This window comes from Perissodus microlepis, chromosome 22 (assembly GCF_051167445.1).
Source record: "Perissodus microlepis isolate ML-2025 ecotype Zambia chromosome 22, ASM5116744v1, whole genome shotgun sequence".
Lineage (NCBI taxonomy): Eukaryota > Metazoa > Chordata > Actinopteri > Cichliformes > Cichlidae > Perissodus > Perissodus microlepis.
Window position 1 is genome coordinate 1,046,151 of NC_140481.1, and position 144,179 is coordinate 1,190,329.

The 144,179-nt window shown below is 44.6% G+C and overlaps 6 protein-coding genes across 7 annotated transcripts in view; 2 read left to right on the forward strand and 4 right to left on the reverse strand.

Annotated features, from left to right (window-relative positions):
- Positions 1-8,745: 8,745 nt before the first annotated feature.
- pdik1l (PDLIM1 interacting kinase 1 like) lies at positions 8,746-21,720 on the reverse strand. Of its 2 annotated transcripts, XR_014799248.1 has the most exons (4): positions 21,553-21,720; positions 17,097-17,392; positions 11,048-15,165; positions 8,746-10,861 (listed from the first exon to the last, which is right to left on the reverse strand). XR_014799248.1 is itself a non-coding variant. In XM_084919519.1 (3 exons), the coding sequence occupies exons 2-3, from the start codon at positions 17,379-17,381 to the stop codon at positions 14,425-14,427; spliced, it is 1,026 nt and encodes a 341-aa protein (XP_084775645.1). In that variant the 5' UTR covers positions 17,382-17,392; positions 21,553-21,720; the 3' UTR covers positions 8,746-14,424. The 2 variants fall into 2 exon arrangements, 1 of the variants encoding a protein (XP_084775645.1); XM_084919519.1 differs by having other exon boundaries at positions 8,746-15,165.
- Positions 21,721-28,238: 6,518 nt separating this feature from the next.
- Positions 28,239-47,556, forward strand: maneal (mannosidase endo-alpha like). The gene is made up of 4 exons (XM_084918814.1): positions 28,239-29,404; positions 33,606-33,715; positions 45,418-45,494; positions 46,572-47,556. The coding sequence occupies exons 1-4, from the start codon at positions 28,900-28,902 to the stop codon at positions 47,206-47,208; spliced, it is 1,329 nt and encodes a 442-aa protein (XP_084774940.1). The 5' UTR covers positions 28,239-28,899; the 3' UTR covers positions 47,209-47,556.
- Positions 40,116-42,685, reverse strand: LOC146362362 (uncharacterized). Its single transcript, XM_084918813.1, has 4 exons — positions 42,576-42,685; positions 42,208-42,320; positions 41,926-42,102; positions 40,116-41,680 (listed from the first exon to the last, which is right to left on the reverse strand). Exons 1-4 carry the CDS (start codon positions 42,582-42,584, stop codon positions 40,552-40,554), a joined length of 1,428 nt encoding a protein of 475 aa, XP_084774939.1. The 5' UTR covers positions 42,585-42,685; the 3' UTR covers positions 40,116-40,551.
- Positions 47,557-52,642: 5,086 nt separating the features above from the next.
- sf3a3 (splicing factor 3a, subunit 3) lies at positions 52,643-61,603 on the reverse strand. Its single transcript, XM_084918812.1, has 17 exons — positions 61,365-61,603; positions 61,208-61,255; positions 60,742-60,794; positions 57,351-57,456; positions 57,196-57,268; positions 55,512-55,603; positions 55,332-55,414; positions 55,069-55,207; positions 54,917-54,985; positions 54,750-54,817; positions 54,089-54,196; positions 53,918-53,987; positions 53,657-53,821; positions 53,296-53,406; positions 53,121-53,211; positions 52,987-53,042; positions 52,643-52,912 (listed from the first exon to the last, which is right to left on the reverse strand). Exons 1-17 carry the CDS (start codon positions 61,458-61,460, stop codon positions 52,835-52,837), a joined length of 1,506 nt encoding a protein of 501 aa, XP_084774938.1. The 5' UTR covers positions 61,461-61,603; the 3' UTR covers positions 52,643-52,834.
- Positions 61,604-63,073: 1,470 nt separating this feature from the next.
- LOC146362364 (ubiquitin-conjugating enzyme E2 E2-like) lies at positions 63,074-118,803 on the forward strand. Its single transcript, XM_084919643.1, has 6 exons — positions 63,074-63,209; positions 67,516-67,713; positions 75,940-75,990; positions 106,883-107,015; positions 114,260-114,407; positions 118,077-118,803. The coding sequence occupies exons 2-6, from the start codon at positions 67,523-67,525 to the stop codon at positions 118,172-118,174; spliced, it is 621 nt and encodes a 206-aa protein (XP_084775769.1). The 5' UTR covers positions 63,074-63,209; positions 67,516-67,522; the 3' UTR covers positions 118,175-118,803.
- Positions 118,804-141,190: 22,387 nt separating this feature from the next.
- Positions 141,191-144,179, reverse strand: part of nkiras1 (NFKB inhibitor interacting Ras-like 1) — a 4,286-nt gene continuing 1,297 nt past the window's right edge. The window contains exon 4 of the mRNA XM_084919645.1: positions 141,191-143,007. Coding sequence (XP_084775771.1) covers positions 142,765-143,007 — 243 coding nt within the window. The 3' untranslated portion in view covers positions 141,191-142,764. The remainder of the gene's footprint in view (positions 143,008-144,179) is intronic.

Sequence of the window (144,179 nt, forward strand, 5' to 3'; positions counted from 1 at the left end):
TACAGCCTCTCGCTCTAAAGTGTTTCATAAATCTCTGACAACAGCACGTGCTCAGAAAGCCACGTCCTGGTGTAAAAATAGAAAACGGGAATAAAACATTGATTTTACTGTCATGAATACCTGTTTCTTTATCGAGCTGCTTTGAAGCCAGTCTTCACCTGCAGTTCACAGCCTTGTCACAGTCTATTACAGCTGCTGCTTGTTTCCTGGCTCGTGACATTTTCTTCCTGTTTTTATGAGTAAATCAGCTACTGACCAAATATATTTCACACCCAAAGTGAAGGATCCACACACACAGGCGGATGAGGAATGATGGACACAGAAGGCAGAAAGGGACGTGATAACTTACATCATTTAAATGCTTTCAAAGTCGTTATTAGAGCTACAACATTTCTCTAACAAATCAATATGATTTTGTGTTTCTACACCACAATATTAAATACTAATGTAATAGACTATTATTGGTTATTGTTAGATGCTGCGTTTTTGGACATGCTACCTCATACAGGCTCATTTACCACAATCAGCCTGCTGATAAGATGTTTTGGTGCAGCCAGAGCAAAAACGCCAAGTTAAAACATCAAAAAGCACAAAAAGATACTGACGTGTCACTAAAAGTTTCCTCATCATCAAGATTATCTGTTGTTGTGGTGAAGATAGAAAAAGTGAATGTGTCAGTTTAGCAGTCAGTCTATGTTTCTGTCCTCGCCTGTGTTCACAAACTCTTAGTGACCAAGTGGGCCAAGAGACAACATGAGCTATCGACTCCACATCGAAAAGGAGCGAGGTGAGATGGTTAGACGTCTGTGCACTGAATCATATCTGTTATTAACCTCTGTCTCTCTTCCACAGCATGTCTTTATCCTGTCTTCCTTCTCTCACCCCAACCGGTCGCAGCAGATGGCCCCGCCCCTCCCTGAGCCTGGTTCTGCCGGAGGTTTCTTCCTGTTAAAAGGGAGTTTTTCCTTCCCACTGTCGCCAAAGTGCTTGTTCATAGGGGGTCATATGATTGTTGGGCTTTTCTCTGTTGTATTATTTTAGGGTCTGTATAAATTAAATTGAATTGAATGGGTTAAGATGGTTCAGCCATCTGACCAGAACGCCTCCTGAGCACCTCCCAGTCAAGGGTTTTTGGGAACTTCCTATCGGGGGGAGGTGTATGAGCTGGACGAGGTGGCTGTGGTGAGGGAAGTCTGGGCTTCTCTGCTCAAACTGCCCCCACGACCCACACAAAGATAATAACCACCCTGTAGCGTCACCTCTTCTTTTACAAAACATCTTTGAACTGAGCAGACCAGTTCCTGGACTTTTGGGGAGAGGTCAGTGTTGTCCCATTCTGATCTGATAAGAGATTTTAGCTGCAGAGTCAAATGTTTTCATTTTAAACGAGCTTTAGCCCAGACAGGGTGGTGACATTTCTGGATCATGTGTCACAGAGGGACTCTCCTTTGCACTAACCTGCATTTGTTGACTGACAGTGATTTTCTGAGCCCATGCTGTGACTTCCATGATAGATCATAGACATCCAACACTGACCTCGAGACTCCAAAAAAGTCTCTGCTTTGACGTTTGCTTGGAGTCGTGGTCTTGTTGGTGTTTGAACCCACTGCTGATCAGATTTAGTCTAGAAGGAATTCCATGATCCGCCAGACTGGTTTGTTCAAGGTTCAATTCAATTCAATTTTATTTATATAGCGCCAAATCACAACAAAAGTCGCCTCAAGGCGCTTCATAGATACAGAGAAAAACCCAACAATCATATGAGCCCCTATGAGCAAGCACTTTGGCGACAGTGGGAAGGAAAAACTCCCTTTTAACAGGAAGAAACCTCCGGCAGAACCAGGCTCAGGGAGGGGCGGCCATCTGCTGCGACTGGTTGGGGTGAGTTAGTTTCACTCATTTGAACTTCACCGTTTCCAGAATCAGAATCCCATACAGTAATGTAATCGCCACATAACTGTGAATGCAGTGCAGCATCAACACTTTCTCCAGGTTTTCCTGCAGACATAAAGCCAACGATGCGCACTGAAGAGTTCAGACTCGGACTCGTCCATCTTCCAGTCCATCGTCTGTCCTCTCTGGCACAGCTGAGCTGTTTCTGGACGTTTGCAGGCCTCAGTAACGACTCTTATTCCTGCATGATCAACAAGCACCAGTCTTTTGGTACAGCTGTGGCTTAAACCTGACGCTGGCTGATGGTCTAATAAATCTGTTAAGCACTGGCTTAATGAACTAGTTCAATACTCACATTAGTGATGATGATATTTCTATTGACACTATTATTATTATTATTGTATGACTCGTTTCCTTTACACAGTGAAGCCAGAGAGGCATAAAGTTGACATTTAAATAACATCTGGATGTGAAAATGAAGTTTGTGTTCTGACTTTCAGGACTTTACATTTGGCCTTTTAATCCAAGGAAAACTAGAAATGATGAATGCATCCGCAGCTGTCAGTCTTATATTTTGTCAGCTCCCGGCAAATGAAGTTGTTCCTTTACAAAAGCATGTGGAGTTTGGGGCTGCTCACACTCAGCACACAGATTCCCCTTTGAATCCGCACTTTTTCAACATCCTGCTGAGAACCAACAACAGCAAACAAAGACCGGTTTGACGTACCTCTAATTCAGTCTCCTCTGTGGGCAATCCCAGCAGGCCTTCAGCTCCCCTGGAGTGGTGCTAGCTTGGATCTGGGCTTTTTCCCTAAGAGTGGAGTCTAATGGACCCTGCTGTGTGGTTCCAGGCATATTCATCCAAGGAAAGTCATGTGTGCTGTGTTATCAGCACCAACATCTAAGACCAGCTTTCATTCATGTATTTCTCCTACATCGAACTAGTTCAAATAAGCTTTGGAAACACAAGTTTTTGAAGCTGACTGACATTAAAATCCACTAAAGCTGAAGTCATTTAACCAGTCATGTGACTGGGACACTGGATCTGACTCACTGCTGTTGAGGTCTACAATGAAAACGCTCTCCTCTGATGTTTGTGGACACGAGGACAGAGTGGATGTTCTGGTGTGTACGTGTGGTCACACACATGTCCTTCTAAGCAGTCTAAGAAGTTCCTGCAGAATAACCAGACACCTGTCACTGGGTCTGAGGACACAGTTTATATCTTCTGCTTTTTGAATATTCTTTGATTTATTGTTATTCATGTTGTAGTCTTTGCATTTCTTGTTTCTAAGTTATTTTCTGTAGTTTCTAGGATGTGGGTTTTGTTTCTATGCCTCCCCTGTCTAGTCAACCTCGTCTCTATGTTCATGCATCTCCTGTGTCCAGACTATGTCTCCATGTCTCAGTGTCAAGTCTGTGTCTCTGTGAATGTCTCCTGTATCTTTGACAGTCTTGGGTGCTCTGTCAGTGTTTTTGCTTTTGCTGCCTCCTGGTCTCGTTATGTGTGATTACTCCCAGCTGAGCTCTCCTCCTGTGTCCGATGCCCTCGTTATCCCTCTGTGTGTTCAAGCCCTTTGTCTGTTTCCTCGTCCGTGACATGTTCCATGTCTCAGGTTTCTAGTTTCCGCTCTGTTTAGGTTCAGTCATTGTCTTCCTTCGCTTTTGTTTGTGTTTTTGGGTCCACACTCTCTCGGCTCCACGCCGTCTGCCATAGCAGACGCAACAACACCTTACATTTGATTCTCAGCAGCATAAAACTTTCAAAAACTTGTGTGGATGCTGTACACAGAACACAGTGTAAAGGTCTCAAACCACCATCTTTACTAGGAAAATGACAAATAGTTATGGTGATTTACTGCAACATGTAAACATACACAAAAACACAGTTTGTATTCAGGGAGCCTAAAGGGGCCGACCAGCTCTCTCCCCGTGATTCCAGCCTAAAACAAGACTCCACACCTCCTTACTGATGTCGCAGCCTTGTTGGGACATGGCGGCCGTCCACCAACCATCCACCACGTGTGAGCATGTGAGCATTGATCAGGGGTGGTCGAACTGCAAGTCTCTGGAGGATCCTGTACCTTGACGTTCGCGGGACTCCAGAGGAACCAGCAGCTTCAAATATCTGTTTGCTGCTTAAAGGCCTTTCAGCTGCTGCTCTCTTAATCCCATGTATTTGTCTGGCAGAAACCTTCCTCATTGCTGTGACTCAGCCACAAATCTCTTAACAGTACAGTGATCACGCTGAAAGTTTTCGTGAAGGTTTTCATTCCTTGTCCAAGTCATTCGACTATTTCACGATTTTCAGCAGCAGAGATGCTTTTTCTCTCTCGTACTCTTTGGTGGTCTGCTTAATGTTGTATTTGTTACCTGTCACCCACTCGGCTCTTACGCAGAGTTTCTGTCTGAATCCTGTTCATGTGTTTACACCACTTTGCATTTAATCATTAGTTATTATTAAACCCTGGCCCTCTCCCACAGTGTGTCTTTTGTCCCGCCTCTGTTAAAGGTGAGTTTTCCTTCCCACTGTCACCAAGTGCTTGCTGGTAGGGAGTCAATATTTTGATCGATCTTCCCAATTTCTCCAAATGAGTTTGCTTTGCAGATTTTCAGTCAGTCGAATCGGGTGAAGCGGGAGACAGATTTTACTGAAGAATGCCTGCAGAGTCTGTAACTGACTCAGAGTACAAGCCAACCAGAAAGCCCGAGTTCGCCTCATCTCAGGGTCAACAAACTCAAATCAATTTAATTCAGTTTTATTGCTGTGGTGCTAAATCACAACAAGAGTAGCCTCCAGGCACAAACTCGTAGTTATTAGCTAAGCCCGTTTCCTGCAGTAGGGTCCAGGTGATCGACCTGGCAACTAGAGAAAAACCAGACAAAGTACAACACTTAGAACTGCATCCTACCAGACAGCCTAATGAAGGCCTACTTCACTCACCTTAACATGTCTTTGGACCTCATATTACGAGTGCAGTAAACAGCTAGCAAACACAAACCCAACACTTGGAATCAGCTTGATATTTTATTTGCTTTGTTTTATCCATGTACTGACTGAGGACTGCATTGTTTTACTCTTTTTTGTGCCATTTATTTGTCAGGTCCAGTCTGTTAAATGTTCACCTGTCACAAAAAACCACCAACCCTCCGAATTAGTGACTGTCCTGTTCTACCAGACACACCTGCAGACACCTGCAGACACGTACAGACACCTGCAGACACCTGCAGACACCTGCAGACACGTACAGACACGTACAGACACCTGCAGACACCTGCAGACACGTACAGACACGTACAGACACCTGCAGACACCTGCAGACACCTGCAGACACGTACAGACACCTGCAGACACGTACAGACACCTGCAGACACGTACAGACACCTGCAGACACCTGCAGACACGTACAGACACCTGCAGACACGTACAGACACCTGCAGACGCCTGCAGACACCTACAGACACCTGCAGACACGTACAGACACCTGCAGACACCTGCAGACACGTACAGACACCTGCAGACACATACAGACACCTGCAGACACGTACAGACACCTGCAGACACGTACAGACACCTGCAGACACGTACAGACACCTGCAGACGCCTGCAGACACCTACAGACACCTGCAGACGCCTGCAGACACGTACAGACGCCTGCAGACACGTACAGACACCTGCAGACACGTACAGACACCTGCAGACACGTACAGACACCTACAGACACCTGCAGACGCCTGCAGACACGTACAGACACCTGCAGACACCTGCAGACACGTACAGACACCTGCAGACACGTACAGACACCTGCAGACGCCTGCAGACACCTACAGACACCTGCAGACACCTGCAGACACCTACAGACACGTACAGACACCTGCAGACACCTGCAGACACGTGCAGACACCTGCAGACACCTGCAGACACGTACAGACACCTGCAGACACCTGCAGACACCTACAGACACGTACAGACACCTGCAGACACCTGCAGACACGTACAGACACCTGCAGACACCTGCAGACACCTACAGACACGTACAGACACCTGCAGACACGTACAGACACCTGCAGACACCTGCAGACACCTGCAGACACGTGCAGACACCTGCAGACACCTGCAGACACGTACAGACACCTGCAGACACCTGCAGACACGTACAGACACCTGCAGACACCTACAGACACCTGCAGACACCTACAGACACCTGCAGACACCTGCAGACACCTGCAGACACGTACAGACACATACAGACACCTGCAGACACGTACAGACACCTGCAGACACCTGCAGACACCTACAGACACCTGCAGTGAGAAGCAGTAACATAAAGACACGTGCAGAGAACTTCTCTATAAGAGCAACTGATTAATGAGCCACTGCTCAGCACCCAGCCAGGCTTCAGAGGGCCAAAGTCTTAACATGTAGACACACTGGGGTCTTAGGTAGGCACATTCAGCTTTCATTGATGCAATTATTATTGAACTAATCACGGCATTAAAAAAAATCTTTATTGAAGCAGTGAAAAAATCAATTGACATTAGAAAATTTCTTTCCCAAGGATGTCCTGGCCAAGATGAGAACAGCACAGTGTGCAACGTGCTAAACAAGCCAGTGTATTTAGCCATGTAGACATGAACAAGAAAACCTGCTGAATTTCAAACTGAGCCTCAAACTGTGGCAGTCGGCATTGATCTGTTTTGATGTTGACTCTCTGAGTCTAGGGCGGCAGAGCAGGCAGTTCTGACTTTCCCACACAGGCTGCGCTCCATCAGCCTCAGCATAAAAGGACCAGCTCCTGCACACAGTCTCTGTCATATGTGAACATATGTGAAGTGTGGTAAACAGGCTCCTGTATGGCTCCTTGTTTCCAGCGCCTCCCTGCTGACTGAAAGAGGACATCACTAACGCCTCATCTGTAAAAACTCACCTCCTTTCCCCAAATTTGCTGCTCACAGCCTCAGTAAACGAACGCAGTGGAGTCCCCTTGGAACAGCTTCTTCTTGTCAGTGTGGAACTTCTCTGGATCATCTGGACTATCCTCAGCTGCACTAAAAACCATCTCCTCTCCCTCACTGAACTTTCCCGTGGTGAGTGGCTCACCTGCGTCCTCCTCCAGGTGCTTAACAGTCCCTACAGTTAAATCTTAAACTTGTCCCTGTTGGCTCCTCATTTGAGTCCACCTGTAACTGTTGGCACAAAATGGGGAAGAAACCTGATCTGAGTGACTTTGACTGAGGTATGGTAACTGCTGCTGGGCAGTCTGGTCTCAGTATTTCAGAGACTGCTGACCTACTGGGATTTTCCCCATACAACCACTGTATGGGAAACTGTTTACAGAGAATAGCCCAAAAATTAAAAACATATCTAATGAGTAGAAGCTCTCTGCCTGGTTGATGCCAGAGAGCTTTGATCTGACAGAAAGGCAATAATAATAATTCATATGACCAACACACAAGGTTAAAGGTTAACATTAAACCTGAGACAGATGGTTAATATACATATATATATGGACAGATAACCAATCTCACCTAAAAGTCATTTTTTAACTGTTCATATTTATAATCCTACCATATGATTTTTACCAGCAGGTGTCAGTGGTCACCAGTTTACTTTTTTCCATGTGGACTTTTAAAGTAAAGCCAGCTGGTTTTAAAGACTTCAAAGTCCTTACTTTCTGTTTGCTGTTGTGCCAAAGACACATTTCCTTCCTGCTTTCACAACATGACTGTCTGCCATCAGGTTGGGTTAAGATATATCCGTTGACAGGAAGACAAAGACACGATGCATGCCGGGGCACCTTTTCTTGCAGTTCGAATGTGCTTCCCTCAGTCTACACCGACCTGTAAATGTGATGGATTGCCTTGAAGTTGATGTGTACATTCAGGGTGGAGAGATGGATCCAAATTACTGCGGCAACCTGCTGACTTCATAAACAAACAGCTGGACTCGACTACCATGAACTTTCAGAAAGATTTTAAAAAAGACACGAAAAGAGATTTCAGTGCCTGACATTTCTTTACTTGACATTGCAAATATAATTAAATGATGCAAGTTTTCGCCTAACTTCTAGCTTTATACTTATACTTGGTTCAACTATGATGTTTGCATGAAGCTGCATGTTATACAAAGCAATGCATGACACTGTATTTAGTTTACGTCTATATTTTCAAGCTGAATCATCCCAAGATTAAAAAGACTGAACTAAATCACATCACCAAACTCAAACAGCCTAAATGCAAGAAAACCTTAATAAAGCTTCATTAGATAAACTCTGACAAAACTTTGGAGGATTAAGGATTATATAATGGAAATTATAACCACAGACTGTATGAAAGGTGAGCATCATAACACCATCAGTGGTTTTTGGTCTATTGTCTGTCCTCAGCTGAGAATTTTGGCCTGAGGACACTACAATCATAAAGCAGCTGATTTTAGACTGACTGAGCTTCCAGATGAAAATAGTTATCAGATCCATAACTCTTAACCCTTTACCTGGACCACATGAGGAAGAAGGTGAAGTGAAAGTATCTGTGCTCTTATGCTGAGTCCCAATCACAGGCAAATTCTCGGGGGTCAGACCAGAGTAAAGGCGCACATCTTCCTCACACAGCGTTTACTGTAGAGTCAGACGTGATGCTTCTAATCCTGCCAACAGTCTGTATCATAACAGTCTCATGTCGTTTGTTCAAAGACCTTTATTATGACAAACCACCTTTCTTCTGTCACTTACCTTGAATCCACGTTGATAAAATTAACTGTTGCAACCACCTGGACGATCACTGACGCACCAGCAGGAGCCAGAAAACAGTGTTTCAGAATAAAAAGCACCACTGAAGCAAAACCACATTCAGTTTGGTTTAAACTTTAAACGAGTTCATTTTTATTAAAAATCCATTGGTTCAACAGTGATTGACAGCTGTTGTTTCACATGTGAAACTCAACTCAGTTTCTTCAAAGTATCTTACAATGACATGAAAGCAAGAACTGTGCGTACAGATGAGTGAGAGCAGGAAAACTGAAACTCTGCAAATGAAATGAGCGCAGCCCTGATCCAGGACTCGCAGTGCTGACTTCAGTCACCGAGCGGCACGCACAATTTGTTTTGAGAAAGGTTAAACTGGCAGGTTTCCATTCCAGCCAAAATGCCCACTTCTTTCCACGAGGACAAAAGATACCAGCATAGATCAGCTGTGTGCTGAGGCCAGCATTTTAATGTTAGACCAGCCTCGGGTTGTCCACTCTGTGATACCAGCACACTCTGAAAATGACTACATGTTGAAATCACAGGTCAGAACCTGAAAGCTTCCAATTAAAGTTTACAAAGACCAAGAAAAGATGTGAAAGATTTTAGATCTAAATCTTTGGGGTATCTAACCTGGAGCTCTGCCACTTCCTGTGCTGCGGGAACTCCATAAACCTCGTGTCTGCTCTGTATTCATGTTCATTGTTTTATTAAACTACATTTTGTCATTTTTCCAGGATTCAATTCAATTCAATTTTATTTATATAGCGCCAAATCACAACAAAAGTCGCCTCAAGGCGCTTCATAGATACAGAGAAAAACCCAACAATCATATGACCCCCTATGAGCAAGCACTTTGGCGACAGTGGGAAGGAAAAACTCCCTTTTAACAGGAAGAAACCTCCGGCAGAACCAGGCTCAGGGAGGGGCGGGGCCATCTGCTGCGACCGGTTGGGGTGAGAGAAGGAAGACAGGATAAAGACATGCTGTGGAAGAGAGACAGAGGTTAATAACAGATATGATTCAATGCAGAGAGGTCTATTAATACATAGTGAGTGAGAAAGGTGACTGGAAAGGAAAAACTCAATGCATCATGGGAATCCCCCGGCAGCCTACGTCTATTGCAGCATAACTAAGGGAGGATTCAGGGTCACCTGGTCCAGCCCTAACTATATGCTTTAGCAAAAAGGAAAGTTTGAAGCCTAATCTTGAAAGTAGAGATAGTTTCTGTCTCCTGAATCCAAACTGGAAGCTGGTTCCACAGAAGAGGGGCCTGAAAACTGAAGGCTCTGCCTCCCATTCTACTTTTAAATACTCTAGGAACAACAAGTAGGCCTGCAGAGCGAGAGCGAAGTGCTCTAATAGGGTGATATGGTACTACAAGGTCATTAAGATAAGATGGGGCCTGATTATTTAAGACCTTGTATGTGAGGAGCAGGATTTTGAATTCAATTCTGGATTTAACAGGAAGCCAATGAAGGGAAGCCAAAACAGGAGAAATCTGCTCTCTCCTTCTAGTCCCTGTCAGGACTCTTGCTGCAGCATTTTGGATTAGCTGAAGGCTTTTCAGGGAGTTTTTTGGACTTCCTGATAATAATGAATTACAGTCGTCCAGCCTGGAAGTAATAAATGCATGAACTAGTTTTTCAGCGTCACTCTGAGACAGGATATTTCTAATTTTAGAGATGTTGCGCAAATGGAAGAAAGCAGTCTTACATATTTGGATGAACGCATCCTCAAAAACTTATGTTAATTAAAGGCAGTTGGCATGATTGGTGTAAGGGGCATTTTTATATCCACACATGGAAAGTATAACAGCTGAAATCCCACTGAGCAGGTTCCCCCGTTATCCAACCCACAACAGGACAGCACAGACGATAGCAAAGGTCAGGACCTATTGTTGCTGTGGTTCTGTTGAACTGTGACGTGTTTTATCAAAACTGATTCAGGACGCACCGAGACTGGATTACGATCTAGAGTTAGCATTAGCAGCGAATTAGCCGCTCGGGTTTTTAAGCACAGTGTGGAGCTACGTGAGCTCTGCGCTGACAGCGACTCACACAATCATTACACCTGGGCTCGCACTGTAACGAGCTCTAAACACTCCACCACTGTTGGATTTATAGCCAGTGATCTGCTCTGTTAGACAAGATGAAAGTCAGCTCTGTGATTACGCCATTATTGGAACTTGTCCCTTTAGGGTTGGGGGGTGGGGACCTCCAGGGCTGGAGGGCCGGTGTCCTGCAGGGTTTAGATCTCACCCTGGGTCAACACACCTGAATCACATGATGAGTTCATTACCAGGCCTCTGGAGAACTTCAGGACATGTTGAGGAGGTCATTTAGCCGTTTAAACCAGCTGTGATGGATCAAGGACACATCGTAAACCTGCAGGACACCGGCCCTCCAGGCCTGGAGTTGCCCACATCTGCTTTAGGGGGGATGCTAGAAAGTTGTAAACGGGGAAACCGCCAGTCCCTCTACCATCGATCCAACGCTCTGTATGTGTTAGCAGCACTGAGCACAAGTCTCTCTCACTGTCTGGTGAACTTTTTTAAGCCCACTCAGTAACGGACATGTCTGAGACTTCGAAGCAGTGCTTGGTATGAGCATCATTGTCCAAAGGTTCGAAACAAAAACAAGCTGTTACGGTTTCTCTCCTTTATTATTTACTCCCCTTGTGCCAGGGGAACGTTTGGATTCTCCAGCGCTTCACTGTTTTTGAATGAGAAAAATAAAATCAATCACAATGGATGAAACTGAATCTCATATACAAGGCTCTCCGCCATCACGTGAACCTCAGTTTTATCGGCCGTTTGGCCAGCGGCCGTCGGCGAGGCGTTTAGCATTTACACGAGTGCACCCCTGCTGAACGTGACTGGTAGCAGACAAAAGGAGGACTGAGCTGACCCGTGTTGTATTTCAGCTTTTGCTTACACAAAACCACAAACAACAGGCCAATGAGTACATACATTATCACTAGCACACCAACTGTATTAACCTGTAAGTATATCACATCTTTTCAATGATTGAAGGAAAGCAGTGCTGAATCAAGAGCTGAAGGAAAACTGAAGTCATCACAGCAAATTTACATGTCAAACCAATCCAGCTCTTGAAAACAGAGCCCACTCAGTCACATGTACATAAACCTTGTTCGCCTGTACAGTATTTACACATGTGCAAAGGAAATGAACATCAAAAATCAAAGGTGAATAACCCAGACCAAGCATTAGTTTGGCAAACGCCTCTCTCGACCAGAAACGACTCCCTCAACATCCACATATGAGAGATTTGAGTCCCAACGCAAGCAAAGGAAACGTCGTCCGAGTATTGTAATACTGATTTTGTGGTATTGCTGGTTGTACCAAAAGCACAGCACTGCAGGCTCACGAGACGCTGTGCAGCTCAACCACATACTCTGCCAATGAGGTGTTTGAGTGCAATATCAGTGAGGTCACTCTAGTGTCAAAATGACGGCAAGGCCGATGTCATCCGCACGATGCCAGTGAATAAAGCTATCAGAGCTAAAAACATGGGGGAAATTAATGAGGGGGGGGGGGGGGGGGTCTGCCACAGTTAGAGCTGTGAGCTAACAAAGACATTGTAGTTTTTACTGTTTTCATTTAAAATATGTCAAAGTACACACATTATGTATAACCTGAAAGGCAAAAGGGGTCCCAGGCATGATCCTGTGCCAAGCGCTGCAGCTTAATAGGCTTAGAATTAGCCTGTCAGGAGCATGAAGAGCAGGATTACTGTAAGAGCCGGAGGAAAGGAGGCAGTGACACAGTGAGAGCAGATCAGGTTAAACACATACAAAACACAAGAGCTTTACACGTCAACGAAAACAGAGAAGATCCTCTGGCTCACGGATGATGGCGTGTGCTGATGCTCTTCCTCTCGCCTTTCCTGAAGATGAGCTGCAGCATGCATAACTAACAACAGCCTGGAAAACAAATACCTGCGTGGTTATCAGCCTGCAGCACACACTGCAGGAGGTCGTCACGAACCATGTTAACTATAAGTGCTTTGCTCCATTCGTCCCTTTTACACATCAGGTGTGAACACGTGTGAATACTTGTGTCACCACTCGACCCAACACTGAGTCTGACTGCACCACACAGTTCAGATTCCTGTCTTTCTGAAGGATCATTCGGATTTATTATTCCTACTGGGCATGATGGCACTATGCACACTGAACAATGATCATATTAAAGTGAGAACAACAGTAATCGCTCTCATTAGTGATGTCCCAATAATCCAACACCTTAATCACAAAGTCGCCTTCATGAGGGTAAAACTCGAGACCAGAGCCTCTATGATTACAGGCTGGAACAATGTCGTACAGATCAGGGCTTCGCCAGTGAAAACTATTTAATAAAGAAGCACTAAGGGGATTTCCCAACTCTCTGATATTGAAAACATTTGTATCCTGGTGTTATTTCATGGTAGTTTTAAGGTGAGACATTAATATTAAACTTCAGCTACAAGACTTATACAAGCGTGTTTTGGTGACACATCTACATGACTTGGGTCGGCTTTAGCAGCCTGCAGCGCTGCACTTGCTGACATAATTAGGAGTCGACACCAGAGGCCACAAACTGGTCAGCAGTCGGGCCTAACTGGACTGTTTTCAGCTGGCCACCTATGACCAGTAACCAGCTGGTAAACCTCAGATATACGTGATTCTCTGCTGACCATCTTGTGCCTCATGTTGCAAGGATATTAAACGTCTTACTCCGTCTTGTCCCTTTTCTGCAGCAGTCTTTCTTATCTGACTGAAGTCATGTAAAGATGCCCTGAAATGACAGAAATTCAGTCTAAAGGGGCTTCGGTGAGAACAGTGTTCAGACTGCCGGTGCAAACCACAGACTGGAACAAACATGCAATAAACCTGAATGATCCTTTGTCTGCCTCACTGACTGGATGACGTGCTTGGGGCTAAAAGTATTTCTGTGTTTAAGGCTCTATGTTAATAACAGGGACCGCTCTCCATCATTATACATTCTGATCATGCGGCCAGGGGTGTGTCTGCGACTGGCCAGCCTATCTTACAGTTTGCAAAGGGGAGAAACCCCCAACCACAAGCCCCTGCTGGCTGGACACTTGCTGATAAAGAAAAAAAAGTGCTCCACCCATGTTACTAATATGTAAGCACCAAAGTTTTTGTTTCCCCCCTCACACGACCAAGGAGCAGAACGTCCCTCGACAGCGAGCTTTTGTCTTCAAACACCATCGAGCTGTACGCCATTAATACCTGAGCATTCAGGGCATGTTTGTATTTGAGTCCAATCTTCGTGTAAATTGTAAAACCCACAAACAACTTGACAGCAACACGCAGCACGATGAGGTGGCTGGATGCAGTGTCGGCCCTTTGGGTGAATGTGAGCACAAGAAATCACAGGATCATGTCTCATATTGCATTTAGTAACACTTAGCACCGAGGTTTGGGTGGCATTTGAAGACAAAGGCTCTGACTGTCTTTTCTACCTGAAAGCAGGAGTTTCTGGGGTCACGTTGCTCTTCCGTCATGTTTCACTGACAGATGAAATGAGGAAGTGGAAGCTGTGATTAGCCTGAGACTAGGCTGCAGTTTGGAGCAGCAGATGTGACACCTCCCCCCTTCAACATAAAGTCGTAGACCGTGGGTGCTTTGAACAGTGGCTAAAGGATAATCAATATTACAACCAATGACTGTTGCCCATTGTGTGACCATCGTTGTTAACAGCAGCTGATGAGATGTTTGCGTGTGCTTTGCGGCCGAGTTTGTGGTGACGTTTGCTCGTCAATCACGTGTCCCAGTCGAGCTCTCTGCACGCGATACGGACCAGTCTGAGCTCCAGTTCAAAGGCGTCGGGCCGCTCCTGAGGGTTGGCCGACAGCATCTCCCTGATCAGCTGCTTCATGTGGCTGTTCATGCTCTTTTTCCGCGCAGGGATCAGCAGCTCCATCTTTGGGTTTTCTAACAGGGCCTCTCCTAGCGGCACAATCTCCGAGCCCTGCTGCACGTAGCTCCCCAGCAGCTCCTTCTGAGTCTCCACATCCACAAAGGTGATGCGCTCCACCATAGCCCAGATAATCACCCCCAGGGCGAAGATATCTGCCTTGGCTGTGTAGTGGCCCTCCCAGACCTCCGGGGCCATGTAGAAGTCCGTCCCACAAGCCGTGGACAGGAAGCACTTGTTGACGCTGGCCGGCTCCTCGGGGTTGAGCCCGGATGTAGAGCAGACCTTGCTCAGGCCAAAGTCAGCCACTTTGAGGGTGGGCTCGGACGAGCCGGCTGGCGTGCAGGCCTGGGAGATGAGGATGTTGTCTGGTTTGAGGTCACGGTGTATGATCTGGTTACGGTGCAGGAAAGCCAGGGCGCTGCCCAGCTGCAGCATGAAGCTGGTGTTGGTCTTGCGGCTAGGTTTGCGAGACAGCAAGTAGGCATTCATGTCGCCGCCGTCGCAGAAGTCCATAACAAACCACAAATAGTAGGCACAGCAAGGGTCAAAGGTGATCTCGCCCTTCAAAGACGTCTCCACGAGCTGCAGAAGAAACACAGAAGATGAAAAGTGCGTGTACATAAGCAGCGCTGGCATTTTCCATGTAACGATTGTGACATACGGCCTAGATCAACAGATTTATGGCGTGTCTCAACATAGATGCTCTTTCTGGTGGCAGATGGCTGCACATTTAGGAAACACCAGTTTATAATTGATGCCCAATGCTGGTAGTGTAGAGCCATTAGATTATTACAGCACACATCCCTACTATACACCAGTCCTCATTTAATCATTAGTAATTATTCAAGTCTGACTCCCTCTCACGATATTGTAGCATGTTTATCTTAAAACATAAATCGTCACAGGGGACTGTTGTCAGCCCGACTGCTTTGAACTGAGCTAAACTGTGACTAGCTCTATGAAAGCAGGCATTCGGCCAGTTTCCTCATCTGGAGCATTTGGATGGTTTTTTGTTTTTTTGTTGTTGTTTTGATCATTTTATTTTAAATTTTCAAAATATAACACAAAAACAAACCCAAAACAAAAGGAGACGCAAACAGGCTCCGATGCGTTACAAAAAAACCAATTAATTCAAACAAATTTGCACTTCACAATACAGGAAAAAAAATGATATTCTAACTACTTTGAATGGAACTTGCTGCAGGAATTCTGGCGAGCTGTTGTTGGAAACTCACTCTTTGACCAGTCGATGGTTTATCCTGATAATGTAATCAGGCTGAGGAGCAGAGGAACTGATTGTTCAGCATCCTCAAGAATGTCGCAAAATGTCATAGAACTCTGAACCATCAGGTCCCGCTGGTTTGCCATTAGGGAATGATTGTATAGCCTGGATAACCTCCTGAAGAGTAAACTCGGAATCAAGATAATCCCGGTCGGAGTTCCTCAGTTTAAGCAATGGGAGAGAATCGAAGAAGCCATTAAGATCAGATTGTAACATATTATGCTTAAGAGAACAGAACTCACTGAAGCGACGGTTTATATCAGGGTTTATCCCCAAACTCAAAATGCTTTTGTCGCAATTTCCAAAGTAGATTACTGACTAGGCCACTCATTATGTCATTATATTCGTATTTTAATTTCACTATCTCTTTATAATCCACAGGAGATGTAGAGACTTGATACGATGCAGGTCAGGAAGGACACTGTTGATTTCCGATGGACGTTTCTCTCTTTCTTTTTTAAGAGCTGAAGTGTAAGAGATTATTTCGCCCCTCAAAACAGTCGAATCGGATACCTCACCATTATCGTTTACTTCTATGTAATTCTTCATTTTGCAGGTTATATTCTTAACAAAAATGTCATCCTTAAGAAGGCATGGAAATAGTCAAACGGCACACAGGTAAACTTTGCTCCGGCTCACTGGGCCCTGTGAAGTGATTTCTCTGCCTCCTCAGCTGTGGTTCAAACTGACCCACTGACATCCTGTAATATGTATGAAAGCGACCGTGACACAGCTTCAGCTCCAGGATCAAACCACGATATTCTCCCTGCTGCTGCGTCCTCGTGAGAACAGTAGGAGCCGTAATCACAGGTTCTTCCTCTTCTTATTTAGGAACATCAGGACCAGCTCACCGTTGCTTTTATTTTTGTTCTACAGTCCATTTATATGTAAAGAAATAACACAACAGGTGGAGAACAAGGAGCAGCTCTGACAAACTCACTGCAATGAACAGAATTACCAGAGCACGGTTTCTCTGCTGGGTTAGCTGTATAGAGAAATACCCACAGAACATCTGTTACAAACCAAGCTGTGTTTGACTCGTTTTAACTTTGGAACTTGTGAATTCTCACATTTTGATCTGATATTATTACAACTGTTTGTTAAAATGACTGTTTTAGGACTAAAACAGTCATTTTCTTTACCTTATACAGTGAAGCAGTTATAAAAAGTGAACACAAACACAGACGAACTACACCCATCGTGACTGATCCCATGGTTCATGTGTTCTCACCTCAAGGTAGAGCGGCGAACTGGAGCCGTGGTTCATCCTCTGGGCTAGCTGGTCCCGCTGCAGGATACACTCCTCCAGGTGGATGACATTCGGGTGCTGGCTTTGGATGCTGCTGAGGGCCCAGAATTCCCGGAGGGCCAGTTCGACATTTTCTGGAGAGTGGCAGCGAATCTTCTTCACCGCCACCCTTGCCCCTGTACGCTTCACTACTGCCTCATAGACCACACCGTAACTGCCACGCCCCACCTCCTGGATGAGTTCGTACTTCGGCTGGCTGCTTACCATCCTAGTCCTCACTGTGGAGACATATTGTGAGAGTTAAGCTCGCCCTCTGCACTTGGTTGACTTTCAAAGATTCAGCACGTCTAAAAGCATGCTAGTATTATCCCATGGAGTGTATAACGCATGAACGCAGCCACCCAATGCAAACTCATTAGCTAACAACTTGTCAACTGCAAATCATTAGCCAAAGACAACCGGACAGGTAATCCTCCTTTCTGATACTCGAATACCCTCAAATACAAAGCAGGCTTATTGATTCCAGTGACTGAGCCCATAATTCATAGACTTTGATAGGACCACAAGTAGGGCTGCTCAATTAATCGAATTTTAATCTCGATTACGATCTGGGCTTTCAACGATCATTAAAAATGACTGAGCCGATTATTAGCCCCTCCCTCGCGCTTTACTCTCGCGCTGCTCCGTGTGGCAAATTGAGCGCACCTCTCTGCATTTCGAACACGTGTCACAACAATTAAGAGGACCCGAGGGAAGCTCGGAAAGCTAAGCAGAAGTTATTTGGAGAGGAGAGCGACTGCTGTTGGTTGAAAAGAGAGGTAAAACAAACTTCAGTGGTGTGGAAACATTATGGGTTGGTGGAGTCAGACGTGGATCAAGTAGACATAGTGTGTAAACTTTGCTACAGTGTCGTAGCTGCACCACAGAGCAACACTGCAAAGTTCACTAAACAGATGTTTACATTTTTCATTTATTTTTTATATTGCAAACATTTGCACTGTTATCAGTATTTGCACTATTTTATATTATTTTTTGACAGTCTTTAAAGCCGTTATTCAACACATTGTTATTGTTAAATAAATATCGTCAAATAATCGAGATCTCAATTTCAGTGAAAATAATCGTGATTATCATTTTTGCCATAATCGAGCAGCCCTAACCACAAGTCTTTTTGCAACCACAGGTATTATTGTGTCCTGGTGGAAAATCATTTCGCCTATCCAGGGTTGCTTCACTGTGACTCCAAAGCTACGTCCGTCTGCATCTACCCAGTGAAAACTCATAAAGAATCACATATAAAAAGTAAAACCTGCTCCCTTACTTAGCCAGAAATCTGACTCTGTAATTGGAGAGACTGGACACACTGGAGAAGACAGGATCTATGTCAGACGTACGAATTTCCCTTTGAGATCAATAAAGTTACTCTTGTTCTTGTAAGGGGCTGCCACAGCAGATGGTAAATATGTTTACTGTGGGTGCTCTTCCTGCCACAAAGCTCCCAGAGAGCTGTGCCTCCTGCTCTCATTCACCTAACACGCAAACGTTGGGTGAATGAGTTAACACAACAAACTTTGTGACAAATAAAGACCTAAACAAGGTGCCTCTCCTCTGAGTCTCTTTGCCCACAGTTCAACTTCACACTCTTTACCAGCAGAGTCGTGTTTCTGCTCTGCAGCCTCTCTGAGGTCACCAAACCAGTTCTCTGTCTGTCCGTCTGCTGTGACTTTGCAACACCAGAGTAATGATTTAAGACTTTATCCCAAAACATGAAAAACAACTTGGCTCACTAAAGTAAAAACAATGGAGGAATCCAAACGCTGTTTTGAATCAGCAGCAATGACAAACACCGTGGGTGAGCAACATGTCCACAGTCCACAGTGAAATATTCAGGACACAGAAACATTCTTGAAAGCAACAGTTTGGAGATTACATGCCCGGTACCGGGCCGCGAGAGTTGAAGCTTTTGTTATCGTTTTTATCGTGAACTCGGTTTTCCTGGGTCTTTTCACGTGTGTTATGAATAAATCTTTTTTTCGGTACCGGTACTGGTTTTATTTTGTTGTATTTTTCCGCGACACCTTAAAGGCCGGTCCGTGAAAATATTGTCGGGCATAAACCGGTCCGTGGCGCAAAAAAGGTTGGGGACCGCTGGTTTAGACCACAGCTCGTGATAGTTGGTCCACATTTCTCCTCACTGCTCATATTAACATCTGTGTGCTCCTGAACAGTGCTGAAGCCAGCTGAGGTCACACTGTGGTCCTGGGAAGTGTGAAGCCTGGATCCTTCTCGGCTGAGACAAAGACACTGACAGCCGGAGACGTCACAGCCAGGCTGCATGCGGGACATGCATATTTGGTGCACTGCAATTTACATTTCTGTGGATGAATCCACAAGGTCACAAAAAACATCAGGCGCACGACCAGCACAGGCCTGTGTGATGATGTCGCTCTGACCCGAGCACAGCAGGCTGTAGAACTGACAGCACAATTACCTTCATATAGACCGTCAACCAAACCATCATTTTCTGCAGTTTTCTTAGTTTAGCTGCAACAACCATTCACAGTTCAGCTTCTTAACAAAAGGCCTGGCAGACAGTTCAGGTAGAAATCAAGTATCTGCGAATCGCCAACTAAGCGAACGTTCATGTGACCGAGCTGTGACGGGACAGCAGAGGAAACGCTCCCAACGAGAAGCTCCCACACAGAACGTTCCTGTCACTTACACCTGTACAACATTATAACACTGCTCATATTTTTCAAGAAGACGTGACCTGAGATTGCACTGATGACTTATCAATACTTCTTTTTCCCTTCATTTTTATTAATCATACTATACTTCTGATTATTGTTACTCTATAACTCAGTGGCATAGAACAGACAGCTGAATGATGGACAGGACTAGAAACAGGGACAGATTACAATCAATGTAACTACACAGTTATTAGAACAGCAAAAATAAAGATTACAGATATAATGTAATTGGATGACAACTGTAAGCTGTCAACAAAGTAAATAAATACTACTTAATAACTGTTTACCCAGTGAGCTGTAAAACAGTGACGGAGGCGCCTGCAGACATTACTTTTTCTTGTTGAATAAGTGATGCAACAAAGAGTCCTACTGTGTCTCAGCAACAAGGCAGCAAATAAAATGTTAATAAATAACAACATGTTATTGTTATTATTATTAATACCACCATAGTAATATGGCTTAAGCGCAGCCTGTTACACACCAATGCATGTAAGATGAGTGGAGAAGTGAAAGATAAGTGCCCCGCCCCTTCATTACTCCTGTTATTAACTTTCAATTAATAACAAACACACGAGGAAACCTGTACAGTATTCAGTTTGTAGCATACCCCTCTGCTGCTCCATAATGTAAACAGGATTCAACACCATGTACAACTATTGCAGAAAGCGTTGTGTTAACGTGACACCACTACAGGGTTATGTCACCTTGCAGAGGAGCTGGGTCGTAATCAGATTAGGAAGTACTTTTTTTTAAAGTATATATTTAAGATAAGAAAACTAAGCACAGGCAACATGGACTGCAAACCATCCTTGTCAGTTGGTTTTTCTATACACCAACTGACAAGGATTTTAAAAAATAAATCCATAGTATTTGATGATTTGGGCTATTGGAATACTGTTTCAGCAATACTCGATAAGTAAAACTCACCAGTGTACAAAGTCACTTTGTCACATGTCAATAATAGCTCAGTTATAACTATTTCTTCTTATTATGAAGCCAACTTATGTTAGCGTTGTTTCACTTGATGGGCTGTTGCTCTTTCGACTCGGAGCACAACACAACTTAGCACTGTAACAACTCTGCCTGTTATCCTGGGAATGACCGGTATTAAACACCTGTCTATATCCCAATATTCACTGGACTAATCAGAAAACTTCATTCTAAAGGAAGGTGACAGTGACAGGTTCGGAGCTGATGGATGTCTCCCAAAAGTCGGCAGCGAAAGGCTGACTCCGGACGGAAGGAGCGGTAGCCAGCGTGCTAAGGGGCTGATTACAAATCCACTTGGCTGATTGGCTAAGAGGCTAACAGCTATCTGGCCTGCCTACTGTCAGCTAACGATGTTGTTGCTCAGCTAACGTTAGCTAATCACGTTAACCTGAGCTAACAATGAGTCCATATATCTTCAGCACAACTGACACGTACGGTGGTACCGAGCATCTAGCTAGGACAAGTCCATGCCTCTTCAACGGTACCAGCACCGGGGCACAGCGTGATAAGCACAGGGTATTGACAGTTTATTGTCCTGTGTGTGTGTGTGTGTGTGTGTGTGTGTGTGTGTGTGTGGCATCATAAAAAATCCAGCCTCAAAACACACACACGCGACCCAAGTAGCTACAGCAGACGAGACAATAGTTGATATGTAGAAGAAACAACAGTTGTCGGGCCGCGACTGTTATCAAGCTCACCTTCGAGTCGATTCTCGGGGGTTCATTTGTTGTCTTCTTTACTCTCCCTGGCAGCCATTACCGCCGCGCACGTTCTGCTCGCACAGTCAAACCAAGAAGGTTTTGTCAAACACTGGACGTGAGAGCGCGCAGCTGCTATGCAGCACAGCGCGTCAGTGGCGATAGAGGGACGACTTCCGGTCATACCCTTCAAAATAAAATCCCCGTAGATACTTTTTTATAATGGAGACTCAATAGCCAGGAGGTGGAGGAACGTTGACGGGCGAGGGTATGTTTTTCTAAACATGTTTTTATGAAAAAAAAAATTTTTTAAGTACATGCAGAGAAATAGCTGATTAGTTCTTCATTAAGTCTTGTTGCATCAAAAAATTCTGCTTTGCTTTATATTCTAAGAGTTGCTTACTTGCTCTGTGTTTGGTGACTTTTTTAGTCATTTTTGTGTGGATTTTTTATTTGTTTGTTTTGTATTAAACTAAACACTTGTACTTTAGGAATTGAAATTAAATCCTGACTCAAAGATGGCAAAAGGCACGGTGTATTTTTGAAATGCAAACTTCCTATTATAGCTAGCACATTTGATTAGCATTATTCAGTCAGTGAAATGAGAACACTTAGTGAACAAAAATCCGTGCACACCTGCAGAAGAGGATTGGGATTTTTTTTTACTCAGAATTCTTAAAAAAACAAAATAGACTCCCCCACTTTTTTCTATTTCCAGTGGCACTAATCCTCTTCCATAAGCACCTGTACAAGTTTATGTAATCTAATGTAGTGGACCCGCTATCCAAATATCACCTGTAATTCTTTCTCAAATACAGATACTGATGCTTGGATGATAGACAAACCTATTTGCCTGATTTCAGGAACACATTCACAGAAAACACATGATGAAAATCCTAAAACGAAACATATGAACAAACCTATACCAGCTGCCCAGTATTCAGTATTCTAGGGTGGACATTGTGCAATTGATATAATCGCTTCATGCGAAGAAAAAGCACTACAGGTGTGACGTTTGCTTTGAGTTTGCTGACGCAGGGCGGTGCTGCAAATATAGAGGTCTCTTTGTAGATCTAAAGAAAACATATAATAGGGTAAGAGAGACACTTTGGTACTGCAGGAGGAAGTCGGGAGTGCCAGGGAAGTATGAGGACAGCAAGACAGTAGTAAGGTGTGCAGTGGGAGTGAGAGATGTGTTCAAGGTGGACATGAGATTACAAGGGTCAGCTTTGAGCCTGCCCTTGTTTGCAGTGGTGATGAGCAGGTTGACTGATGAGGTCGGGTATGAAGGGACTATGATGTTCGCAGATGATGCTGTGATCTGAGAGGAGCTGGAAGAGAACCTGGAGAGGTGGAGGTATGCTCTGGAGACAAGAATGACGAAAGTCAGTAGAAGCCAAATAAAATACATGTGTGAATAAGAGCGGGACAGGTGTGCATGACTGAGGCTTGGCCACCCATAACCCCTTTGATAGATCCTGAACACTGCAGACTGACAACATCTCACAAGAGCTGCAGTTTTGGAGATGCTTTTGAAGTTGTGTAGCATCACAACTTGGCCTGTCACAAGGATAGAGACACATAACCATTCATGTGCACATTTACATTTACAGTCCATTTAGATTCACTAATTCACCTAACCCCATACTTGTCTTTGGACTACGGTAGGAAGCCAGAGTATCCGGGGGGAACAATACAAAGTCCATACAAAAAGGCCCCAGTGTGGATCTGAAGCCAGTACTTTCTGAGAGGCGACGGTGGTAAACTCTGCACCACCATGCGCATGCTGCCCATAATAAATAATAAAAATGTAAAATTAATAAATACTTTAATGTATTAGACATAGACAGAGCAACTCTGGAGGCTGGCCAGGTAGCCAGCGACATAGGTGAAGGAACCCTGGAGGCCAGCACTAGAAGACATGTGAGGCTTGGCAGGAGATCTGAGGAGACGACTTACTGGAAGAGACCTGCATCGATGGAGAAAGCGAGTCTGCCAGGAGACCAGACAAAACGCCAGCGGCAGTGGAGATGGAATGCATCAGGAAGCCTGGCCGGAGGCTGAGGAGGAAACAGGGACCTCAGGGGGCTTGGGAGTTGCTTGGATGGCTGGGAGAAGTTGTTCTCAGAGGGTGTTTTAGTACCATTCTTTATTTGTGGCTGTATTCTTCATGGCAAAATTGTGAGTCAACTCCCTTGGATGGGAAGCAACCCCTCACATGAATGGCAGCAGGGTGTTTTACTGTTGGCATGATGCAGGACTGATTGTAGCACTCCACCTTCTCCTCTCTGCACAGTCATGTTTCTGGATGCCCCAAACAGAGAAAAGGCCAGTCTGTCCTCCATGTTTTTGTTGCGACTTCTTTGCCCTGCTTGAAAAAAGACCATCCTCCAAAAGCCTTTGCTTCACTGTGCATGCAGATGTACTCACCCCTGCCTGCTGCATTCCTGACCACGTTCTGCACGGGTGGTGCCGCGATGCTGAAGCTGAATTACCTTTAGCAGACAGTGCTTGCTGGACACGAAAGCCTTCTTCACAACAACTGAACTTCTACTAGCAGCAGTATCCTTTTATGCAAAGCAAGGATGACTGCTCATGTTTCCTTGCAGGTAACTATGGTTAACAAAGGACGGATGATGATTTCAAACACTACGCTCCATTTAAAGCATCCAGTCTGCTATTCTAAGGGCTTGATTACACTCCATTGTGGACACAAACACTGACAGCTGGAGACCCAACAGCCAAGCAGTCTGCTTAAAGTTAAAGTCCGCCACCTGAGGAGGACGCCCAAATGGTCTCCACAGACAAACCAGTGCGGTCAGAAAAACAGGCAGGCATGCAGACACCTGCAGGGACCCTCGCACTAATTGTCTGATGATTAAACTACTGGGATCAAGTAGACCCTGACCAGTTCACAAAGGAAGAACATCAAAAGTCTGCTTAGCTCAGTCAGCATGACAGAGTGATTTCCAGCCATGTTCTTATCAACACTCACCTGTGTTAATGAGAGGATCACTAATGATGTCAGAGTCCATCTGTGGCAGTGGAAATGGGTTTTTTAGGAGTATGTTCATTTTATGGCAAAGATGAAACACATGCATGCATTCGATCACTCGTGATAATATTCTGCTGTACATGCAGATTGCCAGCAAACTTTGTGATAACTTGTGTCGTTCTCAAAACCTTTGACTATGATTGTACTACATTATCAAACGCACCCTGAATGTCAAGGTAGGTTTATTAGGTTTAGTGCAGTTTCATATGGTAGTCTGTGATAACCTGCTCAACAGCTGAAAATCCCATCTATGGTATTATTAAATTCCCCCACAAGAGGGCAGAATACTTCCAGCTTTGGCTTTTAGATGAAGTCTCAGTCTGTTTAAGGATTTCTTTGATGGTCACATCTTATCTTGTTGTTCATGAAATCATTACAAATTATTACTGTACCTTTACTCCAACGATTTAAAAGCACAGATGCCATTTATTCAAATATTTCTCTGTCATGTGACTTTTTGAAACCAGTAACAGATTTTTGATCAAGAAAGTATGAAAACTTCTTTCTGTTAATAAATAAACAGCATTTTTGCAGCTTTAATTTCAGATTTTTATCTCAAAATGCTGATTTACTATGTCAAATTTCTCCAAACATAGTTCATAACTGAGAAAATCACAATTTTGGAATAATAATTCTGGCTCATAAACGACAAAAATATTTTTGTCAGTGGTGAAAACAAACTTCCATAACAAAGTGATCCACCATAGGGAAATAAATAAATCCTGTACGATAGTACATCATACCATACGTTATCCATATTCACAGTTACGTGTTATGGAAAAAACATCAGTTTTAATGTTTTTCTCTCTTTTTTAATGTTCATTTGTGCATTTTTCTCCATTTAGGAGAAAAAGAAATGTCATCTTATGACATGATGGCTGATGTGTGGTCCTGAGCCTGTGGACTGGTTTTGGTTCTGATTATTATTGTGTTATGTTTCATTCTTGTTAGGATTTCCTCTTCTTAGAGTTTGGTTTCTGTTCTGTGTCTCTGCGTCTGTCCCACGGCTCTGTTCTCTCCCTGTTGCCATGTCTGTTGCTTTAGTGTTGAGCTGGTGTCTGTGCATACCTGTTGTATTTCCTGTTTTACTTTGATAGTCCCTGTCCTGTGTGGTTTTGCTTCCCCCTTGTCTCACCAGCTCTGATTTCTCCCAGCTGTGTTTTCCTGATTGCTCCTGTGTGTATTTAAGCCCTGTGTGTTCTCCTGCTTGTTGTTGGTCTGTCTGTGTCACTACTGTGTAGCTTTCTGCGTGTTGCCCTGCATGTCGTCGCTGCCTGTCGTGTTCTGTGTTTCAGGTTTGTTTAGTTAGTCTTCCAGTTTAGGGTTTTCAGTGTAGCCTATGTTTAGCTCTTGTTTGTGTTTAGTTTTGCCACTCTGTAAATAAAGTTAAGTCCTTCTCTGCACTTCACACGTCGCAGCCGTGACGTCATTATGAAAACATCACCTCGTTCCTATTATGGCTTTGTGTCGCTGATATGACACATTTACTTTTCTATAGAGCAGGGCTGAAAGCCATTAATGAGCAGTTAAAAGTGACCGTCTCTGTCCTTAAAGACTTTAGCTTAAAAGGTAAAGTGTTGGATAACTGGTTGCCTAGCAGCACTAGTTCTTCTTAACTGTAACAGCTGGAGAGGAAATTAAGGCAAAAACGTATCAGAACAACTGTGGGCCGTGAAATCAAATCGACAGCCTAAAATACAAAAGGTATTGTTTTGGGTCAACGAGGGGAAGTGACTGATGTGTCCAACACATTCAACACAACAGAAATAACACAGCAAGCAGTTATTTTGTCCACAGTCACAACAGAATTTAGAATTTGATAAATAAAAACTGAGATGAACACATGACGTCAGTTACATCGCGTCCAAGTCACCACCACGGTCAGTATGAGCTGTGCTGAGACCCTGTGCTTGGATTCATTCAAACATGCGGTGCTCCGGTGTGAAACAAGATTAATGTGTTACTGTGATGCAAGTCAAGCTTAAACTCACAAAACTGGTTATTCGACTAAATCACCATGGTAACTTTAAGCCCAGCATAACAGAGAAAGTCAGTAACAACCACAGTGATGTAGTGACTCCTGTGCAGTTTAATCCTCAGGCTGGAACAATGGCAAAACTTCTGCTTGTATGTTAGTGGTCATGCTTAATAAAGTGTATTTGATTTGCAGCGCCGAGGTCCTACTTACCCTGAAATCTTCCTGTTTTGCTCCTTTCTGTCTGATACGTCCCCTATCAGAATCAGAATACTTTATTGATCCCTAGGGGAAATTATTTTTTGTTACAGTTATCCTTGCTTTTCTAACGTTGTCTCCTAGGGCCTTCATGGCCAGCCCCCTGAAGATCGGCTCGTAATCTGGGGAGAGCCACAGCTTCAGTTCAACAGTTCTCTCCAGCAATGAAAGAGCCACTGGCTGCAGCTGATGAAGCTCAAAGCTCAAACTCCGTCTCCTGGTGCCATCAAAAAAACAAAACCCAAAACTGAAATATTAACCAGGGAAATCAGCAGCTGGGGAACACAAGACACATGAACACAATCAAAATAACAACACACGGGTGACGTAAAACTACATGCAATAAAGAAAAAAGACAAAGAATTACCAAAATAAAACGGGGGAAATAATGTGAGAGGTGAAACCTCGGTGTAATTACTGGGTTGTAAGCACAGCTGCAGGTAACTGAAGCCTCTTTTTGTTTGAACACAGAGATGTGTGTGTTTCAGCTAAAGGAAGATTGATTTGGTATTATATCCTGCTGATGAAGAGCCCAGAGAGGATGTTTGGCTTGGGTCAGTGAGGAGCTTGATACTAAGGAACACCAACTACTAACTTTGTTTCACTCCCATCAGAAACTCGTAGTGGACCTACCTGTCAGGCTGAACCCTAACCTGGAGACAGGTCATCTAAAATAAGGATTTTGTTCAACTAGGAGCAATATTCCCTCCAAGATACCACATTTATTTAAAATACTTAGTGACATACTTTCATTCACAGATCACCAGGCTGCTGCTTTGCTGACAGGGAGAGCAGGATGAGGTCATCATACACTTGTGGCTGCTGTAATTTGTTTTTAATGGGTTTTAACTTGACAGCTTAGAGCTGAGTCACGTGTTTGTGTGTTTAGTCCTTATATGTTACTGCCTGTTAGGGATAGTGGAGATTAGGGAACAACTAACCATTTGTGTTTAGAAGAAAACTCAGAAAACTAAAAGAAACCCTGGGAATGAGATCCAGGGACCATGGCAGTGTTAATAAGCAGTCAGGTGTTTGTGGCCTGAAACGATTTGAAATTCTGAGCACTGTTCACACCGGCACCGAGCTCCAGTGTTAGCCACACTTAGCCAGGTCCAGATGTCAATCCTGGAGCTGACCTCTGGAGAAAACTCAGACTGTGAGCCCCAGACACACGGAACTACACAAGCAACACTACAAACTGAGTACAGTATAACGTTTGTGTTAAGCAAAAATTATGTTTTGGGAGTATTTTTAATCAGTCCTCACAAAGTTGTTTTCTATCCAAACGTAGCTCATATCTATAAAAGTGCCAACACATCTACAGGCCACACTTCCTCTGGAGAAATGTCTTCTTATTGTAAAGAATCATTTAGCTCCACCTCCTGCTTCTGTCGCCCACTGGTCGCCCCTCATACACGTCTTTCCGGTCGGGCTTTATCTCGTCTCCGTGCTGCTAGTACTGAAGAAACAAACGCTCCATTCTGTCGTCTTTTATTTGTGTAGTCAAATCAAAGGTTCATTTTTCTCTTTTATTGTTTTACGGTTTGGGGACAGAACCGGAGCACTTTCAACAAACGGCCCCGTCTCTGACCGGAGGAGCAGCAGCAGGAGCTCGGTGGAGGAGAGAGAGGCAGGCGGAGAGCGCCGAGCATCGGCTGGATGCAATACAAAGGTAACGAGGCTCCTCTGTGAGCGGACTGCTTGTGTTTTCAGTGGAGACGGAGCAAAGGTGTTTTTCCTTTTTGCTACGGAGAGCAGAGGATGTGAATCGCCAGTGAGAGCGTGATGGCCGAGCAGGAGGCGCTCTGTTGCAGCAGCATCGAGCAAAATGTCCCCGGGTCCTGGTTTGAGGAGTGAAAGCAGAGTGGCTATCCTTCGTTCCGCAGACTCCATTACGCACCAGCTGCTGCTGCTCCTAAATGCGTTCATTCCTGTTTCCGCTCTGTTCCCGTTCACGCTGTGAGAGGATGGCTGGCTGGCGTTGAGGAGAACCAGTGTCGGCCCCTCGCTGGCTTCTGGATCGCGTGTTCTTCCTGCGGCAGAACCACGGACAGCGACGATGACTCGGCTGCGCAGGAAAGCGCTGGTTGCGCTTTTCCTCTTCACGCTCTTCATTTTTGGCACCATGATGGGCCTGAGGACGCTGAAACCCAGCGACGGCTTTTCGGACCTGGCTCCTGGTATGGATTTCATCGGGGAGAGGTCAGAGAGGAGGCGGCTGGATGTGAAAGACGTGGTGGTTTCCCCAGGTCAGTTCCACATGAGCAGCAGCGACACGAAGGTGGTTTTCACCAGATCGGACCGGGAGTACAGCATATTCTACGACGTCCACATCTTCTACTACCTGTGGTACGGCTCTCCCAGCGTGGACAACAAGTACATCCACTGGGATCACGTGCTGGTGCCACACTGGGACCCAAAGATCGCAGCCAGCCATGCTCAAGGAAAGCACACGCCTCCGGATGACATTGCCTCGAGTTTCTACCCCGAGCTGGGACCCTACAGCTCGAGGGACCCGAAGGTGCTAGAGTCACACATGGCCCAGATAGAAGCGGCCGCAGCGGGTAAGCACTGTTGCAACATTGGCTCTGTGTGTATGTGACAGCCGAGAGGTTTGACAAAGACAGTCTCTCGGCTCTTTGAATGCTAAGTGCAATGAAGCATGTTCATGTTGAACTATCATAACTAAAAGTATCCAGATTAAATGTAAAATATAAAGTTTCCAGTGCTGTGAAGAGTAAAAACAGCGTTGTCCTCTATTCACGGTAAACTAGAAGAATGCAGTTTCATTTACCTCCGTCTGCTATGAATATGCACCATAACGCTGCTAATCAGGGTTATTCATCTCGGTTCCGTTTAGTCTGCAGCACTAGTCCTGTGGGGCTGTGGGAGTATGTTAGAGGGGCACCGTGTTCGCAGTCTGCACTTTCTAAATAAAATGCCTCTTCCACATGGATGGATGAACACACTGACTCTATGCAAACATGCAAAACTTCAAGATAACAAGTTTGCTTAGAGATGGTGATAAAACACCAGTGTCTGATCAGGGGATTTACATGGTAAATATTGTTTCATCAATATTACAGAAAGTTCCCTCTAATTAAAAAAAAAAAAAAAAGCAAACCAACATGTGTAAATTTCAGCATCTTCGGGCGAGCCTCCTGTATTTGCATCAGTGCCACAGTCTCTCTTCCATCTGGTAAACCTTGTTTCACTCTCGCTGCTCTCCTTCTGTCACAAATTTCCACCGTCTTCATTTCTCTTGCGCACTGTGCGTTGCTTTGGGTGGTTGAACCCAGGTTTGTAAACTTGTGATCATATCATAACTTAATATTAGTAAGGAACTGTAACAAACCCACAGCAGACCCGGGTGCACGTTCATGCTTTGCAGCATACTTTATTGGTAAATAAAGCAAGCTTTACTTGGTCCATAGGACCCCAAAGCGCTTTACACTATACACAATCATCCACACACACATTCACACACTGGTGGTGGCAGCTACAGTGTAGCCACAGCCGCCCTGGGGTGCACTGACAGAGGCGAGGCTGCCGGACACTGGCGCCACCGGGCCCTCTGACCACCACCAGTAGGCAACGGGTGAAGTGTCTCGCCCAAGGACACAACGACCAAACCTGTTGGAGCCGGGGCTCGAACCGGCAACCTTCCGATTACAAGACGAACGCCCAACTCTTGAGCCACGATCGCCCTTTATTACAACTCAGGTTGCAGTTCACAGCACACCCGCTGCAAGCTCAACACAACCAACAACCCAAACACAGGACCCAGTACAATATTTAAGGCTACGTCCACACTAATGCGCTTTTAAACGAAAACGCATCGTTTTCTCTCCGTTTTGGCCTCCCGTCCACACTGAGACGCCGCTTTCCTCAAGGAAAAACGCAGCGTTTTGAAAACGCTCTCGAAAACGCACACATTTCAAAACGGAGCTGTCCCGTCGCAGTGTGGACACTCGAAAACGCAGACTTTCTAAAACGATGACGCATGTTGGTCATGTGACCAATTAAACAAAGATAGCGGAGGGCATTATACAGCAGTTGTTTTGATTGCTCTTAATTTTGACAGCCCTAAAAAAAGATGAATATCAGTTTGTACGTGCTCCAGATAGCTTTTCTTCAAATTCTTTAATCCTCACTCCTTTTGCGCAGGACTGGAACATAAGCGTTTTCGGCCGTTTCAATGTGGACGACTGTGTGGATGCAGAACGTTTTTACACAAAAACGCCGTTGTCAAATCTATCCGGGCTAGTGTGGACGTAGTCTAAGTCCGCGGGGCATGATTGCGGATGCACGGCACCGCAATCCACACCCGCCACATGCCCCCATCGCCTGACTGAGGCCAGGGAGCCATCCGGCCAAACCTAATCCCCTCCCCCCGCGAGCAGGAGAGAGACCGTCGGTGTCCCCAGCTCCAGGTCCGGCGACAGGGGGGTGTGAGTTCAGGTGGTCGCCCGCGGCTCCAGCGGCGCTGGCGAAGCTGGTCCGGAGGTTGGTCGCGTGGCTGGGCCGACGTAGGATCAATTGGCGTGCCGGCCTCTGGTGGAGATGAGGCCGGTCTGGCCAGCATGCCGCCCTCAGACTTGGCGGGGCTGTCGCACAGCTCACCCTCCGGCCGAGCAGGCTCCTCCTCTTCCGCTGCTCCCGGCTGGAGCAGCCCCTCACGCGGCTCCTCCTCTGCCGTCGCTCCCGGCTGGAGCAGCTAGTGGTGGGCGGATCGATCCAAATATCGATTATATCGATGCCAAGTTGGCATCGGTATCGGATCGATACTAGCCTGGTGAGATCGATTCTTTACTTTAAGTTCCGCTCTTGTTTGCAGTGCTGTCCTTTTGGCAAAGACGAAACAGCAAGGTTGCCGGACTCGCTGCACCTGTGTCAGCGCAGAGCAGGCACACTTTGCTCCCCTCCTACCTCTTGTGTTTAGATGGTGCGCTGTCACGTGACGTGCCTTAGACACGTTGGGGGTTGTTAAGTTGTTTACATATTATTTATATTTTTACCAACTGTTATTGTTGTTGAGAATTTTAAGTGTAAATTTTGTATTATAGTTTCTCAACAGTGCTTGTTTTGATTTTTTAACTGGTTTGCGCAATTTATTGTAACATTTTTATTTAAAAGAAAAAAGAAAAAGATAACTAAACCGCCACGGCAGACCCGATGGCATTTTCATGCTTCGCAGCATCATTTATTCTTACAATGATCACACGGCTGTGTGGCACGGCTACAGTACATTCTGATGCAGCTCTCCCGCTGCCAGCCGTACACATCACCATCAACAACAACACAGAACACAGCACAGTGTTTAAGCCGGCGAGGCGTGGTTGTACATGCCGTGCAGGTGAGTCCATCTCACCTGCAGCGGCATCGCAGAACACACCCCGCCACATACCCCCTTCGCCCCTGAGGCCAAACCTACTCTCCCCTCCGCGAGCAGGCGAGGGAATTGGCCCAGACCATCAGCGCCCCAGGCCCCAGCTGGCCCGTATGTACTTGATATGGGATCGATACCAAAATATGGAGTATCGCACACCACTAAGAGCAGCTCCTCCACCTCTGTCAGGTGCGGACCCTCACGCACCTCCTCCGCAAGCAGGCGCAAACCCTCGCGCAGCTCCTCCTCTTTCTCCTCCTCCTCAACCAGCAGGCACGGATCCTCACGCTCCGCCTCCTCCTCCTGCGACGGCTTGGCAGGTTCCTCCCTCGCTCTCCGTGCACTGACCTCCAACTCGGGCTGAGCAGTTGGGTAAGCTGTTGGTGGACCCAGTGGTTTCTCCGTGATCCTCCTCCGGGGAGCAGGAACAGGCGCAGGCCCCAGCCGGGTACAAGCCTCTCCCACCCCAGGAGTGGGGATGGGTGCGGTGGCAGGCTGCGTCCTGGCTGGTCGCAACCAGTGGGGGTGGCGGCGATGTTGGCCCGGACTGGATCTGAGCTGCCAGACTCGCGATCCTCTGCGTGCGGCGCTCAACCAGGTCCTCCAGTTCTTCCTGCCAGCACCACAACACTGCCGCCTGCTTCTGCTATGTTGCCACTATCTCGGCCACCATCTGGGTCAGCTCCTTCCCCGGCTGGCCCGCGGGTCTGCTGTGTCCCCATCCTGGGTTTCGGCACCACTGTAACAAACCCACAGCAGACCTGGGTGCATGTTCACGCTTGGCAGCATACTTTATTACAACTCAAGGTTGCCGTTCACGACACACACCGCCACCGCGGGGCGACTGCTTGCACACGGCCAACCACCGGACCAGCGGCGCTGGCACCTGAACTCACACCTCCCTGTTGCTGGACCAGGGGTGGGGACGCCGTCGCTCCGGGCCGATTTTCCCTCTCCCGCTCACGGAGGGAGGGGAGTAGGTTCGGCCGGATGGCTCCCTGGCCTCAGTCGGGCGATGGGGGTATGTGGCGGGGCATTGCCTGCCGTGCTGTGCAGGGAAGGCGGACGCACCTGCACGGCATCCGCAATCATGCCCTGCCGACTTAAGTATTGCACCGGGTGCTGTGATAGTGGTTGTTGTTATGTTGAGCTGCAGCTCTGTGTGTGGATGTACAGCAACCGTCAAAGTATTAATAAAATATGCTGCAAAACATGAACGTGCACCCGGGTCTGCTGTGGTTTTGTTACAGGAGCACTGACTGAAAGTTCTGATATCGCCTGTTTTTCCAAAGAAAATGTCTGAATCTCATTCACTACAGTGAGAGCTAACTGTACAGTCTTCATCCTCCTTTCCTTTTGCTTTGCTGTCTTTGAAGGAGTGCTGGTTTTGTCCTGGTATCCTCCTGGGGTGGGGGACGACCACGGGGAGCCCACAGAGGACCTCGTTCCTACCGTTATGGACGCTGCCCACAGGCACAGCATCAAGGTAACTGGTGAGACAACCGGTATGTTTTCCCCTTTCTGACGATTTACTGAATTTCTAGATGGCTTGCCAGTGTTTCCTGACTGTTAATGTTAAGAACAGTATTGATTTGAATCTCTTAAAAATCAGCTTTGTGGTCACACTTTGACTTTGTGATTATTTAGACATAATCAACCTGAAAAGCAGAAAGATAACACTTAATAAAAATAATTGATGAACTTGTAGAGGGGTTAGAGTCTTCCAGATAAGTATCAAGGCTGAGGATACACTGTACAAGTCCTGTATCTATAATGTGATTTATATCATGCTTTATAAATATGGAGGCACAGAATAATGACAAACATGCTAAAAGTAAGAGTACTTACATACTCTAAGTATTTACGTAGTTGCATATACGTACACAGATATACGTATATACAGCTGAGAAGGTTTAGAAGCACATCAGCTTAATTTAATTGCTCAGGTTTTTTGAACTTGTTGCCTGCATTGTCGGTCTTTGCCTCTAAACAGGATAATGTGTCACCAACCGGCCCACACGGCCATAACAAAAACCAGAGATGCACAGAGATGCACAGCAATGTCATCCAAACTATTTTATTTTAAGTGAATAAAACAGAAACAAGAAACTTTGTACAAACTATGGTGTGTGTAGTCAGGAGCATCAGTGGGTTAGAGGAGGGCACGGGTGGAAAAATGGTGTATGTAATGTTGTTAAATGCAAAAACCAAACCAAAAGCAACCAGAATGAGCCACACACAGCTGAGCTCTACAGGCTTCTTATGGAGCTCTGGCACACTGAGCCCAGGTGTTGCCAGTGTCACTAATTGTCAACAGGAACGCTGCCTCTCCAAAGCCTGCAAACAAGACACAAGCAGTCCAAAAGGAAGGCAGGGTGCAGTGCATGGTCTCAGAGGCGTTTGAGCAGGATCCAGCAAGGATCCTAGAATCAGTGTTTAGAAAACTATCATAACTCCAGTAGACTTAGGCTATGATCAGCTGAGCTGCTGCTCTCTGTGGATGTGCACAACTGAACTGAACCAGATGTGAGCAGATGCTTCATGAGCTGTCCTGGCTGATATCATCCTCTACACTGACAGTACTTGTTTATACTGTCTGTTTTCTAAATGGTACAAAGTTTGTATGAAGGTCGAATTCAGTCAATGGATCTCAGCATCATCAGCTAAAGGAGTCTCTGCGACACTGGATGTAAGCTAGCTGTGACCATGAGCACCACAGCCACTGTGCAGTGTCACACACTATTCTTTACTTTAAATCATCACAGTGCAGCAAACTCACCTGTTTAAAAACATGAGGACTTGCGTGTACGCTTTAAAATGTCCAGTTTATCAAACAGAACTGAGCATCCTTCTCTTTAAAGCTAAGCTCTCGTCTTCCTCTCCGGTCTTTCTTCGAGTGAAGTCTTTCTTTTCTCTCCCTGTGAAATCCAGCAGCTGGACTTTTAGCTGCAACACACTGTGAGACAAACAGCACACAAACAGTTTGTGTTTGTTGAGCTGATAGAGACGCTGAATGACCTGCCTCGTCTAGGCCTCGTTAGACGCTCAAATACTGCGACCGCAATTTATGGACACCTGCAGTCGTTCCAGCGTTGTGCCAAAAGAATAAATAAATAAAATAAAGCCTACTTTATCTTTGACTGTGGCGCACAGTAGGGCTGCCACGATTAGTCAACTAGTCACGATTACGTCGACTATCAAAATCGTCGACGACTGATTTAATAGTCGACGCGTCGTTTGAAGCTTTGTAAGATCACAAAAGACGCAGGAATAAGTAGTAGGATTTAAGAGTGTAATAACGGACTGAAACAGAAGATGGCAGCACTGCATGTACAAGGATGCCAGCTGCCGTTAAACCCCAAAGAAGAAGAAGAAGCTGTGTCCCAGAATTCATAGCGCGGCCCAGCTCAGTTTCCAACAATGGCGGCAGCTAGTTAGTTTTAATATTACTCTTATTATTCTTTCTGGGTCACAAAATAAACGTTTAACATATTTTCAGGCGAGAATGTAGCTGTGTAAACCTCAAATATCTGCTCAGTTTATCAAGACACCACATATTTTCAAAAGCGCTCCGACGTTTTCGGAGACGTCTGTTACCCACTAGCTCGATAGCTAGCCGGGGGCAAGGCTAACTAGAGCCCGTGAGAACACCGGACTCCCAGCAAATCGTTTTCAAACCCACCACCGTCTTTCGCTACTCAGGTTAAATATATATAAGTCACTTAGATAACTTAAAATGTTATTGTTTGGCTTTTTTTAGTATTTTATTTGTTCCTGAGTAAATCAGTTTGGCTGAGATCAAAGTTATAGTTTTTACACAGCTGAATAAACATCAAGCAGACAGCTGATTATCAGAAGTGTGAGACACTCGAGAATTTACTCCGGTGTCCTGTTATATTTTAGATAGCAAGGAGTTTATTAAACTTAACCGAAACAATCTGCAAATGTCATTAAAATTTAATAAACTATCATCTTGTCTTTATTTTTAGTTAGCACATACCTTAAACACTTACAGCTGTAAGCTAATGATAGTTACATAAGAGCAGATTCCGCTGTACGTTTTACGTCCAGTGGCTGATGATCTGATTAGTCGACTAATCGCAAAAATAATCGGTGACTAGTCGACTATCAAAATAATCGTTTGTGGCAGCCCTAGCGCACAGGTACCTGAAAATTCTACTCAGATACAGTAACAAAGTGTTTCTACTTAGTTACTTCCCACCTCTGCTGTTTAAGAAAGGGCATCATACAAGAATCTGCCACTGTTTATCAGAGTTCACACCATGAGCTCAAGACATGGAAGGAAGATCTGGAGATTAAAATCTTAGCTTGTGTTGTGGCCGTGAATCAGGCAGATTAACACACTTTATGTAACTCCTACCACTCGAATCATTAAATATAGCAGACCTATGCACTAAATACAGGCTAAAGGAAACACATTTCAGTGTCTGTAGGTGCAGAAATATTGGACGTGGTCAGAGTGACAGATTATTTTAAAAGGTTTTCTTTTTGTACCCAAACATTAATGGACCGCATTCTTTCACTCGCCTAAGAGCCAAAAGCAACTCCGGTTACCTTGAACGTAGAACAGGTGTTACACATCGAATCTACTGAAATACTCGAATACCTCAAACTAGTATCTGCAGAAATGCAGTGTGAGTGAAGAATTCAGCTGTGACATTGATTTTGTTGATTAGGTATTTCCAGTGTTGGGAAGGTTACTTTTAAAATGTATTCCACTACAGATTACAGATTACATGCCCCAAAATGTATTTTGTAACGTATTCTGAATACTTTGGATTACTTAATATATTATCATGCTTTTTACAGCTACATGAATGTGATTTATTACTATTACTGAAGGTTACTCTCCACACCAACACCAACTAGATGTTTAAATCTTAATATAAATGAGTAACAGTAGGTGGACATTAGGTAAGGCTGCACTTTTTGCAGAGATCTCGTATAGAAAACTATTCGGCGCGTATATAAAACAGGTCCGCGGCTCCGAACCGCAGTAAAGGGACCTCTGGCTAATACGTCGGGTTCGTGTCGGGCTCATAGCTGAAAACTAGCTTTACTTTGTTGTCTGGGTCAACTTTGCTAGCAGAGACAGAGAGAGGCGTTGAAAGGCTGCTCCAACGGAGCTTATTGTTTCAGAGGAAAACACGAACACAGTGTACAGTCGAGTCCTAATAGCTTACTCACAGCTGGGCTTCACTGCCCATGAGTCTACACTCTTTAGGGCGATGCCTGTAACACTCTGCCTGTTGCCTTCATATTAAATCATTTTTGGATAATTATTTTAAAAAATATTTCTTCATGTCATTATGCGGCTGCAAGTAGAGGTGACATGGGCCTCAGACTGAGACACAGACATTAGAGCTTCTTAATGCGTGTTTGTTTGGGTTTCCACCGGCGTGGAAACCAAAAACAGAGAGGACATAGCCGAACATATGAAACAGGAAAAGACCGCCGTGTAATCCCTTTATTTCAAAAAGTAACTGTATTCTAAATACCACCATTTTAAACGGTAACTGTAACTGAATACAGTTACTCATATTTTGTATTTTAAATACGTAACGGTGGTACATGTACTCTGTTACTCCCCAACACTCTGTATTTCATTGTGAACGTGTCACCGCATATACTGCTCTTAGACACTCACACACTGGGGGATGAGCCTGCTGTGCTAACAGAGAATTACAAAGTAAAATTCACTTATGTATTCATTGATCATATATATTATAACATGCTGTTGAAGATCTTTGAGGTATTTCTACACAAAGCATATATGTGAACCACTATGAGCTGCTTTGTGTTTGCTAGGTTTGCCTCAGTGTGCTCGTCAGTTTTCCCTCCGTCTGTTCTTGAAAGTCCAGTTTTTCAGCGTTCACTCCACAAACAGTAGCTTGCAGGTAAACCGTGTGTGAAAAGCATGTGTTCTGCAGTCAGAGGGCCTGGTTAGGTTCTCCCTCCCAACACAGGCTGAGTGTCATCAGGTTATATTGTGGCCATGGCTTTTACGTGACCCACAATTGAGATTTAACAAAATATAGTCTTTATTCATTTCAGAGTTTGGAGCCTATGTTCACCCATAATAACCTGTACTTTTAAAAAATCTATCCGAGACTACAAATTTACAGCTTTTATTGAAAATTAATGTATTGCACTGTACGAAGAGTTAGTCCTTTATTCGTTTGTTTGTTTGGGTTTTTTTTGTGCAAACAACATATAAAAAATATGTATAGAATTTTGTCCTTTCGAGGCTTTCTAATATTGACTGCTGCCTCATCCCTGTCAATAATTTAAAGGCTACTGAACATTGTATTGGTGATTATAGCTTGCAGTCAGTAGCATTTATTTATTAGCAAAATGAAGAGTCCGTCCTCCTTTTCTCAGGAGTTACTGTCAGTGATGTAGACCTCCTCATCTAAAGTGTGCCACAGTGTTCCAGCAGCAAGCAGCCAGTGCTGGCAGTGAGAAGCATTACACTGCAACAGTATTAGACAACATCAGACACAGTGATGCAGCATCAGTCAAATGAAAGCACAAAATGAGCCTTTTTACTTGAACTTTGCTTTTACACTTTAACAGAAATAAGAAGTACAGCCTAACCTTGTAACTGCATGACCTCGGGTGCATCGGCTGCTTAAAGCTTCACCATCATTACCATTTACAGTCCAGCTGTCATACGAGTTTAATGAGCGAGTGCTCGTTTTCATTTGTTGACTTTTCGGCAAACATGACCAGATGCTTGTATCTCCTCCTTGCGTGTCATCATAGCAAGGTTGTACTCAGCTGTGTCTTTTTGCCTCAGGTCTGTTGTTTCCACCTTTAGCAGCTTTCTTGCAAAGCATTGTGCTGGAGGTCACTGAAGGAGCTTCCTCTTTACTGCGCTGCCATCAGAGGCTGGCACGCACCTCTCAGACATGTCTCGGCTTTTCTCTTTCTCAGCTCCAACTGAAACAAGGTCAGAGCTCCTTTAGCACTAGCGGCTGTCAGATACCATAAAGCCATTAAATGTTGAAGGTGCTCGAGACAGCAGTGGCAAAATGAGCAGAGCCCCGTGTGGAGGACAGGAAAGCTTTCTCTTGGTCTACTTTTCATGCTTCCTTATATGGAAGTCTTAGTTTGAAAACTGGGTCTCTTTGTGAGTGTTAGTCAGACTTACACAACAGTGTGTATCTCACAGCTGACCTGAGCACTAATGCTTTCATGATTCAGTGCTCCAGAGCTGCTCCTAACAAAATACAAGTTAATCTGTGTTTGCTTTCTCTGCAAATGTCATATGCATATGTTTGGGAGCTGCTTGTCCTGTGATGCAATGAAAAAGACACAGCAGGAAACTGTCTGCCCCTCTGCCACTATGTGAACGTGTCACCGAAATGACATTTTACAGACACATAATCCCCTCCAGTGTTACACAATCTAACTAACCTCCTAACTATTGAGCTGGGTGCTATGTTACTAAATAAAGTGCTGGCATTGACAGTCTGGAAACTGGAACGGCAAAATAAAAGCTGTACTGACAAACAGTCTACAGCTGCTTTTCATGAAGCTTTAAGGCTCAATAAGCAAAATGGCCTTGTGCAGAATATAGGATGCTTTAGGTGATCAGCACCCAATTAGACTCCATCCTCTGAGCTGGGCCTTTATGTGTAGAATGTTCTCCCTGTGTCTGTGTGGGTTCTCTTCAGGTACTCCGGAGAGAACCCACGTGCAGTTAGTGGGGTTTGGTTCATTGGTGATTGTGGTGTGAATGTGGTAGATGGGAAAGTTTCCATCCCCTCACAGCACCAAATTGGATAAGCGGAGGATGGATGGGTGGATGCATGGACGGAGGGAGGGATGATGGATGAATAGAGGATGGATGGATGGAGGGAGGGATGGAGGGATGATGGATGGACGGACGGATGGACAGATGGATGATGAATATGGCTCTCTGTCTACAATGTGCCGTCTCTCAAGACAGTCAGAACCCTTAAACGTGAACTTGATCAGTCAGGCTAGAATCAAAAGTACTGATATCATCAGGACATTTTCACACTGAGCCAACACCTCTCTGTTACAGAGCTGAGGATGCCTTTGTGCCAAATATCTAGAATAAAGATCTACATTTAACCTACAATGACAAAACCAACTCAAAGTGCTCTGACTAAATCGAGTTTGTGCGATTGTCTCTACATTGTGATCGATGAGACTACAAACCATTATACACATTTAACAATTAAATGTTCTGACAAACACATTTGTTTCATTTTCAGCTCATTTTATTTCCAAATTAAGAAGCAAATTATGTGAGTAATTTAGAGTGTCCGATCAAAGTGCATGTCTGCACCGTGAGAGGCCCACAGAGCCGCTGCTGCTCCCTCTGTTTCTGAACAGCCTCCTCAAAGACCTACAAAAAGAAGCGAGGGCCCTAACGATACCGTTCCTCGGCCTGTCTTTCTGGGAACCTGTGGATCCATTTTGTACGTTGTCCTCACTGGCAGATTGTTGCGTTTTGTTCTCACTGGCTGGAGAAACGCTTTCGTTACTTTCTAAACGTCTCAGCGCGTTACTGGAGCCGCTCGATGCTTTTAGCTCTGCTTTTAATAGCTCCACAACGGCTGCTACAAAAGTCGCGTGACCCTTTTCCATCACAAACTGAAGCACGTATTTGGATCCAAATTTGCGACACAGGTCTTTGTACATTATGATGTACAAGTTCTTTACAGTTTTTAGAGGAGTCAAGTCTCCCCCAATCTTCTCTCGTATATCAGTCACTATCTGCTGAAAATTCAGCTTTACAGCAGTCGTTTGTGTTTTCTCAGAAACGTGAGCGACTAAATTTGCAAGACACAAAGTGAGAAAGGTATCGGTGTCTGCGGGCGTAGGAAGCGTCCCAGACGAACACTGCAGGGCGTCGCTACATTTTTCTTCACTCTCTGAACTCTCACGGTCAAGATTTTGGACATCAGTGATTTGAAATGTATCACTGTTGCCCTCGCTACCCACATCTCCCTCACCTACAGAAGCTGGAGTCTGTGTGCTTTTAAAAGTCTCTACAGACTCTGGTTTAAAGTCGTCATCTTCCTCAGAGTTTGGCGAGTCAACAATGCTGTAGCTGCGACTCTCACCATCTACAAAAGGGGGAGCTAAGGTCTTTGCACAGTCCTTTAAAATGTTCACTACACTGTAAACCATCCCAACAAAGTTTGTCGGGGATGTGGATCTATCTGAGTGCAAGGACGTGGACCCTGTGATACGACTCAGGGCTGAGTTTACGTTCTTTGCGATCGACGCTGAAAATAAAGTCAGTAGTTTGTCTGAGTCACAAGACCGCCGTTGCCCAAAACCCAAGACCCAACCGAAGCAGTAATGAAAGATGTTTCTGAGGCTGGCCTGAATATCATCCTCTGTCACCCTGCAGTAACTGCACCCATCAAGCAGAGGTTCAACGTTCATCCTGAAAAGGGAGAGAAGAGAAACGTAGTCAGTCATTTTCCCACACGATCACTGTTTTGTCCAAATCTACAGGCGTCATTCAAATAAACCACATGGACGACTTCACAGTGATGTAAACGAAGCAATGCTGTGTCCTCTGAAAAAGCCCTCCGTCACCAGGATTACCCGATGAACCATCTCATGTAAAACGTCTAAGAAGAAGAAAGACTGAATGAAACTGTTTAATAAAGCAAGCTTTAGATTTACCGGTCAGCGGAGCTTTCTTCGTCTCCACGATCATGATTATGTGGGCAGCATGAAACCTGTCGGCGTATGACTTTATACACTACGGTGCCAATGTGCCCTATGAGTGCTCGGCACATCTCGGTCAGCAGATCGACGACATCCGAGGAGAGGTCATCGGTGGCTAATGCCGTCCACTGTCTGAAAGAAAAACATTGAGAATGGTTGAGCGACACAAACCTGTAACCAGTGAATATGTCTGTGTGTGCTGATAACTGTCTCGCTGACTTTGAGCTTGTGACTTACCTGAGCGATAAATCGTCTAAATAGTTTCTGAGGCATCGTTCAATGTCTCTAAATCTGAACAGAGGCACGCTGAGATGACTGCACCTCGGTTCAGCACGTTCATCTAATGGGATCTAGAAAGAACAGACAGATGTCAGTGAGCAGGCTTTACACATCCAAAATAATAAGAATTAGACCAGCAGCCAATGTCAGCTTTTTGTCACAGCTGCACTAAATAAACAGTATTGGTGCCTCATTTTGGATGTTTCTGTAACAGTTAGTCCACCAGCACCACTAAGCTTCTCACATATAATCATTGCATTTATTGCATTTTCAAAATGTCTAAAATATTGATGAGAGGTGGTCTGATCAATTTTTCAGAGTCCTACCACGTTCATGTTTCCACAATCTCGTCCGTGAATTCACGTTTTCGCAACAGCTTTGCACAAATGATCACTTTTTCCAATCTTTCACTCTCCGTCCTCACACTACATCTGGATAGTTGTTTTTTAAATTGATTTTTAAATTGCTCTCCTGGTTTGACATTTATCCTTCAAGTATGTACGGCTTTGAGCTAAAAGGGAAAAGGCTCTTTTCTTTTTAGTGCTTGTTTATTTCAAGTTATTACCATGTTTCTGAAAATAAATTTTCATTTGGAAAAATGTTAACATGTGGTCATTTTTCATACATGTATTATGAAACACACAACTACATATTAGTTTGTTTGTTTTTTTTAGTCTTAGACTACCAGTGAAATACAATAACATTCATATTTGAGTGTTAGGGGCGATCGTGGCTCAAGAGTTGGCAGCTCGTCTTGTAATCGGAAGGTTGCCGGTTCGAGCCCCGGCACTGACAGTCTCGGTCGTCTGCTGGTTACCTACTGGTGGTGGTCAGAGGGCCCGATGGCGCCAGTGTCCCACAGCCTCGCCTCTGTCAGTGCGCCCCAGGGCAGCTGTGGCTACAATGTAACTGCCATCACCAGTGTGTGAATGGGTGGATGTAGTGTGAAGCGCTTTGGGGTCCATAGGGACAAAGTAAAGCGCTATACAAATACAGGCCATTTACCATATTTAATATTAAGTACAATTTTGATTACGTTCAATTTACAATATTAAGTAAATGGAACAAAATTTTGGATTAACTGACCGTCTATATTTCAGTTACATTAACCAAGCATGTCAGTGTTAATTACTCAATTTTTTCATGTTTGTGTAACAACTACAATTATTCATTTCAACTTAATATGTTTAAGCTTCAGTTATTCAATTGATCAAGTATATTGAACAGATCTGACTGGTTTCCAATCTACTCAATATGTTTAAGTGTAAAAGTGTTGCCTCAAAAATGTAAAGTAAATGTCAGTTTTAGTTTTTAGAGTGTTGGGTGTGTTTCAGCTCAGCTTGTTCATCTCATCCCTCCTCCCACCTCCAAAGTGGGCAGCGCGTCCTCAGCTTCCCCGACTCAACATGCAGACACAAGCATGTGGCATCAATTGGACATTTTTTTTCAAGCAGTTTGAAAATATTGAATTTTTACACTCTGTGTATTATACGATCAACAGTTTAAGACCACTTGAAAAATGGCAAAAAAATCATATTTTGCATGTTTGGATCTAAACAAGGTTCCAAGAAGAGCGTCAACATGCAACACGAAGAAATGGGAGCGAGACAAAACATTATATGAGCAATTTATTGGATGACTGAGGGCCCTCGTCTGTGTGGTAACCACTGGGTTTTTCAACAGGACGATGCTACAGTACACAATGCCCACAGGACGAGGGACTACTTGCAGGAGAATAACATCACTGTTTGGGACCATCCTGCATGTTCCTCTAATCTAAATCCAACTGAGAAACTTTGGGGATGGACGGCAAAGGAAGTTTACAAAAATGACAACAGCTCCAGACAGCAGACGCCCTTCATGCTTCATCTTTTGTCTCATTCCCATTTCAGCTTGTGCAGAGACACCGATGTGTCTCTGCACAAGCTGATGTGAGCAAACAAAGCCCTGTCCACAGTGAATACAGTCTTACCTCGCTGGCATCATTTCTAACCAGTCAAGACTGTTGACAAGCTGAGCTTGAGCGCCAAACGCTACCACGTTGCTATGGAAACTGTTTACGAAGACCTTGAAGCCTCTTTTTAAAAGATGGAGTGGGCGGCGAGCGTTGGCTGTTCACGGCTCGACAGCTCTCTCCCTGCTTTGCTGTTTGAGACCTTTTTCTGCAGCAAAACAAGCGTAGCACAGTTATTTCAGGCTGACAGAGAGCATCCATCAGTCAGCTCACACTCCTGCCACAGAACAAAACACCCTGCTCTCTGTGAAGGCATGAAGTTATACCACTGTGGTGGAGAGGTACATACTCTGTTTAGGTTATAGCTGTTACTCAGTCACCTGATTGCGTTGGCAGACGTGGTGACGGTCCAGGCCATGTCTGTGGGGAAGGTGCTCCTCCTTCCTCTCTGTCCCAGCATGCTCAGCATGCAGCCAGAGAAACTTGGGCTCTGCCTGCTGTTCTCTATCCTTCTGTCTCTACAACAGAGGAAACACTTCCCTGCTTTTCTTTCTGTGTGTTTATCAGCAGGTAATGTTCTGCATGAATGAAAGCATGCTCAGTCTTTGTTCTGCCAGCTTTCTTCACTGTGTCCACCTCACGTTTCCTGAGCTCAACACATGTGGTGACACATTAGTGTAAAACAGCTGGTTCAGAATAATCACTGTAGTCGTGTCTTTGTGAAACCAAAGCAGTTTTGCAAGAAGGATAAATGTATCAGGCATGTTTCCAACCAGACGTCCAACATTTTACTAATAACTTACCCACTGACTTAAACTCAAAATACACTTCCTCTGTTTATCAGCAGCTCTTTGCAGCTACTTGTTACTGTTCAAAGCACATCTTTCATATTTCATCAAACACAGCACAGCTACAGTTACAATATTTCAAGCAAGGACAGCAGACAGCGTTGCCATGACGTTAAGTAGTTTGGTAATTAGGCAAACACACGTTTAAGATGTGGTATCTGCAGAGAGGGTACGCAGTGACAGCAGAGATGCTGTAGCTCGCTGACATGATTACAGGTACTACTGACTCAGTCTTTCCTCTTTTCTGGCAGTTCATAAGAAACAGAAAATAAACACTTTCACCTTTTTAACTATTCTTTCCCAGGTTTTTGTGGATTCAGGTGCTGCTTTTCAGTAACGTCTGTATTGTCATGTGTTCGTGCACAGGTGGCTTTTCACATACAGCCATACAAGGGCCGGACGGACCAGAGCATGTATGACAACATCAAATACATTATTGACAAGTAAGCTGGTTTTCTGTGTGTCCCATTACCTCTGAATGATCAAGCTGTCCGTATCAGTTGGTGCTAACATTAAAAGCCCACACATGTGATGGAACATGAACCCTGATAGATGAGGAACAAGTCATTAAATATAAATGCCCAGCCTGTGATCGCACAGATCAGCAGGTTTCTGCTCCTTCAACTGATTAAAAATGACTGAAACGAACCTTTGTTCTGCAGTCTCATAGTACTCCAGTGTTTGCAGAAGTCAAGCATCATAGAAAGCAGTTTTTAAAGTGCAATATTATAAGATCATTGGTACAAATCCTTTACTTTTGATTTCCCAAAAATATTGGCACCGATATTTGTGTGAAAACCGCTGCGATGACCATGTGCATATTAGAAAACAAGTGTAGCCATCACACGCAGACCCGTCCGCACATTCATGCTTTGCAGCATCTACCTCTTTATTCACAGTTGTTGTTACGAACACGGCTGCAGCTTTTCAGCTCGCACACAAACATACACGCGAACAACGACATTATTAAACAGTCAGCACAGACTTTTGAGGCGTGATTGCAGATGCCGTGCAAGTCGCGGTGCCGCCATCACCCCTGCAGCGGCACCGCAGACCACACGCCGCCACAACAAGGTTTGGACAAAATAGGCGTCTAGGCTGGTGTACTGACCCTGGATCAGCTGACCAGAGGACCCATGAAGTGTCTGATTTCCTGTCCTGTTTATGGTAGACAGCTCACATATATTTGCAAAGTGAACCAGAAAGACGCTTCAGAAACATGCTGTGATTCGTTCATTTGGTGGCAGCGCCCTCCTTATAAATCACATCAACCGCCCCTCCCTGAGCCTGGTGCTGCCGGAGGTTTCTTCCTGTTAAAAGGGAGTTTTTCCTTCCCACTGTCGCCAAAGTGCTGCTCATAGGGGATCATATGATTGTTGGGTTTTTCTCTGTATGTATTATTCTAGGATCTACCTTACAATATAAAGAACCTTGAGACGACTGTAGTTGTGATTTGGCGCTGCATCAATCAAATTGAATTGAACTGAATACAGCAGCTTAACACGTCTCATTTTTCTCAGGTATGGAAAACATGGCGCCTTCTACAAATTCAAGTCGAGCACCGGGCGAGTACTGCCTCTGTTTTACATCTACGACTCCTACCTGACACCGCCCGAGTCCTGGGCAGAACTTCTGACAGCTAAAGGCTCCCGCAGCGTTAGAGGCACGCCTTACGATGGGATTTTTGTTGCACTCATTGTCGAGGAGCGTCACAAATACGACATCCTGGCTAGCGGCTTTGACGGCATGTACACGTACTTTGCCTCGAACGGCTTTTCGTTTGGCTCGTCTCACCAGAACTGGAAGGCCATCAAGGCGTTCTGTGACGCAAACAATTTGCTGTTCATCCCAAGCGTTGGTCCCGGGTACGTGGATACTGCCGTTCGACCGTGGAACAACCATAACACCAGGAACCGTGTTAACGGACGTTACTATGAGACGTCCCTGCAGGCAGCTTTGTCTGTCCGTCCAGAAATCGTCACCATTACGTCCTTCAACCAGTGGCACGAAGGCACACAAATAGAGAAGGCTACGCCCAAGAAAACTGTGACCCGTTTGTATCTAGATTATCAGCCTAACCAACCAGACCACTACTTGGAGCTAACACGCCAGTGGGCAGAGAACTTCAACAAAGAGAAGGACAAGTGGCTGATGTGAGCGTCAGCTGAGTGGACGGTCTGAGCATCGCTACAACATGATGTTGAGCTCGCTGCCACACCTCTGTGTTCCTCCACACAAAGTTTCCGCTCAGCGCTCTCTTCCTGTTTCGACTGCCTGTCATTTTTTGTACATGTTAATAATGACATTCACATGTTGATGCTTCAGGGTCGCAGTGATAAACAGCTAACACTGGTTTTGTGAGTAGTGTGGTTCTGACTACTAAAACCATGTGGATGTGTACAGTAACTCTACTACTCTGTGAGGTTTATGTTGTATTATCCAATGCTCCAGACTGTTCTTTCCTGTCTTTCCATGGTGACAAATTAAACTGTGTGTCTGTTTACAGTTGGACAATCAGTTGCTGATGTGAAAAAGGTCCTAGGCTGCGTTCACAATGCAGGCGAAAGCGCATCAAATCCGACTTCTTTGACCCTCTGCGACCCATCTATCCGATTAATGTGTGACAGTGTGAACGGCACAAATCCGATCTGGGTCACTTTCGTATGTGGTGCTGAATCTGATACATATCCGATGTTTTAGGAAGCGACTGCTGTTTGATGGTCACGTCGCATTAAATCCGTCTTTTACGTCACCGACACAAGACAGACGCTGATTATCAGCGCCCGAGAAGACATCGCGAACGCTTCCTGTCCATCCAGTGAAACTGCTGGGAAGACAACGTTGGAGAAACGTGAACATTTTCTTTGTACTGTATAATCTGCAGATTCTGACAGAAATCTGCAGCTAGAAGCAGCGCTCCTCTAAAACAGCAGTAAGGATCATTATTAGGACAAATGTAAATAACAAAACTTTATAACTTAAAGCAAAACTGGGAAACGTGAAGTCCGAAGTCTTTACATTAAGGCCATCAGTCAAACATGCTGTTGGTCTGGGTCTAAACAGAGCGCGTCGTGTGTGACGTCTTCTTTTGCGCATGCGGCCGCTCTGAGCGTTCACACTAGAGCGCGTTTGCTGTCGCATTTTATTTGTAGCGTGAACGAGCAGGGAAAAGAATCGGATTTGATCCAAAAATCGGAATTGAGCATCAAGACCTGCAGAGTGAACGTAGCCTAAGAAGATGTGAATAAGCTGCTCAGTCCAGATGTTTTTTTAAATCACCTAATTTCTTACTAAATTGACTAAAGACGTATGAAACCAGAAACTCTTTGTGACAGGGAAAAATCAGTGAATGCTTTGAGCTTTTGGTTGTCAGAGACCAAAAGTTATCCAGAGCGTGCAACACCCCAAACTCTTGGTGAGCACATGCCAGCTGATTGCACTCACTGGTTGTCTTGTGGTAGTCAGTGTGTCTCCAAATAATTGCCGTCTAAAATATAAATGCAGATAGACTGCAAGCACATTGCAATCAACCCGAGTTCACTGCAAATGCAACACAGCTTTACATTAGGGATTTGCACAGACCTGGTGTCAGTGTTCAAAGCGACAGCATCATGGGTTTGCTGCACAGAGTGCCATCATTTGGTCTCCAGCCGCCGTTTCCCCAGTGCAGCAGTTCTCTGTTCCTGCTGCTCCAGAGTGGCCAGAGATGAGTCATCACAGCTTCATTCTAACATCTCAGAACTATCGATGTACACGTTTGGAGTGAATTTGACAGCTGGGACATGCTTTAGCTGCCTGAGTTTAGATGAGCAGCCAGTCACGAGTCAACAGTCACTACAAGAAAGTTTCCTGTGCTAATGGGCTTTCTGAAAAAGATGCTTCAAAGTTCTGATCACAGAGTCCTACTTGACATAAGTCCCAATATATTTGTCACTCCTTGGAGTGATACTGGAGTAAACTGGGGATCTTTTGCTTCTTAGCCAAATGTGTAAAACACTGCACTATGGAGCCACAGTAGTGAGCTGGTCCTCTAACAATGGCCACTTCTTTCATGTACGTCCATCAGTTAAATGTAAGAGCAGGGGGTTAAACGGTCTGTGAAGAAAATCTGAGAGAGTTTAAGAGATAAAAGAGGTGTGATGAGCATCAGGGGGCAAAAAAATCAAACTGGGATCAATGGAGAACCTGCTGGTGTCACTGTCGGACACACCAGAGCTAACAGTCAGTGCAGGGGAACATTTTAATGAGGTCATTAAACCTGGTGTGGTTCTCATAATGAGACAGAAAACAGAACAGGGTCGTCTGTCTGGTTCCAAAGGGAGCAGAAGTTTCTGAGGACACACAGGACCTTCAGTGATTAAATATTGTAGAAACTTCCATAAAACTAAAACTGATGTTGGTATTTATTAGACATTAGCTTGATATGTTTTTACATCTGAGTTTGAGCTGGCACGCTGGACTTCTCCAAGATGCCAGAAATAATCAAGAAATTAATTTCAGAAACAAAAGTTGACGAATAATAAAAAATAAATTACCAGTACTGTCAATTTGAGGCAGTTGTGGTCAAATACATTTGTGAACCAGTGTCTCTCCAAAAGCAGCTTTGCTAAACTGTGTTTAGGATATCAAACATTAGCATGTCAGGTCTTTTGGATATTTCCTGCATTTTTCCCCTTTCAGATTAAAAGAAGACACTTTCAAGCTGTTTTTATCAGAATGTGTTTTCATACGGTCTGTAGAGCAGCTTTCATTGTGTAGATGAGGGTTTTTGTGTAATTAACCTGATGGTATTTCGGTGGCGTGCAGGTGGAAGAGAAACACATCAGCAGACAAAAGCCAACCAGCCGACATCCAAGCAGCCCGGCTCGTGTGAAGGAGGACTCACTGGAGCAAAGCTGGTCCCTCGGGACGATCTGCTGCCTGGCTTTAATGGCTCTGCCTGTGCCCATGAAAACGAGATGTTCGTGCTGCTGGCAGTGAACATAAATCGTCGAGCCTTGAGTCACCAATCACTGCAAATGTACAGCGCAGCACTTGGAAGGCAGCGTGCTTCTCTCAGAAGTCTTTGTAGAGAAAAAGGCTGAGAAATAGAAAGAAGGCAAACACGAGGATAACAATGCTATTCTTATTTTAATGATTACTGACACTAAACAGGTTTTACAGCTCCGGTCCTGCTGGTGTGGCTGCTGCGACTGTGCTGGACAAACTCATAGAAATGTTAATGACTCTTGACAAACAGAGTTATTGAAGATGGTTTGCCAGGTGACAACTTCTGTAATGCTCTGATTTCTCACCACCACCAGTACGTTTCATTTATTCTGTAAATAAAATGCACTGGCAGGTCCACACAAGATGTTTCCACCAACCGTCCCCACACACAGCGTTGAGCCATCTTATGTTTACCTGTTAACAGATCTTTAGAGATTTGACACCACATTTTCAAATGTTTAATATTACAGGTTATTACTCTGATTACACACTAAGTCTGATACCACAGATAGATTAACACAGTTATCCACATATTTCCAAATAACTTTGCTACAGTCTCGGTGGTCACATGCTTCCACATGCATGTAAGTGGATGTCAACAGTACCTTTTCCACTGAGATAAGTAATCTCTTTAACTACATAATGACAAGAATGGATCAACCATAGCTAGCTGAGATAAGCTAAGCTATGTTTTGACAGGGAACAAAGTGAGTGAGCAAAGGCTGTGTCAGAGGACGTCTCAGTGCAGTTAACTCACTGTGAGGATCCAAAAAACTGTTCGAACATCACAGTGAGAGCAGTTTGAGATGATCTAACATCCTCTGAACATGATGACTTTGATGAAATGGTCAGCAACAACATCCAGGTAGGCTGTCACGTTTAAATTATGCTCAGTTGGTACCAAGGAGCCCACAGTAGTGAACCACCAGCAGCAGCCTGAACCGTGGGTACAAGGCAGGACGGTGCTGTTCACTCGAGCTGTGGATTGACAGATACCTTGGTTGTAAATGAGTTACGGCTGCCGTCCAATCAGCTTGAAGCATTCTGGCCTTTCTCAGAGGTCAGAGGACAACCACCACTCACTAAATGTTTGCTGTTGTTTGGATGATCCTCTGTTAACCCTAAAGATGATTTTGTGGGAAACCTGAAGACCTGGCCTGAGGGGGGAGTATGACCTGCTTACTGTTACCATCGCGTGCAGACGTGTGGTGAAAAATTTGTAAATCTGTGTCTGTCTCTGCGTGTTGGCCCTGCGACCTGTCCCGGGTCTACCCCGCCTCTCGCCCTATGACAGCTGGGATAGGCTCCAGCGCCCCCGCGACCCTGAAAAGGATCAGCGGACGCGAATGGATGGATGATTATCTGTCAAAAACACATAAATTTAAAAAACACGATGCAGGTGCTTTGATACGGGACCGTATGTTCATCTGCTGAAGGACGAGCCATTAATCAGAGTCATCTCTTCTGTTCACAATGTTGTCATAGCAAAAGGCAATATATTACAGGTGTGTGTGTGTGTGTGTGTTAAAATATGAAGGCTAAATCCACCACAGATTTTTTTCTTTTTTAACAAATGTTTTCAAAATATGGATGTAATTTAAAGATCTACCCTTTATGCCTGTATTGTTGTAGTTTGTCGTGGTCTAAAACAGTTAATGGACTCTTCAGTCTGCATCTTTAAATCCTTTTTCTTTTGTTTTCCCAGAGTTAGCGTCACAGATGCAAGAGCTCCATCTGGTGGAGCTCAACAGCTCCATGAACACGATTCAGTGCAAACGATAAAGCTGCTGTTTCGCTGACACGCTGGATAAAAGCAGTGCACCTCATCAGTCTGTGGATTCCAGATTGGAGACAACTAATCTTTTTCTTTCCTCCACAGCCTCAACTACACACGATAATATGATGATCAAATGAATGTTACACTGAAACTCTGAGATATACTGACTCCTACATCATATCGATAAATGATTGCCGTTCCTTTGTGATGTGTTGTCATCAAACTAATTAAAATTGTTTTGGATGAATAATCACAGTTGATGTTATCAGAGTTTTAAACTATAGTTACATAGAAAGGACATAGCACACACAAGAGTGGAAGCATATACACCACGGGAACGTCCAGAGATAAGAACAGAAGCAAAAATCCTGTAGCAACATGGAAGTGTCGAGTACAGAGGGATTCACCAAAATCTGCATCTATAAGGTTGCTGTACCATGAATGAGCAGAGCAACCTGGGCTCTCACAACACCTGCAGCAACTTTCACTTTTTCCATGGAATTGGTGAAGTAAATCAACTTTTCGATGATATTCTTTGTCCAGCACCTGTATATTAGAGTCCTCCCTCTGTCATGTTCGAGGGCTTCGCAGGTTCTGCTGATGGTTTCAGACGTCATTTCCAAATGATCTGGGTCATCGTGGTTGCTGTAAACCAGGCACGGCTGCAGGAGCTGAACCGCCGACTACAGATTATACACAATAGCTTCAGCTTGAGCAGAACTTGCTCCATCCATACATCAGTATTAAAATATCAAATATGTAAGGGACTATTTTCAGTGCTGTCCTGGTGATTTTAGGAATTGTTGAAGGACCAGGACGAACAAGCACGCTGACAAAAGTTTCTACTTTATTATGATCATAAATGGTCGCCACATTACAAAGTTATGAAAAGCAAAAGAGAAAAGTTGGTGATGCCGTTAAAACCAACTCTACAGCTCACAAAGAAGAAACACGAGTAAACGGGATAAAATCAGAGTTTAAAGAAGCTGTTCAGAGTTGGTGTTTTTCAGCCCCCGTCTACAACAAGCCCTGTCTCTTCAGATCCTCGTAGGTCTTCTTGTTGACCACGTTTCCACTGGAGTCCTCATACTCTTCCTGAAAAGCACATCAGCAAAAGCAATTAGCAGCTACACCACAACAAAGTACAAATGTCTGCTGAGTGCTGGTACCTCTGTGTCTGGCTGCCACCGCTCTGATGCTTTCTGGGACTTGAGCTTTGCCCACACTACAGTTGACATAAAACACATAAATACGTTAACATCTGAACACGAGCTGCAATCAGAATCTGCTCCAATCTACTCACAAGACACAGCATCCTCGATCTGTGTGACGTTGGCAAAGTGAGCGGTGTTGGGGATTCCCAGGCAGCGCATCCCGTGAGCGTGTCTCCACTCCTTTAAACAAACATGGAAGTTCATCAACCTTTAAACGCTCCCACAGTCACTGCCAACCTCGAGAAAACAACAACAGCAACATACTGCAAAGTGCCTCTGGAAGGCCTTGGGTCCTCTGTAAGTGTAGTTTCCACAGATCTCACAGTTGTAGTTGATGTTCAGCCCGTGCAGTTTATAGAGCCAGTATGGAATTGGCTGCAGGGAGTGACAAACACACACGGTTACTGCGGGTAATCAAGTAGACAACAATGAAACATCTTATGCTATTTAAAAATAGCAGTGACATTAAAGTGAGAGCATGTCCTCTGAGGGATCTACCAGCGTCGTGTAACAGCAGCACAGGCTGCGTGTGGATCGACGCCGACTCGCGTTAACACGTGCAGATTTCACACATGCGTGTTACTGAGGCCGTGTGCACTCTGTGCAGGTGTGTCTGTAGCTTTACCTTGCCGTCCCAGCCCAGTGGCAGGTTCTTGGGGTTGTAGATGATCTCGTTGTCTTCGTCTTCGCTCTCGCTTTCACTGACCTGCTCTTCCTCCTCCTCCTCACGCTCCTCTCCGGTCCTGGCCTGCTTCCTTTGCACGTTCTCATGAGTGAGCTGCCTTTGCTCCTGTAGCCACATACGCAACATATCAACATGTGGTTTCCTCACGAAGCCGGCTCGAAACACGAGCTCCAACAGCAGCATTAACACATCCAGACTCACCCCAAGGATCTCCACGTATTCGTATACTTGAGCTTCCAGGAAGGCGATTTCCTTGTTCCGCTCTGTGTCTCTGTTGGAGTGATGTATGAATCATTAAGAACTACATACTGAACACTTTGATGAGACATTATGAGGACGTGACATCAGAGGGACAGTTTTACACACACTTACTTTTTAGGTCCCTTTGCTTTGGGGTTCTTGGCAAACAGTGAAGGATCCAGTGATTCCAGGGACTTGCCTTTGGTGCTGAAGAGCCTCTGAGCTCTCTCCTCCAGGGTCCTGAACACAGACACATTCAACCATTAACTGCTGGCTACCAGCTGCCAGAACACCGACGTCCTTTTGACTCTTTTACAAGGCCCCAACTAGACTTTTGTACTGTGCTGTTTTAAACATGTCTCAACAAACAAACACTAGAGACAGTTTCCGTCAGCTGCTTTGTTTTCCAGGTGCACAGCAGGCAAAACGTCTGACTGACCCACAGAGAGATCGGTTCAAACCAGCCGACAGGTGGGGTCAGCCGCTCTCTGCAGCTCTTTGTCATCTGCTGCCTTGTCCACAGAGGTCACCACTCGATGGCTCTGCATATTTCATTTGGGTTTTTTGAACACCGGATGCTCTTTGTGGTTTCAAACAGGGCTCTCACTATACTAAGGACGCACGGCGTGAGGTTATCTGTAGTTCACAGATGATTCCCTGTCCCCACAGAGCTGGTTTTCCAGCAATATTCTGCTTGGAATATGAAACCAATCAGCCTTTAATGCTGTAGAAAGAGAGGACGTCTGTCAAAGTGAGTTATTACGCTGCTCCTGTCATGTTTCTAGAAGCTTACCCTCCACATTTCAGTCCCAAAGCCATGAGTGCTGACTTCAACCTGTCCAGACCCAAAGAGGCCAACTCCTACAGCAAAGAGGGAAACGGAGAGTAAAACAAATATGAAACCATTATTTATGCAAAACACTTTGATTTCAGTCACATGTCAACGAGGACTGATTTTACCTCCCAAGAGGAGAAAGCAGAGAGGTCCAGATGAGCACCTGCATGTGTCAAAGCACTACTCGTCTCTTTCTACAAATAAACACACGCAAAAAGTCAGAGAAGTTCCCAAAACCTAACCATCATCTCTCACTGGTCCCAGCAGAAGAACTTACAGGCCAGCCTGGAAAGGTCCCGTTCTCCCATTTCTTCTCAAACTCTGACAGCACTTTGCCATAAAGGTCGTTCTGGTCGAGCAGCGGTTTGACCCGGTCTGTGTAGTCCTGCAGGTACTCCAGCAGCATCTCTAGATACCTGCACAGCACGAGGCATTGAAACGTGTCCACTTCTGCATGCAACACTGACGTGTGACTGAGGAATCAGATTCTTTACAGTTATGCTTCCAAGCTGACATCTTGAAGAAGCAGCATGGACTTACTTTTTGTATTCAGCATTTTTCCTGTCCTTGGGAATGTCGAACAGCTGGTCAAATGAAGACAGGTAGGTGATGTACTCCAGCTTCTGTACAGACACAGGGCACAGAGAGCAGTCAGACAGATCCTGGCTCGGAGGCTTATTCTCTATTAATGAGAATAAACGGCTACTTCAGGATCACAACCTCAGCTCCCTTTAAGTTGATGTACTTCAGGTAGCAGTCGTGCAGATCGAGGTATCGGCCGTATCCCTCCTCATCGGTGAAGTCCACCATATCTGCCATAAACAAGTCATTCATGCACTTTAAGCCTGGGTATGAAGGTCACAGATGTTACTTACAATAACTGTTAAGTGTAGTTATGTAACTGCAGAGCAGACGTGGGGGAACTCAACACAATAAAGTGTGTTTGGTAACCAAAGGCAACCAGTGCTTTGCCTAAATGAGCCTTTTCATTAATGAAGAAAGAGTGTTGATGCTTTCATGGGGAGTTAATCCAGCTGTGAGATGGTAACAACACCTACAGCCTGTCTGACACGTTCGCAAACACGAGGCTCTCTGTTAGTGGTGATTCGCAGCAGAACTGATTAGCATAAGCAGATGATCGGTGCTTTGCATGCTTCTTTTCCAGTGAGCTCCGGCATCGATCACATTTCCTAATTTGACCCAAGAACAAAAGTAGCCAGAAAAACGTCTCGCTACAAACGTTACTGCTGCTCAACACTTAAGTTTAACAGTAACTACATTAACTTAACAGGAGCCGGCACCATACTGTTACATAACAACACCGGTGATCTTGGGTAAAGCTTTTCAACCAGCTGCTTAAAACCCGGCTTTTCTACCATGTAACGCAGAAGTGAGTCACATCCACTGTGGACCACAACATACGGCCAAACTTCAAAGTGATGCAAGAATTTATGGGCGTCCATGTCTTTATATTGTAAGACCCTACAATGACCACGACTACTAAACTGCCCGGTTTGGTAGTCGTGAAGCCAACTAATGGGTTCAAACTTCTTCCATTTATTAATATCATATTTGTGACGTTTACAAAGTGCTCTTCTGCACTTCAATGCTGCACAAATACTACGAACTATTGTGCTTTTCCATGACACAGGTCTACGAACAGCCCAGCTTGTTTTCAACTCTATTTAACTTCCTACATTTGATCGATTGTTATCCAGTCAACTAAGCCAAGAACAATAAAAAAGGCTGCCAGGCGTTGGAACAGATTCTAATAATGACAGTCTGCTGCTACATGCTGACCACGTCCCGTTTATCTGGGAGAAAAAGGACACGGTCAGTATTCACATCTGCAAACATCTGATTATTAATCCTAATTTTGACCTTGAACCACGTCCTGATTGTTCCTCAGCTGTTACAAAATGAAATCAAACTTGTTGGTTGCTGTGTGGGTCTGTAAAATTGAAAGTGTATTGGTAAAAATATGTGATGAATGTCATTCATTCATTCAGGCTCATCCAGAGGGAGCCTTCACAAACAGGATGGACACCAAACGGCACAAAGTTACTACAATTAGAACTAAACGAGAAACTGTCAGTAATCAGCTGCTCTGATCGTCTTAGATTGCTGTGTTTTTATTTCAACTGCAGATTTCAAACAGACGTGTGCAGAAAAAATCTAACAACACTGATCTGATTCTCACACTTCAGTAATCATTCTTCACACAAAGTGTTACTTAATGCAGTGTAGCTACTTTCTATGAGTTTCCTCATTAGATCCCATTTTTGTTGTTGCAACAAATGAAAAAGTCAGGAAGCATTTGTTCCTCTAGCTGCTGTTCTGTGGGATTTGCATGTCGTGCAAACGTGTTCTTGACTCAGAACAAGCACGTGTTGTTTGAACTCACTCTGAGCCTCCTCGCTGGGGTTATCTCTGGCCTTCATCAGCTCCTCAAACTCTGCAGACATGGGGATGGAAATCTGCAGGAAGGACAACAGAAATCAGTTTCAAAGACCTGATGTACGCTTTCAGTTGACATTTTGGAATCAAAAGAATAAATACTTCATTGGGATGCTTTCGGTGGAACTCCTTTATCTGTTTGAGTCGGTTGTAGAACTCTGCAAACTCATTTGGTCCTGAGATGGCTGCAAGTTCGTCTCTCCTCATTCTGTCAGACAAATAATCCAGGAACACGAGAAGAACAAGAGGAAGTTATCAGGACAGCTGGTTTTTCTAAAGCAGCAGTCATGCATTCACCCCTGGACTTTTCAAGACATGAGCCAATGGAGGTGCACGGAAGAGGCATACTGACCAAGCTCTAAACCATCTTTACTCAGACAGACGGTCTATTACAAAGTGTGTGTACTGTCCTACTGCACTCGTGTGAGAACAGTGTAACTGTGCAGTCTTCACAGGGAGTGTGAGTCCTTTTGTCCTGTAGCCTGTATAAGCGCTTCTCCTCATATTATCCAGAGTTCATATTCAAAAGCAGCTTAAGTGGAAGATTATCCTGATGGGCCATATTACAGGAAGTCTTGCTTTTGTGTTCAGCCAATCAGGCATCAGACATAAGCTGCCACATGATTTCTGCCTTCTTTTGTTAAGTAAAACCGTTTCTCTAGACAGACCGAATCTTTGAATGATGTAATCATCTACGTGCTGTAACAGCAGTGTGGTGAGCATCGCATTTAACACAATTCAGCCACTGTTGCTGACAGTGAAGCTACACAAATGTCAGTAAACACATCCACCAACTACCTGACTGACAGGATGCAGTATATGAGGCTGACCAGGGCTCTGTCGGAATTGGTGATGTGCAGTACAGCAGCAGTGCCGTCTCCATGTTCACCATGTGCACCTCAGACATCCCACCCACAAAAATACTCTGAACATCCTGCAGTGGTTGGATGTATTAGTAATGAGCAGAAGCAGAGGATTCTGTAGCCTTCAGAATGTGAACAAGACCAGAGAGATAGTGACCGACTTCAGAGGGAAGAGAGCAGCTACACGACCCACGTCCTCGGAGAGGATCTTGATGCGGTCGAGGAAAAAAGGACCCGATTCTATTTACAACAGGCTGAAGTGGAAGACCGACAGGGGGCGTGTACTAGGGCTGCCACGATTAGTCGACTAGTCACGATTACGTCGACTATCAAAATCGTCGACGACTGATTTAATAGTCGGCGCGTCGTTTGAAGCTTTGTAAGATCCTGAAAGACGCAGGAATAAGTAGTAGGATTTAAGAGTGTAATAACGGACTGAAACAGAAGATGGCAGCACTGCACGTACAAGGATGCCAGCTGCCGTTAAACCCCGAAGAAGAAGAAGAAGAAGAAGCTGTCCCAGAATTCATAGCGCGGCCCAGCTCAGTTTCCAACAATGGCGGCAGCTAGTTAGTTTTAATATTACTCTTATTATTCTTTCTGGGTCACAAAATAAACGTTTAACATATTTTCAGGCGAGAATGTAGCTGTGTAAACCTCAAATATCTGCTCAGTTTATCAAGACACCACATACTTTCAAAAGCGCTCCGACGTTTTCGGAGACGTCTGTTACCCACTAGCTCGATAGCTAGCCGGGGGCAAGGCTAACTAGAGCCGTGAGAACACCAGACTCCCGGCAAATCGTTTTCAAACCCACCGCCGTCTTTCACTACTCAGGTTAAACATGATATATGAGTCACTTAGATAACTTACAAATGTTATTGTTTGGCTTTTTTTTTGTATTTTATTTGTTCCTGAGTAAATCGGTTTCGCTGAGATTAAAGTTATAGTTTTTACACAGCTGAATAAACGTCAAGCAGACAGCTGATTATCAGAAGTGTGAGATGCTCAAGAATTTACTCCGGTGTCCTGTTATATGTTAGATAGCAAGGAGTTTATTAAACTTCACCGAAACAATCTGCAAACTTCATTAAAATTTAATAAACTATCATCTTGTCTTTATTTTTAGTTAGCACCTTAAACACTTAAAGCTGTAAGCTAATGATAGTTATATAAGAGCAGATGCTGCTGGTGCAATAAGCTGTACGCTGTACGTCCAATGGATGATGATCTGATTAGTCGACTAATCGCAAAAACAATCGGTGACTAGTCGACTATCAAAATAATGGTTTGTGGCAGCCCTAGCGTGTACAAGAAGAGTGAGCATATATAAACAATGCAGGCTCAGATGCTTCAGTGTGAGGCGATTATCTCACTCTGTTGTTGCAAGCACATCACTTTTCTTTGGCGTGCTGGGGAAGCAGCATCGTGACACAGACTGAACAGACCGATTAGGAATGCTGGCTCTGTGGTCGGCTACAAACTGGACACCTGATGCTGGAGAGGTCGTGAACACACGAACAAGGAAACATGAACAATCCCGACCACCCTCTGAAAAACTTAAGCTTATCTTAATCTATCTTACTTAGGCATGAAGCGTAGTTTTGAGTTTCTTGTGCTGCTGGTTCAGTGAATTTTGGTCAGAGTGACGAAACCTGCAGCTTCAGAATCTGTGAGCTGTCTGCTTTTAGCCCCGACGGCGTGTCTGTGTGCGTGCCGTCACGTGAACGATCCACGCTCTGTGTTTACGTCCTTGGTGGGATCCATGTATCTGCTCTCATTTTGTGTTTTAGCTGTTTGGTGGTTGTTTAAATAGTTTTGTGAGCTTTAAGCTGAGGTTCTGGCGTTTCTGATAAAATACATTTATATTTAAAAATCGATTCAGGATTTAATGAATCGATATCGCTTTAAACAAGCTAAAATCAAGTTGAATTGGGAAATGAATTTTTTAAACCCAGGACCTAGTAAAAACAATTTGAGGTGTTATGTGCCTTTATGGAAACATGCCTTTGACACAGTTTGCTACTCCGATTCTTTATCAGACTTCAAATAACCAAAATATCTCCAGAATATTTCCTTGGACCCGTCTTTTCCAACAGTGTCCTCATCTTGTGAGCCCTGGGCATGTCCTTTCAGGTGTCTTGTTCGGTAATGCTACAGCTCACGTTTTTCTTCACAATTTGGTGTCATTTGGTCTTCTATCCTGCTCACACGCCTAACATACTGCTATGCCCAGCTGTAGTAGTATTATCACCTAGCTGTCGTGTTTCTGAGTGATTTGCTACTAGATTGGTGAATAAACCCACGTGTGTGTGGACCCCAAGTTAGAGAACAACAACAATGACACAGTAGAGCAGACGATAGTCTAGCAGATTCACATCGTTTCCAGACGTGGTGAGATTGGAGCTGACGTTAACCATCTCCTGTCATGTGCCACATGTAAGAAACGTTACGTCCCCATCCTGACTGTCACAAGATTTTTCAGGCTTCTCATGTGAATACACCTTTAGTTGGTCTACTTTTCAAATAACCGCTCAAAAGTTTGTTCCTCCACTTCTGTAACCGCACAAAGGTCCAGCCAACATACCTATATTTGAGTGGAAATGACTGTTCGCTAAGAAAACACTCACCCATCTTTGTCTTCATACAGGTCTCTGAGATTTGCGCTCACTTCCATATATCTCTGCAAGAAGAAGCGCAGACACCTTTTTACCAGCGTTGACCATTAACAGTGAAAAGTTGCTAATTATCAAAAGTGATTCTTTGTCTCCAATGTGCGTCTCTGAAGTCGGGTTTTAACCATTTCTATTTTACACCTAGTTTTAATGACCTCTGATGCACTTGGGGGCAGATCTTTGGGGTGTCATTTCGTTGTGACACCGCTTCATTCAGTACATCTGATTACGTTCTTTATCTGACCTCTTTTCCCGTGATTAGTGTAAGAAAATGCATCAAATCCGCTAATAAATTGTGCTTTGCACGTTTACAAAATTGTAACCTGGGTTTTATGAAAGGTTAGTTATTCGTTGAATTTCCAGCAAATACTATTAGCCAGTTGGTGAGAGCAGTTTTAAATGAGTCCAAACTCTTACTCACATCCAACATCGCTCTTGTTCGATGGTCAGAATTGATTTGTTCACGCAGCTGAAATGAGAGTTGGAAAAAACACACGGACAAATGTTAATTTCAGCGTTTCTGGGATTCACAACCAAGCGTAGCAATGCTAAAGCTAGCCTTAAGTGGCACCACTCACCGTCGACTTCTTGTGTAACATTTCTTTAGTTTTAGCATCCATTAGCCTCTCTTTCTCTTCGTGATAGCGACGCTGTTGTTCTAATATAGTTTCCATTGTCCGCAAAAATGTAGAACGTTTACTGGAGACGAAGTAAGGTTTCTAATGGGGTGGAATACAAATGAACGAAAGCGGCAATACCCGCCGTATCTAGTACGTTTGTTTTCAATGGCGCATGTCGCCGAGCTAACGGCCCGCACTCTATTAGCCGTATGAGAAACATGAACCCGTGGAAGGGTTCCGCAGTGGTTATGTCCGTGTACAATACTTCTTTTTTTATCTGAAGCCTTTCGACAGTTAATAATAACATTGGTTCCAGTTTATTTTTAGACAATTGCCGTGAAATCCTTTGACACAAATTGTTGAAAGTAATGGCTTCGTTTAGATTTTGACCGTTTTAGCCAGATGAGTTGATGGGCATAACAGCAATTCCTTTCAAGAGGATCCCTGGTGTTTATATTACTGAAATGTAGAAACTGCTTCTGAAAAGTACTCTTTTTCAACGTGACGGGTTGGCACCACACCGCGCACGGTCTGTGCCGCGTGCTCGGTGTTCTCTTTGCACTTCCTTTGTAGTCTACACTATCATCAAAGCCTGCCATAACACACAACGCACCCTCGCGAGGCGCGCGCACGAAGGCAGTCTGGAGCCGTCAAGCGTCGGATTGGTTAAAGAGAAAAAGACCGGAAGCGTGATCTCCGTGTCTTAACATAAAATACGTCCATTCATCCATCTTCTTCGGAGGGCTTTTTTTTTTTCAATCAGTTGCTTGATTCAATAAAAAAAATAATCTGAACTAGGTTGCATTATAGACTGACGTATGTCTGTGAAGGTTCTCAGTCATCCAGGTCATCGTAGTCAAAGGAGCTTGCAAAAGAAGCCATCTATGTCCACTGTGAGCGACCATCTTTGAACAGAGGCGGGGGTTTACGACACCAACTCTCTGCCATCTATAATCCAGTTTTGAGATCCCTTCCCAGACGCCTTAACGCCCACTCACATCCTGGGCCATCTGACCTCAGGAATTCGCATGATAAGGTGGGGCCAGGTTTCACAATGAACACACCCGAAACTCTGGCTGATTGGGACCCACACCCAGTTTCACACCTTGGCTCAGGCGATTAGAAGATCATCAGGGGGTCCTTTTGTCCCTCTGTGAGGGGATACTCCCACTAGGTTTATATCTGGGACTCTCCACCATTTGACCTTAGAACTGAAGAAGCTTCTCGGATGAGAGGTGAAACGTCTTCAAGTAAACTTAAAGAAGATTATAGACTGACATGTTTGTATATTCCTTGTTATTTTTTCGGCAATTTTCACTGGTATCAAAATAAAATCCAAATTTAAAAATGTAATGGTTTGAAATAACACGTTACACAGTAGGATCGGGGAAGATAAAGCAAATAGGCTAACGAGTGCAAAACTATTCTATGAGTATTGATATTGGGTGAAAGGACATTACAAGCCTCAGGTCTACTCGTGCACACGTGAAAAATTACAGAGATTAAACAGATCGCCAGTGTAATTTTTTAACCTCATTTGGAATAAGTTAAAGTGTATTGCATTATATGAATATTGTTTTTTATAGGCAGTCTTCGGGGAAAATAAGGCACAGGCTTTTATTTTGACAGATTAAACCGGAAACTGTGCTCGTCACGGTCGCTACTGTGACAGTCGCGGTTTCACCACATTCTCGAGCAGTCAGTCAAAGCAGCGGACAGTAAAAAGAAGCGGACGAGCAGCGTTGCGGATTTACAGAATAAACAGTGGAGCTTATAACACATACGTCCAGCCAGCTTATAAAGGTGAGCTGCTCGTATTCTTCTCTAATGGAGTCAACTCTATGAAGACAACGAAGATTTATTGGGTTATTTTGTGGGGAAGGGGGCGGGGGTGGTGGAGGTGGGGGGCATCCATTCTGTCTTTTGTGCTGGAGCAGATTTGGCAGCGGTCACTGAGGTCCGCTGCTGTAGAGGAGAGATGTCGAACAAGTGTGTCCTTCAGCTTTATCTTCTTCGGCGCGTATAAAGATTGCGAGGCTGTCTTGCTGTTAACTCTTCACACAGCCAACAAAACAGGCGATCCGGGCCGCGGGAGCTCGCTGGCCCCTCATATACAGCTTTATGAGCTGTTTGATGTGGACTAAAGAGGGTTCCCCCGAACGTGGTCTAAAATCTGAGCAGATTTAAACCCGTTTCTCATTAAACGACTGTATGTATACCATACGAGACCTTTAGAGTCATAGGCAGATGCACATTAATTCGGCATATATCATGCACCTAACTGAACTTAATAAAATGTAAACTATAATAATCGTTGGCCCAGTCGTCACTCAACCGTTAACAGCGAAATAGCCTTGCTAGGAATCCGAGCCAAAAGTGGGAATTCCCTCTTTACAGAGTCGGGTACAGGAAGGGTTCAGGGGTGTTAGCCGGAGAGAAAACCCAAACTCGTAACTGTTTTATTGAGCCGTTAGCCTCAGACAAAAGAACAGAATGAATCCACGGGACTGCGAGTGCCCTGCTGGGTGGGATCTATGTGTAGACTCGCTCAGTAATCGGTGACCGGTTGAGCTGTTGTGACAGTTTGGCACCCGACGGGGAAAGAAAACATCCTCCGAAAAGCCCAACACGAACCACCGGTATGTCTCCAACTTTTGGTTTCAGTATGTTTGTCCTCACCTGACAACTGGAAACACGCAGATGTCTACAGAGATGTTAGCAGCTTACCCTGAGATCTGAAGCGATGTCCTTCTGTGTCACTCTAACCCCACCAGAAACTAAAGTGAGGTATCAGCTCTCCACCACAGCTAACTGCACAGTCTTCATGCTGCAGCTGTTTGTCAGATGTCAAAGGTGGAGTGAGCTAACCAAAGCCACTGTCATCTACACCCGACCATCTGTCCTCACTGACTGTGATTCTATATTCATGTGAGCAGCAAAAATGCCCTCACAGCCATTCGTCTGTGTCATGCATTTTTCATTGCACACCAGGGAATGTAAATAGAGGCATTCACCTTGAGCTCCTCTCTCACATACACAATAATGGGGACAATTGATTTAGCAAGGCTGACCTTGTAGGTGTCTTTTTCTGAGACTCGTAGGTTGTGACTGACAAACGTTCAGCCTGGCTGATTGTCAGAATGAACCACACCAGAGCTCGGTATTTAACTAATGACATCTGCGGGTGTATCTTTGGATGAGGACATAGGATAACCCTGCTTGTTTTTATTATCATTCAGCAGTCCAACGGGCAGCAGGTTGTGTTGTCAGTAGGCTGTCTCCTCCTTTATCGGACATAGAATCACGGCTGTTTTTAGAGTTCTGCAAAAGGACCTTTTTCTGATCCAGCATGACTGATGTGGGTTCAGTGCACAGATAAGGTAAATAAAGTTGGATGAGCTTCAGTGGGGCAGTCTTCCTGCACACAGATTTGTTTTGGTTTTTTTTAAACAAACCTTTGATTATTTCTTCACACTCCTCCTGTTCTTGGTGAACTCCGTTGTCTTCCTTCCTTATTCTGGCCCACTTGTCAACCAGTAGGCATTTGACCCATGCATATATCATCCTCATTTGGATTTTGGAGAGCTACACAGGAGCGTGTTTGCAGTGGGTGAAAACCCCGTCCCGCCTGCTATCTAAATGAAAGTGTGTAGGCAGACGGGCACATTTACAGGACCCTAAATTATATTGAAGTGTGCAACAACAACCCTATGACATGTATACAGTTCAATGAGCAATAAGTTACCAGTATGACAATGTTACGATCACACAAACATATTTTCCATAATGTTATTTAAGGTGATGTTTTTCCTTCTTCGATCTGCTACCCAGAAAATACGTCGTTGGCTCGGTGACCTCAACTCCTTGTTGATGATTGCGAGGTGGAAAATCTTTGAGGCTTTGAGTTGTTGTAGTTGTGCTCAGCGGCTCAGCAATCTGATGAATTTCTATTGTCCACAGTTTAACTTTCAAACCCAAAAGCAGCAAGTATCTCCCTTCATTCCATTCATGGATTCACTGCACAGTGCCTCATAGGGTGGCTGAAGCCACAAACCTAAACTACCAGTTAATTCTTTGATACTTCTCAAGTCTGAATGAAAACAGATGTACAGATGGAATAATGCTGGATTAAGACACCTCAGATTGAAACAAATCAGCTTGATTGGATCATCATTGGCTCCTTATGAGCTTCAGAGAAATGACTGGATATCAGACCGTGAGGCCTCCCCTTAAACTTCCCAATATTTCTGCATGCTTGTGTGTGGTGGCAGTGACTACATGGCAGCATGAGTTTGTGATTCCCTTGAAGCACATATCCAAATACCAGTGGCTGTGAGCATGACCTGGACGTTTTGAAACCTCCACACTGTGAGAACATTGCTGTGTGAACAAGCTTACGAAATGTGTGCTGTTTCATAAAATGTTACACTGCACTTGTACGGCAGAGTCGTGGAGGCAACTGTCAGGATACGGGGGACAAGGACAGCCACAAATGTCCAGCTTACTGGGTTTTGCTCAGCAATATGCGAAAGATCCACTGGCTGAAGCACTGTGAGAAATGCACAGATGCTGTATGTGTGACTGATGCTATCGACACAGCATCCTGAGTTCGTAATTACAGCTTTAAATATGCCCATGAAGTTTTGAAAGGCCAGCCCTGACTGTTGTGAAACAGGCGTGTAACCCACAGCACAGATTTTCTAACACACCCTCCAAACAGGGTGTTGAGCATGAGCTGGAAGCTGGAGAAGCCTGCAGTCGAAGCAGATCCCAGGTTGAACTGTGTGGTTTTGTGATTCATACGGGATTCCCAGAAACTGCAGTGTGTCCTGATGAACGTGTGACTGCTGTGTGAAGGCATCCCCAGAAATCAGGTGTCCTTTAAAGTACAGGACAGACTGTTCGACTTACCATTTGCAGTTTTACTGTTTACCATTTTAAAATGTGTACTTCTCACTGACTCTATAAAAAACAGCCATTTGAAGCTTGACTGTTGAGATATTGCCTTCAGCATGCAAATCAACAACAAGCGCTTACTTTTTCAAGAAGAACTAAAAAGATGTGTGCACATAAAACGGTGTCAGGAAAGGCAGCTGAAAGAGTTTTACGTGACACGTTAAAGAGGCGTTCGACTGGATGATCAAGGCTCAGACGCATGAGAGTGAAAAACCCTCTGAAAGGGCGACAGCTTCTTTGCAGCCGGCAGGAAAGGCGTCAGATTATTGAACAGAGACATGAAAATAGTAAAAGATGGAAGACGTGTGTAGTGTCTTTGTCTGTGTCAGAAAGTTCTCATCCATCTGTCTCTTGTTCAGTTCGGACCTAAGCTCTCTTTGTCATGTGCCGCTTTATCTTCTGCTGCGTCTTCTCCTTTCTCATTTCCATCCTCCTCCTCCTCCTCCTCTCCCATATCTCCTCCTTCCTTCACTCGCACACCTGCCACGCCTCCATGTTCATCCTTGTCTCCACACTTGTCCCCCTGCACCTCTGTGTGGTTGCAGACGGACTCGTTTCCTGTGTAGCTCGTTTTACTCGTCTTTTTCACTCCCACACAAGACAAAACCAAACATAATTAATAGCGACGGGTGACGCAGCTTGTGTTGTCATGAATAATAGGTAAATGAAACTGTAAATTTGTTTTTGGTCGATTATTTTTTGGTTACAACAAAGCTTCTTGGAAATAAATCTTATATTGTTGTTTAAATGGAGCCACGTTTGTGAGGAAAATGCATCTGTGGGTTGAGCAGCAGAGGTGAGGATGTGAGGAAAGGCCATGAAAATCCTGCCAAATCTTCTCTGTCGGTGCCAAACAGCTTATTGTGCTATTGACTCGTGTTCGCTGTTGTTTATTAGGTTGGATAATTGACGTCTGAAGAAATCAGACGGGGCCTCAGCAGCATGTGGATCTCTCCCCACAGCCTGGCGCCTCCTCATGCTGGTCACCAGCTTGGTCACACACTGCTGTGGGATCCCACAGCAGTGTGTGACCAAGCTGTATTTAAAACTGTGTTTCTCAGATGACCGACCTGCAGTGAAGGTTGAGTAAACCTCTTCAGGTGTGCTCGTTACGTGCCGTTAAAGCCTGTGTGCATGTGCAACCATCCCACAGCATCAGCATGTCCAGTGAGGTGCAGCCGAGGCCGGACGACAGCCCCAACACCAGTGGGGGGAGTTCGGACGCCGAGCAGAGGGAGGCGGCTCCTCCGGAGCAGCCGGGCCCCGAGCAACGGGACCAGGCCCAGCCCAAAAAGAAGGAGGCCAAAATCTCCAGTAAGACCGCTGCCAAGCTCTCCACCAGTGCCAAGAGGTAAAGCTCAGTGCGCTCACTCTGTTTTGCGTTGTGCACTCTGCTGGGTGTGCGCCCGGTTAGCTGCTTGAGTAGTCGTCTGTCACTCACTTGTTCTCTGTGGTACTGCTGTTTAAATTGCTGCTTTGGTTTTGCAGTCAAAAGCCAGCATCAACGCTGCACTGCAACCTTCTGTTAATGAGGTTACAGCAGCCTCTGTGAAATAAATACTAAACACGAGATGCAACATTAGGACACTCATTAGATAACTGGTTAAATAAAAAGTAGGCGAGTTATGAAATGATGAAAGTACCGCCTGCTTGTATTTAATACATCTTTTTGTTAAATCGAGTAGTAACAGGAAAAAACAGATACTGGTGTTCTAATACTAATAATGGTGGCGTTTGGCACCTGTAAAGCAGCTGTGCTGAGCTTCTCTAAGCATGACTGGTGTGTATGTGACAATACAAATGTTCTACAGTGTTATTGGATATGGAGTAGGGCTGGGCGATAGAAACGATACACGATAGAAACGATATAAATTTGGCCAACGATAGAGATTTTGACTATACCGCTCTATCGCGATAGCGTATGTTGATGATGTCATCAAGCTGCGCCTGTTTTGGTCGAAAGCATCGCAGCGGCTACAACCATTATCATCTGCAAATTATGGCGGGCGACAGTCATAGCAAAGAGATGAAGCACTTTTGGAATATGGGGAAAGCCAAAAACTGCGCTTCCTCCACTTCCGTAACATTGATTCATTAATGATGAATTCTCTCACAGCTGCTCTATTCCCATGTTGTTGCAGTATATTGATGACTAACCTCCCAGAATCTCTCACGTTAACTTTTATCGAGTGGAAAAAAAGTTGGTGTTCATCCTCCAGCTTCACTGTGCTAATGTTATGCTAACATAGCTGTGTCGCTAGCAATCACGTAGCACAACATTATATACCAGCTAGTCCAACTTCAGTAACCCTGCAAAACGTCACTGCTGTTTATTTTTCTGTCTTCATTTATGTTGGAAGTGGTAGCAGAGCTGTACGTTTGAATTAGTTTCATCTCTCAGTCAGAACATGGTATGAAATGTTGAGGCGTAAACTAGCGAGCTAACTTCCTGTTAACTTCTAACTCCGTTAAATTTAATAAATTCTGTTTTCATGGATGCCTGGATGTTAAACTTCATTGTTACACCTGGTAAAGCAGCAACGCTGATCATTTTATTAAAGATGAAATAATTTAGACCGTTTTTAACTCTTAGTGTTTGTTTGACTTTGGGACCTGAAGCTGACGGAGTTTTGGACCCAGATTACTCTGCGAAGCTCCTCACCACGGCAGCCGTAATGCTCTGACAATCCATCAAGCAGTGCAGCTTACCAAAGCTGTACTAAAACATTTTTAACAGATTTCTGCAGCCAAAATCAGTTCGAGGTCAGTAAGCACAACCAGAATTCATACATAAGGCACACTCTCGATTTTTGAGAAAATTAAAGGATTTTAAGTCCTTATAGTGTGGAAAATACGTTATACAGAAGAAAAGAATATATCGCGATATATATCGTTACCGCACATGCTTCAAATTACATCGCGGTATGAATTTTAGGCCATATCGCCCAGCACTAATATGCAGCTGTCTTTAAGCCACCAGGTCCCAAGGACAGAGTTGGTGTAGTGTCTGTTTGCACCCGTGGTGCTGCTGACTGGTTCAGGTCTTTCTGAACCAAACAAAGGATTTTCATTAGTGAGAGCTTGCAGGTTTCCCCAAACTTATAAACAGTGCATTTGCATCATGACTGAATCTAACTGTGAGCTGCGGGATCAGTTTCAGGATCTTTAATATGCAAATTGTCATGACCACTGATCAATGTCCATGAGTCCCATTCACAGAGAGCTGGGGAATGGCTGCAATCACAGCATTGTAAGATGGTGACAGATGGACCCTTAGGCCCCCTGCTCCATTCAGAGATGGGCTTTCCCTTTTTCACATACGTGGTGGTGTTCCAGGGTAGGATAACAGCTCTCTTTGCCACTTCTTCAAAGTATTAAGACGCAGTTCCAAAGGCAAACCCACTTGTCTGGTGCTGAGAGCGGTCCTGTTGCTGAGGTTGGGGTCATCCTGTAATCTCTTACAAACGACCTCCAATGCTTCAGTGACGGGAACACAAGTGAAGAGAGATGTGACATCGTATGAGACCATGGTTTCATCTGCCTCACCTTCTCTACAAAACCCAAGCTGTTCTGGATGTGGTGTTCAGAGCTGCCTACCAATGGGCTTGAGCTGGTTTGAGTCTAGCAATCCATTAATGTGAAAAGGGATCATCTCTGAGTCAAGGATGGCCCGAGGATGCAACTAAGGGTGCATTTACAATGCTGTGATCTTAGCCTTGGCCATTGATGGTCATTGGTACATCGTATTGCATATTAATGATCACGAAACTGAGCTCACGGCTCATTGTTACGCAGGGGTGCTCGTTTTGGTCATTACACAGATGTTATAAGGTTGTAAACCTGCAGTCAGCTGAGACTGAAGAAGCCACCTGATGATGATGAAACGTTTCTCAGCTTCCTGGGATTTTCTTACCTGAAAGATTCAAGTTTTGTTTTTATTTACATTCATTAATTTTGTGTGTAAACAGCTGATTATGAAGGGCGTGGATGTTAGCTGATTAATACACCACAGCACGTCATCGCCACAATCCTTGGCTAACTAATTAATCATTGATGATTGGTTATTAATGCTGAATACAGTATTACTTAATGTATTATCACAGTGTCATTAACATAGTTAATATCAGCACTATTGTACATACTGATATAAATGCTGTTGCTCGTGTCTGTGCCTTGTTTGTTGTGTGTCTGTTTATTCCACTGACCTCTTGAAGGGAACGAGAATTTTCCTCAGCATTAATAAAATTCTTATCTTAATTGTTTAACAGCAGGAAGCTGTTTAGAGGCCAACAGGGAACAAGCAAAAAATAAATCAACAAACTGGAAGAAGTCCTCATTATGTCACATGTTGCTCTGTTTCTCACCAGTTCGTGGCAGGTTGAAACTGGGTATACTGGTGTGCTGACACTGGTTATCTGGCCAGCAGCAGAGAGCTGCTCCTATATTGATGTTGATACCAGAGAAAGTGCTTGTTGTTCTCCACACCGTCACTTATCGGCAGCTGTGCTGTTGATGAACGACATGCAGGAAGTGCAAGAACAGCTTTACCTAAATAAAAGCGTTATTCTACTACTCTTAATTATATTATCTGGGAGCCGCTTAATTAGTGTCAGATCCAGTTTGCAGCAGCTCCAAACAGCCATCCTCAAGTGTTCCTGTCCCACATGGGTACACACAGGTGGGCTGAAAACACTGAGAGTCAGGTGGAGACCAGAGATGGACCACTTTGAAGTTTATTGGCTGGTTGTGATTTTCCTTCTTAGTACAAATACTGTAAAGCTTTATTTCATGGAAGTCAGATGTAATCACTTTTTACGTCTTCATTTTTACTCAAAACTGCAGCAGTTTAGAGTACACACACACACACATGCACACATGCGCGCGCGCGCGCACACACACACGCACACATGCGTGCGCACGCAGTAGTTGAGGAACTTTTGTACATACTGCACGTTGGCACGTACAGGTAACTTTATCTACACATGAGACTCGTTGCAGCGTGGCAGTGCTGCGTGTTCACTGTGTCATGTAGCCAGTGTGAGGTCACAGGACTGCTGTGTTCCTGTGATGTTATGCTGGAGCTCTTTAATCCAGGTGATAGTTGTAATTTACTTTAATATAACTTGTTATTTAATGAATACGTTTAAAATAGAATTTACATTTGGATTTAATAAAACAAACAGGAAAATACGAGAACAGATTATTATTGTTTATTAAGATGAAAAAATACATTTATTGATATACAAATGTTTTTATTTTATAGAAAAAAATGTTGAATCATTTCTCAGAGAAGAACACCCAAATCTTACATTTGGGAAAAAATGTGTTTCTTACTTGCCTAATAAATAATAAAATCATTTTTAGTTATTAACATGTTTTAATAACTAAAATATTCTAATATAATCTGATAAAGGAGTTTCCCACAGTCTGTGAAGTAAGTCTCAAAATGACAGCGTTAACTCTGACGTGACGCCAAAGACATGCTGCCCAGCAGCGTCACAGCTGTTTACTGTGGCTGTCTCACACTGCTTTGTGTGTTTTGTTATAGGCTGAAGTATCTTTTAATAAAAGCACAAGGAGTGCAGTGAAGTAGCTGCTGAGGCTCATACTTTCTTTCAGCAAACATTTGGTTTGATGTGTGTGTGGACACTCTGTGTGGACACTCTGTGTGGACACTCTGTGTGGACACTCTGTGTGGACTCTATGTGTGGACACTCTGTGTGGAGCTGGGAAAGAGCCATCTGAGAGAAATGTTTATAGTTCATATCAGGGGTCGGTTACTTCAGTCAGCTGCTTAAATCTGTTATCCCCCCCCCCCCGTGCTTTCTATTATCATGCGTCACAGTAAAGTGGGCTCTTTATTTTAGCTGTTGTAAGGCGACACAATGAGTGGGACTGTAAAGTGTAAAGGACGGCACTTAATCACAGCCCTTGTGGAAACAGTTTGCAGTGCGTGGCACTCTGCTTTAAAGAGCCCAAACATCAGACTGTCTTCGGCCCTTCCAGCAGAGTCGTCGTCATTCTGAGCCTGGACCGTGTCTGTTGGGGGTCGTGTACAGTACGACTGTTTGAGTGTCCGTGAACATTTTCAGCAGTCGTTGTGTTTTTGGGAGTTAGCAGCCCAAACATTAGCACGTGTGCTGCAGGCTGCTCCTCTTGGATTGTGTGTGTCAGGATAACTTGATGTGGCTCTAACTCTAATCCAACCACATGGCTGACTTGGCGTGGTATTATTCTCGCTGTCATTGGCCTGTTTGCTGGCTGTCAGAGCACGGGCAGGACTTTTATCGACTTTATGACATATCTCTACTGAGGAAGCTCATCCATGATGATTATCTTCATCACGTGACTCATGTTAGTTTTTGTTTTGTATGAAATACATTTTCACACCTTGTTGTATCTTTTACATCAAAAGCCGTCCACATGCTGTATTCACACTTTGAAAATCATGATGCATATATGACAAATGCTTCATCGTGCAGCATTTCATAAATGAAAGTGTGTGGATTGCACTGGATATTATATATATATTATTATATGAAATGAGGTCAGTCATAGCAGACGCTGCATCAGATACACACAGAGAGGACCTCTCGTCCACAGTGGGGGGCCGTGCCATAAAAATAAGGACCTCGAGGGTAACCGCTTCATTAAGGTTTATTTCACTGGTAGCTTTTGTAATAAATCATCAGGTGCCGCACATGCAAAGCTGCTTTTATTCGTCATAGACTGATCCACATACATGCAGAGTATAACGGTGTATTCATGCACTGTGGAGCCTCGTGCACAAGCATGAAGAACTGGGAATATAATCAGAGGCGCTTTTCCTTTCAGGTTCATCTCACTGCTCTCCCTAACAGGTCCCCAGCTGCACTAGCCAATTTTTGGCACCTCAGAAAATCCTGAAGCTGTTTCACGACTCCACGAGTGGAGATTGTGTTACCGGCTCCTGCTCCTCGTGTTTCCTCCCCTCTGAGCTCAGTTTCACAGCAAACTTGCAGCCTGTGAAGTACACCCTGATCCACAATGAATGTTTTTTAATGATGAAGTGTAAGAAGCATAATTAACTTCTTTGCACATCTGTTGTGTTCAGGTTTTTATTCGGTAGTCAGAGTTTTCTTTCTATGTTTCCTAAAGCCTGAAAAAGAAAAGTAGCAACAGTTTTGGTCGAGTTCCTTTCTTTATGTGCACGAGACCATTAGACAAAGTGAACCTTGTTGTACGGCCATCCTCCCACTCAGCAGTAGTAGCTTTTAACAGCCTTTTCCCACAATTTTCCTTTTATTCAATGGAAACAAGAGATAGAGGATAGAAACTCAGACACAGGGAATTAGACTGATGTATCCATCAGACAACAAGCAAGTGCTTTGCTGCTGTCAGACAGTTTTCAATGTTTCTAAAAGAGCTTTCAGTGCTGGATGTTTCTCACATGTTTAGACGGGATACTCCTCAGCTGTTGGGTTTTGTCAATTTGATGTAATCCTACCTGCAAATGTAAGATTGTAAAGAAAACGTAATGCAATCTGCACTACAGCAGAGCATAACTCACTGGGAATACTTGCCTGTGTAGATTTTATTTTGATAGTTAAATTAATGTTTAGATAAAAGGAGAATCACATGAATATTAGAATGTCTTTGGCCTTAATAAGAGCAGCACTGCAGCTGCTGATTCCTCCGTCATCCAGGAGTTTTTCACAGGTGTGTTGAGGCTGCAGCATGAATCCTTGGTTGGTGTCATTTCAAATCCATTAGTGATGACAAGCTGTTCTGGCCCAGATGCACCAAAGCAGACCCAAAGCATCTAATGTCCTGATAGTGGGGTGCAGCCTTTCAGCAGCCTCGTCGTTACCAAACTGCAGATGGAGCGCGCTGCTTTGTCTCGGCAGACGCTCGTGATGTTATCCTGATGTAATGATCATGTCATCAGTCCACTTAAACACAAAAAGCATTTATTTAGCTAAGACGGTGCTCTTGGCTGACTTGATGTTGTTGATGTTCGTTTGTCTGCTGAGAACAAACCAAATGGATTCGATTTGTTGAGTGCAGCTGTGATGAGTGACGATGGTTTGATCCTAGTTTATCCATCAGTGTGTGTGTGTGTGTGTGTGTGTGTGTGTGTTAGATAAGTGACTTACATATAGAAAAGACACCTGCATGACCAGGTGAATGATGCTAGCAGTAAAAGGTGCTTTGAGTGGTCAGTTGAGATGTTGAGCAGCATCTATCTAACAGTCCAGTAACTCCTCAGTGTCACACGGTGGGCTGGTTGACCTTTACAGATGGTGTCGTAGCGTGATGAGCATCAGTGACTGTTTCTCTAACAACCCTCGTGTGTGTACGTCATTAGGGGTGGGGGAAAAATCGATACTGTGTAGTGTCGTGATATTTTGTTTGCTAATAATGTATCGATACAGGGACAGCAGAAATCGATATTTTGATATGTTGCTCTGACTTCAGAGCACGTTGATCCTTTTTCTGAGCAAGAATCCTGACATTCCTTCACTGTCCAAATGTGGTTAACAGCAATAAACATGACAGTTTACTTATTTTAATGTAAGACATGTTTTATTTTAATCAAGTTTAAAACTTTTTTATTTAATGTAAAATTATATTTTGTTTTAATTTACTTTCAAATTCTTCAGCTGCTGAAGGGGCTGCATAGTTTTCATAGATTGCATAGTTCAGAATAGCTATAAGCTATATATATAGCTACTAGACTGTAATACAAACTGTTCAGTTTGTCAACAATAAAACTGACTGAGATGAGAGAAAGACTGAGTGCGAGACTTTGATATTAGATAAAATGAATATTGATAAAGTTTACCTTTATGTACAGAATCTGAATATCGCAAAATATTTTTAAAAATTGCAATAATATCGTATCGTGAGTTGTATGGTGATTCCCACCTCTATACGTCATGGTGAACATCAGGCTGCGACAGATCGCTGAGTAAAATCAGGTCGTCCTCTAATGCTGCATTTTTATGCAGTAGGTTCATTTTGTGTGTTTGTGCACTTCACATGTAGCACATGTGTAACAATGCCGTTCCCCTGTTCAGCTCGCAGACTGAGCTAATCCTCACTGAGCAGCATCATGTGAGCTTCTGCTCTGGAAATGTGTTCGGTTTATCTCAGGATCAGGAAGATCGTGAGCTTGGAATTTCTAATATTCTAAGTAGGGATCTGGATATAGAAATGTCACATCTACAAGCTTTCACCATAGATCAGTCCTGGTAGCTTGAACATAAAAGCACATCAGTGTGAAGAGTTGATTCTCTTCTCAGGTACCTTTCTGAAAGTACAGATGCTTTATCAGCAGCACAGTTAATTCACCTGATATAGCAGATATGGAGTCTTATCCCAGCCTTTTATCAGTTTATCCATGTGTGCTTAATAAGAAAAGGCAAATAGTCGCCGTGTTGATCCTGCAGATCAGGACTTATTCCTGCTCAGGCACAGCTCAGCAGCTCATTAGAAAATCACTGAGGTGTCCAGCGTGTGCACTCACAGACTGACTTTATAGGCAGGATCGATGTAACTGTGTGTGATTATAACACAGGACGTCCTTTCGTTTCAGAATCCAGAAGGAGCTGGCAGAGATAACCTTGGACCCACCGCCGAACTGCAGGTAGGAGCCTGTGGATTGTGCGTGTGTGTGTTTTTAAAGAGCTGAAACCTCAGGCACGTGTGTGTGTGTGTGTGTGTGTGTGTGTGTGTGTGTGTGTGTGTGTGTGTGTGTGAGCCGTCTGCATGGACTGTCCCGTGTCAGCGACCCACAGGAATAGATCACAGTGCTGCATTTACACGCGTGTTTGCTCCAGCTGAAGCAAAGTGAGTGAACCTTGTAATGAGTCTAGAAAGCCAAATAAATGTCAGTGTAAGCTGGACTGTTAGGATCAGTGTAGCAACCGTGTTGTGCCTGTGCGTGGTTCATTCTCCTCCCCAGCTAATGAAAGGCCCGTGTGTTGCTGCTTTGGCCACTTTGTTTGTTCTGTTTGTCGGAGTCGGCAGTTTTTGTTCATATCTTTCAGCAGGAGTGTTACGTAATGGTATTTTAGTGTTAGGTTAAAGCAACACACTGGAGCAGAGCGAGCAGCACGTTGGTAAAGTCCAGGCATTTCCTGCAGGCCTGAAGCAGCAGCGATGCGTGTAAACTCCTAAGCTAGCACGCAGACGAGCTGGCTGTACGCACACTCATCTGCCCGGATGCACTGATGCCATTCTTCATCGCTCAGTTCACATTTCAAGTCTATAAATGTGAAACTACTAATACTCTTAAACAGGTGACACCTGAGGTTGTGCTGAGTAATGGTGGAAAGAATATGGACTGTGCAAAACAATAATAATGAGTCAGTCCATCCACTCGTCTTCTTCCATTTCTTCATCCTGAGCTGGGGTTTGCAGCCTGCTAACTGCATGGCTAACACATGTGGACAGAGCGAGCCCACAGACACAGGCAGAACACCCCACACTCAACAGCACTGTAAGAGCTGCCTTCACCGGTCCTGGTAGTAGTGGCCTAATTATGGACACTAGTGGACGTGGCACAATAGTGATTAAACACACATGCTTTTCTGGATGTTGTGATCATTACTATAATAATGTGGTGGGATCATAGCAGAAACAAAGCACTCACAGATGAGAAGACACATCATTAAAGGAGCGTTTGTCTTATGTTTTCTCACGACAGAGCAGCAGCAGAGTGGAGCCGAGTGTGAATCGCTCTGTGACTCCTGCGTTAATATCGCCTGTTAGTCAGTTAATAAGGTCATATTTTGCAGCAGGATTGCTGTGACACTAAACAAAGGCTTTTTAAGACTGATTTACATGCAGATGTTCAAATAGGCTCCGTGTTAGCCTGAGACCATATAAAAGCTCAACCTGCCTTCGTGGTCTGGAGGGTGAAGCTGACACGGGAGCGCCTCAGACCTGCTTATATGGCCAGCAGGAGCTTCCTCTGTGGCTGGGGAAGACTTGTGGTCCTGAGGACACCTGTAGGAAAATCCCCTCACATGGTTTTGTCTGTGGTCCCAGTGAATCTGCACTCATCAGGTAATAAGCTCAGTCAAGCTTTGGTCATTCTGAGAGTCACGAAGGAGGATGATCCAGACTATTGGCCAACAGAATATGAGTCATCGGTTCATAGAGAGTGAGCGTGTTGTTCCTCACTCATCACTCATGGAGTTGCAGTCACAGCTATCTCACCTTCTCACAGCTCTGCCTGTGTGTTCAGGGCTTCTCGGACATGAATTAAATGGCAGTTTTGATGGTGCTGCAGTGTAAATGAACGGCTGCAGTGTTTGCTGTTTGTCTCAAACAAGTTTCATCTGACTGAAGTGAGCGTTTAAGTTTTCACAGCCGGACATTTGGGTATAATTCCACTTTTTGAATATATAGTTTTAAGGATGATTCCTTTAAAAACATGCATGGTGATCAGCAGCCTTGGCGTGAATCGGGCTCGGCTGTGGTTGTGGGTGAATAATTGTGGTAGCGGAGGCGCGGCACTGCTTGAAGTGTAGGTTCGTCTGCACCTTTGTATTCGCCGCACTCTTAACAGCGCCCGACTCCCCTGAAGCCCGTCACATGTTTGATTTCCATCTCAGCCTGTTCCCTGTGTGATAAATGAAACATGCTGTCAACATTTAAAACCTTGTGCTATAATAAACTCTTATAAACCATGTGGCACCTCCTCACACAGGCTGCGTATGAACCGAGGCCTCTGTGTCTCACTTTCTTCACCTCCTAATTGATCTGACAGTATTAAATAGGCTGGGGTTATGAGCGGACATTGTGACGCAGCTCATTACCCCGCAGGCTTCGCTTCTTTCTTCCCTCCGTCTCCATAAAGCACAGCTCATGATCACAGACACTCCTACAAACATTGTCGCAGCTCATTTTCTGCATTCCCTTCATCGGTTGGAGGAAAAGGAGCGGCGTAGCTCGTGGGAAATGAAAAGAAAAGCACCTTTAATTTTTCCTGAGACAGCACGCCCGGTTTTGAAGATCGCTTGGCTTCATGTTAAAAGGACTTCATGGAGCCATACGAGGAGATATTTTTCATCGTTCTCTTTAATCATCTTTGTCACCCTTCCAGAGACCAATTAATTGAATGTGACAAGCGCTCTGGATGCGTATGTAAATAGCCCCCACACCAGACACATTGTATTAGCGCAGAGCTCAGTTGGCCTTTCTTGCTGTTTGCGTGTGCGCTGTCTGTAATTACCATATCCTTTCACCACAGTCCTGCCAGCGTTTTGATAAGAAACCCCGTCGGCTGAGAGAAAACAATGTGTGTATTCCAAGGGGGTGTTTGCCATGTTTTCTCTCACCATCATTCATGCCCGTTGTGTCTCTCCCCGTCATAATCCAGCTAAGACTGTGTGATCCAGAGGAATCACTTCCCAGTGAATATCAGTTGAGATCTTAAGAAATGAAAGCAAACCAGAGTATCAGCACAGAACTGGGTGAACGATTCATCCATGACTATCAGGCTGTAGATGTGACTGACTCACAATACAACTCAGCTGTTATTGTTTTATGCCAGAGAGAGTTTTACTATTATAGCTGTAGGTTTGTTCTCCCAGAGCCGTGTAGGTCTGGATCTCACTTAAAAATGTTTCATGTTGTTCACACAGCACCAAATCACAGCAACCGTCGCCTCAAGGTGCTTCATGCTGTAAGGTCGACCCTACAATAATACACACAGAGAAAAACCCAACAATCTCATGACCCCCTATGAGCAGCACTTTGGCGACAGTGGGAAGGAGAAACTCCCTTTTAACAGGAAGAAACCTCCAGCAGAACCAGGCTCAGGGAGGGGCGGAGCCATCTGCTGTGATTGGTTATAAACAGCTTCAGTTAGAAACTGTGTTTTGTGTTTACTTGTGTTATCTTTGTGTAATATTTACATTTGTTTGCTCATCTGAAACGTTTCACTGTGACAAACAAACCACACAAAGGAGATCAGGTGGGGGGTGAACACATCTTCACTCCGTCTGTGGCTGAATACAAACCTGTAAAGTGACACTTTACAACACGAAGGCTCCACAAAACCAGGTTTGATTTAAATGAACAGTTTGAATTCATTAAACTTTGTCAGCAGTAGTTTTATACTGACATTGATGCAGTGGGAAAAAAGGCCTAAACTTTTGTCGACATTACCAGGTGGAGGTACATGTGAGACTACGCCTGTGTCAGCGGGGCAGTAAAAGACCTTTCACCTGCCAGCTACCTCAGACAAGGACTGGGATGTTCCAGTCGGTCCCAGTCTCAGCTGGTCACTCTGTGTTCTACCTCCTGAACCTCGCTTTCATCACATGTCTTCTAATAATTACATCAGTCAAGGTTAACAGGGACCCAACAACAATGTTGTCTTATAACCCTTAAACTAGTGTGGATTCAGGTATGGGAACTATTCCATTGTGTGTGCACCAGAACGATGCTGAAGTACCAAACTAAGTTGTCGACTTTTAAATACTTTTACTAATATTTTACAGAAAGGGTTAGCATGTCTTTGTCAGACGCTGAAGATCGTTAAACACGATGAGCCATCACGTTATGCATTTTTACCAATATATATTTACCATAACTGTCCAGAGTATTGACACTTTGTGCAGGCACTCATGGTGCTACACAAAAAACTAAATGCTGACTTCCTGTCGGACCATCGTCAGGAAAGAAATGTTTATTTATCAGCATGCCTGCAGAACAAACAGCAGCCCAATGAACAAGAAAACATGCTGACTTGCTAGTGCATGAGCTGCTGTATTAGCATTAAACAGCTGGACGATGCACTGACACTGTTAACATGTTGCTGATGTTAGCATTTCATCTGAGCACCTGTGTGTGTCTAAGTGCTCTCTCACAGAGTGGCCGCTGTGATGCTCAACAACAGGAAGCAGTCTGGTCAGGTTTCACATGTAGAGCTGAGCACATCTGGTGACGGGACGACATCATCTCGTGAATCTGTGAGGCTGTGTTTGTGTCTCCTCCTCGTGTTAGCCACTAAAGCATGACCCCACAGTCAGCACAGCACAACTGATTGTTGCTTTTGAAACGGCGTTTGAAGCCTTTTAGTCCAATAACAGAAAAACAATGACACTTGATAGAGCACACAGCAAAGTGTGGCTTTCTCTGTGGCCCAGTCCTCCTCCTCTTGCATACTGGGTTGAGGATCAAGTGGTTGTTTGAGGCGGGCTGGTGTCTGCAGTCCGGCCCTGCTGCCTCACAGTAAGCTGCTGTGGCCATAGCCACGGTCTTGTTAGATAAACTGAAGGAGCTCCAGGTTGCTATTAGGAAACGTCCCACAGTGAAACAGCCGGCTCGTGGGTGCACCAGCTGTCCTGCCTGTAACTCACTTCTCAGGCTAAAAGCTGACTTTGCTCATACAAGAGAAGACACAGAGAGGAAGTGTCAGGCTAATGTGATGCTGACAACAAATAATGTGAACATCCAATCATCTGGTCTAGTCTGAGTGTGTCTGCAGCCCTGCAGCATGCTGATTGGTTGTTACTGAAGCAGCGATTAGCTGCTAGAAATGTCCGTTCACTGATGATAGACTAACTAATGAAGGCCTGTTTACCATCGCATTAAGACCAAATCCTCAGTCACTGATCCATTTGGGACTGTGGTGCTGCACATTTGATCTTTGAAAGCGATGGTTGCAGGTTAGACTGGATCAGAAGATGCTTGGTCTGTAACATGTTTATGTTGGCAGGAGATGTCAGGGAGCCTCTATGTGAATCCAGAGAACAGAGTTTTCCCAGAAGAAGGCTTTCTTTTCCACCTCAGCTGGTTTTATTGCTGTGGCAGTTGGCTGTACTATATGAACTCTGCAGTGGCAGACACTTGCTGTATTACGTATCATAAGAAAGCTGCAATGCTGTTAGTTAAGCCTCTTTTCCATCAGTACCTACTCGACTCGGACGCTATCCCTGTTCCTCGGTCTGTGGCTTGTCGTCACACTCGAGGGTCACGGCGTTGTTTTTTGGAGCCATTTTCCTTCTTCAGTGAGTTTCCAAAATGACGGTTTTGATTTTTGTGAACGAGACGCTCTAATGACTCATCGAGTGACGCCACTGACCAGCCAATCAGTGGCATTCAGTCTGACGACGTCACATTTTAGTACCTGCTCGGATCAGTTGGAACCGCGGGTGAGCAGGTGCTAAAAACTACCTGGTACCAGGTACTGTGACCTATGGAAACCTGGAAACTGTGGCGAACCGTGCCGAGTGGATCCGAGTAAGTACTGATGGAAAAGGGTTTTAGTGTTTACTCTGAGAACAGTGTTTGTTTGTGCTAGTTTGACAGTGAGGATGTCTGTTTATTGATTTTTATGGTGTAAGTTTAGTGTGTCACCTTCCTTGATTCTTCTGGCCAAACTTTGAGGGATCGTGATATTTTAAAATGAGTCTGGAACTGCACGGCGATGCTGTAAATCTAGGAGGGTTTATAGTAGAAAGGAAGAAATTGGAATGAAATGAGGAATTAAGAGAGAGACGTCCACACCTGCTTCATGAAGGAGTAAGATTTCTGCATGTCTGCGCCCTCCTGGAGCGACCGTAGAAGTCCTCATCATTCACCATCTTTTAGCTGTTTGACTTTTATTTTGGTTTCACACCCTCTGCATGTCTGCATCAGCTTTCAAGGGGAACTGCTTTATCTATGCAGTGTTTTCTCAATGTGGTGAATATATTTAGTTGATGTTCATCTTTTTCAGCGTCAGAGGTCAAAGTGATGCAGTATATTAGCTGTGCAGGGGCTCCTGTAGTGACGTTTTACTAGAGCAGGGTGATATGACCAAACATATTTATCACGATATACATTTGAAAATTTGCGATAACGATATAATTGACACGAGACAAAATACTTTACAACTCCACAATTTTATTCATGTGCAAAAAAACCATCAATGTATTTTCACTTAAACAAGCAGCTGTTTATCTGCATTAAAGTTATATAAAAATTAACAGTGCAAATGCAAACTCGCTGACTTGCTGACAGTTTAACCAAAAGGCATTTCCAGTGGAAACTGGCCGACATATCCTCAGCATAACCATGTATAATATCCACAAAACTTAAAAAGAGGTTATACACACACAATACGGTAACATTATGTTGAAGCACAGTAGGGCTGCCACAAACGATTATTCTGATAGTCGACTAGTCACCGATTATTTTTGCGATTAGTTGACTAATCAGATCATCATCCATTGGACGTAAAACGAACAGCTTACTGCAGCAGCAGCATCTGCTCTTATATAACTATCATTAGCTGACAGCTTTAAGTGTTTAAGGTCTGTGCTAACTAAAAATAAAGACAAGATGATAGTTTATTAAATTTTAATGAAGTTTGCAGATTGTTTTGGTGAAGTTTAATAAACTCCTTGCTATCTAAAATATAACAGGACACCGGAGTAAATTCTGGAGCATCTCACACTTCTGATAATCAGCTGTCTGCTTGACGTTTATTCAGCTGTGTAAAAACTTTAATCTCAGCCAAACCGAGTTACTCAGGAACAAATAAAATACTGAAAAAAGCCAAACGATAACATTTTAAAGTTATCTAAGTGACTTATATATCATGTTTAACCTGAGTAGCGAAAGACGGCGGTGGGTTTGAAAACGATTTGCCGGGAGTCCGGTGTTCTCACGGCTCTAGTGACCTTGCCCCCGGCTCGCTATCGAGCTAGTGGGTAACAGACGTCTCCGAAAACGTCGGAGCGCTTTTGAAAATATGTGGTGTCTTGATAAACTGAGCAGATATTTGAGGTTTACACAGCTACATTCTCGCCTGAAAATATGTTAAACGTTTATTTTGTGACCCAGAAAGAATAATAAGAGTAATATTAAAACTAACTAGCTGCCGCCATTGTTGGAAACTGAGCAGGGCTGCGCTATGAATTCTGGGACAGAGCTACTTCTTCTTCTTCGGGGTTTAACGGCAGCTGGCATCCTTGTACATGCAGTGCTGCCATCTTCTGTTTCAGTCCGTTATTACACTCTTAAATCCTACTACTTATTCCTGTGTCTTTTGGGATCTTACAAAGCTTCAAACGACGCGTCGACTATTAAATCAGTCGTCGACGATTTTGTTAGTCGACGCAATCGTGACTAGTCGACTAATCGTGGCAGCCCTAAAGCACAGTACGTATCACTCCGCGAGGCTCCGCCTGCGATAGCCGTGATGCTCCAACAATCCATCAAGCGGTGCGGCTTCATAGCTTAGCAAAGTCGTACTGAAACATTTGACAGATTTTCGAGCGCCATGTACATAAAATCGTTTCGAGGTCAGTAAACACAACCAGAGTTCATACATAAGGCCCACGGGATTATAAGGGGCTCTGTCGACTTTCAGAAAAATCAAAGGATTGATTTTAAGTGCGCCGTAATTTCCAAACAATACGGTAATAACGACGGCCCGCTTTCTCCCTTCTCATTCTGTGTTGCCGCCATGCTTTTTCCGCCATGTGCGTATGAAAACAAAGGCTCTGCGCATGTGCGTTTTACCCATATTCTATCACCATATTTCATTTTCTATCGTTGCCCAACATTATACCGGTATTACTGTGAACAGTATGATATGGCCCAGCCCTACTTAGACATTATAAACAAGAAGTTAATATAACCCAGCAGCTAATGTAGAGCTCAGATATTTTGGACTGACCTGATTCTGGCCTCCTTTCACTTTCTGATTGCAGGACATTTGTTTTCAGAATTGGATCCATGTTTTCCTCTGGTACTGCGATGTTTCCAACTCGGGCTCAAAAACACAACCTCAGTTAGCATCGTCATTTAGCCCAAAGTCATAATAACTTTGTGTGAAAATTCGCTGTTTTTAAAATGAGGCTTTTTATACAAAATCATCTCTGCTGCAAAAAAAGTGTTTTAATTCAACATTTTTGGTACTGTCAGTAAACTTGGCATCAGATGGAGCAGCAGGAAACTGTGTAAGGGGCCCATCTGTGACCTCACCAGCTGGTGTGAAATATAACTGCAGTGTGTTTTGCAGTCTGTGATCAAACACAAAGGAGGGTGACCCTGTGCTGTGAGCTCATTTATAAGGACGGGGGAGGATTGTGGCAGGTTCTCAAGGTGTGCAAGAGCAGCTCTGTTTGTCTGTCTTTAAAACCTAATCTGTGACCTGGAACAAAGAGCTAATTTAATGTGCCAACAGTTATAGGAAACATGTCCACTGGCTGTGATAAGTGATTCTACAGCTCTTTGTTTTTGCCTGTTTTTGTGCCTCCATCCTCGTTTATTTCCGCTCTTCTCTGTCTGCAGTTTTCTACAGCTGACTAAGCCTGTCTCTGCAGTGGTGTGTGTGTGTGTGTGTGTGTGTGTGTGTGTGTGTGTGTGTGTGTGTGTGTGTGTGTGTGTGTGTGTGTGAGAGAGAGAGAATGAGGTCATCGGTGTGCATATATCAGCTATGCACATCATGTCTCTGTGCTGGATGAATGATTAGCCTCTCATTAGTTATGCTGTCCTATCCTGTAGAGGAAAGTGCTGCAGTATCCTCCTCCTGCTGACTCTGTTAGAGACATAATTACAGGCAGTTGCATATTCTATCACAGGCAGCCACACCATGCTTCTGTCACTTGAGATTAATATGACTTGACGTCACAGCCTAGACACGCAGCCTAACCCTAACTTTAGTGTAGCCGTTAACAGTGGTTTGATTTGTCTCCGCAGCGTTGCTAACATACATTCATGCACATGTGCACACAGTAATCAAGCATAACCACAGTCGTGCTCACATATACTGTATGTGTAGCACTTCCTTTGCTGCACTTTAAGAGGAAACCTCATTCATTTCACATACACAAGAAAACCACGCTGACTTCCTCAGTATTACCCTTTGGCACTAGACTGAGGCAAGCAGCCACGGCCAGTGTGTGAAGTGTCACTGTGTAACTATGAAAGGCTACAATGCTGTGCGACGTCAGCGGTGAGGGTATCTGCTTCAGGAGGATGTAAATGCTTTCCATCTTTAAAATGATGATTTGTGCCACAAACAAGACTCAGATGTAAAACCACACTGGTCTGACTGTGCTACCATTGTGGCCTACCACACTACAAACACACATCATGTTGCACATGTTGGTGTGAAAATGGGATAGATCTGCAAATACGATCTACACTGGCTTCGAGCAGTCAGCAAGACAAGAAAGTCTCAATGGAAATACCAGGCTGTTAGACACGGCGCCTGTTTTTAGTTTAAAAGGTTTACCAGGTGTTATTCTGTGTCTCATTCAGTTTCATTCTCAGCATCCTGAATCGTGACGTTTTCTTTTTGTGCCCAAATCTAACACAGCTGAACTTAAAGGATCCCCTGAGGTCGAAGGTGAAACAGCTGCTTCAGACAGCAACAACAAGTGATTCAGCAAATCATTAATATAATCAGTGTGATGGAGAACTTGTTGCTTTGATGTGTAAAGGGGGCGTGGCTGCCCTCAGGACAGCCACGCCCCCTTTAAGGCTCAGCGCACAGGTAGCTTCTGTGTGTGACACACTGTGTGCGGTAAAGAGGATAAGAGAGTGTGGATCATAGGAGGGCCTGATGAGGATTTAAACATTGATATTCTTTAATTCTGTGACCAACATGAAGTTTGTGTAAAGTTTTGATGAGCGTGTTCTTAAAATGAATTTCATTATTGTTATTAAAAGGTTATTTTACCTTTTGCAGTGGCAAACCTTTTAATCCAAAAACAGTTGTTAGAGTAATGAAAATGAATATAAAGCAGCATAAATAACAGTGAGAAGGGGGGGGGTTTAACAGAACAGCAGAGCTGAGGAGCTTCTGTGAGTGCCGAGCACAAACACAGCCGGCTGTGCCAAACTGTGTTGTGACTAGACTGTCGGATTTGAAGACACGTCTTTCAAGGACACTGGACACTGAGCCTGCTTGTGTAATAGATCACCATTTGCAGTGATTTGCAAGGTCATGTGTGACTGTGGGCATCAGCTGCTCCAAACTAGAGGCGTGAACGTGTGGGAAAAGCACTTCTAACAACCCCCCGGCCCCCCACCTCGGGCCAGTCTAAAACATCCAGATGCAGTCACAGTAATCGTAAGTATAAGTGATGTGTAGAGGGGGGCGAGCGGTGTGAGCTGGTTAGCTGCTGAGTTGTTTCTCTGTCACCACAGAGAGAACGGACGCTGACATCAACAGCCCCGTTATCTGTGTTACAGCTGCAGCAGCCAGTGTGAGGGAGGCAAAGATAAGCTGAAGCTGTGCTCACGCATACCTGAGGCTGACGCTGCCAGTGTGTGGCCTCAGGAAAGACTGGCAGATAAACGTCACAGTCCACAGTGTGGTAGTGTGACAGGTGGGTCATTACTGCAAGAGCAACGCTTACACTTAGACATGGTCGAGATCTGTGTGGATGATTTTACTATTATTGCTCTCACTGAATCTGTTTGTAAGAAATAAGAGCCAGAAAAATGGAGCAAAGGTTTGATTTAGTCAGTGATGGTCGTCTTTTCTCGTTTCATGTTCAGATTCGTGTCGTAGCTGACTTAAGATTTCTCCTTTAGCATTGGATGCTGTTTTCATAGGGGGGTCCAATAATTTAGTGTCATCTGCAGGCTACCACACAGGTCAGGTGTTAGAGCGAGAGTTCAGGACCTGAGAGTAGACATTTGGTGAGAAGAAAGGCAAGAAGGCAGAGCTCACATTTGCTGTTCATGTTTCCATCTCACTCACTCCGACTTTAACGGTTTGTTCAAGAACAGAAAATAAAATAAAGGAGTTTGTATATATTTGAGTCTTTGTAAATTTCCCAAAACATGCGCCGTTTGTTCACAGCTGTCTTTGGTAATGTTAAATAATGTTTTTTCTATGCCTGTTAATAATTTCCTGAACTTGTGTTTTCAGTCAGCATGATAATAAAAGCTAAACGCTGCTTTCACTGTGTAATGACTGTAGAATGGTGATGTCATCATCTACACACAGCTTTTAGTAATCATTTTAAAGTTTTAGTAAGTGTCAGTTAACATTTAGGCTCGACACAATCAACAAGCTGTGGGTTTTTTGTATTTTCACATTTTGCCTCATGGACAAAATGATATGCACTTGACTCATAAACACTGAGCTGATGAAAACCCACCTAGCATGGGCGTAACCATGGTTTCTGCACAATAACAAACTCCTGCAGTGATGCGAGAACACGGCTTCAGCTTGTTTGTCACACAGCTTTCTATAGCTGAACATTTCCATGATGAAAAGCTAACCATGTGTTGACCCCAACACGTGGTGTGTTTTCCTCACATGAAGTATATATGTGAGAAGGACAAAGGCACAGGTAACGACAGGCAGACTGAATGTTTCCAGCTGTAAGTGATTGCAGTCTGAGCAGACCAGTGCCATTAAAATCAATGTTGAGTTTAGGGCTGCCACGATTAGTCGACTAGTCACGATTACGTCGACTAACAAAATCGTCGACGACTGATTTAATAGTCGACGCGTCGTTTGAAGCTTTGTAAGATCACAAAAGACACAGGAATAAGTAGTAGGATTTAAGAGTGTAATAACGGACTGAAACAGAAGATGGCAGCACTGCATGTACAAGGATGCCAGCTGCCGTTAAACCCCGAAGAAGAAGAAACTGTGTCCCAGAATTCATAGCGCTTCCCTGCTCAGTTTCCAACAATGGCGGCAGCTAGTTAGTTTTAATATTACTCTTATTATTCTTTCTGGGTCACAAAATAAACGTTTAACATATTTTCAGGCGAGAATGTAGCTGTGTAAACCTCAAATATCTGCTCAGTTTATCAAGACACCACATATTTTCAAAAGCGCTCCGACGTTTTCGGAGACGTCTGTTACCCACTAGCTCGATAGCGAGCCGGGGGCAAGGTCACTAGAGCCGTGAGAACACCGGACTCCCGGCAAATCGTTTTCAAACCCACCGCCGTCTTTCGCTACTCAGGTTAAACATGATATATAAGTCACTTGATAACTTTAAAATGTTATCGTTTGGCTGTTTTTAGTATTTTATTTGTTCCTGAGTAAATCGGTTTGGCTGAGATCAAAGTTATAGTTTTTACACAGCTGAATAAACGTCAAGCAGACAGCTGATTATCAGAAGTGTGAGATGCTCCAGAATTTACTCCGGTGTCCTGTTATATTTTAGATAGCAAGGAGTTTATTAAACTTCACCGAAACAATCTGCAAACTTCATTAAAATTTAATAAACTATCATCTTGTCTTTATTTTTAGTTAGCACATACCTTAAACACTTAAAGCTGTAAGCTAATGATAGTTATATAAGAGCAGATGCTGCTGCTGCAATAAGCTGTACGTTTTATGTCCAATGGATGATGATCTGATTAGTCGACTAATCGCAAAAATAATCGGTGACTAGTCGACTATCAAAATAATGGTTTGTGGCAGCCCTAGTTGAGTTCATGCTGCATGATGAGAGATTGGAAGGTGTTTCCTTTGATATGCCACACAGTGTGTATTATGATACTAATATGATAGTACTGCAGTTTTGACAGTACTTTATTTGTTCACCCGCTCTACTCAACTGGCTTTTCTTCCACAGTATCTTAGCAGTTATCCACAGTGTGTGGTTGCTATCAGCCCTGCACACCACACTGAGAAAATGATTAACAAGCAGCTCAGGACATCCACTCAGATCCTCTGTGCACACCACGTCACAGCTGGGACTTATGGATGTTTATTACTTTGTGAATCAGTCGAGGTTCATGCTCAAAGCACAGACTGGCAAAAAGTGGAGGTGGGAGGAATGATCTTCTTTTAATCTAAGGTGACTCCGCCTCTCCTGTGAAAAAGTGATCTGACTAAATTTAGGCTTTGAAAGCAGCAGGAGGGTCGTTCACCACGTCTGTCAAGTGTTGCTGTGGTTCACACTTCAGCATTGTGCACAAACACTTTACGCTGCATAGCTGCTCTCCCCCTGTAGTGTTCACTAAGATGTTACATCTGCATGCACAGCAGGGATCGTGACCCACTGTCACACATGTGGTATGTTTACTGTGACCCCAGGTCAGGGGTCACAGTAAACATCATTTTGGTGTCAGATGAATGTTTGATAGAGGAAATATTAAGTGATAATGTTTAATATTTCAAATATCACTATGGCATTGTAACGCTGTGACCAAAAACACAACCAAGCATACGAGTCAGTGTTCACGTGAGCCACCCTCACAATCAGACCCTACAGCATATATAACTATATCATATATATAACTATATAAGTTTCGGTCTCCTATTGTTTTTGTTGTGCTGCATCAGTTTGAATATTTGCACTAACTAGCTTTCTACCCAGGATGCAGCAGCTGTCGCTGTGGCGTGCTCCCACAGGTAGATTGTGTTGCTGCCTGTCAAACAGCAAATACAGAATTCGTTTGAGACACGACCAAACTAACAAATCTAAAATAAATTCCTTAACGAATCCAGAGCTTCCACCAGCGTCTCAGCACCTTCAGCACAGGTCGTGCTTGAAGCCTGAAAGGTGGAGGCAACATTTGAGGCATTGCCAACTTTAGCTTTCCCTCTCAACAGAGCTCACTGCTGAATTTTGTTACCTATTAACCAGATGAGGCACGTGCATGTGCGCGCACACACACCAGCAGCAAATCTCCATCCTCTTGCCAGAGTTAAATTTTATCCCCTCATATTTTGAATGAAAAAAATCCGACTTAAGACGTTTTGCAAAAGATGAAAGAGGCTTTTTAGATAAAAGAGATTTTTCTGGTGAAGGGAAATCACACTGGCACCAGTCTGCTCTTCTGAACACTACAACACAGTCCAAGAGGAACAACCAGAAATTCTCAAAGGACCGGCCTTCTTTCATGACTTTGGTCAGAGGGGAAAGCTTCTGTGACACATCATAAGTATTCAAAAGCAGGTTTTATAAATCAATGCAAATGAATGGACCCCTGAAAAACCTGATTCATTAACACTAAACAATATCAGCTGCCCTGAAGTGTTGCCAAGCTGCTTTCACGAGGCCTCCTCTGGCCACGAGGCTGCTTGTCAGTTAGTTTGTTACAGTTATGTGAACCTAACCGTATATGTGTGCCCTTTTTGGCCTTGATATTCATGAAATTGTTCCATATCCATGATTTATTATTAGTAGACAGGTATTATTAGAGCAGGGCGATATAGCCAAAAATATTTAATATTTTAATACATTTGAAAATTTGCGATAACGATATAAGTGACGATATAATTGACACTAGACAAAATACTTTACAACTCCTCAACTTTGATGGGTTTTTTTTGCACTAATAATGTATTTTCACTTAAACAAGCAGCTGTTTTTTATGTGCATTAAAGTTATATAAAAATGTAACAGTGCAAATGCAAATTCCTGTCTGACAGTTTAACCAAAAGGCGTTTCCAGTGGAAACTGGCCGACATATCCTCAGCATAACCATGTATAACATCCACAAAACTTAAAAAGAGGTTATACACACACAACACGGTAACATTATGTTGAAGCACAGTACGTATCACTCCGCGAGGCTCCGCCTACGATAGCCGTAATGCTCCGACAATCCATCAAGCTGTGCGGCTTCGTAGCTTAGCAAAGTCGTACTGAAACATCTGACAGATTTTCAAGCGCCGTGTACATAAAATCGTCTCGAGGTCAGTAAACACAACCAGAGTTCATACATAAGGCTCACGGGATTATAAGGGGCTCTGTCGACTTTCAGAAAAATCAAAGGATTGATTTTAAGTGCGCCGTATTTTCCAAACAACACGGTAATAACGACGGCCCGCTAGCATGCTCTACCAAAAATAGTGCTTTGTTGTGTATCTGACGGACGAAAGCTAAACCAGTTCCACACCACTGAAGCTGCAGCATTTTTACAAACCAGTTCAGGTTCATCTGTTTCATTTAACGATCCGCTTTCACCCTTCTCATTCTCCGTCGCCGCCATGTGTGTGTATGAAAACAAAGGCACTGCGCATGCGCGTTTTACCCATACTCTATTTTATATTTCATTTTCTTATCGTTGCCCAACATTATACCGGTGTTACCGTGAACGGTATGATATGGCCCAGCTCTAGGTATTATTGAAGGAATGGAGAGTTATGACGTACCCAAATGAGTAAACCAACATCTATCTGCAAAGGAGTCATTTCCTGTGGTTTGGCAGCTAAGCTCAGGAGTACCTCGATAACAGATGCAGTCGTTTGAAGACTTCACGTGCAGCACCTGGTCCCAAAATGTGTGGTACACAGCTGTATCATATGCATATATGTCACAGTCTGTGTGGTTGGCATTGTGGGGCATGTTTTGGTTTTTTCCTCTAAGCCATATCAACGGGAAAATCTCAGTGTCATGAAGCTGCAGCGTCTCATCTGTGACGAGCACACGCACTCAGCAGAAAACACAGTGGAGATGGTGAAAACTGATAAAGTGAACCATAATTTTGAAAGAAAAAAACCAACGTTTTGCAATTCTTGTTTCCTGTAAGGCCAGCTCTGACACACTGTGTTTGTAGGAGCAGCAGAGGGAGCAGGGCAGCAGACACGACTCATAGCCACTGATGTCTGATCTTCGTGCTCTGCAAACTTCACTCAGTTATGCATTATGCCATGAATATTATTTATTAGCTATTAGGAAATGATTTAACAGGACTAAGATACATTCAAGGCCTGCAAAGCGAAAAACAAAACAATAGATTGATAACAGAGGCTTCTGTGTTATCACGTGGCCTCGAGCACATGTGTATTAGTAAGCAGTAATAAATAATTCTTGCCTGAGCAGAGGAAGCATGCATCAACCACGCTCCACCTGCGACTCACCAAACACTGAGAGAAAAAAGAGATACTTAGCAGTGATAATTAACAGTTGTACTCGCATGCCTGTCACAGCTCATTTAGACTTCTGTGCTGACTCTCTGTAGACTGTGACAGCTTATTTAAGCGCCGAGCGTTTGCAGCATTGATGCTTGTGCACGGTGTTTTATCTTGTGGCTGTGTGCTGGTGTTTTACATGCTGTGCCAGCCACAATCGAAACAAGTACGGCTACGTTCACTCTGCAGGTCTTGATGCTCAATTCCAATTTTTTGATCAAATCCGATTCTTTTCTCTGCTCGTTCACACTACAAATAAAATGCGACAGCAAACGCGCTCTAGTGTGAACGCTCAGAGCGGCCGCATGCGCAAAAGAAGACGTCACACACGACGCGCTCTGTTTAGACCCAGACCAACAGTATTGTGTGACTGGTGGCCTTAATGTAAAGACTTCGGACTTCACGTTTCCCAGTTTTGCTTTAAGTTATAAAGTTTTGTTATTTACATTTGTCCTAATAATGATCCTTACTGCTGTTTTAGAGGAGCGCTGCTTCTAGCTGCAGATTTCTGTCAGAAGCTGCAGATTATACAGTACAAAGAAAATGTTCACGTTTCTCCAACGTTGTCTTCCCAGCAGTTTCACTGGATAGAAGCGTTCACCGCGTCGGGCGCTGATAGTTGGCGTCTGTCTTGTGTCGGTGACGTAAAAGACGGATTTAATGCGACGTGACCATCAAACAGCAGTCGCTTTCTAAAACATCGGATATGTATCAGATTCAGCACCACATACGAAAGTGACCCAGATCGGATTTGAAAATATCGGATTTGTGCCGTTCACGCTGTCACACCATGATCGGATAGATGGTCGCAGAGGGTCAAAGAAGTCGGATTTGATGCGCTGTCCCCTGCAGTGTGAACGCAGCCTAAGAGTCTGTGTCTTTGTTTAGCACATGTTGTTTTCTATCATGTCCATCTCCACCCTCTCTCTGTTTTGCCACCAAAGTCCCTGTAAATGCTTAAAAAAATGACCAGTGCTGAACAGGTCAACTTATTTCCAGGGAGGTGCACTCTGCATCACAGCACAGGCTTTCAGACAGGTTGGTGCTTATGGTGTACCCATATGTAGATTTAACACGGAGGCATAAATCCCAAATACAATGCTATAAAAAAATTTTCCCCCTTATTTTTCTCATATTTGTCACAATTAAATGTTTACGATCACGGGACTATGCAAACCTGTGTGTCCACGTGTGGAAAAATAACTGCTCCCTGAACCTTTAAGCTGATCGGGCCACGCTCGGCAGCAAGAACTGCAGTCAAGCTTTTTCAAAAACTGTGAATTTTGGCCCACTCATTTTTCCACAGCTATTTGAATTCAGTCACATCAGAGGGTTTTTGAGCATGAGTGTCCTGTTTAAGCATCTCAGTCTGATTTAGGTCCTTCATTGTCCCGAGCTGGACTTGGTAGTGTGTTTTGGATCATTGTCTGTCCTTCGGGTGATTCTGCTTGAGAGCAGAACTCACGGTTCCATCGAATACGCAAATACTGCAACTCCTAAAGCAGCAAAGCAACCGCGGACCAGCCGAACAAGCGCCGACATATGTGACTGTTGGTATGACGTTCTTCTGATGACGCAAACCTTCCAGAAAGCTCAACGGTTGTCTTGTCAGCTTGTCAAATGTTTGGGGATCAAGCCTTTTGCTTTATTGTGATCTGAAACATTAAAGTGTGACAAATGTGCAAAAACTAAGAAATACTTTGTGGTACTGTATGCATCAGGCTGAAAATGCTTCTGTGCTCAGGAAGCTTTGGTGTCTGCAGTGAAAGCTGTATGAAAGCTCTCTGTGAATCAGGCCAAACACGTAGTTGAAAACCCCTGAAGACGCTTCACATTCCCACTGTGCTTTTATCTCTTCCTGCAGTGACTGTGAACAGACAGATCAGGAGCCACTCAGAGAGTCCAGCTGATCTCTGTTTGAACTCATTGTTTCACATATATCACTGCACAGCTAGCCTTGTTTATACTCAGGTTAAATATATAACCATTACTAAAAATATACTAGTCTCTAATGATTTAATCTTAACGTCTATACAGGGAGTGCAGAATTATTAGGCAAATGAGTATTTTGTCCACATCATCCTCTTCCTGCATGTTGTCTTACTCCAAGCTGTATAGGCTCGAAAGCCTACTACCAATTAAGCATATTAGGTGATGTGCATCTCTGTAATGAGAAGGGGTGTGGTCTAATGACATCAACACCCTATATCAGGTGTGCATAATTATTAGGCAACGTCCTTTCCTTTGGCAAAATGGGTCAAAAGAAGGACTTGACAGGCTCAGAAAAGTCAAAAATAGTGAGATATCTTGCAGAGGGATGCAGCAGTCTCAAAATTGCAAAGCTTCTGAAGCGTGATCATCGAACAATCAAGCGTTTCATTCAAAATAGTCAACAGGGTCGCAAGAAGCGTGTGGAAAAACCAAGGCGCAAAATAACTGCCCATGAACTGAGAAAAGTCAAGCGGGCAGCTGCCAAGATGCCACTTGCCACCAGTTTGGCCATATTTCAGAGCTGCAACATCACTGGAGTGCCCAAAAGCACAAGGTGTGCAATACTCAGAGACATGGCCAAGGTAAGAAAGGCTGAAAGACGACCACCACTGAACAAGACACACAAGCTGAAACGTCAAGACTGGGCCAAGAAATATCTCAAGACTGGTTTTTCTAAGGTTTTATGGACTGATGAAATGAGAGTGAGTCTTGATGGGCCAGATGGATGGGCCCGTGGCTGGATTGGTAAAGGGCAGAGAGCTCCAGTCCGACTCAGACGCCAGCAAGGTGGAGGTGGAGTACTGGTTTGGGCTGGTATCATCAAAGATGAGCTTGTGGGGCCTTTTCGGGTTGAGGATGGAGTCAAGCTCAACTCCCAGTCCTACTGCCAGTTTCTGGAAGACACCTTCTTCAAGCAGTGGTACAGGAAGAAGTCTGCATCCTTCAAGAAAAACATGATTTTCATGCAGGACAATGCTCCATCACACGCGTCCAAGTACTCCACAGCGTGGCTGGCAAGAAAGGGTATAAAAGAAGAAAAACTAATGACATGGCCTCCTTGTTCACCTGATCTGAACCCCATTGAGAACCTGTGGTCCATCATCAAATGTGAGATTTACAAGGAGGGAAAACAGTACACCTCTCTGAACAGTGTCTGGGAGGCTGTGGTTGCTGCTGCACGCAATGTTGATGGTGAACAGATCAAAACACTGACAGAATCCATGGATGGCAGGCTTTTGAGTGTCCTTGCAAAGAAAGGTGGCTATATTGGTCGCTGATTTGTTTTTGTTTTGTCTTTGAATGTCAGAAATGTATATTTGTGAATGTGGAGATGTTATATTGGTTTCACTGGTAAAAATAAATAATTGAAATGGGTATATATTTGTTTTTTGTTAAGTTGCCTAATAATTATGCACAGTAATAGTCACCTGCACACACAGATATCCCCCTAAAATAGCTAAAACTAAAAACAAACTACAAACTACTTCCAAAAACATTCAGCTTTGATATTAATGAGTTTTTTGGGTTCATTGAGAACATGGTTGTTGTTCAATAATAACATTATTCCTCAAAAATACAACTTGCCTAATAATTCTGCACTCCCTGTAGAAGAAAAGTTTTCATTTGTCTCTATACATGTGTTAACTTTGGCTCATTAACAAAAGCATCAGTAAACTCCTCTCTGCTCTTTTTGCTGGTTTTCATGTTATCTTGTTCTACGGAGTTTTGTTGGGTGTAGGATCTCACAGCTCTATGATGGGATACACTACAGTACAGTAAGTATTATCATAAACACATTTCCATCCATTTAGAGTCACATTCAGTCTTATCACTTGCCTAAATGATCACAGTGGACACAACCTAATAAGTTATGGGGGCATAAACTACACCGGCTAGTTATTGAGAATCTTTAAAGACGTTATTCATGATATCTGCATAGTGATGTCTTTTATTTGTTTGTTGACCAACACTAACAGTTTGGGACTGTTGCATCATTTCCTCAGGTATTAATAAATAAATATGTCATATAGTTTCATATAGAGAAAAAATTACCAGTAATCATCCCACAGATGTAATATTATCTACAGCTACTCTTAGTACCATTGATGTTAAGTTAGACTCTTTTTCTCCAATTGATCTTTCTGAGTTAACTTCAATAATTACTTCCTCCAAACCATCAACGTGTCTTTTAGACCCCATTCCTACAAAACTGCTCAAAGAAGTCCTGCCATTAATTAATTCTTCAATCTTAAATATGATCAACCTATCTCTAATAATCAGCTATGTACCACAGGCCTTCAAGCTGGCTGTAGTTAAACCTTTACTTAAAAAGCATCTCTAGACCCAGCAGTCTTAGCTAATTATAGGCCAATCTCCAACCTTCCTTTATATCAAACATCCTTGAAAGAGTAGTTGTCAAACAGCTAACAGATCATCTGCAGAGGAATGGTTTATTTGAAGAGTTTCAGTCAGGTTTCAGAGCTCATCACAGCACAGAAACAGCTTTAGTGAAGGTTACAAATGATCTTCTTATGGCCTCTGACAGTGGACTCATCTCTGTGCTTGTCCTGCTAGACCTCAGTGCAGCGTTCGATACTGTCGACCATAATATCCTATTAGAGCGATTAGAACATGCTGTAGGTATTACAGGTACTGCACTGCAGTGGTTTGTATCATATCTATCTAATAGACTCCAATTTGTGCATGTAAATGGAGAGTCCTCTTCACACACTGAGGTTAATTATGGAGTTCCACAGGGTTCAGTGCTAGGACCAATTCTGTTTACATTATACATGCTTCCCTTAGGCAGCATCATTAGAAGACATAGCATACAATTTCACTGCTATGCAGATGACACCCAGCTCTATCTGTCCATGAAGCCAGATAACACACACCAATGAGTTAAACTGCAGGAATGTCTTAAAGACATAAAGACCTGGATGGCCGCTAACTTTCTGCTTCTTCATTCAGATCAAACTGAGGTTATTGTACTCGGCCCTGAAAATCTTAGAAATATGGTATCTAAGAAGATTCATACTCTGGATGGCATTACCTTGGCCTCCAGTAACGCTGTGAGGAACCTTGGAGTCATTTTTGACCAGGACACGTCCTTCAACGCACATATTAAACAAATATGTAAGACTGCTTTCTTCCATTTGTGCAACATCTCTAAAATTAGAAATATCCTGTCTCAGAGTGACGCTGAAAAACTAGTTCATGCATTTATTACTGTCACTTACTGGGGCTTTGTTTTAGTTCTACCACAGAGTAGAGAGCCAGCCAAAGATGACTGTTGCTTGACATGTGTTTGTTGATTGGTCGAACATATAAATAGGAAGGCTGTGGCTTGAGATCATCTACTAACTGGAAGATTGATGTTTTGATCCCTGGCTCATCAATTCCACATATCAAAGTTATAGAGTATGACCGAGTGTGCTATGAATGAATGAATCTGTCTTGTAAGGTAGAAGTGCTTTTTGTTAAAAGTCACCTAGGCTGTACGCAGCGAGGATAACCTCATCCCTGTATATGAAAGCACCTTCAGACTGTCAGTTCTTTAGAAAGATAAGACGTGAATAACAGAGTTGTGGATGATTTTTTCCCCATACTGTGTTGTCCGTGCTTACCAATAAAACAAATCATGCATAAAAGCCAAATTCATTTAAATCTGCTCCGCATTGATGCAAGCTTCACATCTTATTTGAGTTGTCATTATAACAGGTGTGCAGGGAGTGTGTTAGAGTTGTCTAACATTTACGATGTAATCCGTGTCTGGATTTCTCTTGTATGATCTTATTGGCTGAAGGTCCTCTTTGGACACTACGAGCCACAAACAAAGGCTCGGCTCATTCTCCTGTGCTTTATCTGTAGGACAGATGATTTTCAGGTGAGTCAAGCTGTGCTGTTGTGTCTGCCTGTTGTTGTTTCCATGGAGATTCCTCTTGCAGCACAAAATCAACACACACACACACATGCACAAAGTCACTGCAGGGATACAATGTTGCTAGGTAACATGTTCAAGACAGTGGAGAAGTCTAATTGGTTTGGTGTTGTTTCAAAGGTTAGTGTGTTGGAGTTACACCAACGTTGTGTTTCCACCGTTAAACTCTGTCGCTGTGAGTCTCCGGCTGACGGACGAAGGCAAGCCAACACTTTGATTTCACTGTTACCATAGACCAGAGGTGGGGACCTCCAGGCCTTGAGGGCCGGTGTCCTGCAGGTTTAGATCTCACCCTGGGTCAGCACATCAGAATCACATGATTAGTTCATTACCAGGCCTCTGGAGAACTTCAGCTGTGTTGAGGAGGTCATTTAAATCAGCTGTGTTGGCTGAAGGACACATCTAAACCTGCAGGACCCCGGCCCTCGAGGCCTGGAGTTCCCCCGTACTTGTGCTTCTCACTGCTCACAGAGGCCAGTATCAGTGTTGCTGGCTCTGTGCTCTGGCTACATTTGGATTCAGCCATGTGTTAGCGTCTTCATCCTGGGTGATGGTGATTTAAGCGGCTCATTAGGTTTGTTGTTACAGATCTTTTTGTGTTGGCTCCCATATGGCGTACTCTGGAGAATGTTGTGTCTTCATCACACACATGGTGAAGAACTCGCTAACATGTCAGCGTGTGGTTGTCGGCTGGTGCCTGGATGCACATGGATGAAATAGTCAAACAAACAGGGGCCCGAGTGCTGAGTTAGCTCTGCACCAGCCGTCATCCAGTTTTCATTTGGTTTGTTAAAGGTAGGCAGGGATGTTGTTAGACGGCTTCTGCTGTCCTCTCTTTCACTGCAACAACACGAGCTGAGTCTGACAACCTTCTGCTGGCGTGTCACAGGATACATATCTGCCCATCTTTAGCATCACTTGTTCCCTGCTTATCAAAAAGGGTTGTTTGTGATCACAATCTAATCAGTCGGCTGTTGGACAGATAAAACAGCTTGTATTGTTAGACATGCTAAGTTAAGACTTAATTTAACAGAGCGGACGACTGTTTAAAAGCTTCATATTTACTCAGTTTCCACAGTTCAGCTTTCTTAAAATAACAAACGGTGGGAAAAACTGTCATTAATCTGAGCCGTGCAATCACACGAGCTTTTCCAGTTTGGGTGCTGATTGCGGTGGGATAGCCACCATCCTGAGCAGTACACGAGCATGTACGTGAATGCCGTTTCACAAAAATAAGACGGCTTATTTAGTGCAGATTCAAGAAACTGATACTGTGAAAACTGCAGCTGTTCCAAGATGCAGTTTCCAGCATAAAAAGGAAAAATACATTGAAAAGTCAAATGAAAAGCATCCATGACAGATGATCAGATGATGAAAAGGTTGTGTTACCGTCCTTAAACGTCATGTGACATCCATAAAAACCAGCAGCATAGGCGAGGATGGACAGAGCTCCTGGTCGCCAGTGTCAGTGGCCAAACGGTGCCAGTTTGAACCCAGAGGTCACCGAGCCTGCTGTTCTAACTCTGCTGCTGCTTTATCAGGTGTTTCACTTGGTCTTTGAGATATGGCTTTGACTGTAAATGATGAGATATGGATGTTTGGAGATTTTCATCACTGAACAATGCAGCATGCTTGGTTAAAGTTCTCTGTGGTCTCTAATTTTAAAGGCAAAGTGTGTAACAGTGTCCGAAGAGGAAGTGATCCCAAATAGGTGGCTTTATGTCCAGCACAAGGGAACTGAGGACCTTCGTCATGAGCACACTCAGAGTATTTGATGTGTTTCAGAACAATGTGGCCGCTGATTGGAGCAAACTGCCAGTCACAGGGACACAGCTGAGGACTTACACGTGTTTCTAATTTCTTAGAAACACTGACACATCCCGTACTCGTGACCTGAGTATTGTGTTTGAATATCTTTACTCATTTTTTGCCACTGCGTCCTTCTCATGTTTCAGACTGTTGGAGACCTGTGTGTCATGACATGCCAAAGAAAGTCAACAAGCCTGCTCATGTTGTTGTGTTGGAAACAAATTCTGCAGGGATAATAAACAGATCACGTCTGATTTTGACAGCGTATCAGATCGATGGACTGCAAACATCATGTAACACCTGTTACAGTATCATGTAAAATCCTCAGCTGGTTCTTACGGTGATGATTCATCTGACAACGGGATGTGATAACACTGTGTGATCAGTACAGAACAGATCAGCCGTTGAAGTTTGATTGAAGACGTTTTTATCCTGCATGTCAGAAATGTTAGGCTGACTGAATCTACTATTTAAACTTAGAGGATATAAAAGCATTATAACCATTTCAGTTAGAGTGATGGATGACCGTGACTGGAGGAGGCTCAGCAGAGTGAAGAGAAAGCACAGTGTCCATAGGTGACTGAGGGTGTACGCCCGCGTGTACGCCCGCGTGTACGCCCGTTTGTACGCCCGCGTGTAGGCCCGCGTGTACGCCCGCTTGTAGGCCCGCGTGTACGCCCGCTTGTACGCCCGTGTGTACGCCCGCTTGTAGGCCCGCGTGTACGCCCGTTTGTAGGCCCGCGTGTACGCCCGTTTGTAGGCCCGCGTGTACGCCCGCTTGTAGGCCCGCGTGTACGCCCGCGTGTACGCCCGTTTGTAGGCCCGCGTGTACGCCCGCGTGTACGCCCGTTTGTACGCCCGCGTGTACGCCCGCTTGTAGGCCCGCGTGTACGCCCGCTTGTACGCCCGCGTGTACGCCCGTTTGTACGCCCGCGTGTAGGCCCGCGTGTACGCCCGCTTGTACGCCCGTTTGTAGGCCCGCGTGTACGCCCGTTTGTACGCCCGCGTGTAGGCCCGCGTGTACGCCCGTTTGTAGGCCCGCGTGTACGCCCGCTTGTACGCCCGTTTGTAGGCCCGCGTGTACGCCCGCGTGTAGGCCCGCTTGTACGCCCGTTTGTACGCCCGCGTGTACGCCCGCTTGTACGCCCGTGTGTACGCCCGTTTGTAGGCCCGCGTGTAGGCCCGCGTGTACGCCCGTTTGTACGCCCGCGTGTAGGCCCGCTTGTACGCCCGTTTGTAGGCCCGCGTGTACGCCCGTGTGTACGCCCGTTTGTAGGCCCGCGTGTACGCCCGTTTGTACGCCCGCGTGTTGGCCCGCGTGTACGCCCGTTTGTACGCCCGCGTGTTGGCCCGCGTGTACGCCCGCGTGTCTCTGGTCTGTTTGTCCACCAGAGCACAGAGAGAGTGCTGAGGGGCGTTTGTCCTTTATCTTTGTGTGTTTGAGCTCTGCAAACTGCAAACACGTGTATTTGTGCCGCTCTGTCCTTACTGTAAGCATCACAGAGCGTGTCTGTGTGCATGTGTGGCAGTGGACCGTGGCTCTCAGCATGAACTAATAACTCAAGAGTTTATTTTTTAATGCTTTGGCATTACACATTCGATTACCCAGTCTGGTCCAGTGGTCTCACAGATATGAGTCAGGATGTCTGTGTGAGGTCTTCCTGTAACAACAGCACAGGTCAGTCGCTGCTGCTTCAGCCTGTCAGATAATCTTTACATTTAATGACCTTCAAGTATGTTTGACGCTAAACAGAAGACATATCAATATTTCTTATTACAAGTCAAATGCCAAACATTGCCCCATAGTAGATACAAGTTGTAATAATAATTCGAGTGTTGTTGTGAATGTAGCATGGATATGTGAAGCTGTGAAGCTTGGTTCACATGTAGGTGAGTAAGATGAAGCAGCTGAGAGCTTTTGTGTGACCACGTACAGACTCAGCAGTAGCTCTGAGCAGGTGCAGCTGAGCCAGCATTACTACACTGTGTTTGTCCTGCATGAGTCTGAGTGTGACAGAGCTCCTCTCTAAATAAAGCTGCAAACAGGTAATCTGACATATTCACAACCTTAGCTGAGTTGCTCACGTGCTGTTTCTGTGCGCTTCGTTTCTTTCTTTAATAAGCGTCACTACACATCAGCGGTAGCATCCAACCAGCTACAGATTCAGTGGTAATATTAGCCCTTCTCATTGTTAAAGACTGCAGAGCTGTTTGTTCTGTTAGCTGAGCACTCCCAATGCTGAACTCCCAATGAGAGCTTATCTCTGCTGCCAGGCTAAAAATAGCTTCTGGTACGAGAAAATAAATAAATGCACGAGCCACAAAATAGCTCAAAGGGAGGTGTGTCTGACTGTGGTCGTTGGATCAGCTGTTACACAAGACTTCGATCAATTAAAAATATGCAGACTTTTTAAAAGAACTTTTAGATGAAGGTTTAAAAAGTTTTTGCATCCGGTGACTCACACCTTTAACCTCCTAGGACCTGGCGTCCACATATGTGGACATCACATTTTGGGTTATTTAGACTAAAACGCGGTTTTTAATCACAGATATCTTTTAGCATAAAGGTTTCTGAGTTTTCTCCACTGCAGGTTTGGAGATCTTCTGTAGGAGACCATTGTAGTCACAGTATGGAGATGTGTTCATCCCAAATATCTCGACTTGACCTCCAGTCTGTCTGTGAATCAAAGCCTAATCTCTGGCTTTTGATGCATCATTTATATGTTTATCAAAGAGATGATATTTCAGATATTTTCAGTTCTAGTTTGTGCTCGTTGTCGTCCTGCTCAGCACCTCCACTGCACTCACATTTTAGTGGTTCTCTGCTGTATGACAGGAATGCACCGGTGAAAATACAATCGTTCAATTCAAATCCATGTTCAGTTTAAGTCTTTGGCTGCACACTGTTTCATTACACTCTGCTCAAAAACCCAAAGGGACACTTTGAAAACCAGTCAAATGGGGAAAATCCTGCTGGTATCTGTTATGAAATGAACTGGAACATGTGTTGGGAACAGTGGGATGCCACATCATTGATGGAAGTGAAAATGATCAAACTACACAGCAGAGTTAAATTCAAGGACAGAGCGCTGCCTTATGTTGCGACTTTACGTGGCCTCTCATGTGCATGTAATGCACAAGGTCCTGAGTTCAGTTCCTCCATCAGGTCTTTCTTATAAACAGGACATTTGCATAATAACTGCAACCAGCCCTTCAGTGGGGAAACCTGCAGTCAGCTGAGACTGAAGAAGTCACCTGGATGAGTGACGAAACGTTTCTCCCCCAAACGCTACGTCCAGATGAACAGAATCAACTTTTGGAGATTTACTTACCTGGATGATTGAGGACGCATCAAGAAGCAGATGGATAGATTGAAAGTCAGTGTTTGGTATGACCACCTTCCTTCACCACAGCTTAAATTCTCTTAGCCAAGCTTTTCTCTGATTTCTTGGCGGCCTGCTCTCTAGGCTTCTCGAGCCTCCTCCTGTTTCACAGCTGTAAACACTTAGTTTGGTAAATTATTAGAAATATGTTCATTTCTGTCTGTAGCTGACTGCAGGGACATTACTGGCATGTTAGCTAAGCTCCGCGGTGGAAAGGACAGTTAAAGTCAGCTTTTTGTTCTGTTATAATGTGAAGAGTTTCAGGTGTAATGATATCTCCAGTAAACCTGTGATTGTGCTGCTCAACAAAGAGCTGAACTGTGGCCACTACATCAAGACTATATTTAGACTCAGCATTCAAACACATGATGTCCTCTGGATGTTGTCTCATTAACTGCCAGCAAAATATGCAAAGCCAATGAAGTCATTCCACAATAAAGTCCACTAAAAACGTTCTGAAGGAGGGTCTAATTTGTGTCACTGTTGTAGCTCAGCTATCACCAGAGAGCCGTTGTACAGACGAGGTTCTTTCTTTATGTCCCTGTAGAGGGACAAGCTTAGTGCTCATTATTAATGGCTTACAGTGTGGAAATAGCTGCGTCCATCACTGTCATTTGGCCCTGATTACAAACAAGCTCAGGTCATTCTCTGCTCTAGAAGTGATCCGAGATTTAAAAAAGAAAAAGTCCCCTTGGAAGAGAGCAGACCCTTATGTGAATTTTCAAGATCTGTGTCCTCCATCATCCTGACAGGCGTAGGAAGGTGATAAAAAATCAAACCCGTTTTCCACTGGAGCTCAGATCTGTCCTCCTGCCAGAGCAGGTTGTGTCAGGCTGCAGGTACAGGAAGAGGAAGCTGTGACGGAGCACAGCCTCCTCATGTAAACTGCAACTGCAGGAACTCGGCTAAGAGATGAACAAGCCGAAGAGGTGTCGAGCCCAGTGTCTGCCTCTTAATAGGATTTAATGACGTGAATTTTGAGCGCTGAGCAGTTTTTGGATTGAAGCATCTAACATGAGCTTGTATGTGCTGTGCTCATTAAATCATTTAAAAAAGTAATTCAGTGATTTAAAATCCACCTGCTTCACTCAGAGCTCTGTGACAGTGTTCACAAAAGGTTTGGCAAGAGGTCATCAACTTTCATCCATAACACTGTTGGTGTAACACCTGAAATAAAGGGTAAAACTCGTGTGAAAAATACACAACATGTCGAAAAGCAACCGTGTAATTTTGGGTGACAATAACAGGAGTTTAGATGATTTTACAGTGAGCCTCGCTGTGAATGAGCAGCGGTGCCCAACATTCGTTGCTCCACAGACGGTTTAACGTCAGACAGTATTTTCACGGACCGGCGTTTAAGGTGTGGCGGATAAATACAACAAAATAAAATGATACGACAAAAACTGCTATTTTGTAGATATAACAATAAACGCAAATTCAGTGTGTAATTGTGTAACTTTATTAGCAGCGTCCTCCTGAGATGCACCAACAACATTGAGAGTGACATCCTCCTCTCTGCCCCTCAATGCTCTCTGGTCGCTATGGTAACACATTTCTTTCAAAATAAGACACACAACTACAACACGGGAAAGACCCAGGGGAACCGAGTTAACGACAACAACCCTGAAAACCATCAATTTCACACCCGAGCCTCAACTCTCACAGACCGCTACCGAATGACTCACAGACCGGTACCGAACGACTCACAGACCGGTACCGGTCCGTGGCCCGGGGGTTGGGGACCGCTGCCTTATCTTCCACAGTGGCCGCAGGCTCAGCAGTTTATTTAACGATCCTTCTCCTCAGCCACTCTTCATAGTGGCCTTTGAGGCCTTACCAGTATCATCTCTCCGGCCAGTTCCGGGTCTACTCCTGCTTTTTTCCAGCATGTGTGCAACGCCTCTTAATCAGGTGCCTGAACCACCTCATCTGGCTCCTTTATAAGAAATTCTATGATTGCATAAAAATTCAGATGATGTCTCTGTTAGTAGGAAAAGGTGTTTGCATTGATATTAGTAATTAAAATATTGTAGTTGGTGAGGATTCCACAAATCAGTGCAGCATTGGAAAGAAAATAATGTTAGTGAGAAAGTAAACTGAGGTTGTTCCCAGTCAGCAACCACTGGGTGGCTGCTGGAGATGTGAAAGCACTAAAGTTCTACTCACTAGTGATGTGTCAGTGATCCCATAGCAGCCACAAGTCACTATATTCCCAGACCAGTGGATGAGTGGTTGCAGGAGGTTGCCAGGTGACATATACCAGAAACATCTTTGCATGTGCTGTGGTCAGGAGCGTGTTGACACGGTCAGCTGTAGTTAGCAGTTCAGTGGTGAGCCACAAGGTTTGCTTAGAAGGCAAACGTTCTCTGTTTCAGTTTGAATGGTGCTTGGTTAGTTAGCAAGTCTCTGCAGACTCCAAGCAGCCACAGCAGTCCTTCATCACCAGGGCAGTCCCAGCGTTTCTGTTTCAGCACCTCTTTGTCCCCCCAGCAGAACCTTTAGTAACCCTTGTTCCTAGCGACTGGTGGTTAGCAGACTGACCCTCGGCCTGTGTGACTGAGGCCTTAGCCCGTTTCAGATTACGTCTATACAGGTGTTACGTTTTGAGTCAAATGGACCCAGATTTCCCCGCTGGCATGTTTGTAACACACAACTAGAAAATGTGCTCCCTGTTTAAAATGCATGTGGATACTTGAACCTGAAATAAATGGCTTAAAATAACTGAAATACTCTGTCAGTGTCGCCACCACGATGAATCCAACCACTGGCAGCAAAAACTGTTTGACACACAAACATAGATTTCTTTGAGCCACATCAGGCAGAGTGGAGAGACGTGTCGGCCTCGGGTCCCCACCGGGCCCCGGCTCACTGCGACAGGCCAGACTATTTTTATCCATCCAGAGGAACATCGGCATCCTTTCTCCAGCCTGCTTCCATAATTCCTCTCTGTGTCCAAACACACGCTGACAACAAATAGGTCTGCAGCGGCCGGCGCTTTATAACCGCCTGCTGTTTCACACCAACAGCTCCACGTTTCTGTGCACACGCCTTTCTTTCACTGCGTCAATGATGAAAGTAAAAGTAAGAGAAGAACTGACAGGAGCATCTGGCCTAAAGAAAATGGAATTGGATTAGTGCATCTCCTCTCACAGCTGTGTGTGTGTGCGTGCGTGTGCGTGCGTGTGCGTGCGTGTGTGTGCGTGTGTGTGTTTGTGTGTGTGCGTGTGTGTGTGTGTGTGTGTGCGTGCGTGTGCGTGCGTGTGTGCGCGTGTGTGTGCGCGTGTGCGTGTAGCTGTGTTTCATGCTTGCATTCACATGCCACAGACATCAGCCCTCCACATGATATTAATGATACTCCACAAAGGTTTGATCCAGTCTTTGTTGCTGACAGCGGTCTGAGTCTTGTATGGACAGCAGCTGTCAGCTTTGTGCAGCTGATAATTATAGACTTCAGTCATTTCCTGGCACAGTGACTGAAACACACAAACGGCTTCTTCTTTAGCACCTGTCGGTAAAAAGATTCTCTTCTTTTCTTCCTCTTTTATTTTTGTACATGCAGCGCCGGCCCTAAAGGAGACAACATCTACGAGTGGAGGTCCACCATCCTGGGCCCTCCGGGCTCCGTGTACGAGGGGGGAGTGTTCTTCCTGGACATCGCCTTCACACCAGACTACCCCTTCAAACCACCCAAGGTGAATGACGCCCTGCGGCTACGCTCCTCCCCTACAGCTGTGAACAATGGCAGCGTTGTCCGAGCTGCCTGTCACTGTTGTCCAACAACAACGAGTCATTGAAGGCTCGTTAACCTTCAGCATGTTGACAAGCGTTCTGCAGCCCAGGACGGAGGATGCTCGTACTGAGCGCACAAAGCTGCTTTCCTTTAGTCTCTAATCCTCAAAAGACCAAATGAAAGAAGTGTCAGTGTATCTTTAAATGCAAAGCTGTTAGTAGTAGTCAGACTGAATTCTTTAGGATTACTACAAGTACTCGTTGACAGCTTCTTTTATTTATTGTATTAACAGTCAGTTTTCATTACAAACTACGTTCATCGGTGGGATTTCACATGTTCTGTTCTTGGTTTCTCAGACAGTCCAGATCATCTCCTCTTTAGATGTTCATTTAGCTCTTTAACAGTTTTACTAAGCCAGTACTGTCAGTTAATAATAACTGAACCCAAACTGATGTACGGTGTACAATTTCCCCACAGTGCCAATAAAATCAGATCAGAGAGGGGAACAAAACAGCAGATTAACCACACCACTGAAACAGGAGATAAAGACACAGTCAGACAGGCTGTGATACAAACGCACAAACTGGCACCTACAACGGTCACAGAGGAAACATCAAGAACAACATTGTAAACTTCAGAGTTCGTGCTGTGCAGCTTTCAGGAAAACTGCAACATACCAGGAGTCACATATCCGAGTGTGCGGGTGTGGTTAGCGTGTTCACCGATGCCAGAAGAATTCAGTCAGCAGCAGCTTGGTGCTGCTAATCAAACACACTGGATTGGATCATTAGTGAGTGTGACCACCTCTTTGGCAGTTTGTCGTCTGCAGCATGTAGGAGTGTGTTAATGCCACAGGAGTGGGCGTCCCAGGAAACTTACCCTCAAACCATGCAGCGCTCAGACGTAACTGGCTGTTTTGAAAGGATTGTTAGGGCAAAGCTTCTCTTCTGTTTATAAAGAAAGAAAGAAAAGAGTTGCCTTGTGGACCTCAAGACCACAGCTGAGATGCTCCAACTCACAGTGCCACAAAGCAGACGTGGCATATTAGCCTCACTGTCAAACATGGTGGGGAACGTGGTGGCGATGTGGGGTTGTTTGGGTTTTGGGCACTCTGAAGTCATTGTATGAAGTCAGATGTCTAAATACAAAGGCTTGACCTAAAATGGGTCACACAGCAGCAGGACATGGTGCCAAGAAACCCTACAGCAGAATCAAGGTTTCACAACAGGACCTAAAGAGAGCTGTGCATAAACCAACAGCTGTGAGCTGAAGCAAACTGAAACCATGCTGGAAAGAATAGATGGAGCATGGTGCAGGAAGTCTAGTCCTTATTGTTTCTGCACAGTTTTGTCTGTAGCAGAGCTCCAAGTGTAGCTCCCTCTGTCATGAGCCAACTGGGTGCTGAGCCGTCTTTCATCATTACCACAGGGCTGCTGTTGAAATCTCCCTCTCCTCTATTTGACCCTCTGCCTAACACTGTGCTCACACCATCAGTGCTCAAAGTGATTTTTCTCTCACAACAAAAGCTGAACTGGTTCCAAGTTTGGGTTTTTTCCCAGTGAACAGACGCAGCATCCACTGGGATGTTCTCAACGAGCACTCGACCAACAGGCCAGTGACACGTTGGTGAAAGTGTAGCTGGTCATGGGTGCGCCGTGTCACAGTGGCTTAAGCATCAGGGACATAGTGTTGTTTTTGGAACCAAGCATCCACGTTTGAAATCTGATCTCTAATCTCAAACCCACTTCTCACTCTGGTTCTGTGTCCTTCTTCACACCATCAGGAGTGGATCTAACGTTTGAAGCAGCCACACAGCTGTGAAATGATATTCTCTGCAGGTCGGGTTCCCTTAAACTCTGCAGCAGGGCTCGGGCTTTATCACCAACTTTTGTGGTGGAAACCCGGCTTTACAGTTTGTGCAGCCTCTGAGACGGCCACAAGATGTGCTGCTTTTCCCCCACCGTGTGTGTCCTTCTGCTGTAAAACTGCTGTAGGACGTTGTGCGTTCATGCAGGCTGAGGAGGAGACTGAGCCCTCAGAGACAGGCAAAACCCTGGAACAGAGATCTAAACTTTTTGCAGCATTTGCATGTTCAAATCAAACTGCCAGTTTGTATCAAAGCAATGAGGTGCTTCTGATCGCCTTGTCTTGTCCTCATATGCATGCCCTGGCATTCAGCTGCATTCGGCCACCCTCCAGTAGAGTCTAGGAATACTCACTAAGTAATATCTAACTGCTATTTATGTGCTTAAATGATAAGGCAGGAAACTACTTGTGCCATATTTAATGCTTTACAGCAGGTCGTTTAGTGTCTGTGCACATGTGCCACTGACAGGAGCGGTCCAAAACTGTGTGTTAGCAAATATGCATATATGATGTTTTGCACTGAGGGTGTTCTTGACCAAATGGTGTGATTCAACTAAATATTCACAGCATGTTTTTAGCAAACCTTTGCTAAAGGTGTACTCGCATGTATCAAACTCACATGTATCAAACTCACATGTATCAAACTCACATGTATCAAACTCACATGTATCAAACTCACATGTATCAAACTCACATGTATCAAACTCGCATGTATCAAACTCACATGTATCAAACTCACAGGAACATTCAGAGTCATATTTTTAGTGGAATTTCACAAATCTGTGAAAAATGTGTTGAGCTTGTTTGTTTTATTTTCTTTCATCTGCTTTGTGTTACGAGGCCATTACAGACCACCATAAGTAACAAAGTCTGTTTACTTTGTTACAAGTTCTGAATTCTTGCTCTTTAATTTCCTTGTTGTTGGGTCTATATCTCTGACTTGTTCCAGTATGTAAAAATCTGCATCCTCAACACTGAGCCGCTTACAGCCCTGTGCTCTATGCAGACAGAACAGGGAGGAAGGGTCAGTGACTTTAATCAGCTGCTTAAATCTGATATTTTCAGCTGCTCTTCTTGGCTTACTGTCGTTTACAATAAAGTAGGCTGCTGCATTTGCAGTATCAGTATCTTAGTCATGAGGAGCAGCACTGGAGAAAGTATCTGTAGTGTTGCACAGTGCAGGTGAGCTGTGTGTGCACTGTGCAAGGACAGCACGGCGTCACATGGTAGAAATGATTGGTGGCGTTCCCACCGTTGTGAAACATGCGGTTTGCAGTCACTGCTGGCGTATACAGCTGCAGTTACCCAAACATGTGCCGATGATGAGTTCAGCTCAGTGCTGGCTGTGATAACATGGATACACTTTATATAAACTATCTCTCATATTTCTGTATGTCTCATATGATTATGTGAAATAGAAAGTCACGAGTGTGACTGCAGTGGTGAAGTTAAGACCAGCGTGGGAATCATTCAGATCATCCCGAACCTCGCCTACCAGGAGTCATGTTTGTGTAATCAGATGTTGCTGCTCCATCTGTCCAGTGTGTATCACTTTTTGTTTTGTGGTTTTGAAATTTACAGCAGCTCAAAATTATTGGGAATCATGTGACCAGGCCTCGATATATGATCTCCTGTTCAGTGTCAGCTGTGTGGGTCCTCACGCAGAGCCCACCCTAACTCTTGGCCTCCTGCCGCCTTGTTTTTCCATCGTGGTCGTGATCTTTGCCATCCAACGTACAGCGAGCCATGTGACAGCTGCTCACTGCACTGGATCACTCACTAATGTTAGGTTGAGCTGACACTGATACTTTAGAGGCTGAGCATTGCAGGGATGCTGCATCAGTATTTGTACGTTGGTCCGACCTCTGTCCACTTCAGAACTGGTTGAGTGGCGGCTGAGGTGAGATTCCTCCAGCACTGTGCCCTGCAGTAACTCGTGGCTTTGAACTAAACTCTATACACTTGATCTTCCTCTGCGTGATATAAATCTCATTTTCTGAGATTTCATTTCCAGTCTGCATGCATAATATCGTTGGGCAAGATACTAACCCCAAGCTGCTCTCTGACCACATCCATCAGAATGTAGCTCACACAGAAAAATGTGCGAGCATGAATGAGTGAAGGAGACGTAAACAAGGGAAGCAAGAAGGCATCAAGGCAGGTTAAGGGCTGACCTCGGCTGACTGGCAGGTTCCTCGGGCCTGTTGGCTAAATGGTAAATGGACTGGTTCTTATATAGTGCTTTTCTACTCTACCTGAGCACTCAAAGCATTTTATACAACTCGGCGCATTCATCATACGAGAACTTTTTCCTATACATTCATGCGATCGATCCTCGGGGAGCAGCTCAGGGTTAGTGTCCAAGGATATTATGCGTGCAGACTGGAGGAGCCAGGGATCAAACACCACCTGAGCTACAGCCACAGGTCTTTTTTTTACCTCACTTCCATTTGTTACATGCACAACAAGAGGGACTCGTACACGGGCTAATGTACATTCAAACAGAAAAAACAAATACACTGCAGCTCCCTCACCTCCCTTACCCAGCTTTCAGGCTCGGAGGAAGAGCCACCAAGGACTGCATCAGCGTGCAGCCACAGGAGGCTTCAGTGTGTACAGGGCTGCTTTGAGTGCACACAGTGGAGCGTTTCAAAGAGACGGCAGACCTAGAGGAATATTCGTGATGGGATTTATAAACAAATGCACCGATTTGCTAAATCTGTCAGGCTGCATTCCAGAAATAAACCTCGGCTAACGGGAGGTCGGCTTCTTGCTGAGGATTTGTGACGCTGCATTCAGAGCTGGTGACACTGAAGCAAAGAACAACCTAAAAACAGTTGTCCAATGAATACACCAAGGACACGAGGCATTTATGGCAAAGACTTCAGGCACTGAACAGTGGACATGTTTGAGGTTGCAAACAACTATCACTGCCTCCAGCCTGCCAGCTATTGGCTGTGACTGCAGACAGCATGAGGAGGTTTCTGCAGCATGGGTCCAGATCTCATCCCAGGCTGCCTGCCAACACACTGTGAAGAACAGCTGACAGATATCTTCATGGACCCTCAGCCAAAGCAGAGTGCCAGCTGCTGTATCATGAAATGCTTTGAGAGGCTTCACATCAGCTCACGCTTCCCAACCAAGCTGGGCCCGCTGCTGTTCGCGTACAGAACAAACCATCCAGCCGAGGTTTCCACCCTGCTTCTCTCTGACTCACGTAGAGAAACCAGAAGGCTTCAGCCAGAATCCTGCTCATTGATTTCAGCTCAGCGTCCAGCGTGACATGTTCCCTGCTGGGCTGCCTGACACGTGCACTCGGGACAGATAATGTTGCTAAAACACACCGAGCTCACATTACTGACATGTGACATCACCAGTCACGTCACACACAGGTGTTGGTCTTACAGGAAAGGAGCAGCTGACACTATAACCGACTGACTATACCTGCAGCTCTCTGACAGAAAGGATTCACGGCACAAGTTCTCGGGAGTTCAGACAGACGAGCTAACCCACCTCTCCGTCGCCTGGCTGATGGAGGTGGACCTCCCGTCCCAGCTATGAGCAGATTTTACAGAAGTGCCACTGAAAGTAATCTCAGCTACCGCATCTCTTCCTGGTTTGGAAACAGCACCGCAGATGACAAACACAGACTGACAGGACAGCGAGAGCTGCTGAGACAGTCGGGCCTCGACATCTGCACTGAGAGTCAGCCCTCACATAGCTCATCACACTCATCACACTCAAATGCCTGACAGCACTCACACTGCTTAGCCAGAGCATGTGTAATGATACTATTTCAGGTTTTTTTAACACTCATGCTGTTTAAGATAATACAATGTATATTTATAGTCTATCAGTGAGTCCTGTTAGATGTTTCCAGTGTGGCGCTGCACCACTGCTGACGTGAAACAGTGACAGATAAATCAATCTGTTGATCTTCATAATAAGAGGAGGGTTTGTCTCTCTGAACGGAGGAAGGGTGACATGAACAAGGGCAAGCTACAGCTCATCAGCCTCGTTTCTAAAGACACACAGAGGTCAAAGGTCACTGCTTAATGATGCAGTGCTCTTTGTGCTGAGCTATGGAATGTCTTCGGTGTTGATGCAGGCACACAGGCAGGATATGAAGAGCGCTGTCAGCCTGTGCTGGTCGTTTAATCTAACTGACAAGTGTTTCATTGATTGAACCTGTCACGTCCTAAATGTCAGGAGGCATGTGCTAACAGACGGAGCTGCAGGAAAACACTGCAAGTCTGTTATCATAGGCCTGTTTTATTGGGCCTGTTAGGTTGTTAGTTATTGTGAAGGGAACAGAAATAGAGTGTCCGCCCTCTCCCTTAGAGTCAGGGTGAGGAGGTCGCAGTTGGATCTGCTACTCCTCAAAAAGAACCAGCTGAGGTGGTCTCCTGCTGGGCTGGGTGGAGAACGGCACAATGTGCCACGCTTTTTGTTTTTCAGATGTTAATCTGTCGTATTTTAATAAAACATGAGCATCTTTTGTAGTAATGTGTTTTCATGTCATATTTAACATCAGTTTGTTGTTTCGTTTCTTCATTGTGTCTTTGGAAGTTACTGTAATGCATCATGCAAGGTGCCACACAGTTCAGCAGCATTTATATGAATCATTACAACAGTGGGATCTGATATTGTCCTTTGAACAGTCCTTAAATTTAACTCGCTATCTGACTGTTTCTCAGGTTTAGACCAGTCGCTCGGTTAAAATTAGCTGCAAGGAACACCTACAGTTAGGAGGAGGGAGGGTTCAGTACAGGTTCAGCCTCCACTCTGACTCCTGGGTCGATATCTGCTCAACAAGTGTCACCATCAGGTAGTAATAACACACATGACTGCTAATTCAGCACCACGCTTCCCCTGTAAGTACCTGCGGTCATGTGATCAAATATACAGCATGTGAACAAGTTAGACTTGAAGTGATGGCATCATTATGTTTGCTCTCTGTTTCCCCACCTGGTTAGAAACCAGCAGCTCTCCTGGAAACACTGGGTTTGATGTATTATTACACTACTGAAGTGTCTCTTTCTGATCAGTGTGATGTCTGTGATAGGCACCAAGATATCCACTGATGTGTCCCATAATGTCCTAATGTGATGTTTCATTGTACTGAACAGTCTTTCAGCTGAACATGTCAGTAGACTTTTTGCCCTGACTCGAGTCCACCGCAGTCCCAAAATATAAAAAACACTTGTTTGTTTGATCACCTTACATGTTGTTGATAATTAAACGAAACCTAAAATAAGCCTTTTTTAAAACGTGTCATTGGCTCAGAGGTCAGGATCAACAGGATGCAGCATCAAATGAAACTGTTTCTTAACCAATCAGGTGACGTTCCGTACGAGGATCTACCACTGCAACATCAACAGTCAGGGCGTGATCTGTCTGGACATCCTGAAGGACAACTGGAGTCCCGCCCTCACCATCTCCAAGGTCCTACTGTCCATCTGCTCCCTGCTCACTGACTGCAACCCAGGTGAGAGCTTCACACACACACACACTCACACAGAGATGCTGTCATGTAGCTGTGACAGGCTGACTGAGCTGCATAAATCATCTACTTTACTGTGAGGCTGAAGTTGTGTTTGCAGCGCAGCAGCAGCAGCAGTATCCCAAGAGAACAAACAGGCAGTGTAGTGATGAAAACAATGATTGTGTGTGTGTGTGTGTGTGTAACACTGTCCATCACAAAAGTGTCTCTTTTATATAAATGTTGTGCTCTGGCTCATCACAGCTACAGAGGTCCACGGTGTTCTTTGTTTGTTTCAGATGTGCTCTGCTCTGCCTTCATGTTTCTGAGACTGTCTGTGGGTCATTTTGAGTTTTTAAAATCTTTTCTTTTATCTCAGGGCCAGAGGATGACTAGGGATGGGTATCATTTAGGTTTTATCCGATACCGGTGCCAAACCGGTACTTTTGAAACGGTGCCGGTGCTTAAAGAATGGAGAACACAAACTTTGTCCAAAAACCTCTCATGTTTAACTGTTTTCCACTTTTTCTTTGGTTATTTTAGCCTTTTTGTCCAGGGTGAAGGGAGCATCTGCCATCAAACAAGAAGACAGCTGCATGTAGCTATAATGGTGTTTGCTAGTTCACCTTACATGCATTAATGTAATAACGTGGTTAGCCTGCTCAACGTAAATTACACACGAACAACATTAAGCTACTGACGCAGAGAAGAACGGCTGCTGCTGCATCATCATCATCATCATTCTGCTACACTGGCAGGGCTAGGGGCCAGGACTCTCCTCTTCGGGTTTTTGGGGGATGTTGCTAACTCCGGGTCCGATAACAGGCACCACACCCGCAGTAGATGTGCTCGGTGTGAGGTCTCGCAGCAAGCTATCAAATACGGTGCATTTCTCGGCTTTTAAAAAAACGCTATACGTCGCCAGGTGTTTCATCAGATTCGAGGAGTTGCCTCCTTTACACAGTATCAGCTTAAAGCACTTGTTGCTGCTGAGTTTGCATCTTTTGCTGTGAAGTACAGCCAGACTTTTGACCGCTTCTCCTTGGGCATTTTTAATCTGTAGCTCTGCTCTAAAAGAACGGACGTACCTGGACCCGCCTACTATCCTCACAAAGGTAAAATGATTGGCTACAAAGTGTATGACATCTCAAGAAAAATAAAGCACCAAAATGTGTGCTGCTTTTTGGTCTGGTTACTACTGTTTATGTCTGACATAAGCGGTAGGGGGGATGGGTACCGGTACCCATCCCTAAGGATGACTGATGGTTTTAGACGCGAACAGCAGGAAATGAAATGGTTACAGATCAGAGAGTGGAAGGAACTCTGGTGATAGCTCGGTCCTCTCTGCAGGGACTGCTCTGTGAGAAACGCAGCAGTGGAGATGAAGATGAGAGAAGCTTTTCCTCCCCTCCTCCTCTGCGTGCTCACATGAATTGAGACGGTTCCTTTTAAGTGTGATGCAGAAGAGGCTTAATCGAGATCACGTCTCTGGCAGAAAAGGAGAAAGACTCCTCCCTGTTACCCACGCACTCCCTCTTCCTCTTTCTGCCTCTTGCCTCATCAGAATCGACCCACTCGCAACACCCTCAGTACTCGATCAAGTTTTTAAAATCTGAATCTCAGGTTTAGCCCTCATAAACTGAGAGAGAGAGAGAGATCTGTACTTTAGAGATTTTATATCTGATAACTTGGAGTGAAGCCATGTGGCAGCTCAAAGCTGTATCAGCTCGTGTCCACATGTAAACCAGCTTAAACTGCTTATTTTACAGAACTCCAGCCTGTGACTGAGATCAGCTGACAGTCAGCTTGGTGCTTATTAACAATGCAGATTTCAGGGTGGACTCAGGGTGTGTGTGTGTCTGTGTGTGTGTGTGTGTGTCTGTGTGTGTCTGTGTGTGTCTGTGTGTCTGTGTGTCTGTGTGTGTGCGTTTGTGTGTGTGTGTGTGTGTGTGTGTGTTTCTGTGTGTGTGTCTGTGTGTCTCTGTGTGTGTGTGTGTCTGTGTGTGTGTGTCTGTGTGTCTCTGTGTGTCTGTGTGTGTGCGTTTGTGTGTGTGTGTGTGTGTGTGTGTGTGTGTGTGTGTGTGTGTGTGTGTGTGTGTGTCTGTGTGTGTGTGTCTGTGTGTCTCTGTGTGTGTGTGTGTGTGTGTGTCTGTCTGTGTGTGTGTGTGTGTGTGTGTGTCTGTGTGTGTGTGTCTGTGTGTCTCTGTGTGCGTGTGTGTGTCTGTGTGTGTGTGTGTGTCTGTGTGTCTCTGTGTGCGTGTGTGTCTCTGTGTGTGCGTGTGTGTGTCTGTGTCTCTGTGTGTGCGTGTGTGTGTCTGTGTGTGTGTGTGTGTGTGTCTGTGTGTGTGTGTGTGTGTGTGTGTGTGAGATAGACATGCGATCACTGTCCGTGGTCCTGAAAGTCTAATTTTAATGTGTTTGCAGAGATCAGAAGAAAAACATCTTCAACCATTCGAGACATTCAAATAAAAATGGCTGCTATTAAAATTCCCTGTGCTGGATGATCATCAGTGTGGGGTCCAGAGTCAGGGTCTCCATTCTTCTCTTCTCTTACGTACTGCCACGCTTCGACCTTTGCTGGGCGTCTGCAGTTCCTTCCAAATGCACATCAATCATCTTCATTATGGGTGCTGACGGGGGCATGACTGTAGCACTGCTCTGATTGTAGGGTTGGTTTTGATCCAGTGTTGATCCATCCTGGTTTGGTGTCCAGAGACGTTGTGAATATGAGCAGAGAGCTTGTGAGGGCTGCATGAGTTCTCTGCTCTGTCACTTTGCTGAGACAGGAACCAGCAACACAGTCAACAGTCATGGATGTGCCGTTTATCAAAAGACAGGTAGGCACAGGACTGCAGCCGGAGGCCGCCATGATCACAGCTGATTTACTCTGCTGTTGCATCAGATCACGTGATGCAAGCTTGACATCAGACTACAGGAAAGACCGAGCTCCACGTGTTTGAGTTACCAGTGCGTGTAATAACATTTCTGTGTCTTCCAATGAGCCGAGGTCTTTGATGAGGCTGTGGTACCACAGGCCAGGTAATCAGATGTTAGACAGCACCTTATGTCTGTTTGTGTAAACATGTCCTAATAAATACCACTCACACAGACGACCCATCTGTGCCCAGCAATATCTCGCTTCCACCTCAGAGTCTGACGTTTACGATCAAGCAGCTGACTGATGCAGGCTTTTTAAGACCAGTGCTGATATCTGGTGATTCAACCCTCTGTATTTCTGTTACAAGGTTCCAGTTTATTTTGACTTACCTGACCGTCCAAAGACAGATCTGTTGGACCTATTCAGGATGTCCTGACACACAGCGCATCAAACGTTTTTGCATGCAGCACACTAACAATGTGACAGGAGGAAGTGTTGTGGTGTGATTCCCGTCTGAAGGTTTTCAAAAAGAAATTTTGGCTGAGACCTGGTCAGAGCCCTTCCTCCACACTGAATACATACACGATACCAAGGCAGCTGCCGACCGCTCATCACTGTCACAGATAGTTTTGCTTTTGCACAGCTGTCCTGACGAGTGTGCCTAAAGCCTGGCTGTGCAGTCTTTTATATTATGAGTTTCAGAGAATTCATTTAGACTGCGAGAACCTGTCATACTTTTCAACATGTGACAGCCAGCACGTGGTTAAACATGTCTGCCGTTTGTTCTTGTATTCCAGCTGACCCTCTGGTTGGAAGCATCGCCACACAGTACCTGACCAACAGAGCTGAGCACGACAGGATAGCCAAACAGTGGACCAAGCGCTACGCTACATAGAGCAGCTCCAGGACCCCAGCTCCTCCCCCAACACACACACACACACACACACACACACACACACACCTCCTCTCTTCTGGAATCTATGGAAGCACACCCGCCCCTGTCATCCACGCCCCCCAACCCCCGAGATACAAACTGTTATTTGTTCCATGCTGACTTGAAAAGCTTCTTTTTTATACAAAGAGTCTATTGGGATTGTATTTTCCAATACACTGAATGTTGATATGGTCATGAAAAGCTTTAATACTGTTATTGTTCTGTTGATGTTGTTGTTCTTATTGTTGTGGCATTGTTTATAACATTGTTGCCACCCGTGTCATTCTCTTTATCTAAAAGCGTGTGTGATGAATTCCTCCCGTTTCATGTGATGTAAAAATGTTCATACTGAGTGAGTGCATTTCATTTTGTTTGTGTTTTCCAGCTCATGGTCAATATTAGTGCATGGCATCAGGATATGTGTTCATGTAGTGGACACGTCGTCCCGATATTTCTGTTCAGGCAGAACTGTGGCATGGAGTGAGCCCATCATCATGTATGACAATAGTGCTTAGTTTGCTGTACACTTAATGCCTTGTGAGAACATACATACTCATCGAATACTCAATAAAACACTGGCTGTCATGTGACACAGCTTCTCTCAGTCTGTTGTTTTAATTCAGCACTGCGTGATGTCAGCGCGTGCTCATCGCTGTGACCACTTCCTGTCAGAAATGAGCTGTCAGAGGCTCACCGCAGAGACTGAATGATTAGAAGGTGAGAGGTTATTCCCCTCTGGGTCAGACATGATTGTTAATGTGGCATCTGATGCAGTGTTTTCAGTCACTTTCTAGTAATGTGGATTCGTTCTACTCGCTCACGCAGTACAGACTCGTTTGTTCCCGAGTCAGTCACAGCTGTGCACTTATGTAACCGTGTGTCTTACTTCCTCTTTGTGCTGTTAGACAAAAAGTTCGACAACACAAAGCGTCGTGACTGAGAGTGCACGTTCAGCCTTTATGGCAAGGACCTGCGTCCCCCAGTGCTGCTGGTCACTGATGTTCTGTCTGCGAGCCGTTTGAATCAAGTGAAGGAGGCGCAGCACCTCCTTACCCCGAACTGTGACTGCAGCCGTTCATCACCAACAAATGAACTCCAGAGCAAAAAGCACGGCTAAATACTTAAAGTGGAGACGCGGTTTACTTTTCAAAGGTTAACAATAAAATAATCCTGCATGCTGACACATTTACTTTCAGACTGTAGTCCAGGGCGAGCTTTCTTTTCTTGTTGTTCCCAGTGACATGTTTGGAAGATGCTCCGACCACCACACGTCGGGTCAGTGACGTCTGCGCTCCCTCTGCAGTCCTCTGACACTCAGCTGACTCGAGATGAAAACAATGGACTTCCTCCTGTATTTGTCATCATTCAGAACTAAAAGCAAAACAAATCTTTAGTTGTACTGTTGCACTTTTATTATTTGCAGTGTTGACTGGTGCCGTGACTTGTTTGTCATGGCACTATTTTACTTCATTTTATTCTTCCTTCCTTGTGTCCTTGTGTTGATAAAGACTTCAAAGTCCTCTCAGAGAGCTCCTATCCTGACAGTAGGTTCTAGCTTGATTAGTTCTAAAATCATATTTTCTCAGTCTGCAGCTGTGAGCACAAATCCTGAAAAGCATTTTGTTTTAAACACTATTTAACCACCTTTGAGGTTCATGCTGCTGTCAAATAATCAAATCATCAAATCATCTCTGCAAGATATTTTCTGCCCTTTGTTTCCACGAGTGTCCTATGTTGTCTAAGGAGCTTGGAAAGAAAAGCGTCTGGACTTCTTTGAGTTGCTTGAAGACGTTTCACCTCTCATCCGAGAAGCTTCTTCAGTTCTAAGGTCAAATGGTGGAGAGAGATTTAAACCTAGTGGGAGTTTCCATTCCCTTCAATGTGCACGGCACAGTCCAGGAAAGGCAAACAGTCGTCCTTTGTGTCTTCTATGGTGAACTTTGTTTTAATCCACAGCGTTAATGTGCGCAGTGAAGGATTCCACTTCTTGTGTCTTGATTTTGACCCAGGTGTCGTCCACATATCTGTACCAGTGGCTGGGTACTCTCCCTTTGAAAGAGCCAAGAGCCTTCCTTTCCACTTCCTCCATGTAAAGGTTGGCTACAATCGGTGACACGGGGGAGCCCATGGCACGGCCATGTTTTTGTCTGTAGAAGCCTTCGTTGTATTTGAAGTATGTGGTGGTGAGGCAGAGGTCTAACAGTGTGCAGGTCTGATCGGGGTGAAGTTGGTCCTGTCCTCCAAGGAGCTGTCTTCTTGTAGCTGTTTTCTGACAGTCTCCACGGCCTCCGTGGTGGGTATGCAAGTGAAGAGAGAGACTACATCAAAGGACACCATGGTTTCATCTGGATCCAGGGGAAGTTTCTGGACCTGGGAGTCGGTGGAGTTCTTGATGTGATGTGGGGTGTTCCCCACGAGAGGAGCAGGATGGCAGCAAGGTGTTTTGAAATATTGTAAGTGGCTTATGCTGCTGACAATGGGTCTGAGTGGGACACCTTTGCATTCATACTACTTACAGCCCTCATGAACTCACATACTCAAGGGTGACTGCTGTGCACGCAGGTGAATTTGTGATTAATGCTGAGGTCTTAGGGGTAGACGTTATGGGCCAGGTGTTATCATGAAAGTACTGTGGAAGTGAAAGCTCTACCTGGATTTAAACAAGGACAGCTAGAGGTCTGAGTGTGACAGTGGAATGCTTTTGTGTTTCCATGGTTTGCATAGACGCTACAGAGCATGGCTCAAAGTGATGGAGTGTTCTCCTTTGGTTTCACAGCTGCCAGGCAATAAAACCTTCTAGTCCAAATCCATCTTTTAACTATCAAACATCCCTCATCTGTCTCCACAGCTATGAAATGTCTCAGACAAAGATAATAACTTACAGAGAACACAACAAGATATTTATGTGCAGATCAGATCAAGATATTCAACAACAGCACGTGTGCACAAGTAAACCATCCAAGGTGTGCTCTCAGTGTCAGGGGAACAACAGAGAATAGCCCCACCGAGGCTGGAGACGGAGCATATGGGAGAAGGATGCAACACATAACAGCAAAGCTCATTGGCTAACAGAGCTGAGAGGAGACCACAGCAGCCTCCCTGAGCAGGCTCCAGCAACCGTCACAGTGACAGACATCCAAGAACGGGTCTCCAGCATGAGGACTTGGACAGCATCTTGTGCAACATGCATATCAAAGAAGAACCTTTCATGTGCAGTGAAGATATTTACCTGTGGACACCTTTAAAATGAGGACTGACTTACTGTGATTCAATTTGTGATTCCAGCATTTTGTGATTTGTATCTGCAACAGTTCCCACGATGCCTCTTTATAGGCCAAGTATACTTGGCCAAGTACACACTCATTTTTACTGTATACAGTAAAAATGAGTGTGTTTGGAGGAACCTGAATAAATCTACTGGGTGAACAGTGGGTTGGATTACAGTGAATTACAGGCGCAGCCGTCGCAGTAAACTACAGACACAAACACTTGTTGATGACAAAGCTACATCCAGCTTTGCTTTGTGCGCGAGGCCCTGCTTTTGGTTTCTGTGGGAAATTCACTTGTTACAGCAGCACAGTGGACTAAAGGAAAAGCTGAGTGAGAGATATATTAGAAAAAGTAAAAACAAAATAAAATAAATAAGAAAAATAGTGTGGAACAGTGTGATGGTTACTTTATGCAGTCAAATACACATTGTTTCTTTTTTTATATAAGTATATAATAATAATATAGATGTATTTTTAAAAAGCAGCAAGCTGATCTTTTTGCCACCTCCTCCCGTTATTCACGCACTGCAGATGTAATGTTGTGAAAGAGAGGTGTGCTCACACACACACACACACACACACACACACACGCAGTGAAACGTAGGTGATCAATAGAAGTGAAAGGCCAACGTTGTTCTTTGAATAAATAAGAGCCTCGACTCCAAATAAGATTACATGGATGCGTAACATGTTGGAGGCAATAAGCAGATTATCACCATGCTGAACAACACAAACACTACATGCCACAGTTTTGGTGGAGGGGACCTGATGTTGGATCTCGTCTTAGCGCTTTCATTCTGAATATTCACAAACACATTTATAGGCAGACAGAGCAAGCTGGGGCAGGACGTGCAGCAGGTGAGGGTGGATAGAGACGGAAGTGTGCTAACAAGTGAAACGTGTGTGGAGAAGATGGAAGGAGCACTCCGAGGACCGATGAAGGTGGAAAATGAGAAGTGGAGCACGGATGGAGGACAATTAGTGAATCAGGGTGTGCAGAGGATTAGTAAGGAGGATGTGAGGGCAGCTGTGAAGAGCATCGACAGTGAAAATGTGGTTGGTTCAGGTGACACACCTGTGCAGGTATGGGGATGTCTAGGACAGACAGAGTGGAGTTTTCTACCCACAGTTTCGGGGAGTGAGAGGAGGCCTGCAGAACGGAGAAGAACTGTACTGGTGCTGATTTTCAAGAACAAGGGTGATGTGCAGCTAGCAAACCATAACCATGAAGCTGTGGGAGAGAATTAATGAAGGGGGGTCAAAACGAGAGGTGACGATCTGTGAGCAGCAGTCAGGCTTCATCCAGAGAAACACTACAGATGTCAGGGATCCAAGAGAAGAACTGTGGAGCTGTGTGAGGAAGTCCGGAGTGGCAGAGCAGTCTGTGTGGACAGGATGTACGAGGAGGGCGAGAGGGGGTGAGGTGCGTGGCAGGAGTGACAGATGGGTTGAAGACCGCTGAAAGGAGCAGCCAGAAGAAGATCGTTTACTCAAGTCACCACAAACTAATTACAGTCTGAACGTGCAATTCTACAGATCCCTGAAGACCTTTAGCAGGATGTTTTTGTTTACTTAAGTGCTCAGGATGATCATTTCAGGATTTAAAAAGAGAAAGTCTTGTGATAGTTTTGAGTGATGCTACAGGTGGAGAACACGATGCAGTACGGTTCATTTATGCTGTTGTTGGCTTAAAAGTCTAAATATTTTGAGTATAAATATCTTCAAATGAATCTTAAAAATGCTTTTCACACAGTACTAGTACACCTAGTAGTGGGTCTGATGTGTTACCATCTGCATACTGATCATTCCAGGCAACATTTTTCCAGTCTTCTCAATTTTGGTGAAGCCCAAAGTTTTGTTGTCAGCTGACAGGAGCTATGAACTGTTCTTTAAATGAACTCAGTGCGGCCATTCTCAGGCTGAACATTAACAGTAGACAGGTTTTATTAATTCAATTCAATTCAATTTTATTTATATAGCGCCAAATCACAACTAGAGTCGCCTCAAGGCGCTTCATAGATACAGAGAAAAACCCAACAATCATATGACCTCCTATGAACAAGCACTTTGGTGACAGTGGGAAGGAAAAACTCCCTTTTAACAGGAAGAAACCTCCGGCAGAACCAGGCTCAGGGAGGGGCGGGGCCATCTGCTGTGATTGGTTGGGGTGAGAGAAGGAAGACAGGATAAAGACATGCTGTGGAAGAGAGACAGAGATTAATAACAGATATGATTCAATGCAGAGAGGTCTGTTAACACATAGTGAGTGAGAAAGGTGACTGGAAAGGAAAAACTCAATGCATCATGGGAATCCCCGGCAGCCTACGTCTATTGCAGCATAACTAAGGGAGGATTCAGGGTCACCTGGTCCAGCCCTAACTATATGCTTTACTACCTGAAGGCACAGTAGTAAGGTGTGCTTGGGTTCTTACATCATTTCTGTTAGTACATAACTAATCCAAATGTGGAACATCCACGTGTGGATAATAACAGTAAATATGCTGCATGACAGTGGAGACGCGTGCAGGGCAGCAGTGAAAAACTGGTTCATGGACAGGTAATGGCTTTCTTTCCAAATGAATGTTAAACAGCTTCTGTTATGACTGCATGACAGAAGCATAACAGCATCCTTTGTCCAGTGTGTCCATCATCCTCCACTGCACATGTCCAAGCCTTGCTTCTCCAGTGTTGAATCGGTGTATTTAAACCTAAACCAGGATCTTTGTGTAAACGCCACAAAATAGTTTTATGCCAAATACTTTGGGCGCATAATCCAAACCAACGCATGCGTGAAAACACCGAATAACGCAGAAGATTTCTGGCAGAAAGCCAAAATGGAAACTCCGCCGACTAGTGGCAGCTGCGGGACGAACACTTCCTGTCACAGGCGCGCTTAGATCCATTGCGAACGCCAAGTTGTTTTTTGTTATTGTTCGCAATAGTACCAGGAAGTACACTGTCAGAACCTACAAAATAAAAGCACCACATCTCAATTGGCAAATCCAGCTGTTGACACCCCATGACATATATAAATACACGTACCAATCATTTTAGGCCAAGCAAAAAGATGAACCCTGTGTATTTGTAAAAATTAAAAATATAATGTCAATGTGTAGTTTAAGCAACATTTTGGAGTTGCAAAATTAAAATAGTACTACCACTACTACCACTACTACTATACCTACCACACTACTATTACCATTACTATTATTATTCTTTTTTAAAATTATTATTATTAGTGGTAGTTGTAGAATTTCGCACTTTTGCTGCAGAAAAAGGTTTTTGTCTTTAAAGGGTCCCACTAGAATGGACCTATACAGTACTGTATGTAGTAAAGTGTGCGAATAAAATTATAATAATTAACAATACAACAACTTTTGTATCTTTATCATCTTCATTTTAATATCGTTTTTGAAAGGGTCATATAAGATATTATACTTGTAAGGATAAATACGTACTATCTTGTTCTTGTGCTGATGCCTTTTCGTGTGTTTTCTACAGTCATTGTGTGTGACCAATTATTTCCATGAGTTTAATGTGCTTTTATTTTGTAGACGTCGGCCGGAAGTTTCCGTTTCCGTACTGTAGCGCGTGAACCTGACGGCGGCGAGTGTAGTCAGGCGGCGGAGGGACACGCGCGTAGGCTTTGCACACACACACAAAGAAAGGTATCTAACAGGAGATATTTGTGTAACGGCTCATAATATTGTAACACTGTGTGTCGCGTGTATGTTGCGGAGGGCGTTAGTTTGACAAATGCGCCCTTTAATCGTCAGAGGAGAGTTTAGGACTGTGTGCATCCTGTGGCTGGGTCAGTGTCGACGGATGTAGCTTTAAAAATGCGAGGAAACGCTTTGAGCGAACGGCGGGTTCTGTTTGTTTCTTTCTGACGTCGTAATGTGAGGCCTGAGAAGCAGCTTGACAGACCGAAGGAGCTTCCTGACTCCTTTATCCGAAAGTTCTGAACATTGTTGAGGTGTAGCATCGGGGTTCGACTGCGACATCGCCCCGCCGATGCGTTTCTGCTTTTCCACTCACAGGTCGGTGTGAGGTGGTGTTTTGGTCCCTGGTGTTGACCAGAGCCGGGCCCAACTGCTCCATCAGATGTTTCCTTTGTCGCTGCCCAACGAGCTAAAAATAACAGCCAACATTAGCTCAGGTCACAGAGGTTCCTCACATGGGGAGGATTTAAACTAGTCCAACCAGTTTACTCGGCCAGTGTCGCTCCAGGCCTGAGCCGTAATGTGATGGAGGCAGCCATGGCTGCGCACTATAGCTTTACAGTACACAGATAGAAAACGCCAACCTGTTACAGTTAACGCGTGTATCCTACGAACATTTCTATGTTTCAGTGCAGTTAGAGCTTGAACTCAGTGGCAGCCGTGGACATGCTAGTGGACAGTGTCAGCTGTAGTAGGTGGATTTAATACGTCAGAGTCCTGCAGCAGCTCGAATAATTTCGTTTTATTATGAAATATCATTTTAAATTAATGTTCATTTCCCAGGCTCGGTATGTCGGATGAAGATTCCCGTGCCAGCACAAGCTCTTCCTCTTCTTCCTCTTCGACCCATCAGCAGCAACAGCAGGAGGCGAACCCCCCAAAGAAAAGGGACAGTAAAGCCAGCATGAGCAAAACCTCCAAACATCTGTCCACCAGTGCTAAGAGGTGAGTGCAGTGATGCTGGGTGGAGTAGCAGAGCGGCGCCTGTGATGTCACACAAGATAAGCTGGCAGCGTGGAAAGTTTGACGTGACTGTTACAGGCGTCGGTTTGTGGTGATTTTTGCAGAGTAGCTTCGTTTCTGGTTATCGTCATTCCTCTTTGTGGACTTACAGTAACGCATTTTACTGACTCCGATCTGATTTTGCAGAATTCAGAAGGAATTGGCTGACATCACATTGGACCCTCCACCAAACTGCAGGTGAGTCGTTTGTAACACCTGGCTCACTGACGTGTTTCTCGTGTTTTATCTTCTCGAATAAAGACTTTATGATCTGTCACAAGTTAGTTTTTCAGTGCACAGAATTCTTTAGTCATGTTCATGTCGACGTCTGTGTGCGAGAGTGGAATAAAAATAAGAGCTGTTTGTGTTTGATGAGCACTTCCTAATCAGATCCTCTTTCTTAACTGTCTTATTTGTGGTCATTGAACAAGAAAAACCAACTTCTAACCTCATGATTATGTCAGAATATCACTGAAAACGCTGCGTCATTTAAAATGAAAATAAAATAACCAGCTACACTGAAAGCAGGCTGTTTTCTAGCTGACTGGAGGGAAAAGCTGTCCAGGTGGAGGTCTTTATCTACGTCTGCTCGGTGTACATCTGTGGAACCTAGAGGTTTGGAGGAACAGGCTCCTGGTGGGGATTCAGGTGTCCTGCTGGTGGAACAGCTTGTTTGCCAAATGTCAGACAGGTCTGGCAGGTTTAGCTGCAAAAGTGAATGATGAGCATGTGCTGCATGTGGCGCAGCTACTGGAAGTCTCCTGCTATTATTTAACATCCTGTATGCTGCCGAGGAGTTTCAGTCAGCACACACCTGGCTTTGCAGAGCTTCCTTAAGTCTGTTAGGCATATCATCATGGGATGGATTCTTCTGTGCCGCTGAAGTGAAGCCGGTACAGGTCGTTTGTTTTTGTTGACACAGTAAGTACTCCGAGCCGAGCCAGGTGTTGGAAGGTACCAGGCTCTGGCTGACTCGATGCTCCCTTTAAAGCTTCTCCCAGCAGGTTATTGGCTGCAAAGTAGGAGGACTTCATGTCTGTATCTGCAGTCATGATATCTGGACATTAAAGGCAAGGTGGTGTTATTGGCAAGGTTTTGCAGTCAGGCTCATTCACCAGGTGTGTGTGTGTGTGTGTATGTGTGTGACCCTTGTACCCCTTGTTTTTTTTCATACAAACCAAGTAGAAAATAGAGTCCTCATAAAGCAAACACATTATCATGATACATGTTCATTTCAGTGCAGTGACTCATTGTTCTGCTTTCTTGGTTATGCGACCGATCATGACCTGTAGTTGGAGCTGTTGTAGGAGTGAAATCCTTTTACTCCCCTATTATCTGCAACATCAGTAAAGCTGTGTTATTCCTCTTCCTTACTCTCGTACTCTTCTTCCAGCATCTCTTGTAGAAATACTTTTTCGAACACCCGTCTTTATTCCTAAGCTGTTTTTATCCCTCAGCTGTAAATGGCTGATGGGCTGTAGTTGAAGTTGGTGTAAACCTGCAGTTCAGAGACAGAAGACATGACAAATACAAAAGCCTCGATTAGCTTCTAACAGCAAATGTGGAACAGCTCACATCCAACACGCTGAACTTGTGCATAACAAGACCTCTTTACCCGCTGACCCTTAAACTATGTTTCCACTGTTCCTTTAATATCCAGAGAGCTCATCAAACTGACCCACACTGGCACTGGACCAGTCTTTGTTCAGCCTGCACCAGTATCTCCTTTGTGCTTCAGCCGGTGAGTTGAGGATGTGATAAGCTTTTTATGGGATGGGGACTCTGCTGCGCGTCCAGGTGCATCTACTAAAACTCTTGGGCGAGGTTGAATCCCAGCGACCTTGACCTGGAGGTCAGAGGTGGCTGAGTCCGGCTAGGCAGTGATCAGTGATGTTCCCAGGCTCCTCCACAGGCTTCTCGGCTGTTCAACATCCTCCTTTGATTTACTGCAGGTTCAGTCCTCAAGTTATTTATTTCGTTCTGTATATAAAGGGCCAAGCACGTCAAAGAGAACAAAACACGAAGAAGAAAATCTGAGTGGTGTTTAACATTCTCGCCGTGCTCCTCAGATTAGCTTCTAATCTGTCACAATGCCGTCTTTGTTTTGACTGAGCTGCTGTTTAGTTGTTTAGAAGATGGAAATGATTTAGAAACTTTTATTTTTTCAGACAAAACTATTTAGTGACATCAGCGACTTTGTTCACACCGACTGAGCAAAATTAAGATGTGTGTGTGCGCGCGCGGGCGTGTGCGTGTGTGTGCGCGTGCGTGTGCGTGCGCGGGTGCGTGCGGGCGGGCGCGTGTGTGTGTGCGCGCGGGCGTGCGTGCGTGCGGGCGTGCGGGCGTGTGTGTGTGGCAGGAAAAGTGTTTCTGCGCAGTGTACCGGGGCACGGAGAAAAGTTGTCGTACCATAGGCACGAGGAGTGTGTGTGTGCGTGTGTGTGTGTGTGCGTGTGCGTGTGTGTGTGTGTGTCCTCTCAGACTGAATCTTCTGTTCAGTTTCACAGTTTAAAGAAAAACTGTTCGTGCACATCATGATCAGTAGGTTTTGGGTTCTTCCTGCTTCATTTGGAATCTGCTCATCAGAGTAGGGCTGTTGATATAACCATATATATCTGATGACGATATAAAAACGTCCATCGTTTCATTTTACGCTATCGTTTGTTTCGTGGTGTCGTAAAATAAACTGTTTACAGCAATATTTGTTCATGGTTCTGATGTCACTGTAGTGGCTATATTCATGTCTTAAAGTTCTCTCTTACTCTTATATTTAATATAACCACACTACGGACGGACAAGCGCCTGTTTTTATGCGTTGTCGTTAGCAACAATGACGGTAACAGCATCGCGTGTCCGCTTGTTTATGTTCCACATAAACCTTTCACAATAAAGCTCAAGATCCTGTTGAGACTTTTCAAAATAAACTGAATCACATGAAAGAGTATTATTTACGGATGAGAAGTAAAAAAGAGTCGTCAGGTGCTAAAAAATAAACCTTAGACTCAAACGTTAGAACAGGCTTTTCCCCGCAGCACGCTGTGTGATAAATACTCACAAAGAAAACGCCGCCGTTACAACTTATGTCTAAAAATGTATCGTTTCATGCATCGGTTAAAACACTCGACTCCAGATACATGACGCGCAGCTGGAAACACTTCACGCAAGTCGAGCTGCCCGAGAGTCACAGACTTTACAGAAAATGTTACATTTGTGTGATTTATATCATTATCGGACGATAGATGTCTTATATCGGGAGATGAGATTTATCGCACAGCCCTACATCAGAGTATGAGCCAGCTGTGCTCTGCAGATGTTGCTCACATGCTGTTGAGTCTCTTTGTTGTCGTCTCATTTCTGTCAGAATTCGTCAGCACCCCGTTTCCCCTCTTCAAATGGACATTGGAGAGAAGTCTTGTGACTAGTTTCCCTCGTCGTCAGCACTCCTCTGTTAACAATAAGACACTGACCACTGGGAGTCCTGCACACGCCCCCTTTTCCTTTACTACACCCGTCACAGGCGCACTGCCTCCTGCTCTGTGCTGCTTTCATTCACTGTTTCATTGCTGTTTTTCTCCATGCTGCCTCTTTGATTTAGTGCTTACTTCCCAATTCTCTTGTCTTGTGCTTGCAAACATCATATCTCCTCTTGGGATGTTGCCAGATTCCTGACGTTCCATAGTCAGTGCACGGGGAAGCTGAGGAATGTTTCAAGCTGTGTACAGTAGGGTAATCAGTGCTGCAGAGGTTTGGTAATGATTTATTTTAACATTTCCTGTGTCTTGTTGGTTCTCCTAATCACAGCTACAGAAACGGGCAGTTCCTAATGTGAGCCACATGCACACGAGCCCTCTGTTTAATAACAGTGGCCATCTCGCTCCACGAGTCTGCAACAGTTTCTCTACAGCTATAAAAAAGCTCCCCAGTCTTTACACGTCCTTCACCTTTGACAGCCTCATAAAGCAGTGCTGAGCTGCTGCACATGGAGACTTTCACTTCCTCTAACCTGTCAGCAACTGATACCTTCTTTGGACCAACATGTATGTGTGACGGATAATCTGAGCATTAAATATTAACCAGTTTAGAAGCCATATAAACACATCTGAGCATTTGGCAGCTTTTGTTCAGATACCTTTTGTTTTCCACGTGGAGAAGGCCTGAGTGCTGCGAGTGACAGATGGGTTTAAGATGGAGGTGGGATTAAATGAGGGATTGACCCCGAGCACCTCATTGTTTGCAGGGTGAAGGACAGGCTGACAATGAGGTCAGGCAGGACTCTCAGAAGGCTGTGATGCTTGTGGTCTGTAATGAGCAGAGAGCCGTACAGGCGGAGGCACGTGAGAGAGAGACGGGTATAACAGCCAAGCTGCGAGCAGTAGAGGAAGTGAAGGTGGGTTTAAAAAGCTGCGAAAGAGAAAGTTTACAAGGTGGAGATGGCGAAGCTGGAAGTAGCAGAGTTGAAGATGCTACGATTTACAGACTGAACAAGATTAGACTGAAGTGCTTAAGAGGGACGGCTCAGGTGGAGCATTTCAGAGACCCTATTAGAGGTGACGTGGTTTGGACGTGTGCAGGGAGGGATGGTGGATGAATACGGAGCTCCATCCTCCCCTTGTTGATGGAAGGAAATGGATGGGACAGTTAATGAGGACACCTACAGTAAACAGGCACGTGAGGTTCTTTTTTGATTTATAGCCTGTGAAAGCGTTTTGGAGCCTGCGTGGGTTCGATGTACGCGTCTGGACGTTTTCCTCGGTTATTGATTTCCATTTTATTTCAGCCTAAAATAGTTTTTGTTTTAGGATGGATGATGTATCACTCTGGATCGTTTTCAGTGAGGCAGTATCAGCGCTACAACATGAGATTCGTTTTGCATCATCTTCATAAAGCACTGAGAGAACATTTACAGGCTGATCCGTTAGATTCAATTGGAGGTTCTGTAGGGAGCGTGGAGCTGTTGCATTGAGTCTCCTCTCTGCAGTCATTGGACTGTGTCAGTCAGGCAGCTTATTACAGTGTTTCTGAGAGAGCAAAGGTTTGAGTTGGAGCAGAATAAGAGGCTCATTCAAACATGAGCGTTGATTAATGTGGACTCTGTGCTGAGGCCAGAATATTGGGAAGAGGGAACAGTCGTCAGCGTGGGCTTTGAGTGTGACAAGAAGGCTGTGTGCAGGGTAACAATGCCAGAGGACCACAGCCTGATACAAGATACACACCGATACTGAATCACGTCAGGGTTTATTGGAGGTTTATGTAATGCTATCCATTACCCAAATGTAACTAATTACAGGGAGACCATCAGATGAATGAACTGCCACGTGAAGCATCGTCCCTCCACACTTTTTGCTTTAAAGTCGGATCATCAGGTCATGAATTACCCCGTCCAACGTTTCCTGTCCCAGTGTTGACAGTATTGATATCATAATCCCAGCCTTTCTTGATTTCAGTTGTTATTGAGGGAGAAACGACATGCAGTGCTGTTAGTGCAGTGAAAGCAAGCACGCGGTTCAGTCTGTACCCAGGATCAGCTGTGATGATGTCAGTGTTCGGCTTCATTTGTTTACACAAACAGACACTTGAGGTTGCAGAAATGCTGCGTGTGGACGCGCTCGCTAACACAGCCACTGTTGCATTTTTTCCAACGCCAACAAAACGAATCGAGGTGCTGCAGTCGGTTTTGTTCTGGAACCTTTGAACCATCCGCCGGATATTTGTCATATGGGAACGTGGCCATAATAAGAGACTGTGCGTTGTATTTACTTTGTAAGACACACACACTGATGTGTCTTAGTTTCAGGGTTCGTACAGGTTCTTGAAATCCTTGAAAATGCTTGAATTTTAATATTGTCTTTTTAAGGTTTGAAAAGTGCTTGAATTTCAGTTGTGGTGCTTAAAAGTGCTTGAAAGTGTAGCTGCATTTCATTCACCACAAATAACTATCTGATTGAATAGGTTTTTTTTAATGGATAAAGAAATAAAATGAGTAAAATGTAAAAGCAAAATGTCTCTGCCTGGGCTGCCTTGCACCTCTGTGGCTCTGTCTGTTTCAATATGTGACCCCGCCCCTCCCCTAACTGTCAGGATGAGTGCGCTAACATACCTGCAGTTGCTGTTTTAATGAGTGTTTGATGGAAAACGACAATGGTGGAGTTCGCGCTCTGCAGTCACATGATAGGTGAGTCCTAGTAAATAATTTTCCAGTACGTGTACGTTACACATGCTCATTTTTAACATTATGATGATTATTTTGCTATCATGTCCCTATTGCCAGTCTTGGCAGCCGGGGGTCAGCCCGCCAGGGCCTCCGCTCCTGGCCGCCACCCGGCACACAATGCACCCGACCCCTATGACGCCTCCTGCGGGTGGTGGGCCTGCGGGAGGATGGGCCCATGTCTCCTCTTCGGGCTGTGCCCGGCTGGGCCCCATGGACTAAGGCCCGGCCACCAGACGCTCGCCCTCGGGCACCCTCCCCGGGCCTGGCTCCAGGGCGGGGCCCCGGTAACCCTATCCCGGGCAGGCTAAACTGTTCCCTCGATGTTCTCTTCATAAGGGTCTTCTGGGAGCCGGAGATCGACAGACGGATTGGGGCTGCAGCTGCAGTAATGCGGACGCTGCACCGGTCCGTCGTGGTGAAGAGAGAGCTGAGTGTAAAAGCGAAGCTCTCAATTTACCGGTCGATCTACGTCCCTACCCTCACCTATGGCCACGAGCTGTGGGTAGTGACCGAAAGAACGAGATCGCGGATACAAGCGGCAGAAATGAGCTTCCTCCGAAGGGTGGCTGGCCTCTCCCTTAGAGATAGGGTGAGAGGTTCGGCCATCTGGGAGGGGCTCAGAGTAGAGCCGCTGCTGCTCCACATCGAAAGGAGCCAGCTGAGGAGGTTCGGGCATCTGACAAGGATGCCTCCTGGGCGCCTCCTAGGTGAGGTGTTCTGGGCATGTCCCACCGGGAGGAGGCCCCGGGGCAGACCCAGGACACGCTGGAGAGATTATATCTCTCGGCTGGCCTGGGAACGCCTTGGTGTTCCCCCGGATAAGCTGGAGGAGGTGGCTGGGAAGAGGGAGGTCTGGACTTCTCTGCTTAGGCTGCTGCCCCCGCGACCCGGCCTCGGATAAAGCGGAAGAAGATGGATGGATTTTGCTATCAAACTCGCTGGAGAAATGATTGAAATGCACTGAGTGTGATGCAATACGGCAGCGCTATTATACAGTTAGTTATGGCCTGGAGATTTATGGAATATGCTGTGAACTTAGCTAACATTACTTAGCAGTAGCAGTAATATGAGTTACTCAAGTGAAAGCTTTAAACATTAGCCCGTTACATAACTGATGAACCCTCTGGGGTCGACGGACCCAGAGTGTCAGTTTCAACTTGGGTTGAAATAAAACAGTAAAAACTGCGTTTTCTACGGACAGCGCTAGCAAACACTCTGCTTGGGAGTGAACAAAAAGAAAAAGTGGAAAATGTACCATGTGGACCAATCAAAAAATGATATGGCAACATGTGGTTGTGAGAGAGCGAGTGAAAGAAAGAGAGAGCGAGTTTTGATACGTGATAGATTTGTGTTTGGAGTCAAGTTAGTGTGTTGTCTTGTGTAGTTAGTGTGTAGTCGTTGTTTTGTTTTGTGTGTCAGTTCTACTAGTGAACGTCACAGTTGCTGTAAAAAAGCCACCAAAGGCAGATTGCAGTGTAAACGCTGCCTCCACATGGAAAACAAGTAAACAGTACCATAAAGCTTTGTTGTTTGCAAAACTTGTGCATATTTTTAAAAATGTACAAAATGTACAATTTCTATTTGATTCGAAAAACATGTTTGTGGTTTTTACAGTCAAAAATATCACTTTTTTCTACTCATATTTTAAATTTGGTCTGAATGTAGATAAATTGTGCCGATACAGTTTGTCAAAATGAGAAAATAACAGATTGGCAAGATAAACCGTTTTTAAAGGTGAAATATAGAGAACAAATCAAAAGTAGTTCACATTTTCACATCTTAATTTTTAAGTGAAATTTGCATTTTGAGTTTATACACAAAAAGCTTGCTGGAAAAGCTTGAAAATGGACCTTGAAAGTGCTTACAAAGTGCTTGAATTTGACCCTGAAAAAGGCGTATGAACCCTGTAGTTTGTGATCCTGTACTTGCAGTCAGGAAAAACCCCTGTGCCACTCCATACGTTCATCCCATAGGTGATTAAAAACAAGTTGTCAGTTCAGTCACACATCTGTCCTTCCTTCCTTCCTTCCTTCCAACAGTTAAGAGGAGATAAATTGATGAAACAGGGACCTGTGTCTGGAATCAGTTACACTCAGCCTGAACAGCTACTACTGCCTGATTTATTAATTTGATTTCACACAGTGTGGAGACACTTTAGTTTTTATAGATCGGGAGGTCATTGTGTGTGCTGTGGATGTTTCCAGCATGTTGTCCTCTGCTCCGTGTTGGTTAGACGGCTGCATGTCTGTTAAAGGTCAAAGAAAAACACGCAACAGCTGAAATGTTCTTACATGTTGCAGAGAGGTCACCGGGGGAGGGCTCCCATATTGAAAGGAATGACAACAGTGATGGAGTATTATTGCCCACACAAAGCACTGAGTGGGCTTTATGTTCACAGAGAGGAGGTGCAGCCTCACCTGTACATTTAAGAAAGGCTGTGTGATGTATCGAATATACTCGCTGTATCACGATGGTTACTATGGCTTTCTCCTAACCATCGAGTATAGGTTACCATGGAAATATTAAGCTTCCTGCACGTCCTGTGAGGCTTTTTCTTCTCCCAACGCTCTGAATGCATCAATTAATCCCCCCTCCCAACCAGAAAGTGTTCTTCCCTGCGCTGAGCACGCGTTTCTCAGTCAGGATTTTGATGTCGAACAAAATGCGACAATCTGCAAAATATACTGTGAAAGTATTGCTGCAAAAGGGAGCAGCACCACGAAATTATTCCACCAGCTGAAAAGTCGTCGACTGCAAAATGAAGACAGTTTTAAACATGTGAACGTCTCCCCACACACCAAAGAAACCTCTGAATAAACCAGCTGTGATACGAACTACGACGACTGTCGCTGATGTGAAGTATGTTTGTGCTCTTCTTTTGCTGCTGGTTCAGTGAAGTTTGGTCGGAGTGTGACGAAACCTGCAGCTTTGGAATCTGTGCGAGCTCCGCTTTTAGACAACGTGCCGTTTGTTTGGCTGCATGAAGTCAAGAGTTCATGGCTTTGTTGTTTGTGTTTACGTACGTGTTGCAAAACATGACTGCTCTTTAACTGTTTGGTGGTTGTAGAAATGGTTTATATGAGCTTTTAGCGGGGGGCTCAAGACATTATAACAAGTGTGATTCAGTGCAGAGAGGTCTATTAACAGATAGTGAGTGAAGAAGAAACACCCAGTGCATCATGGGAATCCCCCAGCAGCTACACCTATTGCAGCATAACTAAGGGAGGATTCAGGGTCACCTGGTCCAGCCCTAACTATATGCTTTAGCAAACAGGAAAGTTTGAAGCCTAAAAGTAGAGATAGTGTCTGTCTCCTGAATCCAAACTGGAAGCTGGTTCCACAGAAGAGGGGCCTGAAAACTGAAGGCTCTGCCTCCCATTCTACTTTTAAATACTCTAGGAACAACAAGTAGGCCTGCAGAGCGAGAGCAAAGTGCTCTAATAGGGTGATATGGTACTACAAGGTCATTAAGATAAGATGGGGCCTGATTATTTAAGACCTTGTATGTGAGGAGCAGGATTTTGAATTCTGGATTTAACAGGAAGCCAAAACAGGAGAAATCTGCTCTCTCTTTCTAGTCCCTGTCAGGACTCTTGCTGCAGCATTTTGGATTAGCTGAAGGCTTTTCAGGGAGTTTTTAGGACTTCCTGATAATAATGAATTACAGTCGTCCAGCCTGGAAGTAATAAATGCATGAACTAGTTTTTCAGCGTCACTCTGAGACAGGATATTTCTAACTTTAGAGATGTTGCACAAATGGAAGAAAGCAGTCTTACATATTTGTTTAATATGTGCGTTGAAGGACATGTCCTGGTCAAAAATGACTCCAAGGTTCCTCACAGCGTTACTGGAGGCCAAGGTAATGCCATCCAGAGGAAGAATCTGGTTGGATACCATATTTCTAAGATATCTCGATATATATCGCGATAAAGCCTAAAAGTAGATCGTCCTTATATCGCCCAGCCCTAATAGGAAGTAATAGAATATCTGTTGTTGGCACAATCTGGATCTTGACTGATGCCTCATGTCAGTTAAACTAGGATATTGATCTGCTCGGTTAAGTAGCAGAGGACGCTGTCAGTCAGTTTCAGTGTTAATGGAAATAACAACAGCTGCAACAATGAGACAGGAATGCTTGTACAGGTGGAGCCCACTGACATGCTTCCACTCCTCACCTTTTGAATGTTTTTTCACTAGTTTCATATTTGGCCAGGGTCAGGGTCACTACTGGCAGCATGAGGCGATGCCCCGGAGAGGTTAGACATACAGGAACAAAGACAATCATTTGTGCAACCTTTGATTGGACAGCACGGGTGTCAGCTTTGGTTTTTGGTCATTTCAGCTGGCTGAGTCAGAGACATGGTTATTCAGTGACATACAATAACTCCTCCCGACATTTATTCATAACCAGCATTTATCAGACGTTAGCATCAGTTAATACTGCAGCTTTCACCGATGGGTTTCAGTTTGTGTTGCTTGATAAATGCGTTGCTCTGCTCTGCCTTCACAGCAGTCATGCTGAAATATTGAGGCAGTGGGCCCTGATGTCAAACCATGTCCAACGATGAGGTATGACAACAAGGGACAGTCCAACAGCAAATACTGCGTTACCTGTGCTGTGTTGTATTGCATACAAATGACGCCACAGCCGAGCTGAGTAGGTGCTCGTGGAAAAGAGGCAGCGGTGATCTGAGTGATTATGGGGGTGGCTGTAGCTCAGGAGGTGGAGCAGGTCATCTGCTGATTGGAGGGTTGGTGGTGGCTTAAGCTGTCATGTTAAAGCAGATTTCTCTTTTTACCTGCACTTGCTGTCTCACCTGTCTCCTGTATGTTTTCTGCCTTATAATCAGTCTGTGTGATTATAGCTGCAACGCTTCAGATGACGTCTGTCTGATTCCCTCGTTCCAAGTCAGACAAAAATGTCTTTTCGTTTAAGAGTAAAGCAAACATCAGACTGCAGAATCATGCAAGAAGGCAAAAATGCTGCTCAGAGCTGATTTAGCTCTAATAATATTTGACTCATTGCTTTACCTGTTCTTTCTTTAATAGCTTTGTTTTAGTTTGGAAGGAGGAGCGGCACATAAATGTCCGGCCCTTCATTGTCCTGTATCTGTCAGCACTCACAGCACTGCCTGACATTTCTTTCTCCTGTCGCCACCACGAACACAGACGCGGTGACGAAATGCTGTTTGTGTCCCTGAAACCTGATTTGTGCGTCACACGATTTTAATATAAAGCGCCTTGAGGCGACTTTTGTTGTGATTTGGCGCTATATAAATAAAATAGAATTGAATTGAAAATGACTGTGTGTCAATATTGGTTCATTTAAATATTCGTTTGTGTTTTGCGTGAAGTTTTCCATGAAACAAATCGTGTTTTTCTCCACGTTTGCGTCGAACGTCCTAATGAATGAAAAGGCAAACTGTGAGGTGTATCTGGTGTTACTCTGTCAGGCATCCAGTGATGTGAAAACACCGCCAGCGTTAACGTGTCTAACAAGCTGCTGTTGGATCCCATCTACTGCTCAGTCCTTGTGTTGTCTGCACAGACATGTGAAGTCCATGTCTCAGTCTGCTGACAGTGACTCGTGTGGTTGTAATGAGCAGTGACGTGGGGATTACAGAGGAATTAAAAACAGGGCTTTTAGATGAAACCACACTTCCTGCATGTCAGCCCAGTTGGAGCTGACTCGTGGTCTTTTCCACCTCCTCACATGAGCCTGTGTTTATCTCTTTTGATCGTCTGTGGGTTGTGCACGTCTGTCATTTTGGAAGTTACACAGTTGATGCCGAGTGTTTGTTCCAGCCTGTTGGTGTGAAGTGTAACGAGGAACGACACTGTGTGATGGTTGGATATACTGATGCTTAGTCGGTGGTCCCACTGATGTTTCAGGTGTTTTCCAGGACCCGTACATGACGGCTGTCATCTTACATCCTCTGCAAAAACACCAGTGTACTTTTTTACGTGATATAAATGTGGTGATGTCATTACTACCACAGTGCTGTGCATTTACGTTGCCCAGACATGCCCGAGAGTCGAGCAGGTGCCCCCCCCCCTGACCATTTAATACACACCTTCACACCTTATAGAAGTCATAAGCCTTTAAACACACAGCACCAGTGTCAGAGGTATGTTCCTGATGAGTGGAGAAACTGCAGTGTGGGCGTGCTCTGACTTCACTGTTAAAGTAGTGTTTGTAGAACTTCTTGTCTTTCAAGTGCCAGCAAGATGATGTTGTTGTGTGTGTGTCACATTTGGTGTGTAAGAAAACTGATGCCAAGCGAAGATGAACAAACATTTATGAAGGTGTGGGGTGTCTGAGTAACACACTGTGGTAAACTGTGCAGTGATACTGTTTTAGTTTCAAAGTAACCGTTTCATTTCATTCCCAGAGTGAAGACTGAAATAAAACCTCAGTGCTGAGCTTGTGTATCATTGAAGAACCACTAAGTACTTGTTGATTGTGTTCTCCAGCGCCGGCCCTAAAGGAGACAACATCTATGAGTGGAGGTCCACCATCCTGGGCCCTCCAGGCTCCGTGTACGAGGGGGGAGTGTTCTTCCTGGACATCGCCTTCACACCAGACTACCCCTTCAAACCACCCAAGGTGAAACTCTGAATGCTTGCTATTCAAAAGACATGAACGAATGTTTTATTTCAGATTGTTCACTAGAGGGCGCCTCTGTCCTGTGGAGAGTAGCTGCATGAATTTTAGCAGCTTAACCAAGTTTCAGACCTCATGTGGAAACAGTTTAGCCTCATATGTGTAAGTCTTTTCAAAGAGTGTGTGGGGAGGGGGGGGCATGGCCTTTAAACCCACGAGCTGCTGCTCTTCTGTAATATTGACTCTTGAGTGACACTTGATTGTAACGAGCTGTATTTTTATGGAGTTTGGTTAAACCCATGAACTTTGCTTTCTACCTGTGTGATCAGGTGACGTTCCGTACGAGGATCTACCACTGCAACATCAACAGTCAGGGCGTGATCTGTCTGGACATCCTGAAGGACAACTGGAGTCCCGCCCTCACCATCTCCAAGGTCCTACTGTCCATCTGCTCCCTGCTCACTGACTGCAACCCAGGTGAGAGCTTCACGTGCATACAAACTCGGTTAGACTTACAAAACCGAGATATCGAAGCGTGGATCAGATCCTGTCCAGATATCGATGAGGCCAGGGTCTTCACTGCAGTTGGAGCTTCTACTCTGACATGCAGCAGAGCGCTAACGTTGGCAGCAGAGTCATCAGTTTAGATGCATGTGCGGCTTGCTGCAGCTTTACCGTAGTTAAATGAATCAGCACGTCTGAAAAGCTCGACAGCAATGCTGTTTCTCTCATTCGCCCTCAGTCGCATCAGGAAAGCTTCTCTTGTACTTAACATAATGTGCAGTTCCATGAATTTCAGTGTTTAGGTCCTCTGCTCCTGATACTCCACGGTGTGTTCAACAGCTGCCACATAAAAACTGAAAATAGGACCATTTTTATGTGATCCAGCTTTAAAATGAATACATTTTGTCATGCTGTTTTCATGCTTTACACATGTAGGACTTCAAAGGAAGCTGTGGTACTTCAAAGGAAGCTGTGGTACAATGTAACTGATCAGGTTGAACTCCTGTGGCGTGGTGGTGCAGTGGGAAGTACTGGTTTGACCCACAAGCCGATAAGACGTTGGGCTTCTACATCAGTCACGACGTGTAGCTTCAATGGTAGAATAAATGTGACCAGCTGTGAGCGCTCAGTAAGGCAGTATTTCAGACCAGTGCGTGTCCACGGTGAGCACTGTGGAGTGTCCTGGGCCAGAGGGTTTTTTTCTTCTACGTAACAACAAAAAAAACACACACGACATTCAGCCTGTGTGTGTCTGTGTGTGTCTGTGATGACCGCTTTCATCCCAAACAGGACTGTCACCCACACACAGGTCTGTGTACTTTGCTGTAGTTTTTCAGCTGGAGGTGTGTAAATAAAGTAACGTGTTGTTGTTTTGTTGACAGCTGACCCTCTGGTTGGAAGCATCGCCACACAGTACACAACAAACAGACCTGAACACGACAGGATAGCCAAACAGTGGACCAAACGCTACGCCACATAGTGGCCCGTGCTGCTGCTGATTGGACGACCCGGGAGGGGGATTTGTTTTTTAATCTTGGAACTGAAGTCTTCAATCCTGACATTATGTTGTTTATTGTATTTTAAGTTATCCTTTGGCCTGACTATAATCAGATCTGGCAGTAGCACATTTAGTGTCTCCTCTTTGAATAGTTCGCCCGTGCTTGACGATGGGCATTAATACTTAACTACTAGATGAAATGTGTCAGCATGATTCCCAGTCAGTGGTGTCAGTGTAAATTTCCACTTGTATTAAACTTCCAGTTAGTGTTGCGAGCTGCAGCCATAGTTTACAGGCTGCACTTCTCAGTATTTGTGTGCTGCTGAGAATAAAGAGAAGCTAACGTTTACCAGCACCCATTTCTGCTTAAGCTCATTCACATATTGAAGAGAACGTCTGACCGTCTGAAGGTTTTCATACTTTGTCACAGCGAGCGGTCACTCGAACACTGGGATAACTGCGCTGGGACCCGAGGGCTGCTCTGGCGTTTGCTGCCACGCTCAGACTTAGAGAAAGCTGTTTCCACATGTAGACGTGTTTAGATGGATGTTGGTTGTGGTTTGTGTTCTGTACCGATGAAGAGCAGCACTGTTTCTCCCTTTAAGGATTAAACATGACCAACCAAAGCGACCCACTTGTTTCCCATCATTTCAGGAGCTGATAACATGAAGGGGCTACATTTTATTCAGTGCATCCTCAGACTGTTACCGAGCAGAGTACATTAGCTAAGATATTTCACCTCTGTTCTACTAGCAGCACATTAAATGTTATTACTGTTAAAACACTTTAAGGACACGTCAGATCATCATTCATCCATCACCATTTTCACAAGTAAAGGAATGAGGCTCAATAAAGTGACAAAAATAAATTAGTTAAAAATATTTCCTCTCAACAGCGTCTACAGTTAGAAAGGCAAACGCACTCCTGCGTGTACAGGAAACACCATGAAACAGTACATCACGAGTAAAGGCAGTACCATGACTATTATTGCTATCAGGCCATACTTGACTGCCGCAGTCGTATCAGAGGACAGGAAGGACGCGGCGTTCACACTCAATGGGAAACGACAGGTTTGTACTGGCGTCCTGTCTTTGAAGGGAGCGCTCAAATCTGAAAGCAGTAACTCATATTAGTAATCTAACAACACGTCTGCTTAATGTGTAACGCTAGGGGTCAAACCCTCCCAAATCTTTGGTTCTCCATTGTTAAGATGGTTTGAACCTCCCAGTGTGATCACCTGTGCGCACGCAGCTTTTCAACGCCTGCTTCTCTACCAGGTTTGGGCCCTGACACCTCTCTAATATTTGGTTCAGTTAAAGTCACTGTCCACGTCAACAGGTACAGACGATAAAGGATCGATGCATCCAACAGAACATTTCATTTCCTGAAGTTCTTTCAAAGTTTTCTTCAGATCTGCTGTTTAACACTGATCTGTGAATCATTCAAGCATACAAAGGTGCCTAACTCAAAGGACGAAGAAGTGTGAGCACAGGTTTTAATCACAAACAGCATGAATGACGGTCGTGGCTGCAAACCTGCGATCTTTTTCATGACACTCATTCCTGGATAAGAGCCGTCTGTGACCATAAACACCTGGATTACTTAGTTTCACTTCATAGTGGACACATAACCTGTTTAAAAATCTGATTATTCTAGCTCATTGTAGCTCATTAGCTAACTACTTGCCAGTCATGTTAGCCAATGAGGTGTGGTGTTACAGTGAGCTCCACCTCTCGCTGTCACCACCTTAGTTTCAAAATCCTGACAGCAAAGACACATCTACGGCTTCATAATGAGACTTGATGAAGTGGTGATGTCACAGAGGCTGCATCCATCTGTAGTTTTATCAACAGCAGGCACAATCCCCAAACTTGGCAGACGTATGGTCATGATAAGCACGAGAAACTGCAGTCAGAAGAAACAACTATTTAAATAAAAATACATAAAATTCTTCTGAGCTTCTGCGCAGGTACAGAGATGAGTGACCGCAGCAGCGCTGGAAGGATGTATAACCTACTGAATATTTCCAGCGTGTCGTTACCACTTAAAAAGTTAAAAAAGAAAAACCGTACATTCCTGTATCAGGAGTTCCTGTGTGACCACATCTTCCTCCAGGGCTGTACTCGAAGCAGGCCATCAATTATGTCATCAAGCAAAAATCCCAAACGGTTAAACGAGTCCCACTGCTAAACCGAATCCCGTCCACAGCGTGCTGCTGGGAGTGAACGCAGGAAGGAGTGTGTCAGATGTCATTGGATGGGGACCCCTTGCTTTTACGTCCAGGCAGAGGGAAGGCCGACTTGCTCTGAGGCTGCGTGAGGCGGCTGGTGAGCTGGGTGAACGGTTCGATGAGCGAGGTGCGTTCAGTGACGCTCACCTCCCACAGCTTCACCTTCTCGCCTCGTGCCCACTGCTGTGCTGCCTCGTGCTCTACCTGACGACGCTCCCGCAGGTCTGTTTTGTTCCCCAGCACTATGACCATCACCTGCACCCAAAACAAAGCCACGTCACTTTTTAGTGATCTACATTTACACAGGAGAAAACACGAATACATGCAAGTGTGGAATTTTAGAGTCCAACGTCTCTGTGAAGTTTTTGTTTTTCCCAAATATCCGCCTGTCCGAGAATATTCTAAAGTTGGACTCATCTACACATTCAAGGGTTTTTTTATCCAACATTATAGAAATATCCTGAGGCTATCAAACTATGAAACATGTTTTTATCTCTATATACTCTCTATCTACTCGCAGTCAGGAGGCTTCATGTTCGTTTCTTACTGCGTTTCAAACAGTCGATATAAAAGCTCACACCCGTGGTGTTCCCCCCCGCTGCGACTGTGGACGCTCACTGGAGCTTGTCCCACACATGTCAAATTGTTTCTGGGCGAGATACCCAAATTGCACCCGATGCATCCATCAGTGTATGAGTCTGTGCTTAAAATGCATTTGTTTTAATGCTGCATCGACCTCACACAGCGCAGGTGTTTCGAAACATCCTTGTCACATGACCACGGCTAACTAAGGTTTTGGTGCATTCCATCCCAGTTTGAACATCTGGCTGACCGACTGCTTTTAGGTTTGGTTGACAGTATGCAGAACAAACCTGATGACATTGCAAAGTCACAGAAAGCTTAACAGTCAGCAGTAGCAGCGAAAACACCCACAGTGGAACTGCTCATGGCACTGTGGAGGTGCATAGACGCCTCACTGAGGCCTTTGTTTCAACAATGCGTGATCCACTAATTTAGTGATCAGAGATCAGGCTGTCAGGTGACTGTTAGCGGTGAATGTGATGACCGGCGAGGATGACTACAGCGAAGCTGAAACTTAAGTCAGTTTAAAACTCAAATGCTATTGCTAATGCTATCAGAGTTCAGGTTTGCAGCTTCCTCTGTGTCTAAAGAAAATTCGGTCAGAGCAGATAACAAACTGAACTGTGGAGAATAAAATGCCATAATGTTAAATGTGTCAAAAAGGCTATCAGGCCCTGAACTCTGTCAAACTGGTGGAGCTGCCCTCTCCACCCGTGATATTGTAGCAACATAAAGTAGCTTCCCTAAGTGTTACACGTCGACTCCTTTGTCCACCTTTATCTTCCTGTTTAGGTCTGCTCTCGTCTGTGGTTTGTTATTTGTGTACTCTGAGGTTCTCTTGGTGC

Excerpts from the sequence above, each read along its gene's own strand:
- pdik1l (XM_084919519.1), bottom strand. The coding sequence starts at position 17,381 with ATGGTAAGCAGCCAGCCGAAGTACGAACTCATCCAGGAGGTGGGGCGT. Across the intron at positions 15,166-17,096 it reads GTTCGCCGCTCTACCTTGAG|CTCGTGGAGACGTCTTTGAA; the intron begins GTGAGAACACAT and ends TTTCTTCTGCAG.
- maneal (XM_084918814.1), top strand. The coding sequence starts at position 28,900 with ATGACTCGGCTGCGCAGGAAAGCGCTGGTTGCGCTTTTCCTCTTCACG. Across the intron at positions 33,716-45,417 it reads CCCACAGGCACAGCATCAAG|GTGGCTTTTCACATACAGCC; the intron begins GTAACTGGTGAG and ends GTTCGTGCACAG. Across the intron at positions 45,495-46,571 it reads ATCAAATACATTATTGACAA|GTATGGAAAACATGGCGCCT; the intron begins GTAAGCTGGTTT and ends CATTTTTCTCAG.
- LOC146362362 (XM_084918813.1), bottom strand. Across the intron at positions 42,103-42,207 it reads TTAGACGATTTATCGCTCAG|ACAGTGGACGGCATTAGCCA; the intron begins GTAAGTCACAAG and ends TTTTTCTTTCAG. Across the intron at positions 41,681-41,925 it reads GAAGAAAGCTCCGCTGACCG|GATGAACGTTGAACCTCTGC; the intron begins GTAAATCTAAAG and ends CTCCCTTTTCAG.
- sf3a3 (XM_084918812.1), bottom strand. The coding sequence starts at position 61,460 with ATGGAAACTATATTAGAACAACAGCGTCGCTATCACGAAGAGAAAGAG. Across the intron at positions 54,197-54,749 it reads TTGGGACTGAAATGTGGAGG|GACCCTGGAGGAGAGAGCTC; the intron begins GTAAGCTTCTAG and ends GTCTGTGTTCAG. Across the intron at positions 53,822-53,917 it reads AATACGTGGAGATCCTTGGG|GAGCAAAGGCAGCTCACTCA; the intron begins GTGAGTCTGGAT and ends ATGTGGCTACAG.
- LOC146362364 (XM_084919643.1), top strand. The coding sequence starts at position 67,523 with ATGTCCAGTGAGGTGCAGCCGAGGCCGGACGACAGCCCCAACACCAGT. Across the intron at positions 107,016-114,259 it reads ACCCCTTCAAACCACCCAAG|GTGACGTTCCGTACGAGGAT; the intron begins GTGAATGACGCC and ends TTAACCAATCAG. Across the intron at positions 114,408-118,076 it reads GCTCACTGACTGCAACCCAG|CTGACCCTCTGGTTGGAAGC; the intron begins GTGAGAGCTTCA and ends CTTGTATTCCAG.